Source organism: Chlamydotis macqueenii, chromosome 9, assembly GCF_036417535.1.
Source record: "Chlamydotis macqueenii isolate bChlMac1 chromosome 9, bChlMac1.mat, whole genome shotgun sequence".
Taxonomy (NCBI): domain Eukaryota; kingdom Metazoa; phylum Chordata; class Aves; order Otidiformes; family Otididae; genus Chlamydotis; species Chlamydotis macqueenii.
The window spans coordinates 2,710,668-2,853,284 of NC_141564.1; the positions used below are offsets into that span (position 1 = coordinate 2,710,668).

General features: G+C 46.1%; 2 protein-coding genes across 5 annotated transcripts; both read left to right on the forward strand.

Moving 5' to 3' along the window:
- The first annotated feature begins 9,740 nt into the window (after positions 1 to 9,740).
- RNF228 (ring finger protein 228) lies at positions 9,741 to 10,681 on the forward strand. Its single transcript, XM_086754985.1, has one exon. It carries the CDS (start codon positions 9,809 to 9,811, stop codon positions 10,679 to 10,681), a length of 873 nt encoding a protein of 290 aa, XP_086611111.1. The 5' UTR covers positions 9,741 to 9,808.
- A 10,932-nt stretch (positions 10,682 to 21,613) lies between these two features.
- Positions 21,614 to 94,544, forward strand: PAX3 (paired box 3). 4 transcript variants are annotated; one of them, XM_086754383.1, is made up of 9 exons: positions 21,614 to 21,834; positions 22,422 to 22,657; positions 23,922 to 24,051; positions 24,570 to 24,704; positions 69,751 to 69,956; positions 79,850 to 80,015; positions 80,810 to 81,024; positions 92,235 to 92,481; positions 92,919 to 94,544. In XM_086754383.1, the coding sequence occupies exons 1-9, from the start codon at positions 21,750 to 21,752 to the stop codon at positions 92,951 to 92,953; spliced, it is 1,455 nt and encodes a 484-aa protein (XP_086610509.1). In that variant the 5' UTR covers positions 21,614 to 21,749; the 3' UTR covers positions 92,954 to 94,544. The 4 variants fall into 4 exon arrangements, with proteins under 4 accessions (XP_086610509.1, XP_086610511.1, XP_086610510.1 ...); XM_086754385.1 differs by having other exon boundaries at positions 69,757 to 69,956; XM_086754384.1 differs by having other exon boundaries at positions 23,925 to 24,051.
- The last annotated feature ends 48,073 nt before the right edge of the window (positions 94,545 to 142,617 follow it).

Sequence of the window (142,617 nt, forward strand, 5' to 3'; positions counted from 1 at the left end):
TCAGACGTCATCTGAGAGGCAACCCAGCACGCCCAACAGGAGCTGCTGCACCCTCTGGCTGGGAGGGTGGACGTTACGGCAGCATTTACAGTGCCGCAGCCTGACCTGTGGCCCTTGCATGGACACTGGGCAAGTCAACAAGACTTGAGACATCCATGTCCACTCCGTTCTCTCTATTTATTTGAGGAATTCTTTGGAAGGGCAATGGCAGCACCTACAGAGCTTTTAACTAGGTTTGTTCACCGTCCACCATGGATCCTCCAGCTGGTTGGCAGCTTTCCTGGCAATGGCTGAAGATAAATTCATGTTTTAATGCCCCTCCTTAGCAGTTATGAGGTCTCTAACAACGCAAGAGTTGAGAAAAGATGCGTTCCTTGGGTGCTTTCTTGCATTAGCGTCTACAAATCCAAACCACAACTATAACTCCATGTCCATGCTTCTAGCAGAGTTAATACAGAAACTTCAGATGAGCTTCTGAAATCTTATTTGCAGCCTCAGACAGTCAAAGAGACAAGACTATCAAAATAAATTAAAAAAAAAAAATTGATCTGAATACCTTAGGTAAAAATATTTCTCTGAGGTCATGGGATGAGGTTTCTGAGGGCAGAAATGCTTCCAGAGACCCAAAGTAGCCCAAATAAATTTTCTCCCAAATACGGTATTTTTCTCCCTACGTGAAAAACAGTCAGTATAGATCACATCTCCCCAGATTTCTAGCACGAAGAATGAATTGCCTCTTCTGCTGTTGATAAAATCATCCAGAGGTCTCTTTTAAAGTAACTGCCAAACCAAGCTTGTTTTTCACTGATTTTATAATCTGCATATGAAAGACTTGATCTGGAATGGGACCACAGCCTGGCTCCCGATTACATTCCCCCAGGTCTAAAAGTGGAAAAATTATGCACGTGGGGCCTGATTCTGTACTGGCTAAGGGAGGTACAAGTAGGGCAACTGCAATTAATCCAGTGGAATTCTTCCAAGTTGGCAGTGGGAGTACAAATTTAGCCCACATTTTTCTGGGGAAAACAATTGTGAACAAAAAAAAAATTGAAATTTAATCCATTTTCAATTATTCTTACTCATAAAACTCAGGAACCATACACTCTTCAATTAAAGTAATTTAGATTTCAAATTAGGATGAAGGACTCTCTGTCTTGACTCAGTGAGAACCACATTTGTAGCTAATTGGAGAGTTTTCCCTCCAGATGTAACATCCTGAGCTCTCACCCCCATCAGAAAGATGTCCCAGCTGTGAGTTAGTTTTGTTCCAAAATATTTAATATCTAATCAACCCATTAGAAACGAGCTTCTCATCTTCCTTTCCAATGTTATGAAAACGAGCGGGCCAGCAGAACAGAGTATCCAGCAGGAGCATGCCAAGTAACAAATCAGATATCCCTTTCCTTCTAGAGTTCCCGTCACCCTTGGCGGGGTGAGTTTAGAAGCTGGCAGCATCCCTTTTGGCAGGCTCCGTCCCCTCGTAATGCTGGAGATCCGTTCGCCGTGTCAGAGTCGCTTGGCTTGGTTGGCAGAGTCAATTAAACCGCTATTGTATCCCCTCTAAGCCACCTCTTCCGGAGGTTGTGGAGCCCTGGTCCGTTGAGTTTCCTCCGTAAGGAAGCTCTTCCCAGTCCCTGATCCTTCTTGCTCTTCCCTGAACACCCTCCTTCCCAGTTTGCCGTCCTGGAGAAGAGGCACCAGAAGCACGCAGTGCTCAGTAGCTGACTGATAGAGTGGCCAAATGGTGTTTTCTGCTTTGTTTTATAGTTGTTCCTAATTCACCGCTAACGCTTGGTTTGCTTTTCCACTTGATACCTCCTTTAAAAGCAGAGGCTGGGCTCCTCCGTAGTTCCAGAGGCAGGGAACGCAGAGGCTTCCAAAAGGTGGGGAGAGCAGGGGGCAGCGAGCGTGGCTCAGGAGAACCTTCTGACGTTTCTTCTCCGCTATGCAGGCGCCTCTCAAGCACAAAGCTGAAATACATCTACAACAGAAAATGACACTATTTGAAATTGACGGAAACGGCCCCTTAGGTTTCAGCTAGCTATAGATCAGGTTTTAGGTTCATGTCAAGTGATTTTTAAACTTGTTATTTCTTGTGAGAAGATGTTAAAGTTTGTCTTAAAAAAAATAAAGAACTCCATGTGCTCACTGCAGCTCAAAACAAAAAAAAAATTACAATTTTAATATCTGAATATACGCAAGAGTATGAATGCAAAAATCCCCAAATCCTTCATCTGGTTCTCATTCTGAATAAAATCTATTTAAGCACATATACATAATGTTGTGGTCTGAGCAATAGGACTTGTTTCCAAGCTGTCTTTAAAAAATATGTTCCCATCATTATCAAGGATAAAATCTTGTCCCCTTTGAAGCTGATGAAAAAAATTCTCACCGGCTTCACTGAATCGGGATTTTACTTCAGAGAGAACCATCCCGATTTTAATTCAACGTTACCAACAATACGCTGTCGCAAAAGCTGAAATGGGTACTGTGTACTTCAAACAGAGCTCCCAGGGCGCTAAACCATCTTTTAAAGTGGTTTTATATAGGAACAGCTTTCCTGCAAGGATAATTTGGGCAGCAGAAAGCAACCACCCAAGAGAAAATAGCCATGCTGGCATTCACTAATTACACTAATCACCATTATTAGTAGTTATTAATTTTGGCTTTAATCCGGCCAGCACGGCGGTAACACTCGGCGTATTTCAAGCCCCAAGGTGCCACAGGAGGCACAGCGGTTCTGCACCCGAAACGCCCTGCTCCGCAGAGATCCGTCTCCTTGCCTAGGCGGCTGCGGCGACACACTGCACCGAGCAAGCCCAAACAGGCTCCACCAGCCCCGCACCGTCACCACAACCCATATCCAGCCTCCAGTTTCATTTTCACTATAACTGTGACGTGCAGAAAACACTGTGCTGGCCAAAGCAAACGACTTCTCTGAATTTTTTTTTCTTTTTAGCTTGGTTCTTTTTGAAAAAAAACCAACAAATCAGTGCAATTCCTGGATTCTTTTCTCAATTATATTTTCAACAAAGGGTTTGAAGAAGTTTCCTCAGTAGAAGGTAAATTTTATAAAAGTACATTTGTTGCTAAAGCTGCAGCCAACCTGGAAGTCTGCACCAATTTAAATATTGTTTTCTATCAGATTAATTAAATCCTTGCAAAGCCCCAGGGCAGATCAGCCCTAACACAGAAACACAGTTCTGGCTTCAGGGAGCGAGAACTCTCTTCAGCGAGAGAGCTGTGGGCTCCTTTGGCCGCGCATCGCCGTACCGCACAGCCCGAGGGACCCAAGGGGCACAGGGCTCGGGAGCCCGAGCTATTGATCTCGACGCTCTCGTTACCTAGAATAAATGTAAGTCTGCACAGGTGATACCGGACTCACTTCCGCCTGAACTGCAGCGTTAGCCTACATCTTCCATCGGCTTAAATAACATTTCTGAGATGGCTTTGCTTTGGATGGCAAGTGATGCTCCTTGATGCTGGTAAACCTTGGCTGTTTGAGAAGGATCTTGCACTCACGATTTTAAATGGTTCCTCATCTTTTCTTAACCAAAGCTCGTAACGCAGTTCCCTGTTTGGGACATGCTGAAAACACAGGATTATGGAAAATAAGTAGATGGGAATAATCAGAAATTATTCCCGTCAGAAATGATGTAGTCATCCCCACATGCCTCACCCTTTAATTGCCGATAAACTCCTGGCAAAATTTGGCATCAGACTGGTGCCAACGAGGGTGTGCCTGTGCTTGAGGCTTCAGGTCAGCCTAGGTGAGGAAGAGAAGCTTAAAGCTTAACCTAAAAGAAAAGAGAAAGCAGAGACCTCACCAGCAGAGGTACTCACCTCCAGTCAGTATTTAGAAGCTATGACACAAGAAAGTGTATTTTTGGGGGGCATCCCTTTCTGTACTAACACAATAGACTTTTACAGTAGTTCCAGGACAGAAAAGGTAAAAAATGCACTTTAAATTATTCAGAAATACATTCTATGAAATAAAATGTTAACATGAAGAAAGGAGAAGCTGACGCTGCAGCATCCTACAATGCAATGATAGGGCACAAAAATAATGCACGGCTTTTGCCACCCCTCAAAAATGACTGGAAATGGGGTCAGAGGAGGAAATTCGTGTAAATGAATTTGAGTGGAAGGATGAAAAGCAAGAGAGTTCTCTTTTTCTAAATATTTACCAAATGAGCACTAAGCTTAGTTACTTAATGCACTCTAGAAAGTCATGCAATGAGCAGACTTTCATAAAAGTAAAAAACTCCTGGTATTGAAATACAATTGAAAAGCTTCTGATATCAACCATAATAGCATATTAAATGACAAGGACCTATCCGAAGAGCTGTCTGACTTCATCAGTCCTAAACAAGCTACTCAATTGTTGAAATGTATAGAAAATGTAAGCATAAAAAAGATTTTTAACTTTTCTGCTGTGGATAGGCTGGCATCCGATCCATTCCCGTCCTGCGCATCCATCAGAGAGAACTTTCTTCCTACCTGTAAATAAAAAGCAAGCTGTCAAATTTCAATACAGATACCAACTGCAGAGCAACACAGAAATTCTGCAGAATTAAACCAGCTAAACAAGACATCATTGCTGCAGGGATGTATGCCAGCACGTCCCTTGTGAAAAACGGGAGGATTCTCCCCGAGGTTTTGGGCTTGGCTTGTAGGCGAGTTCGTCTTAACGCTGTTACAGCCCTTCTTAGATCAAGTCTTACACCAGCACTAAACCGGCATGCTGCGCCGGGTAAATCAGGCCCAATATTTAAAATGCTAAAAATCAATTCTTACCAGCCGCAGGATGATCATTTTAAGTGGAAAAATGTGTATTTCGTAAGGGTTGTTTGCCACTTTTGCTCAGAATTCAAAACACAACTTCTGAATTGCATCCAAAGTCTCCAATGGTGGTTCAGCCAAAAGTCAGCCCTCAGAATCGGCTTAGTTGCATTTCAGGCTTCTTTTTACAATAACTAATAACTCCCACTGCAAAACAGCCCCTACAAGCTGACAATCCAAAGAACAAATGCTCATTGTAATTAAAGTGAGTAAAGGGCAGAATATGTCTGCGTCTTCAGAAATACAGTACCTCTGCCAAAAATCTGAAGAAATTTCTCTTCTCTTCCCTCCCAGCCTAGGAAATCTTTAAATTCAACACAAAGATGTTTTCCAGTACTCACGGTCCCACTCCTCCGCTTGTGCGGAGTCATGGATTCAGGTACCAGAGAGATCGCAGACAAGCAGCCACTTTCCAAGCGACCGGTCCAAGCGACCGAGGAGCCAGGGCGGCACCTTGCCTGGTGACTGCGCACCCGTGGACAGCTACAGCCCAGCACTGTCCTGCACGGAGAAAGGTGTCAGGGGACACCAGAAGGCAGCTTCCTCTTCAGGTTGTCACCACGGGCTTTCAAGCCTTGCTCTGGACTGCAATATCGCCTTATATACAGGATGCGATGCTGGACTAAGACAAAAGGGCTAAAACCATTCATGGCTTTGCTCCGTAGTAGGGTAAGAGAACATAAATCACCCTCACTGTGGTCCCAGCCTCATTTCCTCTCCCGACCACAGCTACCGGTGTTTTTCCTCGCGGTGGCTGCAGAGCTCATGCACCCAGGCAGCAACCTGCTCCGCTGAGTTATTCCAGCAGAAAAAGGAATTTAAAAAAGCAAAGAGCGTTCAGCCGATTATCTCCACGAACTGACTCGCTGTGTTGTCACAGGAGTTCCCATGCTAGTGAAAGGGTGAGAGCCCGGAAGCAGGCTAGAGAAAGAGGGAAATAGGAGTTGCACCCTTTTACAGAAAAAAAAAATCAGCATCTCACCAGGCGTGGGGATGGGGGCATCCGCTGCTGCTGCAATTCTCCACGCGGCTTTCACGTTCTACCAAATCGCGTTCTCCAGGGACCTCACGGCGCAAGATAACCTCGCTTGTGCAGGATCCAGTTATACAGCGAAGACGTTTCAGTGACTACATGCTGCTTCTTTTTATTCCTAGTTTAAAAAACAAAACAAAACAAGGTTTTATCCCAATTTTGCATTTAGCATTCTTATTTTTTAATTTTTTTTCTAAGTTATGCTCAACTTTGCCATCTATTCTGTGTAGTTTTCACGCCAGAATTACAGGAAGCTTTCCGAGTGCTGACTTTCAAATCCTTATGTCGTAGTTCAGCCCCGATCGGGACCAGACTACGCAGTCTCTCTCTCACTCCCCCCACCCTCCGAGAGAATAGGGGGAGATGATATAAGAAAAACGGCTCAAGGTTTGAGATAAGGACAGGGAGAAATCCTTAAAGTTACCGTCACGGGCAAAACAGACTCGACTTGGGGAAAACTATTCATTTATTTCTAAAACTAGCAGGAGAATGAGACAGGGAACAAGATAACCTCCCCCCACCCCTCCCTCTTCCCAAGCTTAACATTATCTCTACTACCTTCCCCTCCCGAGCGGCACGGGGGGGGAAAAGGGAATGGGGGTCGCGGTCAGTTCATCACGCGTTGTTTTACGCCGCTGTATCATCGTCGGGGGAAGAACTCCTCGCATTCCTCCTCTGCTCCAGCATGGGGTCCCTCCCACGGGCCACAGTCCCTCGTGAAACTGCTCCGGCGTGGGTCATCTCTTCCACGGGGTGCAGTCCCTCTAGAACAGCTGCCCCAGCGGGCCCTCCACGGGCCACAGCCTCCTTCAGGCCTCCACCTGCTCCGGCGTGGGGTCCTCCACGGGCTGCAGGTGGATCTCTGCCCCTCCGTGGACCTCCATGGGCTGCAGGGGGACAACCCGCTCCATCATGGTCTTCACCACGAGTTGCAGAGGAATCTTGGCCAGAAGCCGTATTACTCCTCCCCCTCCTTCTTCACTGACCTTGGCGTCTGCAGCCGTTCCTCACAACAGGCTGGCAGACGCCTCTCAGGATCCTTTTTACATCTTATTCACTTCTCATCTCCTCTCCACTTCTTGCAGCCAGGCCGGGCCGAGTTGGGCCCAGTCGGCTGCCTGGTGGGAGGCCAGAGGGTGAGGCCTGCAAGGCCCATGAGGCTCGCGCCTCCCCCTCTCTGCCCCCCGCTCAGCTGCTTCACATCTTCTCCTCCTCTTTTTCCTGTTTTCCCCTTCTTAAATACGTTATCGCAGAGGCGTTATCACGGGACATTCTGCTACCAATTGGCTTGGCCTTGGCCAGCAGCGGGTCCGCCCTAGGCCCGGCCGAGTCCACTGAACAAAGGGGAGCGACTTCTAGCAGTTTCCTACAGAAGCTACCACCTTAGGCCCCCCCTCACTAACAAAACCAGAACACCTTATTAGGTGGAGTTTCAGTTGACCTCAAGGCAGATACGCATCCGATAAGAAAACTCAGAACACCAAAGACAGAGGCAAAGCGGTTTGAACCAGAAACACCACTGAGGTATCTGGACCTCATTAAAGCATTGGATACAGCGCCTCCAAAAATTGTACTTGAGAAATTAATTCAGATTGGCTTGGATCTAAGGGCTTTCACGTGTTTTGAAAACTAAAAGGAAGTCACAGGGTTATGAAAGTGGCAATAAGATTAAGTGGAAGGGCGATGCCTGGCATAATTTGACATACATCTTTTAACAATGAACTAATTAAACAGAAAGGTGACACTAAACAGCCAAAAAAAAAAAAAAAAAGAAAAAAAAAAAGGCAAACCAAACCACCAGAAACATACGTTTAAGAATACCTGAGTAGATGAGATTTAGTGCAAAAAAAATGGAAGTTACGAGAGTGAGATGAAAACAGTTCAAATTCATCAGGGATGACACACAGCACTGGGAAACCAGCAGCACTGAAAAAGTCCCCCAGGTGACAGGGGCAGATTAGCTCTGAGGTTACAAACCAGCGTGGGCTTTGAAAAAAAGGGCGATTTTTGACTCCGGATGCTGAAGTGGGTCTGCACTATGGACAACGACAGCAAAAAGTCATCTTCTTTCTTTAACAGATTTTTAACAGCCTTTAAATAATCTCCTAGGATAAATCACAAAAAGGATCTGGCTCCCTGCTCAGAGAATGTTCCTACTTTTCTCTGCTGGACTTTATCCCATTATTTCGGTTTATGCTAAGCTGAAAACCTTTAAGGAAGTTCCCTCTTTTCCTAGTTTTATTGTCCAAGGACTCATGGACAACCTTCAGACCTGCCACCACAATTTAGTAAGACGTGCTTTTTCATCATTCCGAAAAGCCATTCCTTCTAAACGATGAAGTTTCCCATTTTGTCTGGCTCTTCAGGAATGCTCAGGGCTGAAGGACAAGTTATGTCCTGGCACAGAGAGATAAAAGAAGGGCCCGTGAGCAAGGAAGAGAGGGAGCTTTGCAGTGAAGCACTGCCTTTCCCAAAATGCAGCTTTAGCGACGTGCCTGAAACACCGGCCCTGCCTAGAGCCAGCCCCATCCGTAAGCGCATTTCCAGAACTACAAAGAGAAATTGTGATTTTACAGCCTGTGCTAGACCTGAAGAATATGGAGTTACTCCAGGTCTCCCTAATGCGACAGCGCAGAATTTGAGGTAGTGAAACCTGTTGGATTGCTCAACATCAGAAGCTACAAATGCTTTATCGTTTAGATTGGTTTTAATTAAACTGCCCAAAAGCTCTCCATCTTATAAGGCAACATCAGGATGCAAATAAAAACATCTGTATCTCCTTTTGCGTCTGGTTTCCCGAATAAAGCAGCTTTTCTTTCCATTCTGCACAATGCAAGGAAATCACCATGCACAAGAGGTTCTTCCCAAAGGGCAGCAAAATGTATGGTGGTCTGCGAGCTGCGATGTGCTGAGCAGGTGTTTTAACCTGAGCAGATGTGTTAACCTGAGCAGATGTGTTAACCTGAGCAGATGTTAATTGGAGAAGATGTTTTAACCTGAGCAGATGTGTTAACCTGAGCAGATGTGTTAACCTGAGTAGATGTTTCGAGCAGATGTTAACCTGAGCAGATGTTAACCTGAGCAGGTGTTTTAATCTGAGGTGTTAACCTAGGCAGATGTTTTAAGCAGATGTGTTAACCTGAGCAGATGTGAACCTGGGCAGATGTTTCGAGCAGATGTTAACCTGAGCAGATGTTTTAACCTGAGATGTTAACCTGAGCAGATGTTTTAACCTGAAATGTTAATCGAGGCAGATGTTTTAACCTGACAGTTTAACCTGAGCACGTGGTAACATGAACAGATGTGAACCTGAGCAGATGTGTTAACCTGAGCAGGTGTTTTAACCTGAGATGTTAACCGAGGCAGATGTTTTGAGCAGATGTGTTAACCTGAGCAGATGTGTTAACCTGCCACCGTCCGGGCCCTGCCGCATTAACCCCTGACGAGCGCTGCTCACCGCCTGACGAAGGCTTTGTAACCGTCACGGCCGCTCCTGACGCACAGCCACGCCGGGGAACCCTCACCAGCTGTTAAAATCACTACAAAGCTTTACAAGACGCAAGCCGGGACTGAAAAAAAAAGCCGCCAGTATTTCCCACCTCGAGCGTTCCCCGGGGCTACCGGACAGGAGAACACCCGGCCACCACCCCAGCCCCGGGCGGCCGCGCCGGCCAGACACCGGGCCCTGTGGTGCCGCCCACCCCGCACCGCGCCACGCACCGATCCCGCCCCCCGCCCCCGGCAGCGCGGCGGGCGGGCGGCAGCCGCCGTCCCCTCCCCTCCCTCCCTGCGGGCCGGGCCGCGCCGCAGCCCGCGGGCGCGGTCAGGAGGCGGCGGGGCCGCGGTTCCCCGGCCGCCTCCCAGGCGCGGCGCGGCCCCGGGGTTTCTCCGCCATTCCGCGGCTTCTCCGTGGCCCCCCTCCGGCGAGATGTTATGGCCGAGCCGGCGCAGAAGGGCGGCGTAGGGCAGGGCGGGCGGCGGGAGGATGAGGATGAGGAGGCGGCGGCGGCGGCCGCCCCCCTCCCCAGCTACGAGGACTACGAGTGCAAGATCTGCTACAACTACTTCGACCTGGAGCGGCGGGCTCCCAAGCTGCTGGAGTGCCTGCACACCTTCTGCCAGGAGTGCCTGAGCCAGCTGCACCTGCGGGCCGCCCTGCAGCCCCCCCCCGCCGCCGCCGCCGCCGCCGCCGCCCAGCCCGCCCCGGCTCGCTCGGGCGGCGGCTCCTTGGCCTGCCCGCTCTGCCGCCACCGCACGGCGCTACCCGACCACCGCGTTCACGGCCTCCCCGTTAACACCAAGCTGGCCGCCGCCTGCCCGCCGCAGCTGCGGGCCCGCGATCCCTTTCCTCAGGACAGCCTGCCGCCGCTGCCCCCTCGCCGCCCGCCCCGCGCCCGGGAGGCGGCGGCCGCCCTCGCTCCGCCGCTTCCCGCCGCCGGTCGGACCGGGCCTCGCTCATCGGGCGGCGGCTACGAGAGCTGCCAGAGCTGCAAGCGGGCGGCGCTGAGCGCCGGCTGCGTGTGCGTCGTCGTCTCCTTCCTCTCCATGGTGGTGCTGCTCTTCACCGGGCTCATCTTCGTCAACCAGTACGGCGGCGACGCCGGGCCCGGCGCTTCGGCCGCCCCGTCGCCGGTGGGGCCCATCTGCCTGTCGGTAGCCAGCATCCTCGCCCTTTTCTCCGTCGTCGTTACATGGCTCATCTGCTGGCTCAAGTACCGGCCCGAAGCGGCGGCGGCCAGCGGCGGGGCCACAGCGAACGGCACCCCGCGGGGCCGGGGGGCGGCCGCCCGAAGGAGCGACACGTAGGGGCCGGGGCGGGGAGAAGGGCTGAGGGGAGCCGGGGGCCGCCCGCCGGCGGGTAACCCCCCTCGTTTGGGCGGTGTGAGCCCCGACCCAGCCGGGGGGAGGACGCGGAGCGTGGGGGGGCGGCCGGCTCTGGGCCCGGGGCCTAGGCGGAGGTGGGAGGGTGGCGGCAGGCCCCAAGCCCAGCCCCGCCGCGGTGACGGGCGGGGAGACCCCCGCAGCCCCGCCAGCCCCCGCAAGCCGGGCACAGGCCGAGGTGGCGGGGACGGGCGAGGGGTCGCGGGGGACCCGAAGGGTCTGGGGGGAGGGCAAAGGCCTCCCCACCCCGGGGGCGCGCCCTGGTTTTGGGCAGCCTGATGCAGAAGGAGAGAAGCTCGAAGGAAGGAAACTGGCTTACTGTTGCCCCCACCTGGAAGAGAAAATTTGGGGAGAGATGGCGGTGTTACAGGCGCTTTTGTGTTTCCCCTGTTACGAAGTTAACACGCAGAAGAAGCTGTAACGGAAATGTGTCACCTCAAAAGAGACTGAGCCAAAGTGTCCCTACACTGTATGGAGTTCGTTTGGTTATAATTTTATTAGAAGGCCCTCGGGCCCTCTGTTGGTTGCTTAAAATAAGCTTTATTATTTAATTCTTTGAAGTTCTCATTTAATGTGGGAGACTGAAACACTATGTTGCACACTTAAAACAATTTGTGGAAGCTGATTTAAGTAACGGCGCTCTGAAATAGAGCTAAGAGACTCCTGTGGGAGAGAGTAGTATTTCACTGGCCATCGATTTCAATTTTTACACAGTGAGAGAAGCCCGCCTTAAAATAGGGGCTTTCAGCAGCACCGTAAAAGTGGAACGCGGTAGCATAATTTGTGTGTTGAACACTTACCCTCGGTGGAGGTAGCTGTCACAGGACGGTGGTTTTTCCTCTTGGTAGGTTTCTCTTCTGTGTTTCTGTAAAGGCCAGCAGAAAAAGTTATTGTTCTGCACGGGTGGAACATCGAAATCGTATTTGAAACACAACAAGATGCTCGTAACGTGGAAGAACATTGCCATCCAGCTGGTTTTGTAGTATATTAAGGAGAGCGCTCTATATAGATGCTGTTCTGTGTTGCAGGATAATTCATTTGGTGCCTGGATTTTTTCAACTTAATTAGTTGTTACAATCTATCCTATTGGGAATAAGGTAATGCTGCTTATTCCGCGTTTCTACACAGTACTGTAACGGAATGAGGTAATTATTTTCGTGCTTAACAATTCAAGAATTTTAAAAGTGATCTTTCAGTATGTGTATTTTGCAAGCTGTCTGCATGATATTCTGACAAGTATTCTCTTGATAGACCTTTACTTGACCACTTCTATTTATCACAAGTGCAAAGGAATTCACTAAGTAGAAATGTTGTAAACTAAGACAGCAGGTGTGTGATGTGTTTTATGACTGCACAAGTGATGTGCGCTGCGCGTTGTCCTGATTATCACGAATCTGTGAAACACAACCCCCCTCCCTGATGCCCCCCCAAAAAAAAACCCCCACGAACCCAAGCGATATTTACACAGACTCTTGTTATGATGGGCACGGTTTGTGGAGAGGGTGTATGATTTTTGTGTCACTCGAGTCAATTTTCAAAGATCCGCACCAGCCTTTTAAAGTCGCATATCGTAATATAAAGGCCCTGAGGAGATAAATTACTGGGATCAGCCGTGGCTCTGCCCGTGGTTCCTGTATTTAGAGCAGTGTTTTCAAACTTGGAGTTGCTCCTCAGCCGTATAAACGGTGCGTGCCTCCTAAAGCCAGGCCTGGCCGTTAGCCCCTGTTGACTTCAGCAGTAGTTGTGGATGTTCTGCACCAAAGAAAATCGCGAGACTTGTATTTAAGCATCTAAATGAGAATTTAGATGGCTGACTTCAGGTACAAACATTTGAAAATTTTGGCCTTAACCTCTCTGTTCTTCAGTTAATGCATCTGTAAAGTTTGATAATAGCGTTGACCTACCTCACAGGCAAGATGTGAGGCTTTATTTATTGAAGTTTTTAAGCAATTGGAGATCCTTGAAGAGGAGGTGCTATAGAAGTGCAAGTATTATTATAAATGATACTGTAGTGAGAATAAATATATGTAAATTAATGGACATAAACAGCAGCAATGTTTTCTAAGAAAAATAAATCTATGAAATATGTACGTGTGTACATCATATGCACCGATATACGATTCACCTGTTTGTGTTTCTGCTGCAAATGCGGCGTTTTGGTTCAACCGGGCGAGCTGCGCTGCCTTGCCGCTCAGACGAGCCCGGCCAGCGGTCACTGCTGTAACTCCGTCTCCTGTAGCCGTGCTGAAGCCAGCGCCCAGTGCTTGCGAGGCGCGGCTGGAGCTCGCTGCCTGGCCCTTGCTGCGCTTTCCTCCCGCCGGCTGTCTGGCTGCGGGGAGCTGCTGGGAGGTCGCAGGTGCGCTGTGCAAGCTCGCAGCAGCTTGGGTGTGTTTATGGGGGCTGCAGTCGCAACAGAAGCCATTACGTAGCAAGGCCCTGAAATACTGATTACCGTAAGAAGTGTATACTCCCATCTTCTTTTCTTTCCGCGTCGTAGTTGTATTTTTGCCTTTTCTCCATAAACAGTATTTGCCATTTTGACTAAACCAATGGTTTCAACTGGGATCCATGGACTACGTCTAAAGGATCTGCGAAAGGTAAGTAAGAAGAGCAAATTGAACACCGGGAGCTTTAATTTGTTACATGAGGGTCAACTTTAAAATGTTTAGAGGTTGGCACATTACAAGAAGTCGGAGATCACGGGCCTAAACAGGATTTTCCAGGCTTATTCACGATTGAATGATCATATTGCGTATCAAGTTCCTACCCATATATTTGAAAATATTTCAGAGTCAAATTAAAGTGGACGGTCTGACCGTACGCCAAACCCTTCTCTCTGCTTATGCAAATTTTGGGAAACTCCACCGGTTTCAGGAGCGTTAGTCTGGATCCACGTCACAGTATCAGTCAGAAAAAATCATGCATTGTATACATCTCTGGCTACTGTAGAATCCCAGTGCTGTATTTGTATTTTGGGTTCCTTTGACTGTACAGATTGGTTGTCCAAAGCCAAGTTTCAGTAAAAAAAAAAAAGTTAAGTAAAAAAAAAAGAGAAAATCGGTGTGGCTGGTGGTCTTTTATTATTGTAACTATTTCGCTCAGAACACTTGTGTTTTCTAGTTGTTTAAAAACACACAGAGATACACAGCTGAAGGGGCATGCATCAGTTACGCTATCCTCACGTACTACAGAAAAAAAAACGGTGCTTTGGGGCACTCTGTGGGAAAGCAGAGAAGGCGGGGTATACCACAGCACCATGGGGAAAATCATGGGAAATACAAGCTGCTGGCTTTTTTTTCCTGCTTTTTTTTTTTTTTTTTTTTTGTGCAATGTTTCTCTGTGTTAACACAGTTTAGGGCGCAAGCAGCTACAACCGAGAAATGGAAGCACCAGGAAAGTAAACAAAGGCCTGACGCTTTCTCAGAAATGTTTTGACCTCTGGGAGATCACAAGCTGCATGAACTCTGAAAGATCTGTCGTTTCCAGTCGTGCCAAAAGATCTTCAGCGGTAATGCCCTGTTCCTCTACCTGAGTCGGAGCATACTGAACTCCAGACTGGAGTTAAGTTCCATTGAATGTTAAGTTCATGATTTGCAGCGGGCTCATAGATATCAGTGGGACATCGGTCCAAAAGAGGGAGAAAAAGGCAAATAAGAGAGCAAAACCCAGCTTACCAACACAGAACCGGGGGGGGCAGTCGCATACCGGGAACTCTTCTTTTCTGTCTCACCTGGGACAGGCGATGGCCGTCTCTGCTTGAGGCAGGTTCTGTCTGGAGCTAGCTGCAGCCGCAGGATAGAGCTCGGAGTCTGCTATTTTGCGGGGAGCTTCTGCCATTTGTGGTGTACAGAGGTGCGTTAGGACAGTCCCTATTGTGTTGCAGCTTTACTTCTTTCCTGTTGCCATTCTTAACAACTTGCCCTCAAGAATTCAAGTTTTTTTTTAAAGCACTGTTACATTTTTAACACACACCATGCACCTTCAGTGCCACAGCATAGGAATTTTTATTCCTGCTGTCGCCTTTAAAAGTTTCCCTGGTAAATATTGTGGCTGCAGGGAAGAAATTATGTTCCTTTCTGCATCGCTAGCCCACAAGTAGTAAATAGTCACGCAACGTTAACTTACCTAACGGCAGGTATGCATCTTTAGAAAGGCAGGGTTGACAGAAAAAGACTAGAATATTTCATAAACGCATGGAAGGAGTGAAAACCTTGATTATCTAGTTGGATTGGTTAAAAAGCCTGCAGACGGAGGTAATTTCATGTTCCTTTATCGTGCAAAAAGCCACATAGCAGTTCCTCTCGTATTTAGGATCATTACAAATGTACCGCAAAGCCAAATAATAAAAAAGTCGCTAACAGCAGGAGGTACGGGGTCTTACATCCCTGCAAGTTAGATTAAAGACCTAAATTTCCAGAAGTGACTGGTAGTTTGAGTCCGATCTATTTTTGTCTGGGTTGAGACGGCGTTTTGGAAGCACATTTTGAAAATGAAGCTCAGTAATAGCATCGTGGGCTGAGAACCCAAAAGACCATCTGACTCTGAGAAGCGAGTTTCTGCCTGCATTTGTTCTTTAGAGCCTGGAAGAGAATAAACTTCTGTTATTTTTTCCCTTGCACTGTAAAAATACATGATGAAAACAGGGTGGGCTACAGGTCCATCTGGAAATACCGTTGCTTCTTACCTTACCGCTCTTCTCTTGTAGCTCGAATTACCCTTCACGGGAATCCAGGATGGCTCTCAAGGCTTACGTCCCAAAGTAGCTTCTTGTGTGAAACACTTTGCTTGAAATGTCTTTTGCAAATGAGGGAGGAGTGGGTCGCCTTCACGCGGGGAGTTACACAGACTGAAGAATACAGGTGTAGTTCCAGGGTTAATGTGGATTTTCAGCTGAAACCCTACCTCAGCCAGCAATTTCACTGGCGTGGCCGAACTGTTTCAACTGTGCTGGTTGTCCAAACAGACAATTTTTTTTTCTTTTTTTAGCATATTATATTGCCAGAGAAACAGTCAATCTCTGTTTGCGTTGACCTCTGCTCATTTAAAGCCCATCAGAGGCGGCTCTGTGTTTCTGAGGGGTGTTTTAAATGTGGTGGCTGGCTTTTGTTGAAGCCCTGCGACTTCTCCTGCTTCTACATTTTTTATCGGGGTGCAGGCAGAGATGGCGATGTCGGGAAGAAACGCCCTCCGCTTGGCGTGTATCTCCTCTTGCTGAAACCACCGGCGTCTGGAACCGGCCTCACTGCTCTGGTCGTGAGCTGCTCTCAGGTGAATTTTTTCACGTCATGCAGCTGGGGAGATTTTGGATCGAGGTGATTGTTGTCTCTGGCAGATAGCTTCAGCTGAGAAATATCTCAGCTGTTTTAAGGAGATTTTTTCCCCATAAACAAATATCGTTGATTTGTCTCATTTGATTATGAAATTTGCAAGGAATAGCTTGAAAGATATTTTAAAAAAATTTTTTATCCCCCAAACATACTCCTGATTTCTCAAGGAAGCTAAACCTTCACACTTCAGCTCCAGATGTAAACAATGTTTCTCCATTGTAGGTTGTTTAACCATTTAGCAAAATCTAACAAATCCATTTTAGTTATTATTTTATAATCTTTTGATTAATAACAAATTGCAATAATCGCATTTGTTTTGGGGTGTTTTTCTAAATGACTCATATTTGAGAGAGGATTCAAAATTTGCTTTGCTTTAAAAATGGGAAGAATGAGACTTTTCATGACTTAGAACATGTGGTGATGTGCAATAATTCCGGTTTGACTTCCACACTGTAAATAAGGACTCATTAGTTGGACGGTTAACATTAGGGGACGGAAAAATACTCTTCTGTGAAAAAAAAAACCGAACCTGTAATGATTGCAAGATTTAAAGTAACGGAACAGTAAAAATAAAATAGAAACCACACTTCAGAGAGACAGCCAGCCGGTGGGTGCCCGGCACCGGCAGAAGAGACGGGTGGGGAGCAAGGGCACCCACTTTCGCCCCTGGTCTGGCCTTTGTCTCTACATTTTTGCACTTTCTTTCCCTCTGTTGCTTTCTTCGTTGGTTCCTTTCACTGTCTTGCTGTCCTTTCTCCCTTCCTTCTTGCTCTTTCATTCCTTCATCTCTCTTTCCTTATTACACTTTCTTTCTTCCTTCCTCTCTTTCTTTTTTCTTTCTTCCTCTTTATTTTTCTTTTTTCTTTCCTTCTTCCTTTCTTTTTCTTTCATTCTTTCTTCCTTTCTTTCTTGCTCTCTTTCTTCCTTCATCCCTTTTTTTCTTTTCTTTCCTCTTCTCTTTCTTTTGCTTGCTTTCTCTCTCTTGCTCTTTCTTTCTCTCTCTCATGATTTATTTCTTTCTTTTTCTGTCTTTCTTTTCTCTCATTCTTTCTCTCTTTTTCATTTTTTCTCTTCCCACATTTTAATCCAGTTCATCTTTAAAAGCAGAAGCGGAGATTGCAGTCCAGTTCATCTCTGAGAGAAGAAGTTGTAAAATCGTACAGCTGCGGGCGAAACGCCGCTTCATGAGTTCAGTGTCCGTGCTGGTCAGGCCGCTTTCCCCGGTACCGGTAACTCCTGGCCCTGTCCCGTGGAGGGGGGGATGTCCCGGGCGAAGCATGGGGACCGAGGGCCGGGTTTTGCCGTGCCCCGGCCCCTGTGGGCAGACCCAGCGTTGGTTAGGCAGGCCCACGCGCGTTCCTCGCCCCCCGGGCTGCTGTGACAACCCCTTGTTCCGTCCAGTCTGTCCTAGCGTGGGGTCTGTTGGCGGCAGTAAAACCCACGGCGGGCATCTACCGTGGGACTGCTGGGACTCACCGTCACTCGTGTTTTAATGGGGAATTAATGAGGATTAGGCGCTTCGGTTTGAAATGTGGCTGTGGACTACGGGGGCGGTCGAGGAGGGAGATGCGGATCCTCCCACCCCTGTGGGTGAGGGGTGCGGGTGGGCGCGGGGGAGCCCTGCCCTCCAAAATGCCACTTTGCCGTCGCAACCGAGTTACACGCGGGTTTTTGCTCCCGTCTCTTTGCGAGTCTGCACCCTGTCCCGTGGGGCGGCGGCTGCGGCATCCCTTACGGGGGGGGGGGGTCTGGCGGAAGACACCCCCCACCCACGAGGGGCAACGGCCGAGCCCCTTCCTTTCCCCTCCACCGGGCAGCGGGGCTCCGGCGTGGTCCTCGTCTCAGGGGTGCGTGGGGAGGGATCGGGGGTGTCCTGTCGCCTGTCCCTGTCCTTACACAGAGCGTGCTCCGCGGCTGCCCCGCCGGGTCCGCGCCCCGCACCGAGCCCTTCTCGGGCTGCCGACTCCGGCGGGACTGCGAATTCCTGAATACGCCTCAAACGGGAAAAAAAGGGAAGAAAAAGGGAAAAAAAAAAAAAAGAAAAAAGAAAAGAGGGAAAGAAAAGAAGAAAAAAGAAAAAGGGGAAGGGAAATAAAGGAAGAAAGGGAAATAAAGGAAAAAAGGAAAAGAAGGAAAAAAGAGAAAAGGAAAAGGAAAGAAGTAATAAGAAAAAAAAAGGAAAAATGTAAATTATAAAAGAAGAAAAAGAAAAAAAAGAAAAAGAAAAAAGGAAAAAGAATAGGAAAAACAAAGAAAAAGACAGTGCTGAGATGTGCGCACGGGACATAAAAGCGACGGCAAAAAGGTTCAAAGCTTTCGGTGATGACTTTTCAACCTTTATTTATGTGCCTATTAATGCAATATCCATCATGGAGATATGCATCTTTATCCTTTCAAGTGATATGCTGGGAATCAATTGGATATGCAGATTACATTTCGTAAGTTCCCAAATGTTAATCTCCCCGGCCCTTTGCTGGTAATTTCTTTTTTCGCCAAATAGTATTACGTTTCTGCCACCAAAAAAAAAACCCCAAAAACCAAAAAGCTGGAGCTGGAGGGGCAGGGGTGTCCCAGCGGGTGTTGCTCCCCACAAACACAGAGGTGGGGTGCGGCCCGACTTCTGGAGGGAGGGCGGTGGGCGAGCCCCGCGGGTCCCGCTGGGCAGGTGATGTCCCCTCTGGGACCCCCAGCGTAGGGGGGGGGGGGGGACACACGGGCAAACCCACGGCCGGGGGGCTGCCGCTATGACCGATAAACTACGCCTGCCCCCGCCCCGCACAGCCCCGCCCGCGCTGACGGACAGGGAGAAGGAGGGGGAGCGGGAGGAAGGGAACTGGCCAGCCCCGCGCCCGGACCCCACACCCAGCGCGGGGGCCAGGGGTGTTTGTGGCGAGGGCAGCGCGGAGCACGAACCAGAAACCACAGGCGCCCCTGCGCACTGCCTGTGCCGGCCGGCCTCCCGCCTTCCTCTTTCTCTCTTTCACTCTCTCTTTCTTTTGCCATTTCCCCCTTCCCCCCTTCCCTTTCCTTTCCTTCCTCTTTCTTTTTCTCTCTCTCTTTCTTTCTCCCTTTTCCCCATTTCTCCTGTCCTTGCCTTTCCTCTCCTTCTCCTTTTTGTCTTTCTCCCCTTTTCCCTTTCTTCCTTTCCTTTCTTTTCTTTTCCTTTCCTTCCTCTTTCCCTCTTCTTTCTTTCTCCCATTTCCCTTTCTTCCCTTCCTTTCCTTCTTTCCTCTTTCTCTCTCTTCTTCTTCCTCCCTTTCCCCTTTCCTTTCTTTTCTTCCTTCCTCTTTCTCTCTCTTCTTCTTCCTCCCTTTTCCCTTTCCTTTCTTTTCTTCCTTCCACTTTCTCTCTCTTTCTTTCTCCCTTTTCCCCTCTCCTCTCCTCCCTTTCCTTTTCTCTTTCCTTTTCCTTTCCCCTTCCCTTTTCCCAGCACACATTCCCATTTCCGAACCCGTGCTCCCCGCCCGTGGAAACAGGCGGGGGCTTCCCTCCGAGGTCCTGATGACAAATTAACGTACGCGGAGCCAGGGCAATCGATTCATCTCGAGCGGAGGCCAAACCGGTAACGTTACCGGTCAGAAACGATCGCCCCCGCCCTCAGCCGCCCCCATGTTCGCTGCCCGCCCGACGTGCGGGTCGGTGCGGGGTGCTCACTGATCCAATTAACCGTGCACCTGGCCTGGAAGCGCTCTGTAATTAGCGGGAGCGTTTTTAGCTGTTTCCACGGGAAAACCGTGAAATCGTCTCTGCTGCCCTAAAGGACGGCGATACGGGGGGCGGGGGGGGTCGTGCCTAATCTTTCTCCCGTGCATTCCCAGCAGTTCCCGTGCGGGAGGACGCGGCTCCCGCCCCCGGTCGCGCAGGACGAGCCCAGGTGGGTTTCACGCCGCTGTCCCCCCACTCTCCCACCCGCCCCGGGTGGGGGACACAGACCTGGGGCTTCGGTGTGGGCGCTGGGGCGGCGGGGTTCCGTGTCCCCCCCGTCCATGAATACCCCCGGGAGGAGCCGCGGCAGCGGAACCGCCGGCCCCGTCGGGACGGGCGGGGGGGGGCGCGAATACATCTGACAGCGCTTCGCCCTGTTAAAAAAAAAAAAGTTTTATTTTTATTTTAAATTTTAATTTTTTTTTGTTTCAAAATTTTATTTTATAATTTTATTTCTATTTTAAAAATTTTGATATTTTTATTTTTTAAATTGGTTTTTATTTTTTAATTTTTAATTGTAAAATTTATATTTTGTATTTTTTCAATTTTTATTTTTTAAATTGTTTGGGGTTTACTATTTAAATTTTAAAATTTTTCTTGTTGTTTGTTGTTGGTTTTTTTTTTTTTTTTTTTTGCCGTGGCCCTCCTGCCGCCTGCCTTCCCCGAGCAAAGCCGCCGCCGTCGGGGCGCGGGGGAGCTTTTGCAAAAACTCTTAAACCGCGGTGAGCAAAACCCTCCGCGTTCTCCCAGCCGCCGCCTTTATTATTGCAGATCTTTACCCAAATAACGCCAACCCGGGACCGGACGGGGAGCCCAGAAAACGCCGTTTCCCTCCTCCCAAAGGGGCGAACCCGAGCGATCGCCATCCCTCGGGCCGATGTGGGTCCCGGGCAGCCCCGCGCAGAGCAGGGCCGCTGAGGGGCTGCCACTGGCGCGTCCCGCGGAAAAGGCCGCGCACAATGGCACCTTTTCGGAGGACAGACAGCCTTTACAACACTCCTGGCGTCATACCCTGCTGCGGTCGCTTCAGCTCCCAGGCAGCCTTCACCTCTTTTCTTCTTTTTCTTCTTTTTTTTTTTTCCTTCCCCCGCAGTTCAGTTTGAATGCTACAATAAATTCCTGGGAACAAACGCCCGTCGGTGGAGCCTTTGGCCCGCACCCGCGGATACACGCGTGTCCCGCGGCGACACTCTCGTCCCGGGGGATTTTTTAAAGCTTTTTTTTTCATTTACTTTTTTTTCTTTTAGCACCGCTCGGTCCCGAGGTGTTGCTTCTGGACGGCGAGAGTCATTTCGGTGGAAAATGAACAGATAGGGAGGACGAAGGTTTTTTTTTTTTTTTTAAAAAAAAGGAAAGAAAGAGGGGTGTTCGGGGGAGACAAAGCACTTTTGGGCAGCGGGGCAGGGGAGGCCAGGGGCCGCGGAGCCCCACCGGGACCCCCACGCCGGGTCCGGCCGGTACTCCCCCCTCCGCGGTGCCGGGGCGGCCGTTGGGATGGCGGGAACTTTCCCGCCGAACCGAACCCAGCCGAACCGAGCCGATTTGAGCCGAACCCGGCCGAACCCAACCGAACCCAACCGAATCGAGCCGAGCCGATGCGGCGTTGCGCCCCCAGGCTCGCCCAATCAGCGGGGGCGGCGCTGCCGGGCCGGACGGCGGCGGCCAATCGCGGCGGCGCGGGCTCGGCTCGGCGCCGGGGAGGGAGCCGATAAATGCGGCCGGCCCAGGGGCTGCCGCTCCCCGCCGCACCGGGGACAGCGCCCCCCCCCCCCCTTCCCCCCCCTCCTTTCTCCTCCCTCACCCAACAGCGGGGCCCCGGCCCCTGCCCTCCCGGTGCGGGGCGGCCGCGGGTCACCCACAAAGTTGCCGCCTTCTCCCACCGTGACCGCTCCTCGTTCGGCGGCGCGGTTTCTCCTTCAGATCGGCCCGCATCCGGATATAAACCCCGCCGGGCCGCCGCGATGACAACTCTGGCCGGAGCTGTCCCCAGGATGATGCGACCCGGCGCCGGGCAGAACTACCCCCGCGGCGGGTTCCCGCTGGAAGGTGAGGCCGCTCCCGCAGCGGGACGAAGCGGCTGTCGGCACCCCGGGCTATCGTGAGCCGGGGGCAGGGTTTGGAAAGCGGGGGGGGGAACGGCGGCTGTGGCCCCGCACACCGGGAACGGGGGGAAAGGAGGCGGGGGTGGGGGGCGCGGGGTGAAGGGGGGAAAAAAAATAGAGGGAGGAAAAAAAAGAAAAATAGAGGGGGGGAAAAAAAGTTAAGAGGGGGAAAAAAGTGAGACTAAAATAAACGAAATGGAAAGGGACTTTAGAAAGGAGGGCTCGTCCCGGGCGGAGCGGTACCCAGGGCTCCGGGCCGCGGGGCTGCCCCGCACCGGTTTCCCCGGGGTGCGGTGCGGGTGGAACAGGTGGAGCCGCCTCGCCGAGGGTGGTGGTGGTGGTCGGGGTGGGGGGGGGCGCGTTGCGGGGCTTTGGGGGCAGTTGCCTTCCAGAAAAAGCAACAAGATGATTGATTAAAAAAAAAAAAACATAAAAACAAGCCCACTACCGCAAAAAAAAAAAAAAGAGAAAAAGACGCAGCGAGATCCGGAGGAGACGTTAACGCCGTTCCCCCCCCCCCCCCTTTTCTAGTCTCTACCCCTCTCGGCCAGGGCAGAGTCAATCAGCTCGGAGGAGTGTTTATCAATGGCAGGCCTTTACCCAACCATATCCGCCACAAGATAGTGGAGATGGCCCACCATGGCATAAGGCCCTGTGTCATCTCTCGCCAGCTGCGAGTGTCCCACGGCTGCGTCTCCAAAATTCTCTGCAGGTACCAGGAGACGGGCTCCATCCGGCCGGGGGCCATCGGCGGCAGCAAGCCCAAGGTGAGCCCCTGCGCGGGTTTTTGTTTTGTTTGTTTTTTTGTTTGTTTGGTTTTTTTTTGGCGGGGTGGGCGCAGACCCCTGCCTGCCGCTCCAAAAATTCCCCAAAGCGTTAAAAAAAAAAAAAATTGTTGGAGTTTTGCGCAGTTTGGTGTGGGTTTTTTTCCTTTTTTATTTTTTTTTCTTTTTCCATTTGAAAAACCGCTGTTTTTCAAAATAACGCCTCGAACGGAACCAAGGAGAAAGGGGCCGTTTTGTAAACGCGTGGCTGAGCCCCCCCACCCCGGACTTAGTCCCCCGCGAGTGGGCTCGGCGCGGCCGGGGCTTGCGCTGCCCGGCGGGATCGGGCCCTCGCCTCACCGAGGGCAAAAAAAAAAAACAACCAGAAAACCAAACTCCTGCCTGCGCTTCTGCCTGTCTGCAGCTCCTTCTCCTGCTCCCTTTTTATATTTTTTTTTTTCCACCCTCTCCAAAGCTGCCTGTATTTGCAGCTACACCACGAAAAAGTTTGTGCTCACAGCGACGCAGTTAAATCCAGATCCTTCTCCCAAGATGAGCTGCCGCATCCTGCTGTAGTGGTTTTTTTTTTTTTTTCCCCCCACAAAAACGAAGTAAAGGCTCGGGTTTCTGTTGGAAGTTGCCTGGTAGATTTTTTTAATTTATTTTTCTCCCTTTGTTGCTCCTAAAGTAGCAATGCCTGAACTTTCTCTTTCGCTGTTAGGACTAAAAATATTTTCTTTTTCACAAGGGTCTAACCTGAACGAAAGGCTGTTCCCAGCCGGGAGACCTTTGTTTCATTTGAGTTCAGCTTTATTTTAAAATCGCGGGGCAATCGAAGAGACTTCTTGGTGCTGGCACTTTTTCGGCGTTTTTATTACATGGGTTTTTAATTTTTTAAACTATTTTTTATTCGGCACTGTAAACTTTGTTCGTCTGAAACTTGGCGGACCATGAGCTCCGCTCACACAGACCTCCCCCCTCCAACTGCGACTCGAAATTTCTCCGGGATTTTTTTTCTAAGCCTTAGAGCAACCGGTGCCGCGTAATTCGGGGTTTCCTAACCGGGGGCTCGATCCCCGCCTCCTTCCCCTCTAATCTCGGAGGATTTCCCGAAAAATTTTGTTGAACTCTGGCGGGTGCTTGCCCTTGGTGGGCCCGTTGTTACCAGTTACATCCCCTCCGGTTTTAACCTCGGGTTTCGGGGTGGGGAGGGGGTCCCGGCCATGTCTCCCGCAGCCCCTGCCCGCTCGCCTTGTCTTTACTGAAGCAGGTGACGACGCCGGACGTCGAGAAGAAAATCGAGGAATACAAACGGGAAAATGCAGGGATGTTCAGCTGGGAGATCCGGGACAAGCTGCTGAAGGACGGGGTGTGCGACCGCAACACGGTGCCGTCAGGTACGGGCAGCGGGGGCCAGGGGGGTGTCGGGGGCCATCCCGCATCCTCGCTCTGTCCCGGGAAGGGTGGATGCCTGTGCTCAGCGGGGGTGTTTTTAATTAAATGGCAACTGCAGCCCCCTCCTCGCTGGGTTGCGGCAGCGGGAGGGCTGGGGGCTTGCTGGAGAGCCCGGAGGTGGGAGGGGGAGCGGCTCCCTGTGCTGGTGGGCTGTTTGGAGGGGCACGGGGAGAAGGCATGGTATTTGTGTGGGTGTGCGTGGCTTTTTCTCATTACCCGCTGCCTGGGCTCTAGGGAAAAAAAAGAAAAGAAAACAACCCAGCCAAAACTTGCGGGGCTGCTGTGCCGGCGCTGGAGCGCAGTGTGGGATGGTGTCTCGTGAATGTCCCAGACTGGTCGCAGCTGCATTGGCGCGGGGGGGACATGGGGCAATGGCACAGATGCGGGGCATGGCTCCACGGCCCGTGGGGGGCTGCTGGGGACAAGGCTGCTCACAGCTCTGCGCTTCCCCCCCGCAAAGTGAGCTCTATCAGCCGCATCCTGCGGAGCAAGTTTGGGAAAGGCGAGGAAGAGGAGGCTGAGCTGGAAAGGAAGGAGGTGGAGGAAGGTGACAAGAAGGCCAAGCACAGCATTGACGGCATCCTCAGCGAAAGAGGTAAAGTCCCTTTTTTTTTTTTTTTACATCTTTTTCTCCGTTCTCTCTGGAGCCCTGGGACTGGCCCGTGCCAGCTCGGGGTGCTGGTGGGTATCGCTGCCCTTTGTCATCCTGGGGCTGGTGCAATGGGAGGTGTAGGGCGAGGAGCCAGCCCCGATGGGGCAGCTGCCACATCCCATTCTGTCCCCACACCGGTGCGACCCTGCGGTGTGCGGGAACGGTGCGGAGATGGGGGCAAAGATGGGGTCGCTGCTCATTTGGCTTTTAGCAGCAGGGCCAGGGAGCAGGGAGGGCTGGAGCCGGACGCAAAGCCCTTGGCATGGCTGTGGCAGGGGCTTTTCTGCCAGCCCAAGCTGAGTGAAAGGCTGCAGCCACGGAGAAGGGGTGGTTGTAGCCAAAGGCTGTGGAGCCTCGTGGAATCGTAGAATCGTTGGGGTTGGAAAGGACCTTTAAAGGTCACCTAGTTCACCCCCACTGCAAGGAGCAGGGACCTCGAGTATCTGCAGCTGTGAGCAGGGAGCCGCACGTTTTGTTTCGTTCTCTGAAAACTGCTGAGAAAAGCTTGTGTTGGTGGTTTGGTCAGGGGCTGCGAGGAGGCTGCAGCGCGGAGGCGGCCGAGGGCTGCTGGGGGCCCAGCCGCCGCCCTGGGTGCCGCCGTGCCCAGCTCCCAGCTGGGCCGGGGCGAAGGGGCAGGCGAGGGCCCGGCTGGGCCGCTGTGCCTGGAAGTGGCTGCCCAGCGCAGGCACTGGAGAAGGCGAGACAAAAGTACCAAATGAGCTGGTCAAACATTTGTACAACTTTTCCAGCTTTTACAAAGAAGGCCTTCTATACACAAGCTACACTTGGAGATGAACTTGGAAAACAAAGAGGGGGGAGTCCATTGAAACTCACACTTTGGCTTTGCGCAGACAAAGCTTCAGCTAGCAGCAGCTTGATGTGAACAAAGGAAGGCAACCTTTTTATAATTCAAGGAGAAAAGAAGAGAAAACAGCCCCACAAAAGGCTGAGAAAAGACATTATGGGCTTGCAATGAGGGATGAATTATTCAATGAGCCCCTAATAGCTGATGCTCCACGCAGTTTTATGGACTCTCCACCCTGGAAAAAAGTAGCTGTTTTTTTACCTAGGAAATGTTTCTAGCATTTCTAGACGTCTAGCAGTGCGGAGTGCTGGCCAAGAAGGACAACTGAAACCCGTTCTTTAAAAGTAGGGTGTCTACTCGTGTAGGAACAAACTTTAAACCACTCCCAAAACTTAGTTTTCAGTTTGGTTTTTAAAGTTCTCAAGGAATCCTCATCTTCTGCATGCCTGTGTTTGTGTGGATGTGTGTAATAGAAACACGCAGAAGATGCTGACGAAGTAAGAGATTTGGAGTTGAGAAGGCACAGTTTGATGGCTCAGTCTAGCTGCCCCTGTACGATGGGTCCAGCGTTTCTCCGTGTGCCTCCTGCAACAGAGAATTGTTCTGAAAGGAGCGTGCACCAAGGGAAAACCGGCTGAACTCGGTGCCCTAGTTGGTAAAATATCTAGCTCTTCTGCCTTCCAGAATTTCTCAACAGAAATGAAAAACAGAAGATAGGGAAGCTTTGATAATATCCCTGCTTTACGGAACACGGAGTAATTCATAGAGACAGCAAGAGAAAAAATATTATCAATATAGCCCACCCCTCTGCTTCTCTTTGAAACAGTTTTCCTGTTCTTTGACTCTGCCCTTTCAAGCAGGGCTCCTGACCTGCTCTGAATCAGTGTCTGGGTCTGTGGCTGCCGCCCTCCATCCTGGGGGAGCCCTGCAGCTCTCTCAGGAAAAGCGCTGGGGTGGTGGGTGCCTCGCTGCGAGTGGGGATCACTCGTGCCCCCGCCTCAGCACGGTCGTACGAGGACGCTGCGTTCTGCCCTCCGACGCGCCCTCTCCTTTGCTGTCTGCAGGCGTGAGTGTGTTCTACTTTGCTTCTTCAGAGTTCAGTCTGCGGTAAAATTGAGGTGGCACAGCCCTATCCTGTCCTTGTGCACGCAGTTTTTTGTGTGGGTTTTTTTTTTCTGGATGAATCTGGCTGGGCTGTTCTGTGCTTGATAATCCCGTCGGTTGCGTGGCGGTGCCTGGGAAGGTTTGGCAGTTGGAGGGAGAGCGCGCTCTTCCCCGCAGCAACGCCTGCTCCCCTCCCTGACCAGCAAGCTGTTGCTTAATCTTATTACCGGAGTGGCCGGGATGCTGCGGCGCGGGAGAGCTGCTGCTCGAGAAAAGGCATGTGTACGGTAACAAACCCTACCTATGGTGGGATGCCGTAGGGACAGCACACTGGAGGGCTCGTTACAAGAGAAAAACAACCATAAAATAAGTCTGCCGCTACTTTCCGTGCCCAGCCAACACAAATGATTCTGCTTCAACTCCCAATGCCAGTGGAGGAGCTTTGATTTCACTCTGTCTATAAAAGTCACCAGGTCAGACCCTGCTCCCTCACTGAAATAACTGGCAGCGCTCCTGAGGATTTGGATGCTGTGGGATCGTGTTTGCCAGTGCCCACCAGTTTGGCTTACAGGGCTTGGCATGGCAGAGGGTGCCCTCTCCGACGCTTGGGTTGCTCGTGGTACGTCCAAGGGTTATTCCGGCGGCACGCAGCAAACCCTTGTGTGGTAGCAGGTGCTCTGTGTTAGAGTGAAAAAAGTGCGGTATTTTGGAAGGTTTTTTTAAAGTTTGAGTAAATTTTATAGCTCTGATCTCAGGGGAGGCTCGAGGTATCCCAGTAGCTGGAGCGTGGACGCAAAGGAAGGCTGTGGGATAGGTCAGAAAGCAAGTCCTGGGGCTGAGCATGGAGTGGGGAATTGCTCTCCTGCTCCGGAGTGCACATCTGCTGCTGGACATCTGCTGACGTTGCCTGAAATCCCCTCCTCACCCTGGGCTTTTGGGTGGCTCAGGGAGAGACATTTTTTTTTTTCCACAGGAAAGAATAACAATTGTTGTCATTTTAAGGGTAGCTTATTCAAAATTTGAGGAGCACTTACAGCAGAGGGGGATTAGGGAGAAGAGAAACATGGTATTTTTGAAGAAAGTGTGATAGAAATGGTAAATCCTGTGGCTTGGGATTTCTCCCATCACCTGTATAAGCACAAGTAAACTTTCCCGTGCCCTGCTGTTGTTCTGTTTCAGCCTCCGTTTGCGGACACTTAAAATCCTGTTCTCTCCCTGGCGTTTACAGATGCCTCACGTGCAGCCCGCTTTGCTGTATTTCGGCATTTCCATTTCCTCTACCTTGATTTTTGGATATGCATTTGAAGAAAATCCTCGTTGTCCCAGTGCGTATCGGGAAGCTTATAACTTTGAGAGCGTATCTGTATTTCTGCATGCGTGATATATTTTTCTTAAAGGCACAAGCCATAAATAAAGAGCGTGAAAGAGAAACTTTTGTGCCTTTAAGGGGCACATCAGGGCGTATTTTTAGCGTAACTGCTACTGAAGAGAGAGTCGCTTGTACCTTTCGTGGGCATGGTTTGCTGACTAACTGATAACTCCCCCGCTTCATAAGATAGCTGTTGTTTTCTGGCAGAAACCGGCGGCTTTCAGCGCTCCAAACACCGGGGCGTAGAGCTGGTCCTTGGGCTCGCTGGGGCTGGGGCTGGGACCCCCCGCCCGCTCTCAAAGGGGGCCTCTGTTCCCGGCCGGCGGAATTGGCCCCCGGGCCCTGTCCTGGCGGATCCTCCCCCAGTCATGCGCACCAGTCCAAAAAGAGCCCTACTCATCCCAAACCTCTACCCTTGGCTGTACTGAGAGCAATTCAGGCTACAGCAGACTAAATTGCCTCCTTTATTTCCTTCTTACTTTCATCTTGGACCAAACCCTTCCCCCCTCTCCCTCCCCTTCCTCTTTTCTTTTTTTTTTTTTCTATGTGCCTGAGGCTCACATTAATACAATTTCAGCACCACCCCTATTTTTGTGTGTGTATGTGGGGAGTTTGAAGAGGAGGGAGGGAAGAAAAAAAAAAAAAGACCTTGGCACAAAAGCCCTGCTGAGCAGCTAGAAAGTTCAAGCTGCTGTTGCTCCTCTAGCTCTGCGATGCTTTTCCTGTTTGCGTGTTTTTGGGAAACATTTTTGCTTTGTACTGTAATGGAATTAAGAGGACAGATGCTGACTGTAAATGGGACACGCGACTACCAGCCCCTAGCTTAAATATTTAGATGCAATGTTACAATTACTGACTTGATGCGCAGGCTTTGAAGTGGCGGCGCGGGATCTAAAGGGTAGCCCAGGCTAGATGGGCTTGCAGATGTTTTGATTAGGGTTGGTCAGTATCGTGCAGCCAGTTATTTTTAGGTCGTTGAACTAATAAAGGCAGTTTATTAAGGGATGGGATTAACATGCAGGCACCAGACAGGGGTTTGAGTCATCCCGTTGATTTCCGCTTTCGGTCAGTGGCCAGAGCATGGGGCAAGGTAGATTTTTGGTTGTGATTTTCTTCTGATGAAGGGCTTACCATGATTTTGCCCCAGTGTCCTGTCCTAGGACGTTGTTCCTCGCTGTGTGAAATACCGCCGTGTCTTACGGCTGAGCGGCACAGCGTGTTCCCTCCTCAGTGTTCCCTGGACAGATTCACTTATTGAATGAAATGTGATGGCTGTGGCTGCAGGCAATTATCTTGAGTCTGGAATTTCGTACAGTACTTCACGTATTTGGTCACTAGCAGGTCTTGAAAACTGTCCCGTGTAACTTGAACAGAATTTTGTTTTTGAGGGTCTCGGAGGTGAGAAGAAAATTGTGCTTAATTAAGAAAAACTCCAGTGACTCCAGGATTTGGCTGAAGGCAGTGCCGACAGTATTTTCTGCCTGTCTTTTTTTTTTTTTTTCCCCCTTTCTTTCCTCATAGTTCAGTAGTGTGTGAGTCCCATGTTGCGCAGAAAAGCCAGGTGCTGCACAAGTGCCAATCAATGTAGGTGATGCCACGCAGACCCACTGCAGCTTTATTTCCTCTGCCTGACCCACCGTCACCGTGGGGCTCTGGGTCAGGCTCCCGCTTCCAAATAATTATTCTGAGCTGCTAATAATAACTGATGACCTTAATGATGAGTAACGACCTCACCGTCAAGCGAGAGCGCAATGTCCCAGCACGCTGAGCGTTTTCAGAAAGGCGCAAAATGTTCGTGTTTTGAGTGACTTCGGAGTGGGGTTTGCTGCTCCAGAGATGCTGGGAGCAGCCCGTGTCCCCCCCAAGTCCTGAGGGCGAGCCGGGGGAATTTGAGGAGAGCGCTAACCGCACGCCGTTGCCTTACATCAGCACTGGTAACGCTTCCAGCTGTGGGAAGAAAGGGGTGTTAGTCTAGCAGCGGCTCTATAGCTATGTCATATCTCTTTCCTGAAATCGTGATTTCATTAGTAGGTTTGCATGTTTTTTGCTGTGTTGGAGGGACAGTTTAAGATAGAAAGAGTTGGTGCCACTCAAACAGAACTGCTGTGGGCATCCTTCCCAGTTTTTATGATTGCTTGTGTTTAGAACAAAGGCAAATTATTTTAGCAAATAGCAGGGTTGCTTCTCACAGAGCAGCTGATTTATTTGAATTTGTACCCAAAGTTGCACCTTATTTGATTGCTCTGAAAATCTTGATAATCTGTTAAACTCACACAGTGTTATTCTGGAAAGGCTGAGGCAAGAAACATGGTTGACTTTGGTGTGGGTAGGGCTTGCTCTGAAAACGTGATTTTATTTTATTTTTTTAAATCTTTGGCTTTCTGAATTCTCCTACAATTGCAAAATCCTTGACGTCAGTAGGAATTTACCATGGTAGAGATCAGGCTTTTCTTGAAACCAGCTCTGTAACGTGCTGAGCAACTGCGGCTCTGGGGGAAATCCTCAGGTTTAGGGTGCGGGATGGGTTTACTGGATCAGGTGCAAAGGCTATCGTATGCGAGGGGGTCCCGCTCAAAGGGGCTATTCATGTGTGTAAAGTTACTCACGTGGGTTGGGGCAGGCAGGAACGGGGCCCAAATTTGTTCTGTTCTGTTAATAGCAACTACCCGCTGAACAGGAGTGTGACTCTGATCCTGAGTGAAAGTCTCCGGCAGAACTCTCACCGAGGGCAAGGATCTCTCTATCTGTGTTTACACAGAAGTAGGGACGGTAGCAGCAGATGGAGATTGTAATTAGATTAAAAAATTAAAAATCAGAAATGAATGCTGAAAGTAAAAGTTGATGCTGATGAACTTCATAAACCAGATTATTTTCTGATCTGGTTTTGAATGGTAATTCTCTGTCTTATCAGTCAAAGACAAGGCTTTTGTCTAACACTCAGGGAAGGTTTAGTTTGGTGTTAGGTTTACTTATTGATAAGGGTTTAGAAGAGGGAAGCCAATAAAGTTGATAGTGATAAATTATCACGAGTCCCCAGGGCTGTGTCGTAAAACTGCAGTGGGAAATGGAGCAGAACTACAAAGTGCTCTCTGGTTAATTTAAGAAGAAATTGAGTGAAACGCAAAGCAATAAATCAGAGCAAGCCAGTCAGTGTGGATTTCTCCATGTAAATGTCACTTTAAATCCTACCTAACACACACATGTGGCTAGAGGAGGAATAAAATATATAAATAAAAATGCGGGATATCTCCAAGTGCTCCCCAAAGGCTGAGCTAATAAAAATGAGGCGTAGTCACGTAATTCACCGCAAGACCTCGTTTAAGTGTGGCGCGAGCGTGGCATTTTACTTCCCTTGCCCTGGAGTCCTCCTGCCCCATGCTGTTAAACTAATTCAGTTTAAATCGCTCTGCCTAGGAAAAAAAAAAGTGAAGCGTAATGAAATTAAAATTCACTGAGGACACATTAGAGTTAAAGTGTGTCATGTGCCCAGATTATTTAGCTTGATGTGATTGTCGACAGGTCATTTATTCATCCTAGTAAATAAAGATTCCCCGACTATTAAGAATGTGCATATATAACTAGTGAGACAGTAAAAGGCAATTAAGCAGTCAGTTTAATGTCTTATCTTGCTGGTTGCCCTGCAGTTGTTTTACAACTAGGAATTAAAATTTGAAAAGGAAGTTTTCAGTGTCCCTGGCCAAATATTGATTAAGTAGTTGTTTGCTGATGCCATTGTGGCACAGAAAAAGGCCAGTAGTTCTGCCCCTTGTTGTTCATCTTCCATTGTCGCCGCTTCTTAACCTCGGAGATCAAAGGAGGATCATTTCAGTTTATCTGTCTCGGAAAATCCTGCTTTGCTCCTAAACCCGTCTGGATTAATGGCCAAATTGTCTTTAATGAGATGTGAAATTTGAATGGAATCCTTATTTTGCATGGTCTGTTGGGTGTGCGCACTGTACGCTCTTACAGTTTGGGGGGGGAATTTTTGTTTAGCATTATTGCATTTGGTTTTGTTTCAGTTGTTTTGTTTTTCATATACAATGCACTGGAATCTTACTATTACAACAAGTAAAATACGTGGTATTTTGCTGAATTTTAATCAAACTAATTTTATGGCGTGTAATCTTTTTGAGCATAGCCTAAAGAAAAAAAAAAGTTGTTTTTTTAGTACAAAATCATATAGGAGATGAATGGTCCAGGGCTGCCTCTGAGAGAAAGGGAGTTTGCCAGCCATTTCTCCAAACTGGGCTCTCAGTGTAAAGGGGACACAAATGAGCTGGCAGCATTTCTTTGTGTATTTTCTTTGGTTTTGGTTTTATAGACCTCGCTCGCAGCAGTGAGGATAGTTGTACTCTCCCCCCCCCCTCACAAAAAGGGGGAAATCTGGATCAGCCAGGCGCTGCTGGAAAACAATCAAGAGTCCTTGAGAATAACTGGTTTCTTGTTGCGTTACAGAAAGCTGTATTTATTTCGGAGATCGTGGACTATTCCACCACATCCTCAGCAGAAGGGGCTGTGCAATCTGGATGCGTTATCTTGGCTTGTAATTATGAGATGCAGTTTCAGCTGAATTGTAGGGTGTGTGAGCGTTAGATCCAGGTCCTGCTGCTTCCACTGGCATATCTGGGCACAGGAATTCGGTTTCACAAACTGCAGTAAGAAGCCTGGTAAAGCCAGAGAGCCTCTCTGGGTGTCACATTGATTTTTATTTTTTTTATTTTTTTTTTCACATGGGTGAGCCTCCTCTGCTGTGGTAACAAACAGCAGAGTAAAGGGCTAAACCAGAATTTTTTACATCAGTGTTTTCTCATTCCCTTTCTTAAGTACATGCTATTTTCGTTTTGTCTGGCTATCTCGGAATAAAATATCAGTGTGTGCATACTTTACAAGTACTCAGCTACTTCAGGAGACGCTTTGCCCCAGAGTACCAGCTAAAATTCTTTGAAAGCATTCTAGGTACAAATTTCCTTTGAGTCCATGAACTCAGCCTGTTGGTTTCCATGGAGGGCTGTGATCAGGACAGCGATGTACGTTCTACCTTTAAATTTTTTTGTATGGATTGTTGCCTGGATGTGGACTTTCAGCCAAACATGACCCATGTTTGTATCACACACGAGTCCATATAAGGACCTGTCTTCAGCATTTTGGTATTTTTGATCTGCCTTATGTTGGATGTCTGATCCAAAAATGGCTGTGTAGTAATTTCTTTATCAGATCTAATGTCACATAGATCACTGGGGTGCAAATCATACTGAGGAATAAACTGTTCACAGCTGACATTTCTGCACGCGGACAGCTTATTCAGCCCCTGTCAAACCTTATTCACCTTATTTAAATGAGTGGGACTGTTCATGCCAATATAATTGGGATCTGCTCTGTATATCAGCCCAGAAAAGCAGTAACTAGAGTTCTTTTGGCTAAATTACCCTCCTTTTTGTTGTAAAAAATGTAACTGGTATGTAATCCACATACCCCCAGCGAAGCAGTAGCACCAATGTACTCAGGGTAACCAAACTGCACTTAAAACTGCTTTCCATCTCTCCCTCTCTAACTGGCTCTGGGGAAGGTGGAGAGGAATGGAGGCAGGTTTTACAGAAACCGGGATAATGGGGAATCCTTCCACAGAAAATCCCTTTTTTCCACAGTAGACGCTGCAGGACTTCCTTCTCGCTTTGAGCGAGGGCTGGTTGGTTGATCTGGTGTGAAGTGCTGAAGGGTTTGGTGCAGGAGCTGGGGAGGGGGGAACAGTGCCCGAATGAGGGCTCTGATGCCTGCCAGCCCCGGAGTGATGAGGAAAAAAAAAAACCTGCACAGAACCAGCTGGAAGTCAGGTTTGCACTGGTTTGTGAACACAAAAATAAATTCTTTTCAGAAAGGAGGTGTTTTAATGGAAAAAAATAAAAGGGAAGTGGCAAATGTTTAGCTAAAGAAATGTGAAATGAAAGGTGAAATACCCTATTTTCCTGTTTTCACAATGAAATCCTGCAAAGTATGGATTTTAAAAATAAAAAATCAAACAAAAAACAACCAAGCACAACTGGAGAATTCAGTTTACCAAGGTATAAATCAAGGTAACTCCACTGAGGCTGGTGTGTGAGCCAATGCTGAATTAGTCGTCAATATTCACATGCAAGAAGGGATGGTTTCAAATAATGACTTTGCAAATTGAACTCACTCCTAACAGTTTCACCAAAGCCAGAAAAGTTACCTGATTACAGACTCTTTGCACAAGGAGTGATGTTTCAAGTGTATAGTCATCACCTTTTTGGTGTGCGGTATCTTGGAGGGAAGCCTGCAAATTTTTCTGTATATTTTTCTTTACATTTGTAACACAGTGCGGAGAAAGGCGTCGTAAGCTCTAAGCTGTCTTTGCTGCCTGTGGTAGCTATAACGTGTGTGGGACGTAGCTTAACCACCTTCTTCGCTGCCGTCTGTGGAACTGGAAAATAATAGAGGAGAACATTTAGGAATCTGTTCAGAAGATCGCTCAATAGATGTTGCAGTTAGGAAAAAGCCCTCTGGGTTCATCCCTGGTTTAGCGGAGTTGGTTGGACCTGCTCCCTTTTAAATCGACAGGATCAAGCAAAAACACTCCCGGATTTGGCAGCTGTACAGAAAACCACAACACGCCTGTTGCTTTAGCGCCCACAATTTGTTTTCTGACAAATACGGTGTTACCTTTTGAAAAGCCTTTAAAACCGTGCGTCCAACCTTTTCTGGACAGGGGTGAGACTGGCGTAAACCGCGTGTGTTGCGGCCAGCCGGCGCTGAGCTGGCTTCTGGCGCTAGAAAAGTAGCACAGGCTCTGGGGATACTCGCTTCTCCCGGGGAAAATGCAAAATGGCTGCATAGAGCAGACATTTTGTTTATCTTTTTATTATTTCCTTCCTTCTCTATGGTTCTTGAGACCAAATTGTGCTGTCATTTATGTCTGAAGAGTCCCCTGCTCTCAGCAGGGCTGTGCAGGTTATTGGGGTTGAATTTGGCCCCGAGATGAAAGCTTGGTTACATTTCAGATTTGAGAGAACTCGTTCACTTTCTCAGACTTAGCAAGACTTCATAGCACTAAACATCTATTTCCATTGATAAATGAGAGATCTGACATGGCAAGCATGCGTAGTTACAGTAAAATGTTACAAGCAGAGCAAATTTAAAAGAGATGTTTTAGAGAGCTGTGCTTAAAAATTGTCTAACACGTGATTTCGCAAAAATAAAAAAGGCTTCTGCTGTGAGAAGCTCTGTAAATCTGCTCCATCGCTCCCTCCCGGCAGGACCGGAGGCAGAGGGCTGCTTGCTGCCTTTGATTTCTGGCTCCTCCCTGGTGAAGGGTATCACACGGGGAGGCACGCTCTGTCCTCCTGAACCGCGTTCCTCCCCTCCACCTTTCATCCCGATCAACGCGGCAAACGAAGTTTTGGGAGAGAAATCAGGAGCTCTGATTCAGATGGTTGTCAAACCCTACCCTGTGACAGGCATAAAGAGGATTTTTCTCCAAATTCAGGAGGATCCAAGCCAGGATTCAAAGTTACTGTACTTCTCTTGAGTTGGCAGCAGAAAAGATGGATTAATGATTGATGACATAAATATTTCTCTTAATCTGACATGGGGAACAGCCTTGTCAGCCCTGGAGGAGTAAATAAGAGACAAAAATGTAGAGTGGGTGTTAAAATAATCCTAAATATATCCAGTATCAGAATGCAGCCAATGGTAGTTGTAAGTAAAAAAGAAAACACCCCAGAAAAGATTTACAGAGCGGGAAAAAGATCCTCCAGGTGATGACAGAGAGGAGCAGGGACTCATCTGTTTCCAGTATTTGATGTTATCCCACAGAAAAGTAGCTCTGTTAAAGTGCCCCACTTTTGGGCAGCACTGGGAGGGCACGCGGGGTGACGGCTTTCCCAGGACACCGGGGGGAACTCCTGCGGATGCGCTTTGCTTCCTTGCTCTGTTTCTCTTCCCGTTTTAGCCACTGGGGTTTTGAGGAGCGGGGTGCCCTGGACCAGTTTTGCAGGGCCAGATCCCCTGGTTAAAAGCCCCGCTGTGCTTCTCCGAGCGAGTTCACCGCGGCAAGGAGAGCCCTGCGGAGACTGAGGGCTGGGTGCCGCACCTCTGGGTTCGGGTGGGAACTGGTGCTGCCCTGTTTCCATCGCGGAGAGCTCCTCGCTCTGCCCTTCTCTTCTAGGAGACTTGTAAGTGCTTTTCATTTTTTTTAACGTGAACGTCAAAGCTTCCACAGGACGGTTGTGCTCTCTAGGTGGAGACGTTGCGGTCGCAGCCGTTTTTGCACTTGGTGATGTTCTGCTCTTTGAGTAGATACTTTAGGTCCCAGTGATTTGGGCTCAGTGGCTTCTCCTGGCGCTGGTTTGCTGCTGAAGTTCCTGCCGCCGTGGGAGAGGGGTGGCCAAAAGCATCTTTCTGTAGGCTTTAAGTCTTCTCAGTGGGGTTCTGTGTCTTTGGGAGGGGATGAGGGAGCTCTCTAATGCCCTTTTTGAGTAGGAAAGAGTGATGTTAGTGACTAATGTGTTTATAAGTGAGTGATACCCTTAAATACACACAAGAAAAGGTCGTAGCAAAATCAGTGCTGGAAGAGTAGGGTTTGGCTTGGAATGGAACGGGTTTAAGTTGGTGTAACTTGGTTTTGTTTCTCAGAGTGACTCCTGGGTTGCCCGTGCCTGGAGCTGGCTGCGATGGGACTGTTCGCTCCTCCTCCCTGATTACTGGTTTCTGCTTGGTCATGATCCCCCCTGAGCAGGAAGAAGCTGTTGTTTTTTGCTTTCTACGCTCTCCTTAATTTTTTTTTTTTTTTCTTTCCTTGTGCTGCTGTGCATCCTGGCAGTGTGTGCAGTGGAGAAGGGGCTGGCTCTGCCCATGTCAGCTGCTGCTGTTTGGCTAAATTTTCTCTTTGTATCTTTGTGTGGAGTTGTTTTGGGGTTTTTTTTGGGTTAGAAATGGGACCGATGATATTTTCCTTCCTCAATGGTTCTTCTGAAGATGCAGAAATCAAGTGTTATCTAGGTTCACCTGCCGTAGCTTATCTGCTGAAACGGCAAATCCAGATGAAACGATGGTTTAGAACAAATGCTTTGTGGCTAGAAAGAACCATAACCTGTCTTCGGAAGAGCAGTTGGACTTCCCAGCCTTTGGGGTTGGCGGCCTGGGGCACGCTGGGTTGTCTGTAGAGGGGCCAGTGAGTGCCTTCAGGTCCAGTAGCCCACAGCGTGGAGCACTCCTTAACCAAACGGCGTAGAGCCGCAGCCCCTGGCTCCGGGCAGCAGGTGAGCGTGTTTTTATGAAGTATTTTTATTTCTAAAACTCTTATTACTGTTGTTTACAGCAAAAGGAGTTCAATAACCAGTATGGTCTGGGATTAAGTTCGTGAATTCAGAGATATTGCCTCAATTTATGTTGAGGCTCTGAGCCACAATGCATTTATTGGAGTACAACAATTAATTTTTTGCTGTTTTGCTGAGTTTCCCATGAATAGCCTGCCATTTTCTCAAAGATGTGGTGTGGAAAATCTATTCAGTAATATATGCAAATGATCTTTGGTTCTAAGCAAATATTTGATGCTTGAAATTTATGTGGTTGTGACTGCGCACGCAGGTCTGGCTGTTTTCTCTTCTGGAACTGGGCGTTGCTGTTGCATTCACTAGGAACGTATCCTAACTTCTGGATGGCTGTTTAAAACCTTTTCTTTCTTTTTACATTGGATTTTTTTTTTACTAACGTACTTATTAAAATAGAAATTTGAGCTGAGCAGAAAAAGGAGACAAAAATCATGCTATAAACATTATTTTGTTGTATATTGCTAGTATTTAGAGTTTAAAACCGTAGCTTTCAAAATCTTTATACGACAGAATGCATTTCTCAGTGGTGGGATTTTGTGTTACACAGACTGATTAGAGAGAAACGGTTTTGTTTTTTTTTTTTTAAAAAAAAAACTTTTTAAAAAAAATATTAAATCCGTACTTTCTTTTATAAACATTTTTCCTGACAGAGAGAAATAGTCTAGTGACTTGGACGTAAAGCTGCAAGCCAAAAAAATGAGGAGCCAGTTCCAGTTGATAGACTGGCTTAAACTTGTCAACAGGGCTTAAAAAAGGAAAAAAAAAAAAAATTTTTTTTAAATGTGGAAGTGCGGTACAACTTGCAGTAAGGCAAGGTTTGATTTCCAGAGTTGCTGATACAAATTTCTAGAGTTTGAAGGAAAATGGCACTGTTACAGTCAGTTTTCTAAATGGTAAAATTGTGGGGTTTGTTTTGTGTGTGGCTTTTTTTTTTTTTTTTTAACACCACTGATTCCTCTAATTAATAGTGTCAAGCATGTGAGATTTCTCATAAACCTCAAAAAAAGCCCCTTGAACGTAACGGCAAGGCTGGCATTGTCTATTGTGAAATTTGGTCGGTCCCTAAACTAAGAGGGGTTTTTTCTCTTTATCTCCTGCCCCCTCCCTTTTTTTCCTTGAGGGGGAAAAAGTTTGATTTTTTTTTTTTTTTTTTTTTTTGAGGAAACTGGGGAATTCTAGCATTCCTGGGCATGAGAGGAGAATACTGATGAGAATCAGGCGCAGAGCAAGCAGGTGCTGAGCATGTTCCTTGCTTAACCCCCTGCCCTGCTCCCGCATCCCCGCCCTGACCCAGCGCACAGACCCCGCGCGCAGAGCGCGTTGCCAGATGTTGGAGATGTTTTCAAGGCAGAGCGATTGTTTGGCGGGTCTGGTCTCAAACCGGGGAGCTGCTACAATGGGTGTATTTCATGTTTAAAGCTGGGCTGGATAAGCCTCGGGAGACTACGCTGGGGGAAAAATATTGTATTTCTGAGGGCTGTTCTGTGCTAACTGTGTGTGATATCTGTTTGCAAAAAGTAATACAAAAACCTAACAAGCACAGTAGATTGCCTGAGGGGGGAAAAGCTGTCTAATATATATTTTTTTTTTTAATGAACAAAAAAGATTTTATGGCTTAGAAACAGTACACCCTAAAGAGAGGTGTGTTTCAAAGTTAAACTCGAAAGCTTTTGTCTGGAGAATAAAACGCTTGGTGTGAAGAGCGGCACAATGGAAGTCTTTTCTTCTAGTTATGTATGGGCGAGCATCAGTCAGCCAAGGAAGAACTTCAAAGGCCAGAGTACAAACTTGCTGGGCTCTTTCTTTCCCGGCAGGTTTTTCTGGAGGTAAGACGGGGAAAGCCGTCAGTGCTGGGAACTGGCTCTCTCCTCCTGTAGCCGAGGAGGCACCAGATCCCGTGCAAACTGGGGTTGGTACTCCTGAACTACCTCTGTCTCCAGTTGTGTCTTTTTGGAAGCTGCTAAACTCTCCCATCTTACGAGTCTTTTATTGCTTATTCGTAAAGATGTGTCAGAAATTCCACTCCTGCCTTGCCGGGAAGGCACCATGCCAGATGGAAGGGGAAGCTGTTTCCTAAAAGTGTTCCTAGGGAAGATGATCTGTTTTTCTGCCTCCAGAAAATACTCATTATTCGTACACTTCAAATTACCTTTAAGGTGGGAAAATAGCCCCAATGTGTTTTAATATAACTACTCCAAGGGTATAACTGCTGTGCGTTAAATCAGCCACTGAACTTTGGGTCTGTCGTGTAAATAACATCCAGAAAAAGGTCTTCAACGTGACCTTACATCATCAGTTCGTTTTGTGCATTTTGAAAGCTTTTTTTAACCTGGGAGTTTGCTCACACGATGTTAAATGCAGCAGTTGTTTACCGAGGTTAAAAATGGATTGAAGCCGCAATTTAGCGTTACCTGCAAAGCTGTGTTCTGGAGGCATGCAAAAAAAAATGTACAGCTACTTTAGCAGGCTGTGCGTGTCACATCCATCTTTGTTAGAGGCACAACAGTGAAACCAGACGATGTCTAGCAGAGAAAGCAATTTCCTAAGACCGCAAAGCAGAGCGGTCCGTACCACAAGCCTAAAATAGAGTAGAAGTACGTTGACTCTCCTGCTGCCGCGTGCAAGGCTATTCACTTTATAAATACTGCGGCATCTCGGCTCTAACGCTTAAGAAATGCGTGCGTAGAGAAGAGAGCAACCCTCCTGCCAGCCCGCGTTCACGGGGTGGTTCGTGACATCAGTGAGTGTGGCGCGTGCCGCCACGGAGCCGGTCATCGAGGAGAGCGCTGGGCCACCCTTCTCTTGAAGCACGTAGCAATTTATCTGAGCATCAGAGAAGGCTCAGGTAGGCTGTTCTCAGAAAGCGTGCCTGGTGCTAGCCTGTATTCGGGCTTTAGCGCTGGAAGAGGAGACTGGGGTGGATTGGGTCTCCTCTCCGGGGAGGACTGGGTGTGCTTGCTCTGTGATCCCTGATCACCCGTCTGTGCCAGATCAGCAACCGGAGTCCCTTTCCATGGCAGCCATCCCTTGGTTGGCTGTGCCTTCAGTCGGGAAGAGGAACAAGGAATTAGGTTATTATGAACAGGCTGGCAATAACACGTTTCAATAACTCCATTTCGTGTTGTGTTTGAGTTGCTGGCTTCAAGAATGGCAAGCAGGACTTTGGGATGACGTGGAAGATCTCTGTTTGCGCGCTCTGGCTTTTGGCTTGAGCCCATCACAGGTTCCCAGGCATCCTTGGCTTCAGTCGGCCTGTTTGAAGGAAATGGAGTTGCTGTGAGGTTTAAGTTGAAAATAAATTATTTGCCCGCAACAGCAGCAGTTGTGGTGCTTTTGCAGTACCAACAACCTGTTCATGGGGTTTTTTTTGGCATAACGCAGTGCCATCTAACTTTCTGAAAATCAAGGGTGTGAGCAATCAGTTACGTTAAAATTACCTTCCACTTGGGGAAAAGGGTTAACGAATAAATAGGAATTGGAGATAAAAATGGGCCAGCAGGCTTGGATTTGGTAGAGCGTTGTCAGTGGGATTTTAGTTTTTCAAAAGTAAAGGGAAGGGGAGCATTTTGGATATTCTGGTTCTGTCGGGGGCTGACAGCCGTAGACTGTTAGTGGGAACTGGATAATGGTCCTTGTTTTGCTATTGCTGTGCAGAGCTTAAAACATATTTGGGAAATGAGAGAATTTGGTTCTCACTTTGCGTGGAACATTTTTACTCTTGCAGTTTGAATATAACATTTCTGACCATGACCATGCCTGTGTATTCTCATTTCCAAAGCACTTATTTATTTTTATAAAATAACAAATAAAATGTCCTTTGACTTCCCTAGTGGAAAAGCACTAGATAAACGCAGGGTATTATTCTTACCCTATTCCTTCTTCTAACTTAAAACCACTGTCAGTTTGCCGGAGGGTGAGACAGGGAAAGTTGAGGACCCGGAGGGATTCTTACTTTGCTGCCACTTTTCATCAGACGTTCATCGCTCGCGGGGTAAGAGCCACAGGCACTTGCAGAATGAGTCTTTACAGGTATCAGAATAGAATAAAAACCTGAAAAATTGACAAATTGGTTACACAAATATTCAGGATGTGTTTGGGCATTTAGCTGTCTCAGTTCATCAGGTGCAGTACGCTTCGATTCAGTCACCATCACCTCCTTTCTCCTGTTTGTTTCTGCAGTTACTGTGTATCACTGACTCAAATTTTAGTAAGAGAACAATTTGTAATCTCCTTTTAAATGTATTGATAGGTTTCTAAGAGGAAAACTGCATAATTTGAGATACTGACTTAATCTAATTACTCTTGTGAAACACAAAATAATGGAGCGAGGCATTGCAAATTCCTACTTCCGCGCAGAAATTCCGGCAGGAATTCCTGCCGTAATACAGAATATGTTTTAAGACCGGGTTCTGGTCCTGGCATCGAATCAGAGCGACTCCCTTTGATTTCCAGCAGTGTAACAGAGATCTGAACCTGGCTACCTGGCTTTCTGGATAGTTCTGTACAGTTTGAACAACCAAGGACTTTTTCCTGAGCAAGGGGTGTGTAGGATGTACTGCCAGGTCCGGGATTATTTGTGTTGTGAGGTGTAGTTATTTTTCTAATATATGTAAAGTGGTAACTCTGTGTGATGGATGATTTCATAAACTAGGCTATATCCTCCAACACACTTTTCTGGCACCAGTCCTTGCGAGCGCTTTTGCTGTCCCGTGGAAATACTTTGTGCTGTTGTCTCTCTAAATACGAGTTGCAGATTGTGCTGGTCGGGAGATCTCGGAACTGTTTTCTGCTGGGAACACACGAGTCTGTTGAGCATGAAACTCCATCAAATCATGGCAATTACGGCAACGTTTGGTTCTGAAGAAATCAAAAGGAAGGAAGAATTCTCACTGCATAAAATGACTCATTTCAACATTTACAGAACTAAATATTTTTATTTGTCAATTTTTAAATCTTGTTGCTAATTTTTAAACTCTTACCCTTAGAGAATGAAGATTAAAGGACTGATAATTTTTTTTCTTGTTGTTGCTTTTGAGACAAAGTATTAAAAAAGATTTTTCCCCCACGGTTTTCTGCTATTGAGGCATGTTCAGATTTCTGTTCTTACCCATAAAGGAAAACAAATGCTGAGATACCCAACTTCTCTAGGGACCAGAATTTCTCGCTCCAAAAAGTGTCCTTTAGAGGACTGGCTGCGAAGAGAATGTCAGAAGCAATATTTTCATTTTTTCTTTTTTTCAGATTTTGGTTTCCACAGACCAGTTAGCCCACGGGATGTGGAGAAGCTGGCACTCATTTGCGGGACGGAGTAAAGCAGCAATTTTTGCGGTGGTGGCTTCTGTGCGCGACAGCGTACGGCGGTAGGGAGGACTCGCAGTATCAGCTCTGACCTCACTGGCTGGGGCAGTCTGTAAAAGTAAAAAAGTTGCTACAGCAAACAGTAAAAATACTCATTTTTACTAGAGCAGCATATTTTCCCCGTTAATCTAAAATCATAGGAGCTGTTCAGGGAAACGGCAGACAGCGTAGCAGCAAAGCAGTTAATTACAACTGAGCAGTGCCTTGAAATAAAGACATGAATATTAATTCTTTTGGAGCTGCCTGACGTATAAGCTGAGTTTGATCAGGGGCTGCTGCTTTCTCTCTCTCCTTTTAGCATTCCTTCATTTTTTCATTCTTTTGTCCACTTGACACGCAGCTTCTCTGAAGTGGCTTTGCAGAAACCCTTGGCACAGTCCCTGCGCAGTCGTTCCGTGGACTAAACGGCTCCCCAATGTACAACTCGACTTTTATTTAAAAAAAATTTGTCTACGCTGTTTGAAATGATGAAGAAATGGCTGTTGACGTGAAGGTACGGGTGGAAAGCTGGTCTTTGGTGCTGACAGCGCTGAGCACCTCTCTTGCTTGCAGGGGATGGAGAGGTTTGTGGGAAGAATTTTTTGGGCATAGTTTTTGCTTTAGGAAGATTTCTGAGACTGCGAAAAAATTTCAGCGAGGTTATACTCCGTGTCATTGAAATTTAAATACGGGTGGAGAAAACGGGTTTGTTTATTAACTCAAGTTGTGGGTGCTGTCAGTCTTCTGCAAGGGTGGAAAAAAAAAAAAAGGAAAGAAAGGTGTAACTTTAAGCACACACTGATTTGTTCTTATTACATAACAAAAGTCTATTTCTTTATCATGTTATCATTCAGTTAATAAAAATTAGCTACAATAACAGCATCAACTTAGAAACCCCTCCAAGTCCAGGGGATTTTCTTTCACAATGAACATGAATACTGTTCAGAAATACAAACAGTCAAAGGATAACTTTAGGTCTGAAAGAGAAACCTGGCAAGGGTAATTGAATAAGCCTGGATCTCCTGAATATGTCATGGTGAGTGCAGTCAACATGTCATAATTAGGTTTATTGAGGGCCATTCCAACAATCTGCTTCTATTCTTCCTGCCTTATTGTCCACAGCTAGGCAAATAGCCAGGGGACAAAAGGAATCAAGTGCTGACAAAACATGAAAGAGGAAAAAGATTTAGCTGCTTTTATCAAAGAAACTGAGAAGGACTTTGTGTAAATAAAGTAAGTAACTGGCCATCCTGCATTTAGGCAATGCCGTTTTCATTAGAATTAATTCTTGACATATTGGAAGGGTTCCAAGGGAAGGATTTCTACTTCTGACAAGTTTAATTTGTAAATTAAAAACAGTTGGTTAAACATGAGCCGCCATCAACAAAACTTAACTAAAGCCATACATGGTCAAGTCCTAAGCAGGTGAAGAAGAGAATTACTTTGAAAACAAAGTATTCCCCAAAATTATGCAAATTCTTATTACTTCATAACAAATGTTTTCCATTGAGACCTTCATCGGGATAGCTGTTTGGAGATTTTCTTTGGATCCTGTTTGTTTTCCTCTCTAAATCCTGTTAGCTTGAACAGCAATCGCTGCGTGTTCTTTACGGTGGATCAGGAAAAGCAGCCTCAAGATTTTGGCATCTACTGGGGACGAAGACGAGGGGGAAGCGGGGCTCACGTAAAATGCCTGTGTTTTGGGGAGCTGTGCGCTAGTAAGTGCAGAACAGCAATTTGGGTGAGTCCCTCCTGCCTCTCCTCTAACTCTTGGAATGATGGTGATGTTCTGTTTGACGGTGACCAATGAAATATTTTCTGCCATTCAGAATGGGTGGTTTGATCAAAACCAAATAAACTCTTGCCGTCCTCAGCTCCTGATCCTGGAGCAGCCTGCTTCTATTGACGTCAACACCAGTTTCTTGCTGGCTTAATGGGAGTAGAATTGGGCCCTCTGGGCTCGGAGGGTAGGGTAGATTACATCATGGCATGTGCTTTGGGGTCGCAGCAATGGTCTTTTAAGATTAAAGAATTAACATATGGTCACATTTTCATTCTCTCCTATGGCTTCTAATTTTCCTTGAGGACGGTTGTATTGTATGTGTGAAAACTAGAAGCCCCTATTCTCTGAAGTGTTTGGTTTTTGATAAGTTTGTCACTGAACGTTTCCAGACCAAAAATCCTCAAACCCTTTTGTTAATTTGGGTTTAAGGTTAAGCAGATGTACCATGAAACTTGTAGGGAAAAAAAGAGGAAATTTTTTTTTTTCCCCACACACACAAATAAATCCTCTTCTTGACAACTGTGGAATGGCTGGAAATTAAATAGGAAGGCTGAAATTTATGAAATAAAATTCAATATGGGAGACTTTGGAAAATGTGTCTGAAGTCTTTTGGCATTTCAGGGACCCTGTTGTGTTAGAGCCAGAGGGTTGGGAGAGCGGCTCTCCTGCTGCAGAGGAGCTTCAGTGCTGACAGCATGGTTAAGTTGAGGTCTTTTCCCTTAGATTTCAGCTTTGTTAGAAGCTCAACCTTGACTTTGAGATTTTTTTTTTGTGTTTTCAAAGATCTGATTTGCTTTTCAGCTTCACTATTCTTTAAAAATTTTTTTTAGAAACTCAGATGCTGATTTGTCTGTTTAACTTAACTCCAGTTTCATTGAACTTCTGTCCCAGAAGCTTCCTAGGCGTGAAGACCTCAAGATTTTGATAAAATCTCCCAGCAGCAGGTAGAGGTTGGGTTGGAGATGAATGAGGACGTTCCCACCTGCATTAGGCTCTGCGTAAACCTCATGAACGGCGCTCTCGTGAATGTGATGTCCCTGCAAACTTTAAGGTGGTGACGAACGATACCGTTTGTATTGGGAACTCTTCGTTAAATCGAGCATGGTTCAGGGAATGTGTGATAGAGGTTTAACATCTAGGTTTCAATTAGTCATGGAAATGGCCAGGAGATCGCTCTCGGAAGCAGAGAGCAGGTTGTGTCGGGTTTGGGACTGTTCTTCCAAGTTTTAGTTGGGTGCTTTCACTCAGTTTCCAGAATATGAGATTAGATGGTGACTCTTACGGACTAAAGTATTTTGATACTTTTTTTTCATTATATGGATTCTATTTCTCCTTGTTTTGTTTAGTAACAACGACAATTACATAACCCCACTGTCAGCATTGACTGACTTTGTGTAATATTTACTACTGAAGTTGCAGATAAAAGAAAAAGCTGGATAATCAGAGCTTGAAGCCTGATGGTTAAGCTATTTAGGTGACAACCAAAACCAGAAATAACATTGAAAAGATGTCCAAAAGTAGAAAATAGTTGAATCCAGTTATCATGAAAGGGTCTTGTGTTATTTGTCTCAAAACTTCCAGGGAAATATTGTCCAGGAGCACACGTGCCCAGGCAGCGCTGGATGGACAGCTAACTAATTACAGGGGAGCAGCGATGGTTGTGTTCAGGTGTGAAGTGCTCGTATCTGAGAGTGGTGCTGGTTTGCTTGATATCAATAAATAATTCATGTAATATAAAACATTGAGACATCCATTTGCTTATGTTTTAAATGTTACGGTGGTTCTCGGTAATTCAGTAATGATAATCACAATAATAAAGAGATCCTATGGTTGGTAAAATACAGCCATTTCACCATTTTTATGGTAGGGAATGTGTAAGCTGGCTTGACTGGTATTTTTCTGGTTTGCCCATAGATTAGGCTAGTCTAGAGCAGTTATTCCTGTAACGTGAAATGTGTTTTATTTACTGAGAGGAGCTGGAGTGACAGATCAGACAAAATGAGGAGCCAATATAATAGGGAAATCCACTTTTTTCTGGTTTAGTGTTGTGGGGTTTTTTTAAATGTATAAGAGTAAAGCAATGTTACTTAAATAGAGAAGATGGAAAGCATCCAAGCTATTTGTTTTATTTATTAGGTTGATTCTTAGCACGTTCCAGATAGGAAGCCTAGCCATCCTTGTTGGGTCCCTGTGCTGTAACTCCAGATCGAGCTTTGCGCGTGCGATGTGTACGGTATAGTCAGGGATTATAATTGTGACACTTTGCTGTGTTTCTAGACTGTGCGCTAATGAGTAAGAGCGATTTGCGTCAAAGATGATCTGTACAAACCGTGAACGCCGTTGTGCTGCTAGTCAAGAGAGGATGGTCCACGCGTTGGGTGATTATTCAGTAATGTAATAACTCTGGCAATGAGCGTGTGGGTAGATGTGTTTGACTTGCGTTAGTTTTGATCTGACATGGGTCAAAACAAAGAGTCTTGGCTCTTGTAGTGGTGGTGTGGTGGCTGTGGATGGCCGTGAGAACCTTCGTGGTGGTGATGCTGGGGCTGCGCCAGCTTGGGGGCTCTGGTGTCTGTACCTGAGCCTCACCTCTTGCTTGTGAAGCTAACAAACCGAGCGGCTTGACCTGCCCCTCAATTTTTCCTTCATGCCCTGAGCTGTGGTTGGTTTCTGGAGGAATTCTACTGGGGCAGGATGTCTTTCATTACCAGTTAATAGTATCACCTAGCCTAATATACAGAACTGTCTGCAAATATTTGAAGGAGAGTGAAATTAATAATCTGAGACATGGAAAATATAAGGAAAATTAGCTAATATTTTGGAAAAATGTGTGAGAAAATGTAACGCTTGTGAAACAGAAGAGCACCAGGTGTTAGAAGAATGGTATAGCCTTGGTGGGGTTCGATGTTTCCCGAAATAAATCTCAGTGTTGATCCAGAGTTTCTAGGGTCTTGCCTAGCGTTAAAGGAGGTTCACAAATCAGGCTAGCTCAAAAAACCGCCAAGTTTCAGTAGTACCATTAACGTAAGGCAGTGTAATTGAGCAGTTTCCTAGCAAGCTGCTTGACATATGGCTTTATATTTTGAAAAAGATGCAATTTGGCTACGCTGGTGTTGGCACCGAAACTTCCAAGCCGCTTCTGTCTCTCCTCCCGCCTTTCGGTTCTTCTCTCGCACGATTTTCATTGCTGTGCTTCTTCCCTCCGCTTCACAAACGCGAGATGCTTTTCCAGTGTTTGTCAGGACCGCGTTTCCAGCTGGATGTTTAAGGTCAAAGTTCTTCACGTTCCGGTGAGTAATAACGATTCAGAGCCAGGGAAGGGGTGATGAGCGCTCTTGCTGAGCGGGGTAGCGGCAGAGGGGTTAAAAAAAAGGGGAAAAAAATCACAGGAAGCGTCAGGAAGGGAAAGTCTTTTGACAGGTTGCACACAGGGTTAGGTTTAAGTGTATGCAATATTAATGAGAAATTCTTTTGGAGGAAGCGGGGCTAAAAATGCGGTCTGGGTTTCTCCGGGCTGTTTGTACCCCTGCCACCTTCCCAGTTGTGCGAGATAGCGGCACAGTTCCTGATGGGAATGCACTCATAAGGCACTTCTACGCTGCTAGGAGTATAGCTAATCCTCTTTCACGGGGGGAGAACTCTACTGCAATAAACCAACCTCATATTTGTTAAGTAAGTTATTATTTCTGTGCAAAGAGAAGCCTGAGTCGATAAATAATAAGTCAGAATTTGTAAAGAGGACACCTGTGAACTTGTTTCTGTATATTTGCCTTGTGGCTGTAATTGCATTACAATATACATTAAAGCTCCTCGCTTTAATTTTTATATTCTTGGTATTTTAAAGAGAAGACAGAGGACTCCTCAGGTAGGATTAAGAAGCTGAGCAAGTTTTCTTAGTGCAGCTTCACAGGTTTCAAATAAGCAAAACCAGCCAGTCAACCAAACAAAATCCCCCGGTACTGAAATTGAAAATTTAAACCAAAATACCGGAGACCTGTAGGCAATTAAGAAAGCTGAACACTAGCACGTTTTTAACACTGTATGGAATGCATGAGCAAAATGTGAATCAAGGAATAATTGAAGCAGAGATGTTGTTATTCACAGACGTTAAAATGTGAAGCACTGAATGTGCTCTGTCTGTCTCGGGAAAAAAATAGGCAAAGTTAAGTGGCTGATTTCTTGATTTTTTTTTTTTTTTTTTTTTTTTTTTTCCTTTATTCCTTATTGCAAGGTCAGATAGGGCATGTGGTGTGGTGGGTTGTTTTTTTCTGGTTTTTTGGTTTGTTTTTGGGGGGGTTGTTTTTTTTTTATACTTCTGGAAACATTTTGCATCTTTGGTGCCAGACGAAGGGGGAAAAGCTCCCAAAAGGTTTTTTTTTTTGTGGAAGGTACGGGGGACAAGGGGCCTGAGGCAGAGCTGAACCCCAGCGCTTTGCGAAGGGTTAAGGGCCTTACTCACACAACGGGGTGTTGGTTGGTTTTGGACTCATGCAGCCATCTTAACTTAAATTTTCTGCTGCCGGGATGTTAGTGTTGTTTTTTATTTGTTTACTCTTGTTTGTTTGAACTCATCGGGGCTGAAGTAGAAGTCCCTTGGCCCACCCCCCCCTCCCTCCCCGCCTCCCCTCGGCGAAGCGTTTAAGCCAGGGTGCCCAGTCAGGCATAAAAACGCGCTTATCTGCAAATGAATGGCAGCTCTTTGCTTCATTAAAGCCTCTTTCTCTTTTGGCACTCGCATTGTGACCCTTTGATATTAATTCAAAGGGCAATTAAAGAATGCGGCCCATCTTTGAAGTAAAGCATTCAGGGCAAGGAATGGGATGAACCTGGGACTCTGATGGACTGCGCGCATTCAGCAGGCCTTTTCAAGGCAGTTTGAAGTGACTCAAAGAAAATGGGCAGGAGAAGGTCAAAGAGAAAAAAGGGGCTAAAGAAACAGTCTGTATTTGTTCGGAGTATTAGCCGAGCAAACTGCAAATAGCAACAAAATGAAACAGTTAATAGAGCAGCCAGACAGAGGCATGTCAATCACTTAACTTGGACAGCATTGGGCTAACCAAGGCTTCAGTCCACTGTGTTATCTAATTATCTTGGGAAAGCCAGTAGCTGGAAGTAATGGTATTGTATTTCTTTCTGCTTACTGCTCAGAAAAGGTGATAAATACTCGCAGCTTCATCGTTATTCAACGTGTATGCATAAAGAGTGGTGGGTCGGGGGATTGTAGGCAAGCTGCTAGTGGAAAACCAACACAAAAAAAAAAAAACAAAACCCTTGGCGATTAACCTGAGGTGGAGAATGTGAGCCTTGGCGTGTTGAGAAATCCCGTCCGGGTTTGCATACGGAGCGAGCGAAGGCACGCATGGTTTCCTCTGGAACAAACGCGTTTGCCGAGCTAGGAGAGTAGCTTTCGCTCTCTTGCCTCCAAATACAGTTTTAAACCACACATAATGTTAAGGGTCAGGCCTGAAACCACAATAAACAGTGAGATTAAGAGCTGAGGCTGCAACTCTCCTTGCTTTAACATGTGCTGTTGTATCTAAGAGTTGTAGCACACATGGGAGGAGATTCCTGCCTTATTTTGCCCTGACAGGGTAAATTAAGGACAAAATTTCAGATTTGCCTCGCCATTTTCTTTGTATTGTTGGCTAAATTACCCCCACGGGGCTTAATTTTCCACTGGCCTGAATTTACACATGCAAAATAAAGACACTATTTTATTTGCACAAATGGAGGCGCCCGTAAACAGACATATTTTAAGGTCCTGACATAAGAAAAGATTCCCGAATTTTTCTACGTAGTTGTGCTAAATTGTCTCCATTATTGGAACAAGGAGATAATAATGATAATAATGGATTTGCAGTCTTGATCAGTCGATGCCGAGAATTGTGTAATAACAGACACAGGGACGGAAGTTGTGGTGAGAACCATCTTGGAATAAACGCATTTTTACAACATTAATTAATTACTTATCTCTCTTTTTTTTTTTTTTAACACGTAATGGGTTTTAGATGGAAAGAGTGTCTTACTTTATATGGACAAAATGTACCGAAAGGCTTTGCGTTGGTGTTTGAGCACGACGCTGCGATCACCTTTGCGTAGAAGTAACTTTAGTCTCCAGTACGATGCTGTTCGCTGGATCCCGCTTGCGTTAATAAGCCCTAAGCTGTATTGCAAGATTTATTGGTATAAATATTGGTAAAGAATTTGGAGTAAAAGATGCTCTACACGTGAAATGGACAACATACAATGTGACTTAAGGCATGTTAAAAAAATACACCATCAACAGCTGGTAACGGTTTACTACTGGGGAGAAAGAAGAAATCATTTTTTCTTGCTGTTGTTGAGAAAACAAAAGCATTGGCACAGTCAAAAATCACTTTTGTTGAGATTTTGCATGCTAAATTTTAACCAGAGGGACTTTTTTTTTTTTTTTTTTTCCCTGGCTGCATTGCACCCTCTTTTGAACTTCAGTCTAACAAATAACCTAAAAGAGTATTCAGTGTGGTTGTGCTTGTAGGAAGGGTTCTGCCATCATACAAGAAGAAATACCAACTTTTCTTTCATAGTGGCCACTATTTTTTTTTTTTTTTTTTTAAAGGAGCAGAAGAAGAATTCCTGTGTATGTCAGGCATAGCATAGTTTCAAAGCTACATATTAATAGAAAAAACGGCACTATGTGAACACTTCACTGTCTAAGAATTCCAGCTGGAATAACTGTACAGAACCAATGGCCTCTTTCTTATTTGGTATGGATCCTTCCTGGTGTCCATAGGACTTTATCTATAGTCCCTTGGCGTTAAATCCATTACTTGGTTCATTTTCTTTGGTTTTAAGAGTTTGGACCAGACTTCTTACAGGAGAAACTTTATTAATATTAAAAATCGGTGAGGATAAGGCTTGCGAGCTGCCTTGCCCATGTGGCCAGCTGGACGTGGACCAGGATGCCTGGCAGTGGAAACCCTCTTTGGCGTAGTTCGCTAGCTGGTCTGGTTTCGTTGACTCTTCTCCTTTGATTTTCAGCTTTTTCTAAATGTGATTTAAACTTTTTTTTTTCTGCTGCAAGTGCAAAGTGCTCCGTTCTAACTGTCTAGGAGTGGCTGAATTTGCCAGAGTGAGGAAGGTTAGCGTGTTGTTCACCGTGGTGTGGGGTGGTGTACCAGTTCAATAGGCTCTGCTGATGTAAAATTTGGAGCGTAGGACTGAAAAAGGAAGCAATAATCTTCATGCTGTGCATGGAGCAAAGGAAGGATGGCTGGATGGATCAGCTGAGCCCGGAAAAGGTAACAGAAAACATTCCTGTAAAGTCCTGTTTTTATCTGTTATTTGAACATAGAAAAAGCAACTTGGTGTTGAACACCCTGTTCTGGGGAAACCTGGAGAGTTGAGGTACCTGCCACAGAATCCCAATCTCAGTCCCGTGAGCTTCAGGGAGCTTGGCTTCTTCCGTAAGCTTTGGTCCCGGGCAGAGCGAGCCCTGGCTGCAGCGCACGTCAGCGGGACGGGTGCAGCCCGCACGTGCCTTGCTCGGAGCGAGTCTGCTCTCTTTGCTGCAGTTGTGTCTACTCATGGTTTAGTCCTACAGAAATCTGTAGGGCAGCGGTGGGATGCTCGGGAACACAAAATTCTTCTCCTGGCTTTTTCCACTGCCTCGAATGGGAGTCGTGTTCCCATTTGTGTGGGAACATGGGTCATCTTCTGCGTTGTCTTCTCCTGGTTGGTGCAACTGCTGGATGTGTCTCTGCCCTTAGATTTCTTCAGTGAGTGTTGGTTGGTGGTGTGTGGATTTGACTTTTTTTTAAATGCAAAACTTAATTTTTAACTGCCTTTTCTCAGAGCTTTTGGGAGATATTTTTGCTTAGCCAGAAAACGGAGCAACTCTAAGAATATAACATCATAATTGCTGAGACGGTACGGCATTTTCTGAACAAAAATAAAGGCCAGTTGCTTCGTTTTGCTAAAACCCCTCATTTGCTGTGTCCCAGTACCCCTTCTTGAGACTGGAGGCCTTTTATTTGGTGGTGTTCCTTCCCAGACGCTGATTGCTGTAATGCTCTGTGTGCGACGTACACTTGATACATCATCTGAGCGCTGGAAAGCCTTCGTTCTCTCTGTGCGATCGCTCAGGCCTGATGTAAAACAGGCAGAAGTGCAGCGATTCCTGCCATAATGTAATTTGATTCTAGGAATTAGAAGTTTCCATCCCGGAATGTACCGGGAAGCTGCAGCGTGCCTTGGCCAGTGGGGATGGGCTGGCTGCAAGCTCCTCGCTCTCATGTGTGTCCGCTAAAACAGAGGGCGCAAACTCTAGGAATATATGTGTATATATATTTAAAATATAAATATATCTACTTTTTTTTTTTTTTACATAGACACAGCAATTTCTTCTTTGGAGAAGCCTAAAAATGTCAAGCGTTGGCTAGAAACTGGCGCCAAGGGGCCGGATCCTGCGGATGCAGGAATCGAGGGAAGTTTTGCCGTTGGCTTTTACAGCTGCGGGATCGCATCCGAAGCGTTGCTGTAAAGTTATCTAAAAAAAGCTGCAGAAATACACAGCTAGGGCTGGAAAGCAGTGGGCAAAAGGAGGCTTTTTAGAATATACTATCGTTAATAGGGTGCTTTTTTTTGAAATGTTGGGGCGCTTGAGTGTTACTGGGAGTTTTACAAAGCTTGAAAACAAAGGATTAAACTCTAAAGGAGCATTTTTAGGGGTTTTTTTTGTGTAATCTGGAAAACTGCTAAATGAGATAAGCATCCATTATATCCAAATTCAACCAAGAACAAGTTAGAAGAGGAGAATTGCTTAATAAAACATGACCAAAATTAATTATTGCTAGAAAATAAGGTTTTTCCACTTGCAAACAATTGACAGGGTTTAGGAATCAAGTCTGGGGTCAAAGGGTCTTGATGGCCAAGTCAAAGGGCACCCAGAGATGTATATTAATGCGTGTCAGCTTCTGGATCCTGGAGTCGGGCGGTAGTTCATAAAAGAAACAAGGCATCTTAAGAAGAAGTGTTATTAGCTGACGTCGGGTCAGAGTTTATCTTTGGGTCAGCGTGTACCGGAGGGTCACCCATTCACGCTCCTCTCGCAGGCGTTATCCTTCAGGCTGCCGCTGTGCAAGGTGTTAAGGGAAAATGGAAATAGGAAGATTTGGCTGGGGAAACTTGATAATTTATCAGAACACTTTGTAAGACTGAGACTTAAATTGAGGCATCCGTCCTTAATGGGGACAAGGAAAGTGAGGGACAAGAAAATTTAAATTATTTTATTTGGGTTTTTTCTTTCTTTCATTAAATCAAAAGCTAAACCAAACTTTTGTATGGACACACAGGATTCTCAGCAATGCCTTTGCGCTCTTCCCTGAGTCAGCGGAGCTGATGCTATAGGGGACAGACACGGCTTTCTTTTGAAAGAACCAGCATAGCCAATGTCAGAGCCTTTGATGTGGAGGTATTGTAAATCTTTCCACGTGATTCCTCCTGGAAGCCGCGCATTTCCTAAGAAGCGTGTTGACCAGTTCATCCCATTTACAACGCTACTTCTACAGCTCTGCTTTCTCCTCTTCCCACCGCCTTGGGTGTGGGAACCCCGGCGCCCAGGGCAGCCGCGGCTGGGGGCACTCCGTGGCTCGGACCTGGAGGAACTCTCCTGCTGTGCCGGAGCACACAAAGGCTGCTTGCGTGCTTTGACGAGTCCGTGCTGCAGCAAATCCTTGCGAGCTTTTGTGCTTCGCGGTGTTGACTTGTTTGAGTTCCACGCTAAGACGCTCCCCATTGAAACAAGGAAAAGAAAAAAAAAAGGGAATAGGGTTCTTTTAAATAATGTTATTCTGGTGCCTTTAGGAGGCACTTTGCCTGGTTTTTTAGAGAGATTGGTTTGAAGGGTGCAGCTTTTTGGGGGAAGAGAAGAGCATAGTTGTAGGAATAATAAATATTCACTAAAGCCGATTACGATTGCATTGAATGGCGATTAAAATATAATGTGCAATGATAATTGGGTATTTCTGAGAACCAATGTGACAAGAAGTGACAAAGATGATATGCTAGATTTTTTTTTACTTGTGTGATCTGAATATTGTAGCCCTGAATTGTGCATTTAATACATAACGTTGTGCTCTGGAAAGTCCTAAATTCCAGAGACGCCAGTTAGCGTAATGGAAAACCGTGGTGTGCTCATGAAACCAGTAGTGTGTTTGCTGCTCTTCAGTGCATTTATACCAGAATTGTTCCAACCTCTTAATTAAATCTTTTGGTAAATCTTTCTGAATTTAGTGTTAGTAAAGTATATGGGGAAAGTCATAAGAAGAAAAATCTTGAGCTGTAACAGGCAAGTTCCAATTTCTTTTTTTTAAACAAAACATACTTACTGACGGGTCCTGGCAGTTGGACGAAACAGACTTTTCTTGGGCCCACGTCACATTTGCTAGGAGAAATTTCCTGAGTCCAGCTGGAATTCCAGGTTGTAGGTAGGGGGAGAAGGTTCCTGTCCCCTCTGCTGTGAGCAGGGCAGCTTCCTGCCTGAAGGAGAGGACGTGAGGGGTCAGCTGTGACCGGGCATCTCTGGGTCCCCTCTGAGTTCCTCCGCGTCATGACCATCTGTTGGGCGTGAGGGCGCTTGCGTGGAGTGTGGGAGAGCCTCGTTCAGATGCTTGGGGCTTTCTTGGGGGGCGACAGTGGAGGACTGATGGGTTTTTGTTTGGTTGGTTTTTGATCTATTTATTTTCAAGCACTCATTGGACCTGTCGAAGAGTGGAAGTAGAGAAGGAGCTACTGGTCTCAGAGGCTGTCCAGTGCAGTCGGTCTCTCCTCCAAAGCATCCCGAATGAGTGCCTCGCCCTCTAGAGACAGACCATTGCCTCTCTCTTTCCATTTTTCCTTTTTTTCGTGAAAGACTTAAACAATATTTTGTTTTTCTGCTATGGTAGAATGGGGGGAGGTGGTTGGAGAAAGCTTGTAGGGAGAAACGTGAAACGAGGAGAAGGGCAAATATTCCCTTCCTCACCAAGCTGCAACCGTGGTCTGAAAGCATGAAATGACGTGAATTGGAAACATACCCAACCGACGGAGCGGCCCAGCCTTTGCCGGTATAATCTGTCATGGCCCCGCTGCAGCTAATTTGGAAGTCCGTCTGTGCCTAAATAGGTGCAAAGGCCTTCCCGTGAGTTGTGCGTTACCGTAGGAAATCACATTAAAGGGAACGGCGTTGCAGGAGTCTGTGAGCCATCACTTTAATGGCAGCTGCATTGAGTTTGATGTAAACACTCAAAAAAGCTTGCAAGATGGATTTTAACTTTGTTTGGGAGAATGTCTGTGCTGTAAAATACTTTGCACTAGAATCTGGTCCTGACGGAGCTCTGCTAATCAACGAGCCGAGTGCTCACCCCGTGTCATGGGAACAGACTCCCGAAGCCGTGCTGTGCACGAGGGTGCAAGATTCGGAAAGTCAGACGTGTGTTCAGTGTGGTGGTGGACTTGAAGGCTGAGGAAGAGGGTGGGAATCCTCATTCCTTCAGTGGCTCAGCAGGATCGAATTTACTTCTAATTCTTTCTCCCTAATTCTTGTTGGAAAAATGAACCAAGTAAGCCCTTGGATTTATCAGAACAGAACGAGGAGCTTATCTTGCTCCTAATGAAGCCAATGGCAACATGAGTTTACTGCAAGATGGTGCCCACTAAAATACTAAACAATTACTTTAAAAAAGGAAAAAAAAAAGAAGGAATGCCAATTAAGACAAGCATCAGAAGGACAGAGTTCCATTTTTCCACTGTGCAGAGAACGATTTATGGCCAAAGGATTACTTTGGAAATTGTTTTGAATTCTGCCCTTTAATTTATTAAATGAATCCTTCTTAGAAACTTGATTGCTAATTCGCTTTAATTTAAAAAAGCCCCACTGTCTTCTTTGCATGTAGGCAGAGCCCTCAGGGGTCTATAAAACTGTCAATATGACTGTTAATTTGGATTTGCTTTTCTCCTTATGGCTTAAAGCTTAATTGTGAGCGCTGGGAAGATGCCGTGGCTTTCGCTTGCTGCGACTCAGTGTCTTACGGGTTTCGGATCCCATCAGAAATCATAGGAATGCTCCTGCTTCCACTGCCTTGTCAAGCTGGAAAAGCTGCAAAAATCCAGGGAGTTTTGCTGGAAGTGAGTCCCACCTGGTTTTCGTGCTGGGATGGGAGATGGACAAGGACCAAGCGCCTCGGTCTAAACGTCCCTCAGCTTTGGGCGGGTCTAGATCCAGATCAGGATCTGAACTTTTTGTGCCTCGGGCTTGTCTCTAATTGAAGCCATGCAAAACCACACATTTCGCATGACTTTGATGCAAAACCATAAATAGGCCCATTTTTTATTTAAAACAAAGTCCAGGCTTGCTTAGAAAGATCACAAACCTTCTGCTGAACCTTGACGATCCCAGGTTGTAATGAGGATTTGAATCTCCGCTGCAATAATGTTCCTGGCGGGGAAGGGTGCTTGTTTTTGTCATTCTAGTTAAATGGGTGAGCGGTCTGAGGCGACAATGTCCCACTGGCTGTGAGCTGGGCAGAAGATGGTCTAGACTCTTCCTCACACAGATCTTACTTTTAATTTTTTTTCTTGGTTTAGATCCTGATCAAAAAATCTCAACGGTACTTGTACTGATTATTTGTTTTCTATAGAGCAATACAGGAAGGATTCAGAGTGATGCAGGATTGGGAAAGCAAGACAAAGGTGACCATGGAATCTTGAATGAGATTGTTTTGATTGAAACACTTTTGCAACCTTTTTTTTTCCCTGAGCAAATTGAAAAAAAAAAAAAAAAAAAGTTGGGATGTTTTGAATTTTACAAAACAATTCTGGTGTTTGAAGGAGACTTTCAAAACAGCGCGAGGATTTTTAGCAATACAAATTCTGCTACCTTAGCAGAACAGCCTGCCTGTTACAGATTTTAATGACAGATGAACGCTCTTCTTTGAAGATTGCAGGCTGAGCATTCACTGTGAAATTATCCACTGCAGTTATTGTTTAATCCTTTTATATATATATATATATATATGCTAGAATTAAGGGAATGTTGACCAGAGCACAGCCTGGGTCAAAGTTTGTTTGTGTGGTATTATTTGGTAACTGCCCTCAGAGCATGATCTGGAAAGTCTAGAGTGTCTGAATAAGGTGATTGTCACTGAAAGCATCGGAAACGTTTCCAGACCACGTGTTGCTCAGTCGCTTGTTATTTGCATGGCTGTGGTGAACAGGAGCCCTGCTCATGGACTGCCACTGTGCTGGGAGCCGTACCGGCACGGAGCTTGAGGTGTCCCTGTGAAAGGACCCAACGGTGTAAGCGTATGGCAGCGCACCGGACTCGTTTAGACTTTAAAGCGGAGTTTGAGACTCTTGAGCTGTACGATGAGCAGTGGTCTCAGCCCACCGACACCCGAACTGCAGCAGGAATGTTGGTAAGCTGTCGCAGCAGTGAAGCCTCTCTGTTTATTCCTTTTTAATTTGATGTCCATCATGACAACGAAGGTTCTAGGCTTCTGCTGTGAGCCCAAAGGCACAACATGACGTGCTACCAGGGAAACGCTGATTCCTTGGCCAACAGTAGATGAAGGTAAAAAGTCCACAAACATGATCCTCGCAGGGTGGCTCTCTTGCACTTGTTTCTGTGGTTTGCTGAGCCCTTGGGCAGCGTTAAACCTGGCACTCTGGATCTCCTTACCCTGCTTCTCTAACAATAAAAAGGAAGCCGCTTAGAAAAGCCGCAAAGAGCTCATTTCTCAGTTGATCTCTGTTTTCCTTTGCAGACACAGGAGGCTGGCTGGGAGCATGCAGCTTTTCTTCTTTTCTGTCTCCCTGCTATTGTGCAGAGTTCATTCTGGCAGCGTCCCCCGTACGCATCTGGGGCATCTGTCAGGCCCTATCGTCGGGATGGGCTCTGTCCGGCTGGGTTGCGGGCCACGTTTTGACTTCCTAATCTTTATTGAACACTTTGACGTGGCTCTCAGCAGGATTTGACCCAAAGCAGACAATCGCCTCTCACAATCCACAGGTTGTGAGTTGAGGCAAAAACTAACATTTTTAAAATTTGCTGTCAAATAAAAAATAAGTGGGTAATTTTTGCTGAAATGCAGTGGATGTTGAATACTTTTCTCAACTTCCTCGAAAAGCCCACCAAAATTCGTACTGCTTGCTTGCGCAGGGCTGTGTCTTAGCGGTCACACTTCTTCCAGTCCTCATCACAGGAGTATTTCTATTTCAGACTGGACTTCCGAGACGAGATAGGGCTCTCACGCAGCCAAACCCAAGCTCTTATTTTAGGATCTGTTACGGTTTCATACGGTGGTAGGCAAATGCTAAGAGCCCTGGAGCTGTGAAGAGTCTGCTTTCACGAAACCCTGTTGCTTCTGAATGTGGTGCAGTATTAGGAGGACTGCAGGAGAAATTAGAAACAAAACCTACTTTTATTTCCACTTATGGAACAGTTCCACCATGGAGCTGTTAGGACTCTTGCTTGCAGCATTCCTGGGCACCCAGCATCACACGTGCGAGCCCTCGCAGGCTGTGGTGCTGTCCGTCATGCACGTGTGGAACGAACAGGGACTCGGGTCAGTGGTGCCATAACGTGGGAAGGCAAGATGAAGCAGGACCCAGAATTCTTATAGCTGACATAAAGCTTTCCCCAGGATCCCCCCCATAATATTGAGGACAACAAAGAGACCCTTAAATAGACACTCTCAATTAACCCTACAACCTAACAATTTAAGATAGCTGGTTTATAGAGATCAAAGATTCGAGCTAAGAAAGTAGGCATTTTAACAGTTTTTCTTAATTCATATGTTTGCATTTTGGGTTGGTTTTGGTTTTTTTCCCCTAGTTTTAAACATTATGAATCTGTTTGGGACCACTTTGACTGTTATCTTAGAGAATTTGGGCTGTTTCTGGAGGGTAAAACCGTCAGCTTTAATGAAACCATTGATCTTAAGTCTGTGTGAGATCATCTAACGATGAACGCCTCTTCATGCTCCAAAAAATACTTTCATTGAGTTCCCATCTGGGAAAAAAGAATGAAATGAGAGGCTATCAACCTTGTGTCTTCTGTGTGTGGAAATTCCTGATAGCTGTGAGTGATTGAGGGCTACATCCTGGTCTAGAGGCTTGATCCAGAGAGCACTGGAATGATGAGATTTGCATTTAATATTTGGGGTGAAGAACTGGATTCTTCAGTGTCTCTTCCATTGGGAATGGCAAGGAATGAGTGATTGTGTGTGGTTTTGTACCTTCTATGTGACTTGGATATTCTCTTTAGATGATCATGTCATTTGCTTGACATGTAAGAGAGGTCAAGCAAGTGTTGGATTTGTTTTTTTTTTTAAAACAAAACCAATATTTTTGTTTATTTAAAGACTTACCTAAAAAATTAGCGGAAAATCTGTGGATGCCCCATCCCTGGAAACGTTCAAGGCCAGGCTGGATGAGGCTCTGAGCAACCTGATCTGGTTGGAGATGTCCCTGCTCCTGGCAGGGGGGTTGGACTGGATGGGCTTTGAAGGTCCCTTCCAACCCAAACCATTCTGTGGTTCTATGGTCTTACATTCCAGTACTTTGCACTGTGGCAGAGAAAGCTGGGAAATGGACAGCATACTTAGTAGCAAATAAAACTCTGTAGTTGTAATTACTGACAATTTAAAAAAAACCCAACTGCTGAACAACGCTGCCTGCCACATTCCCTCCTCACACGCACAAAAAAAGAAGGGAGAAACCCCCTCAAACTCTTGAAAACCCTCATTTCTCCTTGTTTTAAATCGAATATCAGAGTTATATAAAGTAGCTTGACATCAGACTTTATTTCGGTCTGGTTCCTGAGCAAATACTGTTTCAAAATAAATAATATTGTGGCAGGGGGAGAAAAATAAACCAGAATCTAAATACATTTTGTAATGTTCATGTCCAAGCAAAGCCTACAGGATATACCAGCAGGCATCCTGCGCTTCTGTCTACGTGTATGGAGGAGTAGTTAAGAAAAGCCAGTGTGTTTATCTCACAAAATTTGGCACAGAGTTACTTTTTCAGTTTTGGGGGCTGCTGATAACTCAGAGAGCAGTTATAAATTTATTGTTAATGTCTGTAGAGGTTTCAAAGCGGAAGACGTAAGCGTGTGTATGTTTAGTCAAATAATTTTGGATGCCTCGACCATTAAGCGTTCTACCGTGGTTCTGGTAGATTTTCAAGAGCATTTGTCAGCAATCTGTCGACAAGTAGTAACTGAGAGCAAACGTGTAGGAACTGCTTATGTCTGCGACGTAGAGAATGGATCGAGGGTGACTCCCAGCTGGACACCTTTTCCGTGCCGTAAAGGTGCTGCGGCGTGTCGGTCCCTTCTCTTGGCTGCTCTGAGGTCGGCTGATGTTGGGCTTTGTTCTGCTTTCCTTACTGGTCTGAAAAATGGTGGGTTTTCTTTGGAAATTAAGCTCCCCGTGTTTATTTTGAATAGAGGGCAAGCTGGATACCTTGCTGCATTATTGGCAAGTCACAGTGGGAATCTCTTTATAGCACTGTGTGTGTGTGGAGCTCCTTTTCTAATCGCCCAGATTTCAGTTGGTTTGATGTCTGCCTGAAAAAAATAGAAAATGCCTTGCAGGAGCTGGAAATGAAAAACCTGGGAAGTAACACGAAGAGGTGTGACTTCCCATCGTAACGGTGCAAAGGGTCCTTTCATCCCAAATACTGGAACAACCGTACGGGCAGAGGCTGTCTTTGGCCAGCGGGGCTGGAGGGCTCGGTACCCGGTATGACCAGGTCTCATGACAGATGATGATGGATTTTGAGGTCAGCACCCCAATTCTTCTGTATTTGTGATGGGAGTGACCTTGAGTTACTGACAGATTTGGCTGGAAAAGAGGCACTGGGCAGGAGTAGATAGTGCATTGGAAAAATCAATCACAAGAAAAATACCTAGTCAAGAATTTAACCATTTTCATTGACTAAAGTTGGGGGGGGGGGGGAAGTCAGTGCTTTTTGTTTTCTTTCACCCAGCAATCTTCTGTAAAGTAAAGTGATTTCTTGAGGGAACAGATTACTCTGTGACAAAATCCAATATTCTGTTAAAAAAAAACCCCTAAAAGTCTGGAAGTATTTTAGCAATCCCAAGTCCTGAGAGTGATAAAGAGAGATGATGATATAACTCGGTTCAGCTCTGCAGTGGGTAAAAGTGGCTTGAGGGGTGGTCCTGCAGCAGCTGTGGGTTTAAGGAGATGATAGCCTTGATTTCTCGTAGAGACTTTGGGGGCTGTAACTTTGACACGGAGATGAAACTTTCTCTTAACAGCTTGCTCTGTCGGTGTTTGTCTGTTTTGAATCAAGGATGTATTAATTCAGGTGCTAGAACTAGTTAAATGAGCTAGAAAATGTCTCAAAACTTTTTTACCTTAAGCATCTGTACTACAACTTTTTTTTTTTTTCCTTCTGCAATGTTTTAGCCATGCTACGAGTTGGTCAGAACACAGTGAAGCAATGCAGAGCTGTTTTAGAAAAATGCTTTAAGCTTTTTCCGTCGTAGCGTGCCCAGTAAGTTTGATCGGCTTAGAGATAACTTCAGGAGTTTGGTTTGCATGCTGTTGCAAAGGATTGAGCCAAATATAACTTATTTATATTTTTTTATTTCCTTCTGAGGAATCCACACTGCCTACACAGCGAGAGAATGCTGACAGCTCAATTATTTGTCGTTATTAACCCGCTAATACAGTTTCATTATTTACTCAGAGGCTCCTTCGTTTGCTTTATTTAATTTCTCAGCTGACAAATTCCGTCTCCCAGGATACTGAGTGTTTTCAGTCTTAATTGGTTACTGATCGGCCCTTCCGTCTGCTTGAAGACACGATGCCAGTCCTTTCCGAGTATGTTCTGGGGTTTGCGCAAGAGGGATTTTGCTTTCCTCTGAAGTCTCCCTGTCTTTTATATTAAAATCTATTTATTATTTTGTCTTAAAACACCAGCTTCCTAAGGGTTGTTGAGAGCAAACCTCATTGGGATTTGAGTATTTAGTTTTCTTCTAAATTTAGGAGACAAAGTTGTTAGCTTTTTGATTCCTCTGGAAGTTTTTCCGTGAATTTTCCTAGTGTTCTTTTAAGACAAGATGTTGCAAAGCTTAAATACAGCACTTGTGTTCGCAGCCTTACCCTTCTGTGGGCACCGGCCCCTGGAACCACAGAGAACGGTCCTGCAGGCTACACGAGCTTCACCAAATAGCATTTTTTGTTGTTGTTCTTGTTCCAGGCAGCGCAGTTACTCAGGTAAATCTGCCTTGCCCTGGTCTGCGTGACCGAGTCGGGAGGAGAGGGGTCTGTTTGCCTGCCCCAGTTTGGGCAGGTTTCCTGGGCTCTAACCCCCATGTGTACCTACCTGTGCAATAGGATCTGAGGGCTGACTGCAGTCCCTCTGTATTTACTTTACCACGTAAAATAATAACGATAATAATTCCCAGTGCAAAGTTACGGCAGTAACTGAGAGCAGGATCAGGCTGGCATGCAGAGCTGTTAAGTACTTCAACGTTACTTGTATCAACAAAACAAATCTCTTTTTGGAAGAGGAGGTGGGGGAATAAGAGATTTTTGTTGTCGTATTTGCAGTTTCCTCTTTCCTTCCTTTCACTCCAGAAATTCTTTATCCATTCACGCACAATTGAGAATTAGCCGTTGATTCTTGGTGCTGGCGATGCAGTCTTTGATATTTAAAATGGAATGTGTTCCTTTTTGATGCTCTGTGGTTTTGAATGAAGTACATGCTAGCAGATTAATGGTGCAGAACAGGCACTGGCCATTTTTTTTTTCCCCCCCTTTCCATATTATTTCATCATTCACAAAAAAAAATTAAACGTATTTTGAAAAAGAAGAGCCTGTGAATCGTCTATTGTTTGTGCGGTGAAATTGTTTTCACAGTGTTGTCATTCTCTCCTAAGCTGAAATCGTTGAATAGCTATGAGCTGTCACATTTTTTGTAAGTTATAACCGCGTCAAGCTGTGCTGACAAAACGTCCCCGCGTAACTGTTAATATGCATTGTCATTTTAAGCATGAAACAGTTTAGCTCATGATTTATCTCTCATAATGCAGCACTCGGGGCAGCTGTATGATTTGTCTCTTTAGCAAGTCAAGTCATTTCTTTAACAAAATGTTAAGCACAGATGGGCCGTGGGCTGTCAGTTAACCATTATTGTGCATGCATCTGCTTGCCTTCAATGCACTGGTTTATGTATTCAGCCACTTACTTAGGCACCGCTCCCTGAAAAGCGGAACCTACTCCGATTGGCAAATAAAATGTTCATTTGTCTCTTCTTCCTATTGTTTTGTTTTGGTAACACATGTCAGCAGCTCAATTACCCAGTTCATTAACAGCTCCCAATGGACGCGATGGCCAGCCCATGATAAGGAGGGCGATTGTGGCACATATGGTCAATAATAGCCTGTCTCTTGGTAATTGTAAATAAAAGTCGCTGTTGGCCGTTGTCTTTTACTGCAGCTACTGTTTTCCTTTGCACTTCGCTGTGCAAAGCGCATTTTTCTGTGTGAATCAGCCCAAACGTAATGAAAATACCATCCACTGCTCCCGAGAAGATCACTGTTGGGATGGTTGTTTCCTTTCTGCGCTGACTTTCCAGCCTAGAACTCACAGGAGATGGGGCTGCTCTTTTCCGCTTCCAGTAACCAATTAATTACTCTTATTAATCAATTTACTTAAACAGCACCAGATTTTCTTCCCGTTTCTCTCGCTTCAGACTTTTGTAAAGCGCCTGTGCAGTTTAAAAAAAAGCCATTTACGATATTTTTGTAAGTATGCCCTTTGCGAATAGCCGCGGTTTTCAGAGGAGTGATTGAAGTGTGACTTAATCCTCGCTAGATGAGCGATACTCGTGTCTGGAACAGAGGCTTTGCTTTTTGGTTTCATTTCTTGAGTTTTGATACATCATTGTCAAAAAGCCAGGAAAAAGGGTTAAAAGCGATTTTTACCACTTGTGAGTATTTAACATCGTACCCAGGTGTTCTGTTGCTTTCTGGCGAGACTGAGAATTTTCTTGTATATTTGCTGATCCTAAATTTTCACTTTTAGCAGGGAAATAGGAGCATGTAGCAGCATTAGTGTGTTTTATCTTAACCCCACTGAGAAATATTTCATAGCTGTTTTTGTTCTTTATGTTTCTAGAGATTTACTTTTCCTTTTTCTCTCAGAGGAGTCCAGCTGCTAACAAATTTTAGGCTATGACCTAACAATTGGATAAAATTACAGCTCTGACTCCTGATAAACTTGCCAAAAGTGCTTTGGAGGGAGCACCGCAACCCAAAATTTAGGGGTGTTCTTCTAGTCGTGGGAGCGTGCTTTATTGTAGATAAACATGACGTTCGGTCGTGGCATCTTAAAACAGCTCACAGGTGGCTGCGGGGTGACTCCAGGCCCCCCGAGCTCGACCCCGCTGCCTGCCATATTCATAACTAATCCGTCATTTCCACCCGGGGCTGCGGGCACTCGGGGAGTTGTTGAGTGTCAGAGTTTATTTGTCCTGTTTTGATTAGCGCAGACCTGGCAGGGCGTGTTTGCTTTTTAACAGCTCCGTGCTGTGACGGTGAGGTTTTCGGAGAGGGGGAGCCTGGCGTCACGTTTCCGCAGGCAAAGACAGCAAAATGAAGAGGCCAACGCGCTGCCAAGGAGGTAGTGGGATGGCTCCCGAGTCTTCGTTATATTTTACATGCAAATATGAGCCTGGCCCTAAACGGGGACCACTCAGAGGGGAGGAGAAAGGGGGGCTGTTAGTAGGAAATAAAGACGCCGGTTTATTTTCCTGCAGACTTTACTTTGAGGAAAGAAAAGGACGCCTGACGTGTTTTTAGTCCGTCGACTGTTGGAAACGCCAGCTGCTGAAAGCCTGCCCCAATGCAAACAGGGATCCGGGCGGGAACGCGCTGCCGGCCACCTCCCCTGCTCCCGGCCCTCGCAGTTTTCCCGTCTCTCTCTCCCTTTCCTCCTCATTTCATCCACAATTGGATGGCGGGATGGCGTTTGAGCCCCCTTACCTCTGGCAGTCATGGAGGGGACCCTCCAGGTGCTGGGGTTTGGGGAAGGGGGTACGGCCTGGATTAACCCCTGCCGTGCATCCCCTCGCCCTGACTGCCCTCCCCGGCCCCCGTCCCGGCCCACCGCCCCCCTTCGCCTCCTTTGTGCCTCCCACATCCTGCCAGGCAGGTGTCAGGGCCCTGAATGCGGGCTGAAGGCCCTGCTGATGGATACCACAGATGGAGCGTGGAAATCGGCCGAATGGGCCTCAGCCACAGGCCGTTTCTTAGGACCCAACAAAAGCCTCCCAAATAAGTCAACAAAAATCCCGAAGATCACAAAGAGGGTGTCATTTGTCATTTAGTGGGGGTTTGTGTGGGGGGAGCCGGCCCCGCTGCACGCCTCCTCGCCTGCACCCGAGCGAACACGAGGGAGGTCACTGCGTGCGCGAAGGCCTGCGGGTTTCGGGCAGCCATCAGCAGCCCCCGGTACCCACCGCCTCCCGGGGATGTCCTGTCTCAGCTTTAAAAAGTAGAGGTGGAGCAGGAAGGGGAGAACCTGTGAAATTAATCTCGTATAAATGAAGAAATGAGAAGATCCAGGGAGGGCGGCTCACAAATAAACCGCCACCAGAACCCTCCCTGGCCTTGGGTATATTGGGTTGGTTTTTTTGGTCTTAATTTAGCGAGATCCATGGCTAGACAGAATTTATCTAGGGAAGACCCCAGGCTGTTACGCCTAGAGGAAGATGCCGTGTAATATTTTATTTAAAATATTTTATTTAAAGATTGCCAGAGAAGTCATGCCTTCGCAGGTCGCAGAAAGATAACCTCACTGCCTGCCTGTCAGGTGTGCTCTGCTGCAGCTGGAATGTGTGGGTTTTACATGGTTGTCCCGGTTTTGTTATTTAATTATTCAAATGAACTTTCCTGCTGAGAGGAAGAACAGCCCATAGAATGACCTCTTGTGTGTGGTGGTGTTTGATTTTTAGCCTCACGTGTCTGTTTCTGGTTTGGAAAAGGGAGGGTTGCAGAGCTCCAGGTGACCGAATGCCTACGATGATGGGCGGGGATTTTTTGCGTGTTGTGGTGATAACTGGGGTTAAGTGACAAATAATTACTCTGTAATTCTTTCTGTAATTAAACCTCATGGCTCAGCTACTGGTAGTGCTTTTTGCCTGCCTCTCCCATTTTGAGCTCTGCAGTAACGGGGGGAAGCTGTGATGCCGGGGATCTCCCAGGACAGTGGTGAGTCGTCTCCTTTCTCCTAATTATAACTTGAGGAGTTGGAGTAATAAGATCATCAGGTTAACTTTAAGGTTAGCAATATGCATCTTGTGTGTCTGTAGACGTGATGGAGATAGAAATAACCCAGCAAAAATCTGACCACGTTTACCTGTGCTGGATAGAATCTTTTATGTCGTGGAAGCTGGTGGATCTGTTAGTGAGATACCGCTTGGCAAAAAGGGCAATACGCCATGGCTGTTGAGCATATATAAAATAAATGCAGCTTTTTTAAAGGCTGAGGTGTGCAATTTATGTGCTTAGCCAATACTCTCATTGGCTTCTCACCTGTATAAAAGTCTAATAATGGTATTTTAATGGGAAAAAATAAGAATAAAAACTTCCTTGAAGCTAATAATATTTAAGACTTTGTAAGAAATAAAAGTAGTACAGTCAGTTTGTAGTACAGACGCGTAGCTGTCGTTTGAGATTACATTTGTCCGATTTTAACATTGCAGATCAGACAAGACAAAGAAACTCGGTGTTTTTAATAAAGCTGCACATAGCAGCCAGGCCTGGTGAAGGGTGAGACCGATTAAATCAGTTATGAAAACCATTTCATTTGATGTACATTTTCTCCTTATTTTAATCTTATTGCTTTCTCTCTAAATGCTTACACTTGATTAGACATATTGTCCTGGACTCTTAGATACTTCATCTGTTTTTTCTGACTGGTTTACCTTTGTGCTTTCATGTACTGCTTAATGAATTGTAAAGCTAAAATGAAATTCAGTCAGCGTTTCAGTTCTGCGTTCTCATTGCTTCATGAATGCAAGGTGCGGGGAAAGCAGCTTTTGCTAAGTCTTTATAAAACATTTTTAGAAAGATCATTTTAGGTCTCCTGATGCTTCCCACCCAGTTGGTGAGGGAATTCACTTTGGAATGTCAGCATGGGCTGGTGTGCTCTCCTCCACCAGTCCAGCTTGTCAGCTATGTCTGTCTTCAGGTGGGTGATTTGTATGGAAGGCTAACATAGGAAAACTCTGTTTTAAACATCCCATGTTTCTTTTTATTCTTGAACAGCAGCATGGAGCCATCCTGGAGGGCAGTTGCTGAGGAACGCAGGTGTCGCTTAGGACCCCAACTGAGAAGATTTGGGATTTGTCACTAGTTCAGACAATGTGTTTTGCTCCTTTTGGGACACCCTGGATGCCTGTTTAATAAGGAAAGAACTTGAACTGTTTGGGATAGGATGTTTGTGCTGATTCCCCTTTGTTCTCGAGGAGAATATTCTCAGGAACCAGAACAGCGTAATCCAGTCTTACTTGGGGCAAAACTTCCATGCAAGTAAGAGACTCTGGGACTTGGATGTTTTCACAGCACATTGGTGCTGAGCTCTGTCAGGGAGTTTCTCCTGATGTCCTGTGTATGTTGGGTCCAAGATACTGATGGTGTCTGGACAATGAAGATAGCTTTCACGTAAGAGACTCTGGTCTAGCAGTAATTGTTCTTTTTGTTTTTGTATGCAGAAATTCATAAACTCTTCAGCTGAATTGTCTGAAGAGGCACTTTGTCTTTCTTATGCTGTAAGACTAAGTAGACAGATTAGGTGTATTTATTAGTTCAAACAGCTTGAGTGAAATTGGAAATGTAAGATAGCTAGACATGAACGTGGTGGGGGGGTTTAGCTTGAGCTTGAGAAACAGTGATTTCTTTTTGGCTTTGTGTTCTCCATTACTTCCAAATAAATCACGTTAAGAAGATTATTTTAAATCAATGTCTATGTAAAATATTTATTTGGCGTTATTGAAGTCATAGAAGCAACGCTTGTATTTCAAGGGAACACGCGCTTCCAGCATCGCTGGGGAGTGTCTGCCCTCTTTAGGTGGTTTCTCCTGAAGACTCAGGCAAGAGGGAATGCTGGTCGCCGGGACAGCAGCTGATGCAAGGGAATACTGGCTTTGGAAGTCTTCTCTCTGGGTTTATGACCGTTGGAGAAAGAGGATGTGGTCAGGTACTGGAAGAGGCCTTCACAGCTATAGCTGTGGGTTCAGCTGAGGCTGGAGCTCACTGCAACTCGCTTGCTAGGGAGCACGGGGGAAACAAGTAGCCGTGCCAGAAGCTGCCTGACCGTGAGCGTGTGATCTCACTCTCTCCATGTCCATGAAACCCAGTAAGAGTTTACAAGAGCTGGTAGCCCCTTCCTGGGTCACGGAGATGCTGTACATAGTCTGTTTCTTGGAGACTTTCCTTAAGCGCCGACTCGGGGCATGGTGAGAGGGATGTTTGGTCCTGGCTCTTTTGCGGTCACGTCCTGGACTGTTCCCTGAAGGCTGAGCACCAGCACGTCTGCGTGTAGCTGTGCTCCATGCTGGAAAAGCTCACAAGGTTAGGAGGAATAATGATGAAACTTGGGCAGAGGAAGCGTGCGGTCCCTGTATGGCAGCTCTGGTCATCATGTATGCTGGAACCTCCTTGCTTTAGCCGCTGGAAGAGTCAAGTCAAACTATTGCTCTGAGCTGTTCTTACAGGACTTCTGTGTGCAAGGTGCATCTCAGTTTTTTTTTTTTTCCTTTTAATATTAACCCTTGTCTGGCCTACCCCAAGGTTATGTTAGGTGATCCTAAGACAGGCAGGTAAGTTGCAGGTGAGCAGGATATTTAAGTGTGCTGAGATACCCTAACACAAATGTATAAAATTCTGTTCAGAGCCTAGGACAAATAATACACGTGGCATGAAGTAAAGATTTGATTGTGTATGAGAATTAATTTCTCCAGTAGCTCTCTCTCTTTGTAATCGCTTCCATAACCATTCCAGCAAAAAGGTTTTCATTATTTGTTTCTCACTTTTTTTGCTTTATTTGAGGTTTGCCAACTCAGTTCTGAGTCATGGGGAAAATGCAGCTTTTCCATATAAGAGGATATAATTGATTGATCCAATATTTTGCCTTTTTTTTCCTGAATTAAAGCTAATTTTTGTCTTTCATTTTTTTTTCTTTTTTGAGCATCAGCACCCCAGTCTGATGAAGGCTCCGACATTGATTCGGAACCAGATCTACCTTTAAAAAGAAAGCAGCGTCGCAGCAGGACAACCTTCACGGCAGAGCAACTGGAAGAGCTGGAAAGAGCTTTTGAGAGGACACATTACCCTGATATTTATACCCGGGAAGAACTTGCGCAAAGGGCCAAGCTCACGGAGGCTCGTGTCCAGGTATGTATTTAAAAGCTGCCTAAGAAAAGGAATTTCCTTTTCTGGTAGCAGATCGGGTCCTTTTACATTCTCATGTGATCCTACCCTGAGGTAGAAGGAAAATGTGAAGCTACATTGTTTAAAGCCCTAAGGGTTTTTGTGTCTGTGCATGGACGTTGGTTTTCCAGCTGTTTAAGGCAACAAGTGCTTTGAACAAAGTTTTGTGTTTTCCCCAGTCATTGTTCCATACCTACCATGAATTACAATACTGAGCCTCTGGAGAAGGTCTGTTATCCCAGTTTGTTTTACGCATTTGACAGCACTCTGCATATAATCAGGTCAGCTGCTGTGCCAGTTTATAGTTATTTAACTGATTTCATCTGGTGTTGTTTGGGTCTTTCAGGCATTAACAGAGGAGAGAAAAACATTTTAGAAAGGACAACGTGTCTATAGAGCCTTGCAAGTGAGCAGGGTAACTGGTGCAGTACCTACAGTTTACTTTTAGGTTAGCTTTTGCAGTTGACTTGATTTAAACCTTGTAATATCTCTCTTTTCCCCACTGTCAGTTTAACTCAAAAGAAAATAAACCCTTGAATAACTGTTAGATCTTCACAACTTCATGTAGATCTGGATTGTCTAAACGCAGCTAATGTGCTGGAGGAGTAAATCATGGAGTTGATTTAAATTAAACAAAAAAAAAACAACCAACAACCAAACCCAGAACATGAACTCGGATTTTCAGATGTCCAAAAATGGGCAAATAGCAGCCAAATAATTCTGGAGTAAACTGTACACCAGAGTTCAGGTTCAGACTAGGACTTACTCCGTTTCGCAGCATAGAAGCGAGTCCTGGGAAATGTTTAGTACCGCGGCAGAATCCTCTGCTGCTCTGTCGCTACGTGACATCTAAGAGTCACTGGGAAAAGCACGCTCGCTTTAAATCGGTCTGAGTTGCAAGTGTGGGTAAGCAGATGCGCAGTTGGGTGGCAAGCAGAATGTTGTATCTTGTGATCTTACCAAGGAAGATAAATGAGTAGTAACTTGTGATCTAAGCCAAAGGATACAGGTGGATTTGGTTGCTTTGGGGAAACTCTGTTTTTATTGGAAGCTCAGCCCCAGGCATTCAGACTCTGCAAACTGAAACAAGCAAGACAAAAGATCCCTCTGACTTTTTAAAGCAAGCATGCCTGTTGCAGCCTGGCTGTATTATTGAGTATCTGCCTTGAAAGGTCCAGACTTTTCCAGTTTTACCTGCTAAATGTTTTTTGCTGAAGACTTCACACCAGGTTTCTTGTGTTTGTTTGTTATGACTGTGAGAGAAAATCAGATGTATGGATGAATTTGTCTGGAAGGCAAACTCAGTGGTGCATGACTCTTTTCTTAACATGTTTAACGAGTTAAGTGCTTGCAGAACAGCTTCATCTACAGACTTGGGCCAGGTAAGAGCAGATCAAGCCCTGGGACTCATCCACACAGAAACATGACAAAGATAACTTCCTAACAAGTTCCGTTAGCAAGACGAATGAGATCTATGATATGACGTTTTGGGCTACGTTAGCTTCAGTGGAAAAATACGATAAAATGAAAAAGACGTTGTTCGTGTTTTTCTAAATCAATGACCCACAGCTAGAAGAAAAGCAGAACTCTCATTAACATAACAGCTGTCTTAATGTGGCTTTAACCCTGTGACTTTTTACATTCCTTATGGCTTCCTTGGTTCCCTTGAGACGCATCCTGTCTCACACCACTCACACCGCTCCGATGATCTACAGCCTCACGAATTCCCCAGTACCTCTGACATATTTTACCTAACCCAGCATGGAAGAAAGTTCCCAGTCAATCAATGATTAAAATACCAGAACAAAACCTTTCTGGATTAAAGATGAGCTGGGGTTGAAGTAGCCAGCCTGTGGGCAGTTTCCTAGTGCACTCCATCTGTCTGGTACCCTTGAAGCCTGGCAGAATGATTTAGCAGTGGATTAAGGGATGCAGGATTTGCCTTATCAGCATTCAGCACCTCTCTGTAGCCCCTTAAAATAGCCACCTATGATGGGCGTGAAATAAAAGACGACCTGTGAAAAGAAAATAACCCTGAGAGACTTGAGGCTGAGGGCTGGATAGCCATACTGATGTAGCATTCAAGCTTTCTTAGTCACACTTCTTTTTTGGTAACAGTATGACAGGGATCAGAGATACCAAATTTTATATGGGTAGATACACAAAGATCTCTTTGACTGCTTCCCCGATCAGACATCATCTAAAAGAGCTGGCTCTTTGCAGCTCGAGTCTGACTGAGCCCAGAAAGTTATATTTTTTTTTTTCTTCCTCTGGAGCTGTAAGGTCCAATTCCATAGAGTTGTTTTACGCTGTCTAGGAAGTTATTTAATTGATTACAACTGGACTAACTTTGCTATTCCCTCGGTCCCTCCGTGTAGCGCTTGCATCTCATGTTTTGTTTTTTCTACCCCGCTGCCCCCGTGCTTCCCCTTGCCTTCTATTCCCCAAGGCAGTCTCTGAACACCCGTGAAAGGAAGAGTCTTAAACCACCAAGCCATCTATTTTCTCACTTTCCCACTGTTGAAGGGTAACCAAATGCATGTTTCTAAGCTGGTTGGTTGGAAGGAGGGAAAAAAAAAAAGTTGCCTCTGGGCTGAGATCAAAATTAGAACACTTTAGCCCCTAAGGGGAATTTTTGAAAGCTACAAGCAACTAAAAACAGACTTTACACTGTGGATGTTATTTGTGTGCTTAATCGTGGGGACAGGAAAGGCTTTTGGGGAAAAAAGTGTTGCAACAAACTCCGTGTGGGAAGAGTCACGGGATGTGTCACTGGAATCTTTGCAACTGCTTCAGCACAGGGTGTAATAAGGAGTTAAAATGCTCCCTGGCATTCCTCCTGCAGTGCCTTTCCACTCAAGGACTGTCCAAGTCTTTCTGCCCCACATTTGAGCCTGGATGTCGTCTGGAGCCAGCACGGCCTCTTCTGCTGCCTCTTCCAAAGGCACCTGGCTCTGCTCTGCAGGTTGGATGCAGCAGGAAGGGGAAGGTTCTTTGGTCTCATGCGTTCATCAGATACCATTCGGAAACATAAGCAGAGTCCCAGAGGTCTAGGATGACCCTTTATTAAAGGAAAACGTTCCAGGCCAGGTTGGCCGGGGCTCTGAGCAACCTGATCTGGTTGGAGATGTCCCTGCTCCTTGCAGGGGGGTTGGACCCTTCCAACCCAAACCATTCTATGATTCTATGAAAAGAACCAAAAAGTAGTAATACCCTGGGAATGTGAAGTTAAACCTTCATGTATTGTGAGTAAAAATTGCAGACGCACAGTGCTTACTGGTCCAGTTTAAAAACCCCTTAAAAACGTCCTTGAGTTGTGGTGTAGGCCCCTAAGGTCTGTGGCCTATCAGACTGGATCTGAAGGCGAATTCTAAAAGTGACATTTTCCCCAGTGTAGATAAACATCAAAGGCTCTTTCTGAGCTCCAGACTCGTGCAGTTGTGGTTTCTGTAACAAAGAGCGCCCAAGGAATAAAGCAGGTAGCATCTTTTCTGGCCACCTTTTGATTCCCACGTCAGGCTTATTTTTAGACCAGGATGAACTAGGCAAACTCCGACGGCATCTTGGAGCCTGTTTCAGATCGAGGGTGAGAAGCAGCTGGCACATGGCCTTCCTACTTCACCCCAGAATTCAACGGGAGAAATTTGTTTGGACTCTTTAGTCCATGAATGGTCAAAAAGCAAAGGAAGTCAGGAAGAATTCTGAAACATGAGTACGTCCATCCTGAAAAGGCTCTTCTCGGCCAGATCCCAGGTTTAAAATGATTTTATTGAAAACTTCCCAAAAGAAAAATATTGTTTAACAAAAGAGCATGTCTGAAAATTCGGACAGATCTCTCCGTGCTGCTAGGATGGGCTTGAATGTTCCCATGGCAAACTCGTAATCAGCTTCTAAGCTTTTGTAAAAAACTTATTCCTGCCTCAGCAAATAGAAGTCCCAAGAGCTCAGAAGTCCTGAGTAGCCAGAAGAAAAATGATTTTAAAATACTTTTTTTTTTTTTTTGAAGTGCTGTACTTGCATATGATTTTCTTTGTTTCACTGTGGTACGGGGAGGGGAGAGGAGAAATGAGGACTGTTAAGCTAGTAGTAAGGTTTGAAAGCTCTAAAGTCAAATCTCTCAGCTTTAATCATCTCTTCCCAGTAGCAAACAGTGAAAAGCATTCACTGGGAAGTCATGGGGGAGGGAGGACCCATGCCAAAAAAAGTTTTTATTTGCCCTCAGCTCCTTGGAATGGTTGGAGCTTGTACGCTGAGCTGCTCAGTCCTGTGGGGAGTTGGGGTAGGGGAATGTGGGACAGAGTCAGGCACATTTCAGATCTTTCTGCACATCTTTACAGTTATTCCTGATGTGGCTTATTGAGGATTTCTAGTGCCCTTTCTTGAGAATGTCCCTCTTCCATCGTAGGTAGGATAAAGAAAGAAAATGTGTGCATTTGTGCATTGTTGTAGTAGATAACCCTGTAATTGCAGTTTTTTGGGTTTTGGGTTTTGTTGCCTTTTTTTTCCCTGGGGTACAGGAGAAATCCTTCTGGGTAAATGAGCCAACTACAAACATACGCAGGTCCAAGCAGACAATTTTAAATATAAAAGCAAAGGAGGGATGTTATTTTGATTCATTTTTTCCTGGTCCCGCTGCCTAAGGGCCCAAATTAGTGGCGCTTTAATTTACAAATACACTGTTCAATTTGCTTACTACTCAATATTTTGCTGAACTGTTCAGCTGCAGTGTTTCAGAAGTATTTGTGTAGGACTGAGTCGAAATCTTTTCAAAGAAACGGTTGAGAGTTGAGTATGATGAATCGCACGGGGAAGTGGTTGTAAGTCCTTGTTCCCTTTGGCATAGCCTAGTGGGTTTTTGGTCTCGTTTTTATATTTTTTTTTCTTTATTTTTTTTTTTTTTTTAATTTTGTGTGTGGTTTCTTGTTGGTTTGCTTTAAAAGAACTGTTTTCCATCATGCTGATGACTCCGGGTATCCCAACCAGCATGACTTCCCATCCCCATAACCAGCCGCTCCCGGCAGATCCCGGGCGGAGAACCTGCAGCCCCGCAGCTGCTGAAGTAAACGTAGGTCAGGCATCCCTAGGGACCGCTGGACTGGACACTGCGGGCATCTTTAGGAGTCACGCTCTTGTCTTTCGCAAAGGTAACAGAGTTGGCTCTGTCCGGGCTGGTGCAGCCCGGCTTCGTTAGCGAAGTTCCTCCCCTCTTCGCAGGGCAGCTTCTGGCACACCCCAAATCCATCCCCTGACGGTGCGCCCACTCAGGACTCCTGCTTCTTGGATGGTCAGATGTGAATTTTGGGGAAGGGAGGAGTGGGGAAGGCAGTTGCCATGAAAAAAAAAAACATAACGCAAAAGGGGGGAAAAAAAAAAAAACCACAAACCCAAAAAGCCCTCCATCTAAAATTAGAAGTGCCGTTAACAATACATCAGTCTTTTGACTCTGTGTGTTTTTGGCACTCGTGCTTGCAATGGTCAGGACTGCGTATAACAAAATATCCCCGGCTTTCCTGCAAAATTCACATCTCGAATGTTTTGCCCGGTTGGATCAGAGATCTTTTTGCCTTAAAAGCACATAGAGCACTCTGTGTTTGTGATCAGCCCCTTGAAATGTCAAGGCTAATTATGCTAGCGGGTTCCCAAGTGAATAAATGCATCTTGTAAAGAATATCCTGTTGAGATCAACGAAATGAGATGTTGGCATGATCACTTGCAAACTACTTAAAGGAAAAATGATAATAAAAAGCAGGATCTAAATATTAGAAAATAGAGATGGGGGAAACCTATTTAGTTCACCTCATCCATTCTACATCGGTGCAAATTTTTTTTTTTAATATTTTGTTGCAAAGTAGTTTCTTTTTTGGTATTCCAGTTCCAGATGCTTGAAAAACTGGAGTATACAATCCTTCCTTCCCTTAAAGTACTTGTTTTTTATTTTTCCTTTTGCTTTAAATCTCATCCTCCTCAGTTCTGTTTTTGAGAGGTAAATTCTGGCCAGATGCTGTGGTTCAATTTTTATTTTTTATTTTCCCAAATCATCTGGGTAATTTACATTCCGTCTTTGCAAATGACACAGAAACTGAGAAGCCAAAGCCTCACTGAACTGAATGTGACTTGGCTTCTGGTGCGGACGTCGCTTTAGGATGCTTCGGTCTCTCAGGCAAACCTTGGTTTTCCTCCGTCCACGCCTGCACATGCGCAGCACCGGGCATGATGCCGCTCCACCAAGACGAGGAGATCACATTCCTCCTTCTGGCAGAGCCCCACTTGAGTACGAATGCTCTGTTCTGAGTCTCTGAAGTGCAGGAGCTTGCTTCTCCCTTGCTTTTGCTTCCGTCGGGAATTTGGTGTGGTAGCGGCGATTTGAAGGACATCTAGGGTTGGTCTGCCTTCCACCGAGATCCGAGCTCTTTCTGGTGAAGGCAACACACGTTGTGTTTAAATCATGTACAGAGAAAAGAAAATATTGCCCCAGGTGCTCACAATATGTTTGTAAGCAGGCACATTGGCTTGTGGTGGTTAGATTTATTTTTAAGTCTTGGCAAAATTTTTCAAGATTTCTTTAATTAGTGGTAATACTGCTCAAGGATTCTTCATGTCATGTGCTGATTTAAAATTTAAAAAAATCCTGAACTCTTGAGAAAAAGTCAAGGCAGCTGAATGTAGTCTAGAAGAAATACTATGATTAAAAAATAATAATAAATAGTTTCAGTTAACATAGAAAGCATATAACTGTTACTGCATGAAGTTTGCGATTTGACTAATTGTAATAAACATTACATAAAATGTAAATGACATATTTAGATTTGAGCTACTTAGTTTTTAGTAATTTTTTCTTGACTTTCCAAAACTGATTTTCAACTTTTTAGCTCTCCCATTTAATTTTATTTGTATTTTCTTCTCCTGTCTTACTGTTACATTATTTCTTCTTTGTGTTCTGTCACACAAGACATCTGAAATCTGCAGTTACCGGGTCTGAAGTGGACATCAAACACAGTTGCAAACCCAGTCTCAAGCCATGTGAAGCTGTGGCAGTAAACAGTAACAGTAGTAAAAACAATGGTGTTAAAATTTCCAGAATTACAGATTCAGAGCTTCAGTGTGTCCATTTGTAAAAATGTGTGATGGCAGGTGTTGGGGCCGCAGTTTTAAAGATAAATTATTTTTGGTATTTTTACCAAGGCTGGCCCAAAGGCCAGCTTTGGTGAGTGAATTTTGGACTAACTCCACAGCTAGTGGGGTGCATCTGCCTTCCCGCGGCCCGGGAAGAGGAAGATGCCAGGGCAGAGGGTGGTGCGGGCTGCGGCCGATGGGGTGGCGGTGGCCGAGCCAACGAGCCTTCAGCTACAGCTGGACCAGCAGCGTGTGACGTGGGTGCCGGTCAAGGTAGCACCCACCTAGCGTGTCCCAGTGGAATGGGACTGGAATGGTAAAACACAGCCTTGCTCCTGCACCGTCCCAGTGAATTTAACGGGGCTCCGGGTGGCAACGGAGCACTGTGCAATTATGTTCATCGCCAGGCTGCTGCAGACTCTTTGATACCACTGAGTGTACCCCTTTCAGGGATGTTTCACACAGACCTGCACTTCTCAAAATGCTCATCTATAAAATGAGCCCAGGTCTATGTAAAACTTGGCATTAATGCAAATCGCTCGCTACTGAATTCAAGTTTGGGATCTGACCCATTTTAATAAAGATCTAGGGCTTGAAGGCAAGTGCTTATCTGTAGAGGAAACAATCACATACCTCATTTACCTCTCCCATGGAGCAGTTCTGTTAGTGTTCCCAAAGCATTTGAAGATCATCAGATAACCCTCTTGACCTGAAGAAGGGAGAGTGTCATGGAGAAAGCAGTGGTTAATGACCTGGGTAGGCTAATTACAACACATGTATCTGTTCTGTGCTCCCTCTCTGACCTCCGTTATCCTTCCTAAATGCTCTTTAGCAAAGCCTTTTCCTCCCTCTTCAGCGTGTCTTGCCCCTTTTTCCTTCTCTTTGGTCGTCTTCAGAAGATATGGCCACAGGAGTCTGAGGGCGGTGGGCTTTGGGGAGGCATAAGCAGGTAGAAGGAGCCTGGGAGGAGTAAATAAGAAATTTAGACTTAGTAAAGGAAGCAAAGGGTAAGGAGAGAGGTAAAAAAGGATATAGAAGTCTAGGAAGAGAAGGTAAAAAATATTGGTGAAGCTAGACCCATCCTCAACTATTGCCCATCGCAGGTCTCGCATCTCCACCCCGGAGCCTCGTCCCTGCCAGCTGCTTTCCGAAACGATTCGTGTGGAGGCAGAGGGCAGGTTAGCACGTACACTAAAAAGACACGAGGGGGATTCTGGGGGCAGGACAGAGGCTCCATCTGTACCTCAGTCCTAAGTCTCACACTGGAGTGGGAGTGTGTAATTGAGGAGTAGACGTTGTGGCCAAGGGAGGAGGCAGCTGTGTGAACCGAGCAGCTCATTCTGAAAAGAGGATGAAGCCAGATCAAACTACATGGTGACAGATGGGCTACGTCAGAAACCAGATGGCCCAGCGCGTCCCACCACCCCTGCTATGAAACAGGGAGCAGAGGAGAGCCCAGGGTGTAGCCCAAAACGTTACGCTCTTCCGTAAGGGCCACGTACGGTTTGTAAATGGTGGTACACCTAGAAACCCAGGCTGTCGTGGCTGATTCATAAGCCAGCGTGGGCTGCTTGCAAGGAAGGGTGACAGATCTGAGACCCAACTGATTTTTAGAAAAAGATCGACACAAGGCTTGTCAACTAGCGTGTCTCAGTCGCTTTCGGGCCAGGCTGGCTCACACGCTGTGCAGGCGTAAGATGCTAATGCTCAGTTAAGGTCTTACCTAATTTTTAGTATCCACAGATGATCACTGCAGCTGCTTCAGGGTGTACTACTGAGGAACTGTCCGCTTGTTTACTTGGCTTGTCTGTCTGTAGCCTCTCGTATCTCCAACAGCCTTTCTTTCCTGCAGTGGTCTACCTCCCAGATTGGCAGCGTGTGTAATCGCTGTAATATCAATATTCACCTCTGTGCTGTGCAACTTATGTCTGCATTTGTGAAGTCTTGCTTCTTCCTTTCTTGGAGGCAATAAGAGACATCCAAGACTTGGAAAACTTAAAACACGAGCTGAGAATGACGTGAAGGAAAGATGATTTGTGGCTAAAATGTCCCACGAATCCAAACCCCATCTGTTTGGTACCCTGGCCTGGAACAGATTTCAACGTGGTTCTGAAACGCTAACCTAGCACTGAAATTCTGACCTACTGTTAATGTCAAGTTATTAAGAGATGTTTTGTATGTATGTGATTACATGAAAACTTGCTGGGGGAGGGATTTGTTTTGTGTACGCCGGGCTTGCATTTTTCAAATTAAAAGCTTACCGTCCTGTTGATCGTTAGGGCAGTGTAGTATCCCAGTGTATAACTACAAGCATCTTCCAACAGCGCGTTAAGCGATGCCACTGACTGCTCAGCAAGTTGAATATAAAGACAGGACACTCCAGACCACGTAGCTTTGGCTGGCTCTTGGATCAAACAGAGTGATGTTTCCCCTTTCCCATTAAATCTGGCTCAATAAGGATAGCAATTGATGGCTATTGATCACCAAAGCTTGGAAGTGTTACTTAGCTTGTTTCTCAGGAGACACTATATTTGAGAGGGAACTAGGATTCAGGATCCTGTATTCTGTCCGTTGAACCATGGATGCGTGTGCCAAGGGCTCCTTTCTTCTCTAGGAGCTCTGAGCCCAGCGTGGATCTTCTGTATCTGTCTTCTCAGAACGTGTTTGAAATGCAGTGCCGTTCTTTCTGATGCACCCATGTTAAACATGCGCAAATCAAATGTCCCTCATTCAAACATTTGTAGGTCTGGTTTAGTAACCGGCGCGCTAGATGGAGGAAACAGGCAGGAGCCAACCAACTGATGGCTTTCAACCACCTGATCCCAGGAGGATTTCCACCCAGCGCCATGCCGACTTTGCCGACGTACCAGCTCTCTGAGCCCTCCTATCAACCCACCTCCATACCGCAAGGTACAGTAGCCAACAGGTACTTGGTGAAAATGGTGTTATTGGGGGGTTTTTGTGTTCATTGTAGAAATACTTTATTCTCCAAGGTAGAAGAAGAGATGTTGGCTGATTTAGGTCCTCACTGACTGAGACCCTTGCATGCCATCTCATAGTAGCAAGTCTCAGGACGGCAAAAATTTGTCTAAAATATTATCAGAAATTCTGTCAGCCTCGATGGATTTGGGAGGGAACACAGCCTCACATCTTGGCTACGCTAGACTTTACTGTCACAGAAAAACCTTACCGGTGAGATTTTGTACAACGAGTTACTGTACTCTTCTTGCTCCCTCCTTGGGATTTGGATCCTAACTGTTGGTGGATGTTCTAATTAAGGGAAGTTTTCAGAGCCCAGGGCTTCTCCTGTCTGTTGCTAGGTTCACTGCAAATCACGGCAGCATTTCTGTGCTGTGACCAGGAGGGCAAAGCCTGCTTACCAGTCTTCTGAGCAAATGGAGCTTGGCCTTTATTTTTTATATATCTGGGTGTGTACACATATCAATTCTGAACAATATGTGCCCACTAAGGATTGTCTGAAAACTGCCTGTGTTAGTTCTTATGATTTTTACAGTCTATTTAAGAATTTTGGTCTAATCTTGCTGGCCAGTTAAATTTCTAGCAATATTAAAGATTTGCCGTTCTATTAAGCAGTACTTATATGCAGGTCCTGATGCAATTCTATCAAGTTGAGCTTCGCATAATGAACTTATTGTGTGAGCAAAAAGGAGGAAAACATATCAACGTGTTTCTTTTGCTTCTAGCCGTGTCTGATCCGAGCAGTACCGTCCACAGACCTCAGCCTCTCCCTCCAAGCACTGTACACCAAAGCAGCCTCCCTTCCAACCCAGAGAGCAGCTCTGCCTACTGCCTACCCAGCACCAGGCATGGATTTTCCAGCTATACAGACAGCTTTGTGCCTCCGTCCGGGCCCTCGAATCCCATGAACCCTGCCATTGGCAATGGCCTTTCACCTCAGGTCAGTCCTGTGTTTTCAGACAGAGGATTTGCTGTGTACCAGAACCAAAGAGTCTATTCCCTCAGGCCACGCTATAATGAATTGCCAAATTTAAACCATAATGTATTCTTTATACAAGCCACATGATTTCAGTTTGCTGGTTTCCTTCTTTTTTTTTAATTTTTTTTCCTCCTACTAGCTGAATCTAGTCGTAGCTTATATTTAATTTCAAGTGATTTATAACGTAATCACGCAGGCTTCATGTTTACATTCAGTTGTCAAGCGTTTGTAACGTACTGCTGTTTTCCTGAAGATCCCTGGCGAGGTACTGAAAGCAGATCGTGTGGTTTTTCTATGAATAAAATATCTCTTTAAGATAACCTCGCCAAGGTTTTACCGAATGGTCCAGGAAAATTACCGGCAAGTTGCACGGTGAGATTCCAAGGACTGAGCAGTGCGCACTGAGATGAGCTATAATCGAGTTATAAATACATAAATTAGGAGCATTACCGCTCTTTGGCAATATATACATGCATGAATACCATAATTGTTTTTCTAATTTGCATGAGCTCTTTTTGGGAAATCATGTTAATAAATTGCCTTGATAATTGAGTGTCAAAAGGTTGGTTAAATTTTCCTACGCGCGGCATCTGTCTGAAGCTGACGTTATTAGTTAAAGCCTGAATAGATGGTAGTTTATTTTATTAGCAAGAGCTTTGCCCAGGTGCTTGGAAAGAGATGTCCACGAAATTCTGAGGAGTCACAAAGAGGATGCAATCTATAATTGCAATCAGGAATCTCTTCAGGGCTGAAAGTGAGAGTTTTAACAGCTTTATCGTCTTTCTACCCTTTTTTCCTCTCAGTGGTTAGAAAAACAGAGAGAAGCTCGGAATGACACAAATGAAAAGTGAAAAGACAATTATACTCAATTACACACTAATCAATGACTATCACCGCTGCCTAAGCAGGGAGAGGGCACTCTAATAGGCAGAAAATGAGATTTTAATGGCACAAAGGGTGGCCAAAATAACGACTCGTATATCTGTGCCTCCTTCGTTTTCTTCCACTTGTGGTTTGCATCTCGGGAGTACAGTTCCTGGATCCTGTGCAACGGTGATAACTCTGTGCAGCTGAAAAGTTCAAAGGCACTGGAGTTGAAAAGAATGAATAACAAAGGCAATGAAATAAACATTTTTGCCCAAAGGCACAAGTTCATAAACCCTTTTTTGTAACAGTAAATGTAATTAAGTTTCACAGATTCCTATAGCATAGAGTGGGGTACAAAACTTTATGGCTGGAAACCTCAGGAAAAAAATACCAACAGGAAAACAAACGGCTGTACTTCCAACAAGACTTGAATGGACTTTGTTCTAAAGGATTCTGATTTCTAAATGCAATCTCCAGCAGACGCCGTGCTATTATATTAGTTGCTTCACTTTTTTTTTTTTTTTTTTAATGGCCAGTTTTGTAGTGTGCAAGGCTTCCACAATTTTGACATCAATATCTCTGGGGTTCAGCGTTAATCCATCAAAAGTAGTTGTTCGTGTCAGTTTAAGTGTATGTTGGTTCTGGCTATGGTTCTGGCTTTCTTTCACAAAGCTTTTATTGTCTGTGACACAGAATGGGGAGCACAACAGTAAAGAAATCTTGTGATGTCTGGGCAAAGTGGGACAAAAACTGAGGCCAGGTTTCCTCCCCCCACAGTCTTGCTGATTTGAGGTTTGATATAATCAGAAGGAGATCCTGGAGCTGATTAGACAACTTTAATCAGTTACTGTGCATCTTTACACCCAGCCCTGTCTTTATTTTGTTGCTTTTCCTTACATTTGTGAAACCTTTTCCTGCCCCAGTACTTAGAACTCCTGGCCCTATCCTGCACCTCTACCAGCAGGTTTAGGAGAAGGCCGATCACGTGAAAGCTGACGTCGTGTTCATTGCTGAATGCAGGAGATTGCTTAGATCCATTTAGATTTTGAACTTGGCAACTGAATTATTACCTTCACTGGCTGAGAAAGATTTTCCCATTAAATAAAAAAAAAACAAATAAACAAACAAAAAACCCAGCCCTAAATTCAAGCCTTAGTCATGAGGCACGTCACCGTGCATCCCCTTGTCATGCTTCCTCACAGTTCTTCCCGCCCGGCCCGGGTGCTGGCCGTAGCGGCGGCCGGGAAGTCGAAAGCCAGTCCTGCGTTGGGGATTTTGTGAAGGAAGAGAAACAGTTGTTTTCCTGCTGAGTGGGCATGTTGCGGTGCCCTGCCTGTGTGCCTGGAATTTAGATGAGGAGGGAAGAGGATCTTTTTACCAGCCGGTGGATTTTGACCACAATGAATCTGAGCGTGGGAGCGATTACCATAATGTTTCCACCCATCGCTGTCTCTCTCCCGGGCGAGCACGCTGAACGTACTGCGAGTAAAGGTGAATTTACGGTGACTTTAGCAGGAGGGGGGGCTTTGTCTGAAGCCTGGATAATCTTTTGTGATTTAAAAAAAAAAAAAAAAACAAAAACCCACCTCAGAACATGCAGAACAAAATCTAATATTAAGATTCACGGTATCATATTCTTACCAGACTGAAACCTCCTTCTCCCCTTTGACTTCAATTTATTCCAAATGAGTGTCTGACATGCAGACCCCTGGGGAAGCTTTATTTTCCACACAGGATGTTTCCTTTCTAACTTTGTTCTTGAGTATGATGGACAAATATGTTGTTAGAGGTGAAGGCGGAGGGCAAGCGGAGGTGACTAGGGAGCTGTAATTTTCTTTTTATCATGTTAGCCGTGAACTTGGAAGTCAGAGAAGACTGTATGTTTTGGTGAGTTTTAGAAAGCAGAATACTTCGTGAGATGCCTGCCTTTCAGGCTGGGAAGTAAAATGTTGCTGCTCTTGTTTCAATGCATAAGAGAAGACAGAGTCCCACCTTGTTAACATGCAGCACGTTTTAACATCAAGACAAGATCTACATGGCTCATTATTCTCCTCATTCATCTGGTTTACTCGTCACTGCTTGGCCGTGGTGAGAGAACCTCTGTCTTGCAGACCTGCAAGGGTTGGCTTTTGCAGGAGTAAGACAGGGATTAATGTCTCGGGGAGCTGGCAGCCAGGAGTGTCCTTGTTCCTATTTCCTGAAAAAGCAGCCAAACTGCAAGCACGCTATCTCAGCCAGGGCTCTTTAAAAGTAATGTCAGAACGCCGATTATTAGTGTGTAATATATGTAAATTGCATATTTTTATGTTTTCTATGCCTATTATGCAGCTTCTTGGCTTTCACGCATACATTTATGGGAATATTGTATTTCCTTTTCAAATTAGGTTTCAGTTGCTCAGTGCCTTCTCTTGTAACAAACATTTAACTCAGATTTATTAGGGAGTAGCATATCTATGTGTGTAGGAGACCTGAGCATGCCTGTCAATTGACATCTCTTACAACTGCAGTAGAGAGCAGGTTGTTTTTAAGACAGAATATCAATATTTTGAACTGCTTCATTTAAGATAAGGGACAAGGCCTTTCCGGCGTACATGGGCATCCCCTGACCTCATCGTGTGCTTTTAATTAGTGTCAAAGCCGCAGAGCTTGCCCTACACCGGGTGGTTCGCTGGTTTTGAAGCGTGCCGTTTCAGACTGCTGGTGGATTCGGATGGAGCGGCAGTGCTCTGCTCGCGTTGCTACGACGAGGCCACTTGCTTCGTGTACTGAACCTGCAGGATGCCCAGACTTAAATAGTTCTGCAGTGTTAAGTTTTGTTGGAAAAAGAACAAATGTGTGTAACCTGTCTCCTGCTGGATGTAATCTTTTCCCCTCTCCTTGCCCTCTGGAAAATGTCTCAGGTGTTGTTTTTTCTCCTTCCTTGCCATCTTCCTCTATAATTGAGTCAAACCTGTAGCTTTAAAAGGAAGAATGGGAAGTGGGTTGCATGTTGAATGGTGGCGTAGAAGATCATAACAGTCTTTTACGAACTTAGCGGTTCTCAGGCCGTTACTTGGAGCTCAGGAATAATCTTGATAAGAAAATTCCAACATTTTCCATGAACAGTAGTAAAGATGCAAGCTGTTTCAAGGTTTCTTTCTTCTACTGTCAAAACATCTCACTGCCTGAGTTTGAGTTATCCCGGAACTCTTTTTGGTGAGATAGATCTTGGGCAACTGGCTTCTCTTAAGGCTTTGAGAGCGCTTGGTTTTCGTTACGCTGAAGCGTGGATGTGATGGCCGTTGTCGAATCGGTTAGATATGTTCATATTGTCCTCTTAACTCTGTCTGAAAGGGAAACACAGGAATCACTGGCTAAAAACTGGTATTCCCTCATTAAGGGGGGAGGAAAAACCCCAACTATTAATTTATTATGCTTTTTCCTATACCTTCTCTCAAATTGCTGTTCAGCTGGTTGCCCACAAAAACATTTTGTTTGGATCCAAGTCCACCAATGCCAAGCTCATGATCTTTGCCACAATGAACTTGGCTTTGAGAGCTCTTTGCTTAATGACTCAAGAACATGAGGACGAGGTCGGGGATTTCTCTGGGAGGAAGAAAGTTAATTCACATGATAGCATTTCCATAAACATGAGTTTTTGTTTGGGTTTTTTAATTACTTTTTTTTTTTTAAAGTTCAGCCAATGGGATTGATTATTTTTCTTTCTGGTGTGGGTACAAATAGATGAGACCAAATAGTTTTGAAATTGTGCAAGTATAACATTAATTGGCTTGTAAATATTGTAGTAGTTTAAACATAAATATACATTTATAGATAATATAACCTAATGAAATATATTAATGTAACAACAACAATAAACAAGTGACCTTACATTTTGAATGTCCACCTTAACTTCTCTCTCTGGACCTATTTCCACCTCCATCCCCACCATGCCAGGATGACTGGGGGCACTGGTGGGGGGTTTCAGCCTTCAAAAACCAGTTCTCCTCTTACAGCTCCGAAATCTTATGTGGAGATACAAAAAAAGCTCTGGACTTTTCTGGAAACTTAAGCCGATTATATTGTAACTTCATGAGAATAAGTGTTTAGAAATACAGTTCAATATACAGATTTCTTAAATACAGAAATGTAAGAGTAAAATGGCATAATATGTATAAAAAATATCAGTTTCTTCATTTTCTTAACCCTTTTAAAATGGTATTTCTCCCAAAACTGACCTATCTCCCTCCGTAATAATTTGTCCCATTTAGAATACATGCATATTCAGCATCACTGCAGCTCTTAAAATAAATTTTGCTTTTGCTACACGTAGAATTTCAGTTTAAACCACTTGATAAGTGAAAGTATGAGTCAGCCTTTTGCAGAGTATAAGTCTGGCATGCATTGGTGAACTTCTAATTCCTTAATGAATTTACAAAATAGAAATATCAACAGGAATCTGGATACTTGCATATTTATTCAATTAAGGACTGGTACATGAATGAGGGCTTTGTCATGAGTAATCACAGATGGCTCACTGGAGTCCTTAATTACACTCGATATTTTGGATTTCAAAAAGAAAAAAAAAAGGTACTAAAAATACCATGACATGATTCAGTGAAAAGCATGTATTGCAGTGGGATTAGAAAGAGCAGAATTTCATCCTTCGCAATCCTTAGAAAGCGATATATCCATCTTTAAACGAACCAGGCTCCATTTCCTTCAACATTTCCTACCTCTCTAGAGAGAACTGGTTTACTTTTACCGTCATTTTTGCCAGGATACTAGTAATAGTCATAGTTTTCTTAGGAAAGAAAAGCTTGAGTGCTGAGTCAGAATATGAAGAGGCTTCCCCCAGTCAAAACAGCAAAATACGCTTTTATTTGTCCCAGTGCCGATTAGCCTGACGTTCATGGTGGCCCTGGCGTATATATAAAGGGGGCCTCGTGAATAAACCCTTCCTTACTGGTTGGATTCCTCCAGTTATGCTTGTCCATCACCTTTTTTTTCCCACCACATTATGGATAACTTATTGCTTTTACCCAAATGGCCAGGATTTTGTAGCAGCTTACTGTTGGAAAATCCAACCACGTAGGTGTAGATTGTGCAAGAGCTGTTGTCGTAGAGCCAAACATTGAGTTGGGCAAGAGTCTTCCTGTGAAAGCTTTGCAGATCCCATCCCCTAGCCATCTGCCAGGGAAAAAAAAAAAAAAAAAAAAAAGCTAGTGTTTGAATTTAAAAAGAAAAAAAAGGTACTTTTTGTTTGTTTTGCTTTCGGAGAGGACAAATCCGTGTATCCCAGTTGTGGAGGGAAGGTGTGTGACATCTGGGCTGGTTTTCGTGATGGCCAGAACCCTTCATGTTTTGGGTTGAGTAGAAGGTGGGAGGAGGTCAGAGGCAGAGAGCAACCTCATCTCAAATTCAGGCTGGTTATGAACTGTTGTAAGTAATATTGCCATATTCAAGCATTTCAATTCATGGCCCTACCACCTCTGAGACTGCCTGAACACATTTTGAGATGTTTAAGTATATATATAAACCTATGTATTCACATATTTTCATATATATTATTAATATAAATTGTCAGTACATGTTCATCTTTGGGCTTTGTTTTACCTTTTCATTTGTCTTGACATTTTTGAAGCTTTTCCATCCAACCAGGAGCTAGAGAATTAGCTTCTCTTGGAATTACTTTGGTCACGTTACCTACTCCCGTGACTCCACGATCTAGCACCTGAAAAAGGACACGAGTTCCGTGACGGACTGTGATAATGTTGTGAACATCAGTGATCTCCTAGAGATAACAATGTCATTCATCAAGGATCAAGTTATCCCCTTAATTATCCTAAATGGACGCGGGTGCACCGTCTCTGATTTCAGTGGCCCATGCTCCCGGGGATGTCTAGTGGTGTGAAATCGGTACGAGGTCTCATCTGATTGGAGTATGCAGAAGGTCAGGCTGTCAGATGTTCAAAGTCAGTGTATTTGCTCCGATTTTCATTAACCAGGTTGATTAACCTGGCGCTTGCCATTTGGCACGAAAACGCTTTCTGTCGCGTTTCTTCGTGTATTCGCGTATATAAAATGAATTGGCAACATGGTTCTAGGATCCTGTAGGTATAGATCTAATTCATTTTAATTAATCTTCTAAAAATCTCTCATTCTAATGTGTTAGAACCATCTTTCCTGTGCAGCGTTTTGGTTTTGAGAGATTTTTCTCCAGCAAGAAGAGTTACCAGCAGGTAATGCCATTCTGCTGGGAAGGAGTTGGAGATTTTCGGCGTGAGTGATGAATGGGGGTATCTGACCCACATCTGTTTTACATTAGAATGGAACATTGCCCTGACATCGTTAGGAGCATTTGTCAAGATTCCCTGGACAGAGCTTCTGTAAATTACATGCTGCAAATGTGTCAGGGTCAGATAAGAGGATATCATTAACTCCTCTAAAGTTTACTCACGATTCTGCCCGTTCAACTTAATACGTTAACTGCCAACGATTTTCCTTGAGCTGTTTCATTAAATCTTGCATTCGCAGGAGTGGGGGGGGAATGTATCATTGTACCCCCAAAAAATATTGCACATGTTCTGTTCTCATCAATCATATTAATTGCAGACATGGTCACCAAGCATATTAAACGCAGGCATGCGTAAATGAATTAAAACATGTGAGAGTTTTATTGTGCCTATGGTAGGTCCTGCGTCCTAAAATACCAAGCGCATTAACCGGCATAACGTTGCATTTAACTGGAATAAGCTTTTTCTCAGTTTAATGCTTTTATTTTGCTGATAAGAGAAGTATTTTCTAATAGCTGATGTCGCGTACGTGGTCTTCAAGGCTTCCATCGTTGAATTTCTCCTCTTCTTTCTGGGTCGTATCCTCAGCTAGGGATGCCGTGCTGACCGCACCAGCAAGGGATTTGTCGTAAGGAATATTTTGGATTGCTTGGGATGTGCTCTCAGAAGACTTCTGCGTAGAATTTGGTTGTTGCAGTTCCCTGTGTTCTCTCTGCTTGTTCCTATCTGCACCTTTGTTTTCTAATAGAATAGAACTATTTTATGAGTTATATGTAATATCTTTTGTTAGATAAGCTCAAAGGCTATGCCTCAACATTTCTCTGTGTGCTTTTAAAAAATGACAACAAAATATATGTAGCCCAAAATCTTACAGCCTGATTCACAGGAGTGCCTTTCTAAATTAAATGGAATCGTTACAGCAGCGTTTGGTTCTAGGTGTTAGATCAGCCCTTGAGTTTTCTTTCACCTTCTTTGGAATCCAGACCAGTGAGGCTGACAATTACTGCTTTGGCTTTCCCAAAGGAATTCAGAGGGAAGTATGTATTTTCCAGTAATTTGGATGATATATGGATTGAATCAATCTGTTTTCTTCCTTAATTATTGTAAAACGATCAGATCTGTTTGCTTATTTAGAACTACACTGTTCCATACCAGCAGAAGATCTGAGTTGCAAAATCCAGGTCCTCGTGCGTCTCCTGCATGCCGCTAAGCCGAGGGTGCCGAGCGTCTTGCGGACGTGGCCTATTAACGGTTTTCTAATTGATTAGGTGAAAGCCAGCCGTGCCCTTCCTGTAACTCCACGTGTGGGTGAGAAGGTCACGGCACATACCCTATGAGAGACTTCCGCCCTCGGGCGACTTCCCTGAGAGCTTTCAAAACAGACACGACCAAAAATCTAATTATTGAGATACTAATCAACTGCAGGATGATTCGGAAGGCCTCTGAAGAAGACGTTTCTGAGGAGATGGTTACTGTTCAGAGCTTTCTCTGCCTCAGAGATAGAGAGCTGTGCCAATTCTGCTCCAAAGCGGCTGTTAGGTGCATATGTGCGTAATAAAAAGATGCCTAAAGACTTGCATTATCTGATTAATTTACAATTTTTAAAGTAAATCTCATCAAATGCTAATTTTAGTTTGTCAGAGAAGATCAATCTCTACCCAAATACAGATGCTACCAAAATTGGAGTGGCTTTTGCGATCATGTCTGGGTCCAGGTTTAAATTTTAAGGCTCATGTCTAATATAACTTCCAATCCCAAAGTTTTGGAGCAACGTAAATATTTTCCAAAGTAGTAATTTTCAATGTAAATGTTGAAGTTAGCTGTGTTTTTTGTGAATCTTTCTCTTCTTTTGACTCCATTAGTGTTAATTCTAAAGGACAAGGATTAATGTAATGAACACGGGTACCGATATTGTATCCTGCTGATGCAATGTCGGATCGTGAAGCGTGCTAGAGTTTCAGGACCGTATCATTTTCCAAAGGTACAAGAGAAATACTTGTAATTCCTAAAATAGAAAAACTTACTAAGGCAATCTTTAGAAATTTTAATAGTTTTCAGGAACTTATTTTTGGAAGAAAAAGTTGAGGGCCCAGTTATTTCAGCTCTTTGGAGGTTTGGGGACAAAACGCTGTGCAGGTGGCTGGGCAAATAACATGAGTTTTTAAATCTGTGGTGATTCCAGAGATTTTTAAAATTGTTTTTTTATTAAATTTGAATTCTTTTAATAGGTTGTGTGCATTGAAAAGATTATTTGTTATTAAATAGAAAATATCTTGTAGCCTCAATCCACATTCTTCTTTTGCGTTTTTTAACTTAAAAGTTCCAAGATTTCAGTATCTAACTGAAGTTTTCTGATATATTTTGAAACTTCTTTTTGCAGGAATACTTCAGTTTGTGAAACATTCAGAAAATACCGTCAGTCAAACTCATGGTTTTCTGCTTAGTGAAACAAGTGACCATTCCAGTGCTTTAAGTAGTAACTGAACTTCTTTCTCAGCATTTGTTTTTTCCCCATGAGATGTCCCGGGTGTTTTGTGTTCTTGATGCAGGTACCGGGGTGTCTCTTTTTTAACTGCTCTTGCTTTTTTCCTTATCAGCCATGTAAGACCTGGACAGGTCTCCCTTCCTCCTTAAATCATGATCCCTGGGACTTGTTTCTTTTATTTACTAAAAACCAAACAAAACCCAGAGCTGGCACCACGGGCTCCCTACAATAAAAATCCATTTTCATTTGTGATGGAAAAGAAATACAATTCAAGAAGGAGCATCAGAGCTTTAGGAACCAGACATGTTCATATGAGCATAGATCTATTCTTTACAAAACAGACTCCAATTTTAATACTTTCTTTTTAGTTTATGGTAAGAAGTGCAGTAAAGCAAAATGATTATCAAATAGCCTAAGTTGGGTATTTGTAATGCCTTTTTGGAGGAAGAACAACCTGTAAATTATCAGAATATGCGGCTTTGGCAAAAGCTGTACATCATCCATCCGTTAGAAGCTGCAGACTGTTCCTCAGGCTTTGAAGTGCAACTCATTCCAGCAGAAGTAAGCAGTTCTCTCAGTGGTACTTATTTTCAAACTGTGCTGTAGAGATGTGCCGGGAAAGGAAATCACACCAACCTATCGTGTCGGTTATTTTTGTGCAACAATAACTTATCGCTGTAGCGTCCTTCACTCCTGCTTGAAAGCACAGGTGGTTTTGAAATATTTTTTTTTGCTTTTCTACTGGAAATCATGGTCTAGAGGGCTGGGCTATTCTAGGGACGAGCGCATATTTTCCAGTAATCTCTTTTCAATTAATCTTGACTGCCAATTTCAAAACAGTTCATGTACAAGCAGCTTACTAAGGGAGTCACAGTCTACTTGAAGCCGGTCTGGAATGCCTGACCGTTTCTGTTGTGTGCTCAAAGTCAGTGGATGACGTTGAGAACTGACGTTATGAGCAGCACTTTACTTTTTCGTATCCATTTCTTCACACGCAGGATGTGCAGCAGCAGGAGTTACGGCTGCTCTGCCCCTTCCACGCGTACTCATGTTGTGCTGGGATTCTTTGTTACTGCCATCGGTAGTGCTGCTGCGATCCGCTCCAAATTAATTTCACTTTAATGACAGTTGATCTTGGGGAGAAAAACCTGTCTGAGCTTTTTCACAGCTTTTCTGTGTTTGTAGATCATGCAGGACAGCGTGGCTAAAGAGCCACTGCTTGCTTCTTACTCTCTTCTAACTGACTTCTCAAGGAATAGACATCTGCAGAGATCCCAGCTGGGGCACAGGGGGATCAGGCACTCTAAAATCATAATTATTTGCCCTTGGTATCACTTTTATTGGTTGTTAGCCATCAGTTTTGTATTTTGGTGGATGATGCAACCCAATTCTGTTTCCTCTTTGGATTGGATACTCAAAGCATAGTTTGAATAGCTATTTTAGGAAATCAGATGAGAGACTTGCGAAGTCCTGTGGCTCCGTAAGCAAGACAGTTGCTCTTTCCTCACAGTTAACTCTTTCTATTATTTGACCTTTTATTTTAGGTAATGGGACTCCTGACTAACCACGGCGGTGTGCCGCACCAGCCCCAAACCGATTACGCCCTGTCCCCTTTAACTGGGGGCCTGGAGCCCAGCACCGCCGTCTCGGCCAGCTGCAGCCAACGGTTAGATCACATGAAGAGCTTAGACAGCCTGCCGACGTCCCAGTCCTACTGCCCACCGACCTACAGCACCACGGGTTACAGCATGGACCCGGTCACGGGTTACCAGTACGGACAGTACGGACAAAGTGAGTACTGGCTGACTGCCGCTTCTCTCTGAAGCCGAGCGGAGCGTACCGGTGAGAGAGCCGATCGTTCGAGCGAGATTTCTGCTGCATAATTATTTTCTTAAGTGATGTCAACGACATCTTGATGTTATTAATTGTTGAGACATGAAACCTGATTGCCATTAGGTAAAACATAAGGGTTGTCCAAAATGAAATAACCACTGGCATTCCGCTATTAGAAACACATGTTCTTAATGAGGTCAGCTCAAGAATCATTACAGTATATAATCCCAGATACATAGAGTTTTGTCAAACTTGTCCTAGGAATAAAAATATTAGTCCCATTCCTTTGATATATCAGGATTAAATATGACAATGTCACCCTGTAGTTGGCATGGCCCCATGCTGTGAGGTTGTCACAGCATGACTTAAAAAGCTTCTTTTGCTTTTTTTTGCAGGTGCCTTTCATTATCTGAAGCCAGATATCGCATAAATGAACTGTCCACTTCAAGTTAAAGCTTGGTCTTGTTTTCCGTTCTCACTCCAAGGCTTGGATACAAGGGATCTTCTCAACACACCGCAGTCTAAACCGGGGCAGTCCCACCGAGAGAAGCAGGCTTGTTATGTCCTCTCCAGTCATAGCTTTTAGTAGACTTTGGAGGGCTGGTCAAAGCTCTACAGAAGACAAAGGCCAAAAGCAATAATTAATAAATAAATGCGCCATGGTTCATTACCAGTGGGTATAGCAAACAGAGCAGTGTTTAATACGCTGCCTGGCAAAACATTCCAGGTTTTGTTGTTGAAATTAATGTGCATTGATTGGGACAAATGGAACATTCTGAAACTTTGAGCGGTTGAGCTCTGCGTGCTCTGACTCATCTGACACCCAGTGCTGACTTCAGTCTAACTTGAAAACTGCTCAGTTTCTGGAGCAAGGGCGGGAGAACCTCTTTCATTTTACACACTGGAAATTGTCATCGAGAGGAAATGTCACAGTCCATGGGAAGCTAGGATAAGTGCAAGACTTCCCGAGCGACTTGTTGGTTACCTTGCCATGCTTTTGTCATCGTGTTGTCAATAAATGTCACTTACACGTTCTGCTTTACCAAGAGACGAGCTCTTGTGGAACAGGGAAAACAGATTTTACCTTTTTGTATGTGGAGTTTTCCTGCTCCGTTGTACCTTTTCGAACAAACATGGGAGAAAAAACAATCCACACCCCCACAACTGATTTTTCACAACTGCCTAGCAATGTGCAATACTGTGTACCTCACACAGACTTTGGGATCATCCAAAGTCCTATAGATAGAACCAGAACTATATTTTTGCAGGTACTTTTATTTTTGCAGTGCAGAATTGCTGACGATAAAAATACAGAAATGTCACAGCGTGCTGGACAACTACGATCCAGCTTGCTAATCATGTTTTAAAGGTGATTTTTCAGGAAACAGTAGGAAGAAATGATGACGTTTACATTTTTTTAGCGATGTACAGGACATGGACAGAGACAGACCTGTATTTGACACATCTGTTTAAATTATACAGCGATATCCAAGATAGAAATTATAATTATAGGAACCGAGGTTTACAAGAAGTTTGCGTTTGTGACATTTTAGAATGTCAATAAATTTGTGTTTTGTGATGTTGAGAGGAAGAGGAAGATGGAAGGCGGTGTTATTTATTTCTCTCTATTCTTGGAACAAAGGGGGAGGCAGAACACAAATACATTCCTTTTAGCGTTGAGGACGATAAAGTAGTGAGTTAGACTAGGTTCAGTACGGAGGTTAGGTCACACGTTGGTCTTAAGGGTGATGGAAAAATGAAATATTCTCTTGTGTTGCAGCCTCTACAACAACACACGTGTTGTAAAAAAAAAAAAAAACAAAAAAAAACCAAAATAAACCAACAAAAAAAAGAAAACAAACGTCTTTCATGTAAAAAGTTCAGTAAATATTTACTATTTATAATGAATAAACATTATGAAGACTTGTGAAGCACTGTTGATTTTGTCCTAAAATGTAGTATTGTGCTAAATCCATGGATACATTTTAATCTGAATATCCTGAAGAAATAAACCATGTTATCTTCAACGCAAACTGTATTCATTACGTAAGCGGATCCTGCACACGTTAGGGCTGCGGGACTCTCGGGCAGCATCTGTGCCCCGGTACTGCTGATGTGCCGCTCCCGGCTCTGCTTGTTAACAAACTATGCGTTTTTTCAGGTGCTGTTGGTACCAGTAGTGCCAACAAGAGAAAAGCATTGTGCCTTTGCTGTGCATTTAAAAGAAAATAAAATAGGCTTAAACCCAGCGCAGGTAGGGCACCAGGGTTCATGCAATCAGTTACAGGTGGTATCTGTCCTGATTTTTGCTTTTTCCCTCAGAAGCCTCAATAATTTTTAATAGGCTTACACACCAGCTGATTGAAACACGGGGAGGACCCTTCGAAGTGAATGGAGTGTGTTTCAGTAGCATATCAGTGTGTGAGGAAATCTTACTTCACACTGGACGTTTAATTTCCTCACCATCTCGTGGGGGATGTAACTTACCTTGAATTTCTTCCAGCTTCTACTTCTGTGTGCATTCAATCTTGTTTTATTTCTATTTTGTTCTTTTAACTCTAGCCCTCTTCTGTTGGAAAAGGAAGAAACCTACTGTTTGAAAAGAGGATGTTAAAAAATGCTGAAAAGTCAGGAAAGGGGATTTCTTTTTTCCCTTCCAGTTATATTTCTCTGATAGGCTTTTAATGTCTGTGACAATTAAAATTTAAGAGTCTATTATTAATACCTATTCCCTGCTCTAAGTGCTAATTTTTCTGATGTTTTTTTTCAATGTTCCTGTGAGGACTTGGCCCTTGGCATTTGTCTTGTGCCCTAGGCTTGCTGCAAAGGCCAGATCAGCCTCTTTTTCCCCGCTTGCAATCCCTTTGCTGTGAATAAAAGCAGGATAAAAGCCTGCTTGCTCCCAGCAGTGCTACTGATGAGCTCCTGACCTGCAGTTAGACAGCATCCATCCTCTTTCAAAGCGTCTCCCGAGCCCTCCTTGGGAGTGCTGCTGATCCCTTCTTGTCATCACCGGCAGAGCTGAAGAGGTTCTCGGGAGCCACGTGTGTTTCTGGAATACAAATCCTGAACGCGCAGAAAGTCCAAGAGGCGCAAGCCTGCCACGGATATTGCGTTTGACCGAAATGCCGTGGGATAGCTTGGAGGAATGTGCTCCTAGCAATGCAGTCCAAACCCTGCTCACTGAAAGGATGGATCTCAGGGTCCTTCCCTTTTTTTTTTTGGGTCGCATATTTTACAAGATGGAAATAAATAACAGCAGCTGCTTAACCAACTGTCATCTCATAGGATAGAAAAACTGGAAACTCTTGAGAGATAGGCTTTGATGACCAATTATTTATTCCTTACGGCACAACTGTGACTCTTAATTTAATCTTTGCTTTTAAATCTTCTTTTGTGTACAAATAGCCTCTATTCCCATCAAAATATCCAATATATGCATTTGGGCATATATTTACATGGGTATATGTTACTGTTCCTTTATCTGAGCATGCATAATATTCAATGAATGAGCTGGGAAAATGATTTTTCATGGCTCCTATTTTCCTTCTATTTCCCCTGGATAATTCCATATATCCCATTTAAAGAAAACCTATAAATAAACATTTTTTTCCATGTTCTGGTTTTGTTTAGTGAGGAGGGGCCTAAGGTGGCAGCTTCTGTAGGAAACTGCTAGAAGTCGCTCCCCTTTGTCCAGTGGACTCGGCCGGGCCTAGGGCGGACCCGCCCTGGCCAAGGCCGAGCCAATTGGTAGCAGAATGTCCCGTGATAACACCTTTGTGATAACGTATTTAAGAAGGGGAAAAACAGAAAAAAAAAAAAAAGGGAAGAGAAGATGTGAAGCAGCTGAGAGGGGGCAGAGAGGGGGAGGCGCAGGCCTCATGGGCCTTGCAGGCCTCACCCTCTGGCCTCTTGCCAGGCAGCCGACTGGGCCCAACTCGGCCCGGCCCGGCTGCAAGAAGTGGAGAGGAGATGAGAAGTGAATGAGATGTAAAAAGGATCCTGAGAGGCGTCTGCCAGCCTGTTGTGAGGAACGGCTGCAGACGCCAAGGTCAGTGAAGAAGGAGGGGGAGGAGTAATGCGGCTCCTGGCCAAGATTCCCCTGCAGCTCGTGGTGACGACCATGGTGGAGCAGGTTGTCCCCCTGCAGCCCATGGAGGCCCACGGAGGAGCAGAGATCCCCCTGCAGCCCGTGGAGGACCCCACACTGGGGGAGGTGGATGCCTGAAGGCGGCTGTGGCCCATGGAGGCCCTGCTGGGGCAGCCGTTCTGGAAGGACTGCACCCCGTGGAAGAGATGACCCACGCCGGAGCAGTTTCAGGAAGGACTGTGGCCCGTGGGAGGGACCCCACGCTGGAGCAGGAGGGGAATGTGAGGAGTTCTTCCCCCAACGATGACGCAGCGGCATGAAACAACGCGTGATGAACTGACCGCAACCCCCATTCCCTCTTCCCCCCTCGGGGCGGGTAAGGTAGTAGACATAACGTTAAGCCTGGGTAGAGGGAGGGGTGGGGGAAGGTTATCTCGTTCTCTGTCTCATTCTCCTGCTGTTTGTAGTAATAAATGAATAGTTTTCCCCAAATTGGGTCTGTTTTGCCCGTGATGGTAACTTTAAGGATTTCTCCCTGTCCTTATCTCAAACCTCGAGCTGTTTTTCCTATATCATCTCCCCTGTTCTCTCGGAAGGTGGGGGGAGTGAGAGAGAGACTGCGCAGTCTGGTCCCAATCGGGGCTGAACTACGACACTCCAGTAATCACAGCAGGTTTTCTGCTCCGTATTGCTGAAAAGTCTCACGTCTGTCCTTGGGACAAATGCCGTAGAACTGTATCTTTCTATGGATATTTTGAAAGGCCCTACAAATCTTCACTGAAAAATAGCTTGTTGTTAAACAGGATCTACGTCCTCAGAAACCTATTTCTGCACATACATTAGAGCTAGATTTTTAATCCCTAGGTTAAGGTGTGGGCAAACTCAAACTTAAAAAAATCTGGCTACAGGTCTGTAACCTAGATCTCCGCGCTTAATGAAAAAATACAAAGTTACTTGATTTTGGAAATCCAAAACCCACCCCAAATTATCAAAGGCTACTAATAATTTATGTAGCAAGGATGTATTTGCATTTTCGCAGCAGTACGACAGACTATAGCATGTAAATTGTTCTCTATGAAAGTTCTCCACGTTTACTATCCATAAAGTCTTCCAGCCTTAAAGTCTATAAAGTGGATTACTGAAAGGTATCTCTGTATAAAATAGCAATAAATTGATTTAAGGCAATATCAACGAGACCATCAGAAATCTGGAACAGCTTGAACTCATAAACCTCTTCGTATTGTTCACTTCGATGTTCTGTTGCTTAATAATTGCGAGAAAGCCTCCATCCTGATTAGAAGATCCCATTTTTAATTTCTTTTGGCTTTTCCAATGACGTCTAGGCATTGCCTAGAGCCAGACAAAAACAGTCTGGAACAATATGAACAACTACACGAAATTAAATTGCTAGTTAACATGAGATAGATATTTTGTTTAGATTATATATATGACATAGCAATGCTTATTCGCCGCTGCCTGCAAAAGTCTTGTGTGTCTTCTGCTTTAGCTCATGTTATCGTATTATTTATGCAGAGTTGCAGGGTTATCTTAAAGAATCACATGAGTTGCTCTGAATCTGTTCAAGGTATTTATCTATTGTAAAAGAAACAAAATTACAGCCTGCTGCTTTGGTCAGTGTAGGTAGTAGGCCCCATGTTCTGTCAGATTTTCGCTCCCTATTCTCTCGCAGCGCTTCCAGAGAGTTGATCACAGGCTGGGAAATTCTCCACAGTCACAGGGAGCTAAGTGCTTTAGCTAGATGATCGATCAGGTTGAAAACCAAATATTTATCATACAAGCAGGCTTCAAAATCAGTACGTATACATAGTGCTGGCACTCGGTTGTGTTTTGCTGTCGTGGTTCCACAAGCGACGCTTTGCAGTGCTCACATGTAGTTTAAATCTCTGCTTAGTGCATTTATATCACATCAGATGTGATGACTTCATGGGCTCATGACCCAGAGCGCCTGCGGATAGCTTGGGCGCTGCAGCGGTTTGCCATGCACTGTTTATTATTCAGCTACTCAGGCAATGTCATGAAAAATCATAATAAAACGAGGAAGACACATCACATTTGACCTTTGCTGAATAATTTAATAAAGCCAGCTCGATACACAAATATGAGAGAGCAGTTGCTGATAAGAGCAGAACTATTGCTTCCTTGTCTGAGAATTGGAAGCAGTTCAGAAGCTTTATTAACTATTCGGTGTCTTCATCTTCAGCAAAGTTTGTCCCTTAGGCCATAACGAAATGTTAAGCTACTTGTTTCTTCCTGCACTCTCCTCCTTTCGGTGCGCACACGGGTATCTTCGCTTGTGCTTTACGCGATTATGTTCTCAGTTTTTCTTAGGCCTCTGTGCAATTATCCACGTGTTTTTCCCACAGATTCGGTGTCATTTACACAGATATTTCCCCCCCTCTATATATGCATTTATTCATAATGATCTCAAGTGGGTATACTTTTAAGAGTTACGCTGTGACCACTGGGCCCCAAGGCTGTGGAAAGCAGGGCCAGGCCGCACTGCCATGGCTTCCCACTGCCAGGCCTCGGGGCACCTGTGCAAACTGCAGTGCTTCCAAAATGGCGCCTGGCCGCTTTGCCTGGCAGTGAAACCTCAGGGAAATTTTTAAACGGGGCTGCCTGGTTTGAAAAGGAGACAGTGAATGTGTGTTAAAAAGGAAGATGGAGTTCAGCTTTTCTTTTAGAGGTCAGAAGGATTTGTAAGCACGGTGGTGGGCCTGGGGCAGGGATGGCGGGGGAGCACTGGAGAACATGGAGCACCCATCCCATGGGGAGCAGCGGGGACGTGGCACCCACCAGCCGTGGAGGCAGGCAGCCCTGAGCAGAGCGAACAGCCGCTGCTGGGGCTAGAGAAGATCAGAGGTGTGAGTGGGGAGGGGGACAGTGCTCGGTGGTGGGACTGCGCCCTGCAGTGCGTGAGGGCCGAGGGGGCGGCCATCTTGTCTCTCCAGTGCCACACGGGATGGCGGCAGCACGGCTTTCACTGCCAGCGGGTGGGGGAGGCAGCAGGAATCCTCTGAGCAACCTGAGGGGTGGCTTCTCCTGAAGGTGAAGCCCAAATACAGTTTTCCACATGGGTGCTGGGGTCCCGGGGAAGGTGCAGGGTGGGTGGGGAGGGAAGATGATGCTGTGGCCCCTCGAGCGTGTGGGGTCAGAAAGGGGGAGTTGAGGGGAGCAGCCAGGGCAGAGCCGATCCCACCCAGGGCAGAGGTGGGTGCCTTTGGGCAGAGCTCGGCCTGTCCTTTGGGAACGGCTGGGAACAGCACGTGCCATTGCTGGACCGTGTAAAATTAAATCCCGCTCCCTTTGCAGGTGCTGCTGCGCGAGGTGGCAGAGCTGCGGCCATCCCGGGTGATCCATGTGTGAGCAGCAACATGGCGTGGATGGGATCGGCGTCGCTGATGAGTGGCTTCCAGGGATTTGCTCGATAACTGCACCTGGGATACAAACCAGGCCACTCCCGTCCGCCTTTGCTTTAGGCTGGCTTTAGTTTCAGAGCATTTTGTCAGATCTGGTCTCGATTCAGAAAAACTGCCTAAAATGAATACACGCATATGGAGCTCAATCTTATGTCCACCCAGGCACTTTCCTTTGATTTTTAGTGGAAATTTTAGGTGCAGGGGACCCGGAGATAGCAAAGATGAGTGAACAAGGCAATTTTGATCCGCGAAACTACAACTCTGTTGCTTCTATTCTGATTCTGCTCAAGTTCATCAGGAAAGATTAACTTTGGCAGCTTATTCAGTGACTAAATCTTGATATTTTTGTGGCTTAATTCATAACATAACTGTAAGCTATTGCCCTGTGTTTATATTTCCCATCCATTTCTCACATTTCCAAAGCATACTGATATGTGATCCTGGCAATTTAGCTACCATAATTGGCATTTTTCTAGGGCCAAAAGGAAACTAATTCCTTATCCTCCATACTTCTTTAATTTCTGAAAAACAACAAGTAACATGGTTAATCCTCTTTTTGATCTTTTTCCCTCCCTTTGAGTTTTTCTTATGGTCTTTTCCTTTTAATCTTTTACTTTCTTTTTAATCTTCATTCATTGTCCCCCTGCATTTGAAGAATTTCATGTACTTACATCTCTCAAAAGGACTGGACCACTTTATGGAAATAGCTCTTTAGGATCTTGTTCAAAGCACCATTATATACTTATAGCTGTTTGGGGGAGGGGGGGGGGGGGGGAAAGGAGGGTAAAAGCAACTTTAAAGCAGTGTTTGTTTGTGTAGCCTAACAGAACATTGATCTGTTCAACAAGATGCAGAAACAGCACACAGAAATACCATAAATTTTAATAAAACCAGGTTACATTAGAGGAGCAGAAGGGTGAAGGAACATCTCCCTTTAATTGGGTTATATCACCTAACTCCTGATGCAGGTGTGGTTAGCAAGAGTATTTCAGGAAGGGCAAAGCAGGCCAGGCGATCTCAATGGGCCATCAGTGAGCAGCTCCTTTTTCCCCAGCCCCGCTGAAGCAGGAGGGAGTAAGCTGGGTGGCTGGAGGATATGATGCTTCCCAAGGCTGATGTGAGTGTGGCTGAGGTCCCAGTACTGGATGCCAAGTTGAACTGTTTGATTTTGGAGGCAGAAGAGTTTGGTATGTGTGTTCCTTGGTTTGTGGTTTTCTTGTATGTGTGTATGCAAAGCCTCTAAATCTTTCCTGCAGTGTGAAGTCTTCCTCTGTGCACTGTCATTTCTTAGGTGGTGTGGAGATGATTCCATGAGTAGTGAAGATGAAAGCGGTGACATGTGATATCAACAATGTTGAGGGTTGTTTACTCTGGCATAGAGGAGCCCCTATTGTGGGGAGACTTGGATACCTTTTGGTGTGTCTGGAAAGGAAGGTGTAGAGCCCAGTTCATCATGCCTGGATGCTGAGTTTGCCAGCTACCTGTGGGATGAAGCCCAGGCATTGACAAGCGTAGCCCAGTATTAATACTGTAGTTTAGCTTCCAGGCTTAGGCTGATGTGGATCTGGCTGTCTGAAAGGTGAGGAAAGTACAAGTCTTTGTGTGCCCTTTCATTAAAAACTATATATTAAAAAAAAAAAAAGTGTAGACCGGTGAGGCTGTCAGCTCACTGCATGGCATAATGTGAGTTAAAACATTTCAAGAAATAATTCACTGGTGTGATTTTTGTCACTTGCGTCTCTACTCAGTTATGGTGTCCTAATCCGCCCCCTTCACCTCTCTTCAAAATTTGGTTTGCCAATACCAAGAAGCCCCAAAAACCTGGCCAATGGAGGTCATGTGTTTCTCAAGCAGGCAAGAAATTTTCAGAGATTAGCACGTGTCCAATTTAATTTATGCAGAATTGCATGCTCTTTTTACTCTAGCAAATTCTTTAAAAAACAAACAAATAGTAAGAGCTCACAGGGTTCTGGAGGAGTTGCAACGTCTCAGTGAAAATCCTTTTCCAGTTACACAAATATAAATTGGGCATAGTTTCCCTGAGGACTTTATACCGGTTTAATTATTTTATTTTACTTGTAGTTAGACTGATGGTAAAGCTTTTCTTCTCTCTCCTCAAAACAAGATTAGGTGCCCTGTTCCCCCCCTGTTCTTTACCCCCAAGAATAGGTAAGATCTCTCCCATAACTTGGCCCTAACCAAGAACAGGATTTGGCATTGCTCTTTATGGGAATTTTTCATCTTTTTTTTTTTTTTTTTAAAGCTAATTTAAAAACAAATAGTTAAAATGTGGAGCTGAACATTTCTTCTAGAAGCTGCGTGTTCTAAATGTACTTGTACCATAGTCTGCTCATATAAAATTACAGACTTCACTTTCATCTTTCTCTTTACAAGAACCCCTTAATGACAAAGGCAGGCTGTTTGGTGATACCGATATACTGCAATCTTAGCATGTGAATTAGTCATCGTACAATCAGTTCAGGGGGTCAGGCCTAAAGAAACAGCGCCGAGCTGGCAAACTGTGACTCCAGTGATGTGCTCTCCACTTCAAAGTCGTGGCGCGTACTCCTCCGAATTCAGATCACAGGAAGGAACAGCTGGCATTGTCGTTTGTGGCAATAAGGGCTTTTTTTTTTTGTGAGATAAGGTTTCACTGCTTCGTAAAACAACAATTTACTTTGGAGTGACCTGGCCTGTAAAGCGCAATAGGAAGCAGGGATCCAGGGAGCACTGCTCTGCTGTTATCACGTGAGCAGACGTGACCTGTGACAAACCACTCTGGAGAAGCCTTAACCCCCTTGCTCCTTGTCTGAAAATACTCAGTGTAGGCCACTTGTCAAGGGTTTCATTTTCCAGAACGGTGTTATAGGCGGATCTTTTCAGTTTGGATATTACTCTCGCATCTTTCCGGTGCGGTACGTATTCGTGGCAGCACACAGCTACAGACTGCCAGTCCTAATCCTTACACAGACAAGGTTGCATCATTCAGCTTCCCGCTTAAGCTCTGAGCCTGTCCGATCTGAGTCGAAACTGAAGTTTTCACGTTTAACTTGTAGGTGGCAACGGACTGAAATGCCGTATCGGTATTCAGCAAGCCTTTCTTACCCCCAGTGCTGGTCCCCACACATCTATCACATCCCACCAGTGCTTTTACGATCCTTTCACTAGTGCCCTGAGCGGATTTGCTCCCCAAATATAGAGGGGGAGAGAGGAGGGGAACCCACTCCCATTTCAAACTGCCTGGCAGATGTATGTCTTGGGATTTGTTAGTGTGCCGTTATTATTATTAATAGCCTTCAGTTCACTGGCAAGGCAGGCTTATCAGCCAAATGCCTCATTATCAAATCCCTGAGACCCAATAAGTGCTTAACAGCATTCCTTACCAAAAGAGGAAATAATCCAGGCCAGATCCAGCTCCCATTAAAGCCGGCAGATAGATTCCCAATTCAATGAAGCATCGCTTGGGGCCCCTGGTCGCTCGCTCCCCTCCGTGTTTTCTACCACGCTTTTTAATTGCCTGACATGAACCAAACAGCTTTAGCTTCCCTCATCTCGCAATGCGTTCTGCGACTTCTGGAGAGGAACCTGGACGCAAGGAAAAACGCTACGGAGCAGAAAGAGCCACAATACAAACCATATGACAACGCCTATTTCTTCATCCTCTTTGTCATGTTGTTTTACTCTTTCCTGGCACTAACTGTCTTTTTTGGTTATGTACGCTCCAAGAAAGCTATTTCAAAGAAAGATCCTTACGAGGAGTTCATCGAGGATAGGAACCGAAATAAGAAGTGGAACATGACCCGGCCGGTGGTGGTGAAATTTGACTTTGAAGAAGAAAGTATTCTTTGAACTCCTTAAACCAAAATACTCTGCAAAAATGCACCGGACTGTCTCTGCTGCCTACATCTGAAGGGAAGATCTACACGTTTATCTTGTTTGGCTGTGCCCCTCACAGTAAATCAAAGCATTGCTTAAAATAGGTAATGGAGAAGAAGTTTCGGTTTCTTTGGTTTAGTGGGGGTTTATTTTTGTTGGTTTTTTTTTTTTTTTTGGTTCTTTCTCTTGTAATCCATTTGTTGCTGGAATGTGGCTTTTCTAAATATTGGAGAAATCTTGTAAGCTCTAAAATGGCAGTGAAAAGTGGCCATTTTTAGCTTTTGCTTCCAGTTTGGTGGAACAAGAATGGGGATCTACGTCGAGACTCTGGATGCACACAAAGGGAAACGCTGTCGCTGCTACGTTCAAACCTGGAAACTGGTGTGTAGCGTCCCTGCAAAGTGCCTCCCTCCAACAGCAGAACGCGTTTCACCATGCCTAGAACAGCAAATGCTCTTTAACATGTAAATATAGACAAGTTCCTCTTGCATTCCCTCCCCTCAAAAATTAATTTCACATGCTATGGCGAAAGATTCAAAAAACCATCTGCAAAATGTAATTAAAATGCACCCAGTGGAAGACCAGGTTGAATATTCAGTGAATTAGAAAAGGAAAGGACGACAATCTCTTTTATATGTATTTATCTTTTCCAGTTTCTCGTGGAAATGTATGTTTTGGCCCTAATGAATGGGAACCACAGCTGATCACAAAACTAACAGAGGGGTGACTCCTCTCTACCTGCAATAAATATTTGCTGAAATGTTGTGCAAGCTTCATTGGGAGTTGTACTGAATATGTGAGGTTGCCATTCGATTTATTAAGCGGGAGAAAAATTAATAGAATAAGTATTGAGGAAAATAAGAGTTCTGACCCAGAACATGTTGCTGTGCTTAATGTAAAAGCACAGTGCTTATCGCTTTGTGCTATCATGTGTGTGGTATGACCCTGCTTTGTGCTAGCACATGTGTGTATTTTTCTGAGAATTTAATATTTTTGCTGCCTTATCCAGGGTCTTTGAGACTCATTTGAGAATCAATTGAGATTCGTGGTCTTTACAGTGTATAGGACTGCTCAGATACACTGCACGTTATGTGTTACAGATCCCGTGGCTGCGCGGAGGGCTCTCTGAGCACAGTAATTGTTTTCAGGTGGTAGGTAGGCTCTGATTTCCTCCTGAACAGGCATACAAAACCAAAATAGAGCAAATACATTTTCACAAATGTGCTAACTTTTTCAGCTGGTGAAAATATAAGGTGAATAATTTTTTTTTTTTCTTAAGTGTGTAGTGTTCAAAATTACATGTTGACTATTTTAGGGATGTTTAGTTTTTTAATTCTTTCAATATTTAGAAAAAGTCTTTATATGTGTTCAGCCCAAGCTGGGCCATCAGATGTTGTTGTTCCTGTCTCCTGATGGGATGTGTTAAGTGTCCGTGTGTGTGCAAGCCGGGAGGCTGATGGTATGCATAATCCTCTTCATAAAACTAAAATTTTCCTCCTGCTTACCAGCATAGATATTTGTAGAAATAGCCTTGCCGGCTCTGATTGTAGCACGCTCTCTCTGATAGCTGTGCTAAAGGAAGGTGGTAAGAACAAGGTGATACTTTTTTTGAGGTTCTTGCCCAGCCTCGAAGGATTTGTTGGTTGGGGACCATCTGAGCCGGAGGCCACTCCTTTTGTCTGAATGTGGGGGTGGGATGTGTGCAGAATGCTGATGGGGAAGTGTATGAACGTAAGCGTTGTGACAGGCCAGCAAATGCTCACAGATGTATTTTTGCTGGGTTCATCCAACTCCAATTTAAATGGTTTTGACTATAGAAACAAGACCGGAGTTGCAGTTCTTGCACAAATCAGTGTTTCGTCTATGTTATACGTGTCCTGGCTGCCTCATCTAGAAAGTCTGGGGTGGAAAAAGGAAAGTTCAGGTCATCGGTGTTCACATAATGCTCCTGCCTTCGGAGTGTATGAAATGAAAATTGCTCTCAGTTGGGTGTCTTGTAATGGCTCGGAGCAAGGGGGGAGGCTGACTTTTCTGAACGCGGAGTTGCGGATGTCTGTCCTCTGTCAGGGTCTGTAAATGTGCATTTACTCTCCTGACAGAGGACCCTTTCTGTTTTTATCTTGCAGTCAGTGTTTTTTTGATTCTTTGCAGTGTATGCTATGCCATCTTAAAAATTAAAGATTGATTTTTTTTTTTTTTTTTTTTTTTTTTGTGAACTTCACTGAAACTCATGTCCTTTCTTTCTGTAAGCTGTTTCTGCTTTTGTCTTACCAGGCAATTATCAGATCAGCATAAATCCCTTAAACATTCTTCAGCCATGTGCTGCCATTGTCTAGCGCTCAGGCTTTTTTGGAAACATTCACAACTCATTTAACAACAAGACCACAAGCTCTTCAAACAATTTTGCAGAGTGCGCGGCTGTGTGTGTGTGTGTGGGGGTGTATGCCAACAAGGAGAGACTTCTTTTTTTTTTTTTCCTCTCCTATCTCCATCCAGCAGTAAAAATGTCTCTTTGTCAACATTACCCACAGGGCATGCTGGTGACATTAGCTTTTCTTCTCCTGTGTGTCAAAGCCCGTATGTGCTTGCTGAGGAGATCGACCGAGAGGGGACGCGGGGATGCTGCAGCACTGTAGGCACATCCTCAGCTGTGACGGTGTTTCTGTAACTCCACGTTAGGTCCATCGGCTCCTCCATCGGTGAACCAGCTAGAGTTAGAAGTTGTAGGTTTGGAGGCGTGGTACGAGCCCGATGCGCAGCCTTGGGAGTTGAATGCCTACTCTGGGCAATGAGCAAGGCCTCTGACACATCAGTGTGGAGAGAGGGGCAAAAAAATGAACCTTTTTCTCTTGGCAAGAGGAGACATGAATTAATACTATTCATCTGGTGATCTTACTAAGAAGCTTCTTGTTTCTTCTTCCATGCTAAACCCAAGTAGATCGCAGCTCCTGCTTTAGTTCCCCTACCTTTTGCTATTTACTGTGGCCCTCCGTAATGCACTGCAGCTGATGTGTGAGGGTTGGTTTTTTTTTTTTTTGAGAATTTTGAGATACTCTACTAAAGGCTTCACTGAAATACAGGCATGCTGCGGTTTCCGCTTTGCGTTTGCAAACTCAGACTGTAGCTTTCTCGAACTGGTCTGTGAGAAGGTCTACTTCTGATTAACCCCCTGCTGATAAATATTAGGCTGTTCTCCGCTTTATACGCGTATGTGTATATATGCGTGTGTGTGTGTGTGTTTTAGCATATTAGGGTCTGTCGTTCCCTGGTATCTTGGGCTGCCCTCATCCTAGTGTAAATTTGCAGTAAGCTGATTTGGCTACGTTCTGATGTTGCTAACTTGAGTTACGTCTAGAACTGAATCTTATGTTATAGATCCATTTTGATTACTTAAAGCTCTGACCTCTACAAATTAAATGTTCTGCTTCCATGGAGAGTCTAAAATACATATTGTACATGACCAAGTTCTTCTGGAGCCTGTAGGCAGCTGTGGGCCTTAAGAGCACTATTCTGCTGTAGTTATTCATGCATGGCAAACGTCACGGCGGTGACCGCTGTTGCATTCCAGAAAAATGACTTGTGCTTGAATTAAAGCCGGCCTGGTGCTATACATGTCTCTACCTTCTTGGCTCTCTAATTTGTATGTCAAATGCTGCAAGCTTTCGTCACTTCATCTGTGGCAGACTTGCATGCGTAGGCAGATAGAGCCCGATATTTTGACAGAAAACCTTTTTCTCATCAGAGGAACGTCTAAAATGACTTTATTGAACCATTCAAGTGTCCTCTGGCCTGCATTCAGAGGAGCACACCAAGACCCAAGTCTTTTTGTTGGTCGTGTGTACGAGTGCAGGGGGACTTGGCAAGCACATGCTTGAAGTTAAACATATGCTGCCGTGTTTTCTTGAGCAGGCGTGCTTCCCGAACTTGGAACCTTGGTAAGTGCCCCAACATGTAGTACAAACTTAAGCAGCTGAAACGGGCTGACTTTTTATTTATTTTCTGTGTGGCATGTGTATTAACAAATCCTTTGCTGTGTACGTAAGCTTACTGAATTAGCGGAGCTCATACTACTGGGAATAAGTGAATCCTGTGGGCTTGTTTCATTTTCTAATGGAATTAACGTGAGGCCTCCAAAGCTAGTTCCCCCATAACAGAACGGCGCGCTTAGAGGAAACCTTCTAACTTTTCTAGTTATTCTGAAAAAATTAGAAGGCACAGTAAGGACTTGGTGACAACTGCTTGTAGTGTGACTGTACACTACCTTCAACATTTTTTTTTTTTTTTTTTTTTTTTTTTTTCTCTTAAGTCCCAGCAACAGAGCCTTCTTTTCAGCCTGGGAATGCTATGTGACCCAGCAAGTGAAAGTGCATTAAATATAGATGACCTTTGGCAGCGACCCCTCACTGCCATAGATTTGCTTTCATCCTGTGAGCAGAAAAAGAACCAAAGGGGTCATAAAATTAACACAAAGATAAAAGATTCTGACAACTGAGGTCACATAGCTAGGTATCCTCATGTATACAAGAAGATACTCAATGTACGTTCAGTAATCCAAAAGAAAATCGTAATTTTTCTGGCTCATTTAGAAGCCGATGGTCAGGCCCGATATGCTGTGCTGGGGTAGCTGTCCTTGTTTTCTGTCCTAGCAAAGCATTCCTTGGCTAGTAGGAGCAGCTGATGACACTATTGCTACCTCCTGTGTCCTGAAGAGGATGAATATTGGTGCATTTTTATTGGCACAGCCATCAAAAGCTTATCCTTTGCCTTGAGTCACTGAGGTGTCCCAATGTGGTAACACACTTAAATCTGTATTTAATACATGGTGTGACCACCCAGGGTTGTCATGAGAGGATCAGGTACAGAGGATCTGCAATTTGGAAAGGGCATGATGGTAGGGGTAACAGACTGCTGAAACAGAACCCAGGCTCCTAATGTGCTGAACGTGGTCCCCGCTTCAGCAAAACCTGTCAGTGTTGTGATCCACAGTCACCTTGGCAAACCAAGCAATTCCACACTGTCATTTTTTAGGGGGAAGGAAGGAAAAAAAAAAATCAGTTTGAAATAATGTGAAGACTCGAGAGTTTTTTTTCTCCTAATAAACTGTCTCTAGGTAAAGATGTATTAGTTTTATTTCCAGCGGAGCATTTTTATTAAAGAAGTCTATGAAACTTTTTGATGCACAGAATCACTGGATAATCACATAAACAACTCAGTCACGCAGCGTCATGTGGCTTTATTTAGAGCAGATAGTCAGAAGTTCTGGTGAAACACTGTCTCCTCTTTCCTCCATCTCCCTGGTATTTGCTGATTCACCCGCACCGCTGTGTTTTGAGGGAATGAGTTAATTGCGGTGGAGCGGCACTGTCAGACCCTCTCATGAGTTCTCTCATCTTTGCTTATCGGCGCTAATCCTGATGGGCCCGGGGGAGAGGAGCGTCATCTGCCCGCAGCGGTGAGCCCCATTAGCCTGGCAGGGTTCCGGCCTTTCACAGGAGCTCGCTAGAAAATGACAATTCTTTTTGTGGTCGTTTAGAGAAAACTGCCCTGCTGAATTGTGAAGCTTGATTCCAGTCTTGGAATTCTGAGCAAAATGGAATCTAACTGCTCTCTCAAGTCCCTTTAGTGTTTTTTTTTTTTTAAATATTTCTTTTTAAAAAAGAAAAAAGTGTTTTTTCTAAACAACAAAAAAATGTTTTTCTACCTTTCATCTGTATGCTTTGATCCTGCATCCTTGTGTGTACACAGGCCTTTGGTTTCATTGCTACAAGATCAGGATGCAGAGGACACAAGCCAACTTTTTTCTCTAGGTTTATATTAACATCAGCTTGGATGCGCAGCTCATTTGTGAGAATCCAAGTTTAAACTTGGCACAGGGAGGCTCCTCCTCATGGCAAGCAGCTTCGGGCACTGAGCAGAGTGGTTTGGTGAGAGGCAAGGCTTTCTGTATACAGAGAAAATATTTTTCATTAAACCTTTATATCAATGCTTTGAATGTTTTGGTGATATGCATTTAAAATGATGCTTTGAAAACGAGCTGTATCCTGCCTGATGTGACGTGCTTTCAGCTGCTTTGTTACACATAGGTATTCTATCGGTATAGAGAGAGATACTAATAAACGGGTTTAATAAAAAAGGCAAACAAGCAACTCTCCATCAGAAAAATCTCAGGGAATACAACTTCTCATTCTTGAAACTGTTTGACTGCAGTCAACTGCGCAAAACACAATGTTCCTCGTTTTGGAAGGCTGTACCTTGGAGTGTGTTCGGTGTTTTAAGCTTATGAGTGAAGATTATTGTGAGCCTGTTGTGCCAGCTCTGAATTACACCACTGTGTCACGTAGAAAACAGATTTCTTTTTGCTCAAGAGAATTAGGAGTAGGGTGAATGGCATTGGTATTAATCATGATTTGTGTCTGATGGCACAATCGTGCCGGGAGAAAGTGCAGGAATCCAACGCTTCTGATCATATTCCCAGCCACTTTTAAAAGCTGTTTAACCAATGGATTTTTCTTACACTTGTGTATGTTTGTCCTGGTATGACTTATGATTGAAATTGTGTAAATATACACACTGCAAGGAAGAGATGCTGTGACTGGATGGGACCTTTGCCTCTTTTGTGTGTGACAGACCATGGATTTCACAGCTCTCTGCGCCTGCAGTTCTGCTGTTACTGATCTCTTCTCACATTGGAGCTGCTTCAGGTTTTGTCCTGTGTTTGGAACATGGAGACCTCAGAAACCATCAGCTTTGTCAGAGCTGATTGCAGTGCTGGTATGGCTTCCCTGTGCACTTGTTGGGATTCTCTGCGAGTCCACAGTCAAGGTCTCATCCTGGCTTGGGCTTCCCCTACCTGCTTCTCCTCCATCAATAACGCACAAGCTAGAAGGAGGGCTTAATCCACAAATTGTGTCCCCGCTTTCTATTTCTTTTTTTCTTTTTTTTTTTTATCTTTATCCATTGGAGCTGGGCTGGCGATGGCGTGTCTCAGGAAGTGAAGCTTGTGAGACTGCTCTTACTGTGTGACTCACTCGGGAACCTAGCACTTTGCTTGGTGTATGAATGTCCTTTGTGTGCAATGGCAGCATCTATTTAAGCTGTACAGCATCCCATAAACGTGAACACCAAATACACATTTAAACATCTCCGTACTACTCTTGCCTTGAGCAGCTCACAGGCAGGAGAGCACTTCTGTAGCTGTACTACAGCAATCTTTACTCTCATTGCCACCTCTTCACCATTTTAAGTTTGGATCTTGGACTAGTTATCCTGATCAACCAGTTAACCAACTGGTCTTGGTTATCCTGATTTCTTAATATCACCTGATTACTTTCCAAACCTTGCTGCAGCCAATGGAGCCATGTGAGAATTGAGAGCTGACTGTGCCTGTAACATTTGTTTTGTTTTGTCTGATAAAGTCCTTTCAGTTTTCTAATTTTTTTCCCACTTTTTATTTAATTGTAATGGACAGTGTGACCTCAGGAGAGGTTATCTCTGCCTAATTCTCTTATGTTGCAATTAACAGAAATTTTGTGGGTTTTAACTTTTTTTTCTTTTTTTCCAAAATACTTGTTACTTTTCAGAGGGACGAGAGGTGGGGTTAAGTGTGCCAGACAGCACGAGGCTTTCAAATTCAGAACACTGGTCACTCCAGCTAATGGACTGACTGAGGGAGGAATTTGATCCATGAGGCTTGTGCCTACCAGTTCTGTTACTGATCATTAGATTTGCATCAGCATAGACCAAAAATGCCATCCTTCATAAATACTTACTATAGGAATTTAGTCTAAAATAAATTTCTTGGAGATATATGTCCGTTATTATTTTAGTTGGGATCTCTCTTACTCAGACCCACGTCTACTGCAAATCACTCTTCTTTCCCTGAAGCCCCCATTGCTTCACTGTTTTACACCAGCAAAGGATCTGTCCAGTGTCCCTTAGATGCACTTGTAAGAAATTTCCTTCACTTCCATTGAATTGAATTATTTTGTATGTGGCTGAGGACTTTGAGGAAAGAAAATGAAAACATGTTTTCGTGATTTACTTCTATTTTTCCACAAATTCCTGCAAAGGCAATTCTTTATTCTCAATCTGAATAATTTTTCACCATTGCTAGAAGATAATTGTTGCTGGTTTATATAAAAAAAAAAAAAAACAAAAAACAACCCAAAACCTCCATCCCTTACTTCCTTTTTTTTTTTTTTTTTTTTTTTAAACTTACATCTGTAAATCCTTTTTGAGTCAGCAAACAGGACACCTGTCAGCCAACTGTGAGCTGAATTTCTGTAATTTACAGAAAGACTGGTCATAAAGTGCTTAAAGCTCTGGGGACTTGGGTACCACCCAGTGCAGAACAGATTAATTTCACTGTGTTTTTCTGCATTTGCACAAATTAAAAATATGAAAGTCTGTGCTTTGTTTGTTTGAACTTCTTGAATTCCATTTCTTCAATTAGTTTTGTGCTCAGGTTTGGACACTCAGCATTTTCTGAAAGTTTCCAAATTCCTCTGAGTTTAATGCCATTCGGATACGCGGACCTCTTTCTCTGCCTGTATCACGTTAGTTTCTGATGCGGAAGGATTTGTTTCTGTAACCTCTGTTCATCATCAGTTTTCTCCACTTGGACATCACCCTTGTTTGCAGATTTGAGATCTACAGTTCTTACATTACACGTTATTTATTGCTGGATAAAATGCTCATCTTGAGGACTTGAAATCTGTGTTCACTCCTACTTCAAACAGTTCTGGTGCTTCAGGAATCTCTCATGGTTTAGGGGAAACTGTGCTTTGATTAACAATTCTCAGTGATTCATGTAATTCAACTGTGTTTACATTTAGCCAAACTTGTCCAGATCTTTTGGAAATTCTTCTGTCTTCTTTTTCCATCCTTCTAGTGAGAGCTGGTAAAAGTGTTCGCCCCTGACCCCTGCGGAAAGTTGCCATGAAAACAATACCTCTCAAACCTGCTGAAAAATGGAAAAGCCACAAGTGGAAAATTTTGGGCCAGAACGAATAGCTGTAACAATAGTTTGGTGACTCAGAACTTCTTGAATCACATCTCGCTCTAGGGTTTACATGTCCCTGGATGGGGTTAGGCTGCAAATTGGTGACTGTGCCTGTAGCAAGTTTTTTTGCCATTTATAAAATGTCTCCTTCCAGTTCCCATGATGACTTTCACATGTGATTGAGCAGAAACTCTTCCAAGTTAAAGCATCGCTGCATGGCTGGGACTACACAGGAAATAACCTGGTCATCTTGATGACTGAGCTGCAGCTTCTGGGCTTTCCAAGAAATTTTGCCACTAAGTCAGTGTGTGTTTTCTGTTTGTGTGGTTTTTTAAAAATTTATTTAAAAATTTGTTTTTCTCTGCAGTCAATTAGGATGCCGCTTCATCTGCTCTGCACCTAGCAGTCTAATCAAAACTACTCAGGTCAGGCACCCTCTGGGGTTAATGAAGTGAAATGGGAGTGTTCCTGGGAACATTTAAACTCACTTGGTTAAGCATTTATTTTAAGATTGGCATATCAGCTTCTGGGGTCTCTCTTTCCTCTAATTAGTTAAGTTAACATTTCTACTTGATTGTATCACCTTGATAAAAAGGAATTTGATACATGAAAAAGTAAACAGTACTATGTAACACTTAAAATAACAGATTATTTTTGTCTAAGATTGCTTCAGAGTCATAAACTATTCCTTTATATACTGAGCTGGATCAACAGCAATTATTTGCAGAATTAGTTTTCTAAGCATTTGCATGTGCTTAGTTCTTGAGGGCTGACAGTGCATCTTTAATACAGGAGGATAGTTTGCTAAATAACTCATAGCTGTTGCCTAGTTATACACATCTTCATTCCATAATTTGGCAGAGTATCTTGAACTTATTACTAGTTTTCTTCAAGTAAGACTCAGTCCATGGTATGATCAAGGCCAAAGCAGAAGACAGTCTGAAATGGCTGTTGTTACCTGCTGACATAACTCACTTTGAACACATCAGCCCTGTGGTGCTCAGGCCAAGTGAAGACAAGTTGGAATGACCTACATCTCATGAACATCACAAAGGCTGTTCCAAAATTGGGAAGTAATTCCTTAGTTCTTGCTGCCTGCCCTTTTAAAAATAATTGCCATTGCATTGCTTTCCTTCTATTAGAGTGCAACGGTAAAGGTGCAGTGGTACCTGGATGGATTTTGTAGACTCTAAAACCAGACTATCTGCCTTTCCTGCATTTATCCCATAAAAGAGGATTGACCTCCAGCAATGCTTTTTTCCAGAGACCGTGCCTAACTCACATATACAACTTTTCCATTCTAGAACTAATTAGTTTTGGTTGACTAGCTCATCAACATTAAGTAACAATAAGAATCATATTTCCAGGAACGCTTTCCTTGTTATAGAAAATTGGAATCAACTGTGGAAGTGTGGTTACTCAATCTAGTGACTTTTAACCAAGCAATTATTTTTAAGACTTAAAGAGCTTCCTGTTACCATGCAAAGTGTTTTAAATACAGCTGATTGGATGACTGGATTATAGTTGTAAAATTTTAGGCTGCTGTGAACGTAAAGTTTTATTGCACTTTGATTTTAATAGAAAGATTTGCATTTTCTGGAAAACCTGCCAATATGAGGGATAACTCAGCTAACAGAGGAAGGCTTAGAAAACCTTCTCCCTGGAGTCTCTGAAAAACAGGTTAGATATACACTGGCTCTGGGTAGACCAGCGTTGGGGACGGACCTCTGAAAATCCCTTCGGTTTCACACTTGCTGCGAGCCGTGTAATCTGTTTAGTTCATTTGTGTTACACGGGCGTGCAGTTGGCTTCGGTTACAAACGACTTGTTTACACTGACTGGCCTTCGATCTGCAATTTAGGGGCAAATTCTGCCACTGAACACCTATAGACAGTGCTTCTCTCCCTAAAAATCAGCCCGGAGTCTAGTTTTTCATCATCCGAGCATCTGGATACCTTCTACACTTGCTACTCCCCCTGTACAACGGAGAAATGTCTGCCCTTTTCCTTGCCTACTTATTTTCCTTTCCGTGCCAGAGGATGCGTACCTTCTGCTAGTTTTCACCGACCTAAAGGCTTCTTGCCTTAGTCTCCTCCTTTGCACAGTTATTGCTGAGCTGCTTCCCAGGAGGGTGCCAGGATCTACATCTTTCTCAAGGTCTGAATTTTGGGGTGTTTGTTCACTCTTGGACAAATGATTTCTGCATATTCTGCCTTTCTGCTCCCTCTTGAGAATCATCTGCTGCAGTTCTGCTTTGATTTCACACTCTGTCCGTTTACAGTCAGGCAAGACTGCAGTAAAATAAATTGATTCCCCTGATGCTCTGTGGGACATGTTTCCTTTGAACGGTGTCATGTTCTTTGTGACTTGTATTGCTCAGAAAAAGAAGGGAGAAAGGTGAAGACCGTAGGCTTTAACATTTCTCAGTTGTCTCCTTACTTTTCATTTTAACTTCTACTTGTCTTTCACCCTTATACCACCCAAATGTTCTTGGATCCAAATGAAAGGCTTTGGCCTTCAGTGTTCTACATCCAGGCTCTGCTGCAGAATCCACAGCTCATCACATCAACCTCATGGCAAGGGAAAGCAGCTACTGAGGAACCAGTGATCCTCATCACACCTCTTTGGGTTTTTTGCTTTGTTGTTTTGACTGTCTAATGCTTAGTTTACATCCTGGGAGAAGGCATAAAAGATGAGAAGGCTTATTGACCCATTGAGGCCTGCCCTTACTAACCCTGAAAAAAATCTAATCAACCAATCTGTCACCGCTGCGAACTAACAAGTTCAATTGGTGGCTGCGGCTTCTGTTTCTTCCACAAACATGGATCCAAGTCTCCTTTGAACTGACAGTCATTATTTACTTTCATTGCTGGCCGTGTTCATTTGCTGCTCGTATCAGCTACCTGATGGGTGGATAAATTTGTCTCATCTGTGCACAACAGCCTCATCTTTAAACTTTTCTTTGTGCCTTCTCCTTTATAGCACCATCTTAATTAAAAGAGTTTAGTGTCAGCTTCCTGTAGTGCATGTATGCCATGGTGTTCACACAGTCAGAGAAGCTGTGTTGGTTTCTTGAGATGGTTTTGGTATATGTGGATATAAATCTTCACTGCAGAGTTAACCCAGGCTGGCCACACTCATGTGAATCCCCTCTCAGCCCGGCAAATGAGAGCAGCTACAGTGATGGGCAGCATGCAAGCTGAACACAATGACTTTGTTAGCAGCTACTGTCTCGGGCTCTCGGTGCTGATCCAGTAAAATCAGGTTTGAACGTTCCCGTTTCTGGTAGAGGCTGTCATCTGTGGTGTGCTCAGCCCATCTCCATTGCTCCGGAGAAGCTGCAGTTGAAGAAAAACTAATAATTTCTCCCAGTTTCCTCCCATTCATTCCACAATGCCTGACACCCTCCTTACTGGGGGAGTTTTTCACTCGCACGATAAACTAGTGAGTGTCAAATCCTAATGAAAGGCAGAAAGAAGAGTTGCGTAGCCTTAACTTTCTTGCAACGCTGCAAGACTTTACTGCTCTCCTGAACAACTGTCTCAATGTCATTTGCCTGAAATCAGGGATAATTTGCTGGTGTACAGTAAGTCCTGTTGTTCTGACTGGCTGTATGGCTGCGCTGTGGATCACAGTCTGTGTTTCAGCTGGAGTTGAGGGAATTTTGTTGGGAAGAGAGAGAATAAAGCATAATTAAAGGAAAAAAAGGCAAGAAAGAAACTGCCGATGTAGACCAGCAGTTTTACTGGGCATTGCAGGTTTCCAGAACTGCCTAAGAATAGCCCCAGCTTATCTGTACTTGCATCTGGGCCAAACCTTTAGTTCACGTAAAAAGGACATCGCTGCATGATGCCAAAGTAGCTAGGCTGAGAAGATCCAAGTAAGGATGTGACCGCCCCGTTTTACTTTTGTTGGTTACTGTGCATTGCAGTTCATGTATTTCAGGCAATGTGTTTCCTATTTGCATAACTGTTTATATTTTAAACAATCCTATCTCAGCACAACAATGCGTACTTGCTTTTTAAAATATTTGTCTTGATATGTTTCCCAATTTCTGGTCCTGGCACATCAAACTCAATAGAAGATATTCTGGTTTTGGGAAGATGAAATCAGCTGGTGATGTAATCTGTGTAACTGGTGTCTCTCTTTCTTTTCTTTATGGCTCCACTGGACCTGCTGCCTTTTGTTTTATCTCTCATAAACACAACAATAAAGGACAGACAATAAAAGTAAGTTTGGGATTTTAGGCCCTCACTGTGTTTCACATTTCTGAGAAAATAATATAAGTGACTTAGCTAGGATAGAAGTCAAGAAGAAACAGAGATAAGGGGAGCAACCACTGGACTCAATGTCTGTCAGTCAGCAGAAATATCTTTAATGTGGAAAGGAATCATTACTTTATGGAGTTACTTTGAGAACATCCTATTTTAAATTCATTGCAAATATTAGCCACGCACCATTAGCAGGAATATAACTTATCCTGGCGTAGAAAATTGCCTGGTGTCAAACATATAAAATTCAGCAAGCTGTTCTCGCCATTGAATGACATTTTTTTGAATTTGATGTGTCACGCACACCTTACTGTACAGTGGCCCTTACGTTTCAGTGCTGGCAGGCCAAGTCCTGAGGGTGGATATTTGGTACCATTGCCATGGCCTCTACAGCCCATACTTGCAAACTCTTTGGCAAGCCCTGCCAGAAAAGCTAAGGGACTACAGAAAATCCTGTCCAAACCAATACCTTCAAGACACACCAAGCCTGTACCATTGTTGTTGGTGCTAAAACTCTCCTGAGTTTTGAACCTATCTCTTGGAGCACAAGAGCGAGAAGTTGGCAAATTTGGAATGACCAGCCCTCTTTGTGGTAAACACAGCAGATTTGGGAAATAGCAGATTGACAGTGATGAAAAAAATGTACCAATGCATCCATAAACCAATATATTTCTTTGTTGATGGAGCAAAAAAAAATTTGCAGATTTTGTAATGCTTTAAGTGGTATTTTAGCCTCAGATTTTATGGGAAATGATGGAAAATAGTTAAGAAAAACAACGGCAAACAAATAACACTCAATAATAGAGCTTTTCTAATTAGCTGGAAGTCAAAAGAACAGATGCCAAAGAGAATTACGTTCTTTGTCTTTGTTCTTTTCCTTAAAAAACCCCCAAATAATTCTGATGTAGTCTCTTCAAAAAACTAAAAGAAACAAAAGTAGTCAGGCGGACCTCTTTGTTTAAATGTTCTAAGTTGGTGGAAAATATAAGATGCTGTGAAAGGAAACCTGAATCATCAGAAGCTATATTAAGAATAGAAGAGCAGGAATTGAGCACCATGACAGTGGAGGGATGGGTTAGTGATGCCTGACCAGATGCTGCTCAAGTAGATGTAGTTGTTACACGCTTGCTTTATGCTATTTTGTTGTTAGAAGCTGATCTATGACAAACGCAAGCCGGTTATGGTGTTTTGACCCCCATAATGATGAAGACAAACACTTTCAGAGCCACAGGTGAATGGCCACATGTGGCTTCTCTTGACTTCAGTGGAACCTCTGCATGAGCTTCTGCATGCAGTATTTGGTTTCTCTTGTTCGTGGGAGTACGAGCCTTGCCTGTTCTGCCTCATATTGGTCTGCGGACCGCAAAAAAAATACACTGTCAAGTAGTGGCTTGAGAAAAAAACCCACAGAAATGTATTCCAAAGCTGCAACAATATTCAAGGTCAAGTACGGAGATGATATGACAGATGGAAATGAATGCAGGAAAAGGAATGTGGTCTAGAGACCAAATACACTGTATAAATTTAGCCCACAATGGAAATGTTAAGTTCAAACAATCACATCAATCCCATCATCTATAAAGCTCTGTTATAACTTTTGATATAATTCCAGTGGAATTCGTAACAAAAAGTTGAATTTAGTCCTAGTAGTGTTCTTCCATAATGCAACAGGAACGCTATATAGCAAATAGGAATCAGATTTAAAGGGATGTTTAGACATTGACAAAAAACCAAGGCAGATTCACTGATCCTTGCCATGGAAATCTGTAGAGTCTGTGCGTTCTTGTTAGATGGGACCTACACCGGCTCACGATCTCTGTCCCCCTTTTATTGTTGCCATTGTTGCAGGGTTTGAAAACAAATGACTGCTACAAGGTCAAAAATCTTTGGAGTAGACTGTATACCATAGGTGTAACTCAAGAATGACTTTCGTAGGCTTCCTAATGCCTCTCTATCTGCTCCTGGCACCTGACTTATTACGGCACACAGGAAAACTTGTCTCAGGTGCTTGACTGGTCATAAACTCCTTGTACAAGGAGGAGAGGAAAGTATTAGCACTCAATAAATTATAAAACAAAAGAACACTAAGAGTAGCAATATCACTGATTTGAGTCTGGCTTTGAAACTCCGTGTCAGGCAGAAGAATTGCAAGTGTTCTGGCTAGAGAAATCTGAGGTCACCTTGAATCCTGAGGTTTCCTGGACCTTGGTTAACCTCCTTTGAACATGGGATCCACGCTCCGCTGGCCGTTTTCAGAAAGGAGCAGAGGAAAGAGCGGAGTAACTGGGAATTACGTTTCCCCTTTTGACAAGACCAGCTGCTGTTGTGGTGTATTTAGATACTGAGGCTGGCTTTTTATTTTCACAAATGGCTTTCAGGCTCCTTGTGACCCAAGCTGTCAATGCTTCTTTTGGAGTTTAAGATGGGATTTACTACAGAACCCTACGTAGGCCCAGCTCTGAAGGTTGGTGATGATACTTTTACTGATTTTTATGGGAAGCACTTCTGCGGAGCTAGAAAAATCTTAGTGTCTCTGTGGTTTGAGAAAGACAAAACAGAGGTGTAAAGTGCTGGCACTGAATCTCATCTTTCCTTGTGCTCTGGTGAGCTGTTTGTTTTCAGCTTATTTCCTCACTGGAGGAGTGACTGGGGATTTTTTCTCAAGCTGTCATGACACAAGCTGAATAAATAGAGCTGCAGAGAGCTTTATCCCGAGCCTGTCTTTTCACAGCGCAGAAGAAAACTACAGACTCACGATCAGATCCAAAGCGAAGGGAAGTCAATGGGAGCGTTTGTTATTTTCACTAAAATTTGGGTTGCGATGGTTCTTGTAAAAAGCTTCCTGTACAAAAATTCCACCAAAATAATGTTTAGTTTTGCTTAGTATCACATTTTCCTGTAGCATGGTAAAACCAGAAAGTTATAGTGATTTTGAATGATAGAAGGGGGTCAAATCCAGCAGTTAATTAATTTTTTCACTGCGTCCTCATTCCTGATAAAATCTGGAAGACTTGCACTGCTCTTTAATGAGAAGTTTGAAGAGCAAAGGGTGGATAACGGAACAGAGATGGTGGTGTTTACCAATGCTCTGAGACGTGAGTGGATGCTGTTAATTCTGCTTGTTGGGCTGGGTGGCTGCATTGTGCTCAAAGAGCTGGCTGTACTCTTAAAAACAAACAAACAAAACCAACCCAAACCCCAGGTTCTAGTATATGACTGGATAAAGGATTTGATGCTGTTTTTATACTCTTTCCCCTAAAGACATTTAGTAGGATTTTCAGACAGGGGCTCTGTATGATGATAATTTCAGTTTACGGAGATGGGAAGCATTGCTCTTCAAGGCTGAAAAACGAGCTTGGAAATACCATACTGTGGTTCTGCGAGCACCGAGGCTCTGCCTTGGGAGGCGGAAGAGTAACTGCTCCTCCTGGCATCCCGTTGGCTTTACCACAGCTTGGAATCGCTGGTTCCAAACCCTGGCTATACTTGTGCAGCTCTGTTCAGCGATTTCTCTTGGGTCAATTTTGATGACGAAACAGGAAACAAAGTGGATTTTGTCTCATTGGCTCAGAGATGTGGTGGGTCTGAATTGTTAACAGCAGGGGGAAAAAAAAATCATAAACCTCAGTATTTTTAATAAGCAATTCAGAGCCTTCCTGCTTTTAGAGATTAAATCCTTTTCTAAACCAGCAGTAGGATTTTCTTACTTGTCTGTCACGGTCTATCAGTAGAGAATTGTCTTCTCCAAAGAAACTGTTTGTGCTGAGTGGTACAACTGTGTCTTCTGAAGAGGGGATCTCAAAGTCAGGAGCCCATCTGCACCAGGAGGTTGCAGTGGTGTAACACAGCACGTGGTTTTAACTGATGTGATGAAGTTGTGGTAAAGGCCATTTTGCTGGTAAGCCTGGGTGCTTTTGGTTTTTCTTGCTGTCTTAGACACGGAACCAAACCTGATGGAGTTGTAGTCAGTAAGCAAACTACCACCATCAAAAAACCCAACTCTTGTAACTGATATGTTCTCTGTTTCCTTAATTATAAGAAGAGACAGAAGAGGTTAATTTTGTTTTGTCACTGGAACTTAGGCATTGGCTTCACTGGCAAGAAACATCTTGCAGAGGCACCAGAATTGAGTGGCGTTTAGGTTAGAGTGGGTGCTCTCCTCTAACTGAGTTAAAACCCTCTTAAGCTGCTATGATACAGCTCCAAGTGCTTGTATAAGTTTAGGTAGGTTTAAACACAGATTTAATTTAAATCAATATACCAGATCCTGCTGGTAATGTGTTTTGGAATTCTGTTAAGATTTTCAAAGGGAGTGTCCCCATAGTCAGTTTGCTTCTTGCTGGTCTCAGTTGGACCTCAGAAAGGTGAGGTAGGTACTGCAAGATCACGGGGAAGGGCAGGCGAAACATATGAACCGATTGGGTTTTTCAGTTCAGATGACGGAAAAATATATTTAACGGAAAAATATCCACGTGGACGATGTGACTTAGTATTTGCTGAACCCAGATCTCTGGTAGATTTTTAAGTGTTCAAAAATATGTATCACATAAAAAAAAAAAAAAATCAGAATGTTTTGATTAGCTCTCTCTCCTGTGTCACGGACACTTACACAGAAAACTTCTGTGTGTATTTCCATGGCCCGTGGGGAGTTACCTCCACTGAGGATAGAGCAAAAAACTTTCAGGGGTGCGGAGAGCTGCTGAATGTTTTCTATTTGAGTAGCTCAGTAAAAACTATGCTAAGGCGTCTTAACTTTATTCGATGGGATTGCACCATATGATTATGAGCTTAGGTAAGCTGGTGTGGACATGGGTCTGGGAAAAGTGGAGAAAAGACTTAAGGGGAAAAGAAAAAAAGCTGTGTTCTGACTAATCGGTTCATCAGCGGTTCCACTTTTGTGGCACGCTATACAGCCATGTTCTTCCCAGGCATAGGGGTTCTCACATGACATGAGAAATGCCCAGGGTAATAAATCCTAGCAGTCACATTATACCAAAACGAGAGATAAATGGAGATTTTATGTATCTCGCTGTAGTTCATAGTTTATAATTGTTCTGTGTCTTCTACTGCAGAGCTTCTCGCTGCAACCAGCCTCAACTCTCGGTTGGCTGACTGGTACAGATTTAAAGTACTAATATGACTATTGTCTTAGATGATTGGTGGTACCTACTCAGGCTGCCAGAGAAACTGCACTTCTACACCCATGGAATAAGTGGAATAGCATATAGATTCCCTTGGCTAAAGAGAAATATTTGCTATCTCCTTGTCCCGTTCCCAATCATCTCATTTGAACGTGCAAGTTTGGTGATTTTCCCTTCTCTTAAGGAAAGCGGTAGAGCGGTCAGCGTCAGGCCATGAACAATATCTGTGGAAGCTGTAGCTCTTTGCTCACTCAGGGAGACTTGTTGGGTTTTGGGTGGAAGTCTGCAGATACTATGCAACTGTGTAATCACAAATGCTTCCCTGAAAAACTTGTGTGCAGCCTCCCAGTAAACCCTTGTTGGAGCTGACAAGGACATGAGGTCTCCGTTGTTTTGCCTGTTGGAGGAATTACAGGATGCGTTTAATCTCAGGCCGGGGTGCAGTAGGTAACTTTCCTTGGCTGTGAAGCAGTATCACACGAGGTGCTTTTTCTGCAACAGCCCTGAGGAGTCTCATTGGCTTTTTCAATGGCTGTCCTGACTCCTTGTGGCCACTCAAGACACTTGTACATCAACTCATTTTTCAGAGGACGCTGCTTTTTTTTCTATTCAGTGATGGTGTATGAGTCAATGCTTACCGTATTCAATGAAAATAAGTCATTGCTTATTCTTCAGTCTTGTAGAGGGCTCCATTTACCTAACGAGAGATCTCTGGGAGTTAGGAGATGACTCGTGGATCTTTATTAATGCTGAACTTCAGCTTGCCCTGAATGCTTTTATGTTCAGGTAACTCTCGGAGCACGTAACTCTACTACAAGAGTTCTTTGCTATTAGTCTTACCTGTCCTGCATGGTCTTTACACCTCACATAGCTACAGGGGTGCAGGTATGGCAGAACCAAGATGGTTCCAACAGTATATGGAAACTGTTAATGTAGCTATGGAGAAAGGATCTTCAAGTACTTCCCACATCTGAAAGTTGCCTGTACTTTGGACATGCTGGTGAGATCCTTTGGGAGGAGCTGGGAACAAAAGAAAGCAAAGGAGATCTTGGCCAGGTTCATTAAATTAAATCTCAGATTTATCAACGCAGGGAGGTCAGCCCAGTTTTGTTTCTGCAATAATGTGGGTGGTTTTTCCCTGTTGCTAAATAGTGTAACTAGTCCTGGATAAAAACTTAATGTTCAAAAGCTGCTGATGGTGGCAAGTGGCTTGCGTATACGTAACAGTATTTGCTGTTACCTTAACTTTCCCAGGTGTATTTACATAAAATGACAGTCTTTAAATACATATTCACATGTGACTTTCTCCTCCTTCCTCAGGGAGGCTGAATGTAGTAATTCATTAGAAGTCAGATTAAATGTGACATTCTCCACTTTCCCTGCTGTTTATGGGCAGGATTTGTAAACTCTGAGTCATTATTTTTTACATGCTTTCTGAATGTGTAACTTTAATTGCCACAGGTGAATACTTCCTAACCCATTTTGACTGGATTCTGATGTGGTCCCACTTCACAGGTATAAAAATGTGAACAATTAAAATGAACATGGTGCAGTAGAAAGTATCCCATTATCAATGAATACTTTAAAATTGCAGCTTAAAATTCAGCTGTCACTAGGATCAGATGAACGTCTCGTGATCCTCTCTGTAACAAGGTAAAAGAATTGCAGACTGCCCCTTCCACACAGATTTGTGATAGATTTTCTGTAACCTGTCCTGCAGAGAGGACAGAGCCAGTGGAGCATTAGATCTCCCCCCTCTGCACCCAGGGCTGCTCATGCTCTGCCCCAGGTTCTCAAGGAATAATGCACAAATGAGATGTGGCAAAAGAAAACCATGTGCAGCACTCCATACAAACACGCCAAAGTATATTCTGACTGAAGGGAAAGGAGCAAAGCTATTTTCTTGTACCACTAGCTGCTTGAGAGGAGCTTAATAAACCACCAATGCCTAAATGGGATTGCTGGGAATAATATAGTTAGGGGATCCATTAGAAATACTGGTGTACTCTATGGAAGCAGAAATTCTTTTTATTCTCTTCTCTGTAGTGCTCTGGTAGGAAAAGTTCTGGAAGTTACAAATTCCTTACTGACTACGCAGTTCACAGTTAACCCTGCTGAAGGACTCGGTTTGTAAAGAAAGTGTAGTGTAGAATTGCTTGATATCCTCAATGTGCCTTGGATACTTCAGATATCTTCCTAGGAGCAGATTAATCTTCAATCCTACGTGGCGGAGTTGCACATCCAGCTCTCAGAGTTTGTACTTCTCAGGAGATGCGGGAGTCGTGTTTGTGCCCGGTAGTGCGTAGGCAGAGTAGCGTGACGCGCTAAAACTTTTAAGAAATCTGCCTGGCTTATTAAAGGGTGTGTGAAGATGGCAAAGAACAAAGTAAATGTGTTAAAGCCTGCTCTGGAGAGTGGGCAGCGGAGTGGCAGATGGGATAAGCAACTGGCAGAGGTGTCTGAGAAAGGGTTTGTAAAACAAGGAAGTTTGGGAGAAGAAAAAGGAAGGGTGCATCCTTTGGGAAGGAGAAGGGGTTGATCCTGCTGGAGCAGGCTTTGATGAGAGGAGAGGATGCTGGCCTCTGTGTGGTATGCGAGGGGAACGTGTGTGCCAGGGAAGGGGGTCCTGAGTGCCGGCCAGGACTCCAACCGAATCCCAGTAAACGCTGTTGAGGCTGCCAGTGTAACACTGGATTTTCTTCTTAACAAAAACCTTTAAAAGCATTGTGCTTTCCTAACAGCTAGAAACTTTTGGTCAGAGTATGTGTCTGTCTGCTCCAGCTTTTTGTAGAAAGGGGGGGAAAAAAAAAAAGGCAGGCAAGGATGAAACCCTAGGAAATGATTGGCTTAATTGCTACTTTGTGTGAATAATTGTGGCTGTGGTGCTGGTTAACTGGTGTCCATGCGGTATGCTCGAGGGCTGGAATTTTGCACGGCAGTGGGTACACAAGGAATTTGCATGGACAGACAAGGAGAAGGATTGCAAAACATGAATATGCCCAGGCTGATGATGAGGACAGGATGCTTGTGCTGGAGAAGCAGCCAACATTTCTTCAGTTATCTGCATAGACGTTGGTTTGAAGTGGCTGCAGTCCAGGTAGCTGTAGAGAAAAAAAAAAAAAAAAAAGCCTTGATTTCAGCTGCCTGCAATGCTAAATCTCTTGGCTTGCTGAGGAGAGACTGGTACACACGGAGGTGGTGTCCATCCTTGCGGATTCTTCCCATTGGGAAGGAGAGCTGTTTCCCTACCCTTCTTCACAGCTGCTGCTGTGAGTTTGAAATATCCACTCTTATAAATAAGACATGAAATTTCCATTTCTAGTGGAAAAACATAGTTTTAAGAGAGCCTAGAGCTATGAAATACTCAAGAGCATGTGCGGTTTTCCGGCTGATGGTGCGGGAGGCTCAGGGCTCGTTCTGCTGAGATTCTGCGGGGCTGGCAGGGATGAGGCTGAGGGGTTAGAGCTGCGCCTAATGGGCAGCCACTCTGGTCCCTCAGGCATCAAGTCACAAGGATGCCCTTCTCCAGTTTTCTTCCAGCACTCCTCTCCTCACACTGCAGCTCCTCCTGACCTTCCTGCTGTTTCTGTTCATGGAATTAAATCTCTTCTAAGACTGCACTATAAAAAAAATTTCTCTGAAACCAGCCTAAGTTCTTATTATATGTTTCATGTGAATGCAGGATTTAAAATACCTTGATTCACATCACTTCTTTCCTTGGACTGACACTAATGCTACCAAATGCCTTCACTCCTGGAAAGTTCTGAATAGCGACAGAGAGAGGGAAAACAGTGGTGAGGAGGCTGACAAATGTCCATTTTCTTGGATAGGAAAATAAAACATGAAATGTTTGTTTGTGGAAAAAATACATATTTTGAAAACAAAACCTGGCTGCATTTTGGAACAAGTTGCACGCAAGACTTGATTCCTGTTTGCTTGTTGCCTTGTACAATATTGTTGATTTGTTTGTTTGACCGTCTCCATACAAACTTGCTGCTGGGGATATTTGCTTTCTGCGTTGACACGCAAAGAAATTTTGCATCTAAAACTTCAGCTGCTTTTGACAATTTGAGCTGCACAAGTAGCATGGGACATGAAGAGGATGTTCAAGCCATACCGTTGGGCCTGTAAACTTTTGTGTGTGGCTGCTTTCAAGCAAGTGGATAGTCCTATGGAAGTGCTGGAATGTCTTTGGATATAATAATGAGTATGTGGGTCTCAAACTCGTGGTATTTTAATGTACATTTTATAGAAATACAAGGGTTCTCAGTTTTAAAAGATATATTTCAGCTGTACCGTCTGTTTCTTTATTTGTTAGCTACGACTTACCCTTCAGGAAGAGAGAGTTTGAAGTGTTCAAGAGACTGAAGTGTTGCTTTAGTTGTGTCGGATGCTGTAGGCGGCCTGGAGGAAGGTGTAGAGTCGACGGGGGCATGAACACATCCATCACGCCAACATCACTGGTGAATCGTTGAGGGTCAGGAAAGCAGTTATAAATAGAAGTGGCAGGAGAAAATTATTTTAAATTATTTCTGTGAAGGACTTCCAAGTGAGGACAAGAAGTGTGAGTGTGCTGTTGAGCAAGGGAGAGTGACAGGAACAGAGGGCAGTGTCCAGCAGGTAGACATTGGAGCTGTGTTTGTAACAACAGGAAGGAAAAATGTGACACACAATCGGGGTAACAAAGTGTTAGCTTGTTGAAACCAACATCATTAAAATCTGGCATCTCTTACACAGTTAAGTCTGTTCTGTTTTTCTTGGTTGAACAAACAGTTCACTTGTCAGATTTAAATTTATAACTAATTTTATGTTCTGTAGGGCTCATGTACTAAGACTTCTGCAAATTGATATCAGTTTTCAAAATCTTGACATGTTAATTATTTGTACTGGGCTTTTCTATGACTCCCCCTCACCCCTCCTAAATTATTTTGGAGGGCGACTGCCTTCTGCGCGGCTGGTTCCAAGTTGACGGTAAGTGCCAGCGTGCTAGCTGTGTAGGACAGTGAAGAGGCTGACGTGTGTGTGTCCGTAGAGCTGCTAGAAAGCGTACGTGAAGAGCAGGAAGGGCTTTCAGAGCAGCCGGTTCTCGTCTTGCACAGTCGCCACACATCCGCACTTTTAGTGCCTCAGAACCCCGGACAGCTTGCAAAACACGGCTGTAACTGTCCCAGCGCAAACTGTTCAGGAAAGCACAGAAATGCGATGTTCGCGTGCTTTTAGCGCTGCTCGCAAGAAGCCTCCGGAGCAGGCACTTCTCGTGCGGCAACAACCGTGCCTTCTATGATCTTTCCTAGCCTCTTTTCCTCCGGGCAGCCGGCTTGAGCTGATGTGAAGTGTTGGTGGGCAAATCATCCAGAGAAGAGTCGCAATGCTTCTGGGCTGTTAGCAAGAGCGAGTGAAGAGCAGCAAGAGCTTTCCTTGCTGACCCTTTTCACGTGAGAGATTAGCTAGACATTTGCCGGTTTAGTGCCTTGTTTCTTCTGCGCAGCTTGCACAAAGCTCATTGCGGCTTTCGCGGTTCGAGTTGTGCATCGCCGGAGCTCTGCGCGAAAGAGCGAGAGAAGAGCCGCGAAAGCTCCGAGTGCGGCCAGCTCGCGTGTAGCCGCGATGATGCGCTGTTCGCCGGTTGGAGGGCGACTGCCTTCTGCGCGGCTGCTTCCAAGCTGACGGTAACTGCCAGCGTGCTAGCTGTGTAGGACAGTGAAGAGGCTGACACGTGTGTGTCCGTAGAGCTGCTAGAAAGCGTACGTGAAGAGCAATAAGGGCTTTCAGAGCAGCCGGTTCTCGTCTTGGACAGTCGCCACACATCCGCACTTTTAGTGCCTCAGAACCCCGGACAGCTTGCAAAACACGGCTGTAGCTGTCCCAGCGCAAGCTGTTCAGGAAAGCACAGAGACGCGATGTTCGTGTGCCTTTAGCGCTGCTCGCAAGAAGCCTCCGGAGCAGGCACTTCTCGTGCGGCAACAACCGTGCCTGCTCCGATCTTTCCTAGCCTCTTTTCCTCCGGGCAGCCGGCTTGAGCTGATGTGAAGTGTTGGTGGGCAAATCATCCAGAGAAGTGTCGCAATGCTTCTGGGCTTTTACCAAGAGCGAGTGAAGAGCAGCAAGAGCTTTCCTTGCTGAGCCTTTTCACGTGGGAGATTAGCTGGACATTTGCCGGTTTAGTGCCTTGTTTCTTCTGCGCAGCTTGCACAAAGCTCATTGCGGCTTTCGCGGTTCGAGTTGTGCATCGCCGGAGCTCTGCGGGAAAGAGCGAGAGAAGAGCCGCGAAAGCTCCGAGTGCGGCCAGCTCGCGTGTGGCCGCGTTGATCCGCTGTTCGCCGGTTGGAGGGCGACTGCCTTCTGCGCGGCTGCTTCCAAGCTGACGGTAACTGCCAGCGTGCTAGCTGTGTAGGACAGTGAAGAGGCTGACACGTGTGTGTCCGTAGAGCTGCTAGAAAGCGTACGTGAAGAGCAGGAAGGGCTTTCAGAGCAGCCGGTTCTCGTCTTGGACAGTCGCCACACATCCGCACTTTTAGTGCCTCAGCGCCCCGGACAGCTTGGAAAACACGGCTGTAGCTGTCCCAGCGCAAGCTGTTCAGGAAAGCACAGAGACGCGATGTTCGTGTGCCTTTAGCGCTGCTCGCAAGAAGCCTCCGGAGCAGGCACTTCTCGTGCTCCACAATTTTGCGGAATCAGCTAGCAAAGGACTTGGAATCATGGGAATCACCATCAGAAGAAGGGAAGGTGTTACAATATGGAGACGACCTTCTTATTGCAACCAGAACCAAAGAATCCTGTGTCATTTGGACCGTGAGTCTGTTAAATTTCCTGGGACTACAGGGATATCGGGTTTCTAAGAAAAAGTCACAGGTGTTGTTACAACCCCAGGTCACGTACCGGAGATCAGTGCCGGACAACGGATCCTAGGACAAGCCCGGAAAGAGGCCATATGCCAAAGCCCCCGACCACAAACTATAAAGGAACTACGGACATTCTTAGGAATGACAGGGTGGTGCCAACTTTGGATATGTGATTATGGTCTGCTTGTTAAGCCACTCTATTCCCTGATAGCAGCTAACCAAAAGTGTCTCCAGTGGGATGCTGAGTCAGATCGAGCCTTCCATCAGCTGAAGAAATCCCTGATGTCAGCATCAGCATTGGGACTTCCTGATGTGAGTAAGCCATTTTTTCTATTTTCCCACGAAAAACAAGGAATGGCACTAGGAATATTGGCACAAGATTTGGGACCATACAGACGGGCAGTAGCATACTTCTCCAAACAGCTGGATGCCGCTGCGAAAGGGTGGCTGTTCTGGTTTTGTTAGTGGGGGGGGGGCCTAAGGTGGTAGCTTCTGTAGGAAACTGCTAGAAGTTGCTCCCCTTCGTTCAGTGGACTTGGCCGGGCCTAGAGCGGACCCGCTGCTGGCCAAGGCCGAGCCAATTGGTAGCAGAATGTTCTGTGATAATGCCTCTGCGATAACATATTTAAGAAGGGGGAAACAGAAAAAAAAAGGGAGAGATGTGAAGCAGCTGAGCGGGGGGAAGCGTGAGCCTTGTGGGCCTTGCAGGCCTCACCCTCTGGCCTCCCGCCGGGCAGCCGACTGGGCCCAACTCGGCCCGGCCTGGCTGCAAGAAGTGGAGAGGAGTTGAGCAGTTGAAGTGAATAAGATGTAAAAAGGATCCTGAGAGGCGTCTGCCAGCCTGTTGCGAGGAACGGCTGCAGACGCCAAGGTCAGTGAAGGAGGAGGGGGAGGAGTAATGCGGCTCCTGGCCAAGATTCCTCTGCAACTCGTGGTGACGACCATGGTGGAGCAGGTTGTCCCCCTGCAGCCCATGGAGGTCCACGGAGGGGCAGAGATCCACCTGCAGCCTGTGGAGGACCCCACGCCGGAGCAGGTGGAGGCCTGAAGGAGGCTGTGGCCCATGGAGGGCCCGCTGGGACAGCTGTTCTAGAGGGACTGCACCCCGTGGAAGAGATGACCCACGCCGGAGCAGTTTCACGGAGGACTGTGGCCCGTGGGAGGGACCCCACGCTGGAGCAGAGGAGGAATGCAAGGAGTTCTTCCCCCGACGATGACACAGAGGCGTAAAACAACACGTGATGAACTGACTGCGACCCCCATTCCCCCCCCCCGGCCCCGACCCCCCCCTCCATGCCGCTCGGGAGGGGAAGGTAGTAGAGATAATGTTAAGCCCGGGAAGAGGGAGGGGTGGGAGGAGGTTATCTTGTTCCCTGTCTCATTCTCCTGCTAGTTTTAGAAATAAATGAGTGTTTTTCCCCAAGTCGAGTCTGTTTTGCCTGTAACGGTAACTTTAAAAATTTCTCCCCGTCCTTATCTCAAACCTCGAGCCGTTTTTCTTATATCATCTCCTCCTATTCTCTCGGAGGGTGGGGGGAGCGAGAGAGAGACTGTGTAGTCTGGTCCCGATCGGGGCTGAACTACGACAGTGGCCCAGCTGTCTGAGAGCAGTAGCAGCTGTCATTCTAAACATTCAAGAAGCCTGAAAGTTCACTCTAGGCCAGAAAATGACTGTCCTAGTTTCCCAGACTGTATCTGCGGTCCTTGAAGCAAAAGGAGGGCATTGGCTTTCCCCACAAAGGTTCCTGAAATATCAAGCTATAATGGTTGAACAGGATGATGTTGAAATCGTGACCACAAACATCATCAATCCGGCCTCATTCCTTGATGGGAACATCGGGGAGCCGGTGAGTCATGACTGCTTGGAAACAATTGAAACCATGTATTCTAGTCGAACGGATCTTAAAGATGTCCCTGTCGATGGAGCCGAACATTGGTTCACCGATGGAAGCAGCTATATGTTAAATGGAAGGCGACATTCCGGATATGCTGTTACCACTTTTGAAAAGGTGACAGAGTCCAGGCCACTATCAGCCGACGTCTCAGCCCAAAAGGCCGAGATCATAGCCCTTACCTGAGCCCTGGAGAGAGCCCAGGGAAGGACTGTAAACATTTGGACTGACCCTAAATATGCCTTTGGGGTGGTACATGCCCATGGAGCAATATGGAAGGAAAGAGGACTGTTAAATTCTCATGGAAAAACCATCAAACACGCAGAAGGGATTTTGAAAATCCTGAATGCAGTCCAACTTCCCAAAAAGGTGGCAATTATGCATATTAAAGCACACCAGAAAGTGAGCACAGAATTGGAAAGAGGAAATGAGCTGGCAGATAGGGAAGCAAAACAAGCAGCTAGAGAAACAATCAAGGTAGAGGGTGCGCTAATACCTGATGGACAGGTATTTCTAGAAGGTAAACCAGAATACACAAAGGAAGTCGGCAAACTTATTAATGATCTAAAGGGGTCATATAATGAGGAAGGGTGGGCCAATTACTACCCCTCACACGGGAGGGTAGTAATTCCCTCCTACATGATATGGTCAGTAGTCCGAGAAGAACATAGAAAAAGACACTGGGGGGAGGGGGGGGCAGAAGCCCTATATAAAGATCTCATCAGGAACATAATAGCGCGAAACTTAGACACTACCGCTAGACAAGTAACTCAACAATGTGATCTTTGTCTCCAGACTAATCCTAAAGTTGTAAAAGGGCCGAAACTTGAAAAAATCGGAAAGGGGAATGGTCCGGGACAACGTTGGCAGACTGATTTCTCAGAACTCCCTAGAAAAGGGGGGTATCAATACTTATTAGTACTTACGGATACCTTTTCAGGCTGGCCAGAAGCTTTCCCGTGCGTAACTGCTAAAGCCTGGGAAGTAACCAAAATACTGCTCCAGGAAATAGTACCTAGGTTTGGAGTCCCAGCAGTAATGTCCTCGGATAGAGGACCACATTTTGTGTCCAGAATAGTACAAGCAATTAGCCACCATCTAGGGATAGATTGGCAATTACATACCTCTTACCGACCACAATCAAGTGGCCAGGTGGAGAAAATGAATCACCTAATCAAACAACAGATTGTCAAGTTGGGTCAGGAAACTAATCTAACTTTACCATTAGCTCTTATACGAATACGAACCAGACCAAGAGCAAGAGAAGGGCTTAGTCCATTCGAAATTCTATATGGACGACCCTATGGGGTACAAAAGGGAACGTCTTCACAAATTGGTGAAGAAATAATGACCTCCTATATGGTGGCACTAAACAAACAATTAAAAAGAATTGAAAAACATGCAATGGGAACGCGTAGTAGGGGTCTGGATGGGCCTGTTCACGATATAGAATCATAGAATCATAGAATAGTTAGGGTTGGAAGGGACCTTCAACGGTCATCTAGTCCAACCCCCCTGCAAGAAGCAGGGACATCCCTGACTAGATCAGGTTGCTCAGAGCCTCATCCAGCCTGGCCTTGAACGATTCCAGGGATGGGGCATCCACCACCTCTCTGGGCAACCTGTTCCAGTGCTCTACAACTCTCATTGTAAAAACTTTTTTTCTCATATCTAATCTAAACCTACCTCCTTCTAATTTAAACCCATTACCCCTTGTTCTATCACAACAGGCCCTACTGAACAGCTTCTCCCCAACTTTCCTGTAGGCCCCCTTGAGGTATTGGAAGACCACTATCAGGTCTCCGCGGAGCCTCCTCTTCTCCAGGCTGAACAGCCCCAACTCTCTCAGCCTGTCCTCATAGGAGAGGTGCTCCAGCCCTCTGATCATCTTTGCGGCCCTCCTCTGGACCCTTTCCAACTGGTCCATGTCCTTCTTGTGCTGGGGACTCCAGGTGGGGTCTCACCAGGGCAGAGTAGAGGGGCAGAATCACCTCCCTCGACCTGCTGGCCACGCTCCTCTTGATGCAGCCCAGGATGCGGTTGGCCTTCTGGGCCGCAAGGGCGCATTGCCCACTCATGTTGAACCTCTCGTCTACCAACACTCCCAGGTCTTTCTCCTCAGGGCTGCTCTTGATCCAATCCCCGCCCAGCCTGTATTTGTGCTTGGGATTGCCACGACCCAGATGCAGGACCTTGCACTTGGCCTGGTTGAACTTCATGAGGTTGGCACGGGCCCACCTCTCCAGCCTGTCCAGGTCCCTCTGGATGGCATCCCTCCCTTCCAGTGAGTCAACGGCACCACACAGCTTGGTGTCATCGGCGAACTTGCTGAGGGTGCACTCTATCCCACTGTCCATGTCGCCGACAAAGATGTTGAACAGGGCTGGGCCCAACACGGACCCCTGAGGGACGCCACTGGTGACCAGTCTCCACTTGGACATTGAGCTGTTGACCACCACTCTCTGAGTGCGGCCATCCAGCCAACTCCTTATCCACCGAGTGGTCCATCCATCGAACCCATGCCTCTCTAGTTTAGAGAGAAGGATGTCGTGCGGGACAGTGTCAAATGCCTTGCACAAGTCCAGGTAGATGATATCCGTTGCCCTTCCCTTGTCCACCGATGCTGTTACCCCGTCATAAGAGGCCACCAAATTGGACAGGCACGATCTGCCCTTGGTGAAGCCATGTTGGCTGTCACCAACCACCTCCTTGCTCACCATGTGCCTTAGCATGGTTTCCAGGAGAATCTGCTCCATGACCTTGCCAGGCACGGAGGTGAGGCTGACCGGCCTGTAGTTGCCCGTGTCTTCCTTACTCCCCTTTTAAAAATGGGCGTTATGTTTCCTCTCTTCCAGTCATCGGGGACCTCACCAGACAGCCACGATTTCTCAGTATACAACCAGGGGACTATGTATATGTTAAGTCTTTTACAGAAAAAACTCTGGAACCACAGTGGGCCGGACCTTTTCAAGTCCTCCTCACCACCTACACGGCAATTAAGGTAAAGGGACAGAACTCCTGGATACACCATACTCGGATCAAGAGAGCCTCTGCAACCTTGTGGAAAGTAACTCCAGACAACAACGAAGACTTGAGACTTAAACTCGTTCGAACGGATAAGGGCAGGAACAATGTGGGTAACAAGTAAGTGAGCCAAAAGCAGTAGTGAACCGGAGGGACACCACAGCAAACGATACTGGTCAAAGAAACTGGGACCGGCCAGTAACTAATCTCGCCCAAATCTGTCATCGGTACAGTTTATATCTTATTTGTCATTTTATTATAGGAAATATAAAACCCATTTTAGCAGGTCACCAAAGGCAGTACATTATCTACAGAAGTAGCTGTACTAATCCACTAGACCAACTAAATCCTAAAATGACCAATTGTTTAATTGGAATTGTGATTGGGCTTACAATATTTTCCTGCATCTTACCACTAACTTGTAATCAAAAGGACACCAAATGGCCGTGGTCTCACGCCTCCCTTGGGTTTACAGGAAGCATGGGACCACCTTTTAAACGGTCGGGCTTAAACTTGGCCACTGTGGTTATGCACAAAATGGAAATGTACTCAGGGCATGAGTGGGGCTGGGACAGAGGCAACAGGGATCCTTAATACTATGGTGCACCCCGTTGTGATCTTATTGATTAGCTTAGGAATTTTAATAATATTAACTATTGTGCTGTACCTATGGGTTTGGAGAATGTTTAAGAAAGTAACACTGTCGTAGTTCAGCCCCGATCAGGACCAGACTACGCAGTCTCTCTCTCACTCCTCCCACCCTCCGAGAGAATAGGGGGAGATAATGTAAGGAAAAACGGCTCGAGGTTTGAGATAAGGACAGGGAGAAATCCTTAAAGTTACCATCACGGGCAAAACAGACTCCTCTTGGGGAAAACTATTCATTTATTACTACAAACAGCAAGATAATGAGACAGAGAACAAGATAACCTCCCTCCACCCCTCCCTCTTCCCAAGCTTAACATTATCTCTACTACCTTCCCCACCCCGAGTGGCACAGGAGGGGGAAGAGGGAATGGGGATTGCGGTCAGTTCAGCGTTGTTTTACGCTGCTGCTTCATGGTTGGGGGAAGAACTCCGCACATTCCTCCCCTGCTCTGTTGTGGGGTCCCACCCGTACGCCACAGTCCTTCCTGAAACTGCTCCGGCATGGGTCATCTCTTCCACGGGGTGCAGTCTCTCCAGAACAGCTGTCCCAGCTGGCCCTCCACGGGCCACAGCCTCCTTCAGGAATCCACCTCCCCCAGTACGGGATCCTTCATGGGCTCCAAGTGGATCTCTGCTCCTCCGTGGACCTCCATGGGCTGCAGGGGGACAACCTGCTCCACCATGGTCGTCACCACAGGCTGCAGGGGAATCTTGACCAGGAGCCGCATTAGCCAAAACCCTGGTCCGTAGCACTAACCCTGGCCCCTAGCCCTAAAACCTGGCCCCTAGCCCAACCCTGGCCCCTGGCGCAAAACCCTGGCCCCTAGCCCTAGGCCTGGCCCCTGGCCCAAAACCCTAGCCCTAACCCTGGCCCCTGGCCCAAAACCCTGGCCCCTAGCCCTAACCCTGGCCCCTAGCCCTAAGCCTGGCCCCTAGCCCAAAACCCTGGACCCTAGCCCTAACCCTGGCCCCTACTCCTAAACCTGGCCCCTAGCCCAAAAGCCTGGCCCCTAGCCCTAATCCTGGCCCCTAGTCCTAACCCTGGCCCAAAACCCTGGCCCCTAGCCCTAACCCTGGCCCCTAGCCCTAACCCTGGCCCCTGGCACAAAACCCTGGCCCCTAGCCCTAACCCTGGCCCAAAACCCTGGCCCAAAGCCCTAACCCTGGTCCCTAGCCCTAACCCTGGCCCAAAACCCTGGCACCTAGCCCTAACCCTGGCCCAAATCCCTGCCCCTAGACCTAAACCTGGCCCCTAGCCCTAACCCTGGCCTTTAGACCTAACCCTGGCCCCTAGCCCTAACCCTGGCCCCTAGCCCTAACCCTGGCCCAAAACCCTGGCCCCTAGCCATAACCCCGGCCCGAAACCCTGGCCCCTAGCCCTAACCCTAGCACCTAGCCCTAACCCTGGCCCAAAACCCTGGACACTAGCCCTAACCATGGCCCCTGGCCTTAACGCTGGCCCCTGTCCGAAAACCCTGGCCCCTAGCCCTAACCCTGGCCCAAAACCCTGGCCCCTAGCCCTAACCCTGGCCTCTAGCCCAACCCTGTCCCCTGGCCCAAAACCCTGGCCCCTAGCCCTAACCCTGGCCTAGAACCCTGGCCCCTAGCCCAAAACCCTGGCCCCTAGCCCTAACCCTGGCCCCTAGTCCTAAACCTGGCCCCTAGCCCAAAAGCCTGGCCCCTAGCCCTAACCCTGGCCCCTAGCCGTAACCCTGGCCCAAAACCCTGGCCCCTAGTCCTAACCCTGGCCCCTAGCCCTAACCCTAGCCCAAAACCCTGGCCCCTAGCCCTAACCCTGGCCCAAAACCCTGGCCCCTAGCACCAACCCTGACACCTAGCCCTAACCCTGGCCCCTAGCCCTAACCCTGGCCCAAAACCCTGGCCACTAGCCCTAACCCTGGCCCAAAACCCTGGCCCCTAGCCCTAACCCTGGCCCCTAGCCCTAACCCTGGCCCAAAACCCTGGCCCCTAGCCCTAACCCTGGCCCCTAGCCCTAACCCTGGCCCCCAGCCCTAACCCTGGCCCCTGGCCAAAAACCCTGGCCCCTAGCCCTAACCCTGACCCCTAGCCCTAACCCTAGCTTCTAGCCCTAACCCTGGCCCCTAGCCCAACACCCTGGCCCTAGGCCAAAAACCCCGGCCCCTAGCACTAACCCTGGCCCAAAACCCTGGCCCCTAGCCCTAACCCTGGCCCCCAGCCCTAACCCTAGCCCCTGGTACAAAACCCTGGCCCCTAGCCCTAAACCTGGCCCAAAACGCTGCCCCTAGCCCTAACCCTGGCACAAAACCCTGGCCCCTAGCCCTAACCCTGGCCCAAAACCCTGGACCCAAGCCCTAACCCTGGTCCCTAGCCCTAACCCTGGCCCAAAACCCTGGCCCCTAGCCCTAACCCTGGACCAAATCCCTACCCCTAGACCTAAACCTGGCCCCTAGCCCTAACCCTGGCCTTTAGACCTAACCCTGGCCCTCAACCCTGGCCCCTAGTCCTAACCCTGGCCCCTAGCCCTAACCCCGGCCCGAAACCCTGGCCCCTAGCCCTAACCCTAGCACCTAGCCCTAACCCTGGCCCAAAACCCTGGACACTAGCCCTAACCATGGCCCCTGGCCTTAACGCTGGCCCGTGTCCGAAAACCCTGACCCCTAGCCCTAACCCTGGCCCAAAACCCTGGCCCCTAGCCCTAACCCTGGCCTCTAGCCCAACCCTGTCCCCTGGCCCAAAACCCTGGCCCCTAGCCCTAACCATGGCCTAGAACCCTGGCCCCTAGCCCAAAACCCTGGCCCCTAGTCTTAAACCTGGCCCCTAGCCCAAAAGCCTGGCCCCTAGCCCTAACCCTGGCCCCTAGCCCTAACCCTGGCCCAAAACCCTGGCCCCTAGCCCTAATCCTGGCCCGTAGCCCTAACCCTGGCCCAAAACTCTGGCCCCTAGCCCTAACCCTGGCACAAATCCCTGCCCCTAGACCTAACCCTGGCACCTTGCCCTAACCCTGGCCTTTAGACCTAACCCTGGCCCTAAACCCTGGCCCCTAGTCCTAACCCTGGCCCCTAGCCCTAACCCTGGCCCAAAACCCTGGCCCCTAGCCCTAACCCTGGCCCAAAACCCTGGCCCCTAGCACCAACCCTGACACCTAGCCCTAACCCTGGCCCCTAGCCCTAACCCCGGCCCAAAACCCTGGCCCCTAGCCCTAACCCTGGCCCCGGGCCCGAAACGCTGGCCCCTAACCCTGGCCCCTGGGCCCACACCCTGGCCCCTAACCCTGGCCCCTAGCCCTAACCCTGGCCCAAAACCCTGGCCCCTAGCCCTAACCCTGGCCCAAAACACTGGCCCCTTGCCCTAACCATGGCCCCTAGCCCTAACCCTGGCCCCTGGCTCAAAACCCTGGCCCCTAACCCTGGCCCCTGGCCCAAAACCCTGGCCCCTAGCCCTAACCCTGGCCCTAGCCCTAACCCTAGCTTCTAGCCCTAATCCTGGCCCCTAGCCCTAACCCTGTCCCAAAATACTGACCCCTAGCCCTAACCCCGGCCCGAAACCCTGGCCTCTAGCCCTAACCCTAGCACCTAGCCCTAACCCTGGCCCAAAACCCTGGACCCTAGCCCTAACCATGGCCCCTGGCCTTAACGCTGGCCCCTGGCCCAAAACCCTGGCCCCTAGCCCTAACCCTGGCCTAGAACCCTGGCCCCTGGCCCAAAACCCTGGCCCGTGGCCCTAACCCTGGCCCCTAGCCCTAAGCCTGCCCCTAGCCCTAAGCCTGGCCCCTAGCCCAAAAGCCTGGCCCCTAGCCCTAACCCTGGCCCCTAGCCCTAACCCTGGCCCAAAACCCTGGCCCCTAGCCCTAATCCTGGCCCCTAGCCCTAACCCTGGCCCAAAACCCTGGCCCCTAGCCCTAACCCTGGTCCCTAGCCCTAACCCTGGCCTTTAGACCTAACCCTGGCCCTAAACCCTGGCCCCTAGTCCTAACCCTGGCCCCTAGCCGTAACCCTGGCCCAAAACCCTGGCCCCTAGCCCTAACCCTGGCCCAAAACCCTGGCCCCTAGCCCTAACCCTGGCCCAAAACCCTGGCCCCTAGCCCTAAACCTGGCCCCTAGCCCTAACCCTGGCCCAAAACCCTGGCCCCTAGCCCTAACCCTGGCCCCTAGCACTAACCCTGGCCCCCAGCCCTAACCCTGGCCCCTGGCCAAAAACCCTGGCCCCTAGCCCTTACCCTGACCCCTAGCCCTAACCCTAGCTTCTAGCCCTAACCCTGGACCCTAGCCCAACACCCTGGCCCTAGGCCAAAAACCCCGGCCCCTAGCACTAACCCTGGCCCAAAACCCTGGCCCCTAGCCCTAACCCTGGCCCCCAGCCCTAACCCTAGCCCCTGGTACAAAACCCTGGCCCCTAGCCCTAAACCTGGCCCACAACCCTGCCCCTAGCCCTAACCCTGGCCCAAAACCCTGGCCCCTAGCCCTAACCCTGGCCCAAAACCCTGGCCCCAAGCCCTAACGCTGGCCCAAATCCCTGCCCCTAGACCTAAACCTGGCCCCTAGCCCTAAGCCTGGCCTTTAGACCTAACCCTGGCCCTAAACCCTGGCCCCTAGCCCTAACCCTGGCCCCTAGCCCTAACCCTGGCCCAAAACCCTGGCCCCTAGCGCTAACCCTGGCCCCTAGCCCTAACCCCGGCCCGAAACCCTGGCCCCTAGCCCTAACCCTAGCACCTAGACCTAACCCTGGCCCAAAACCCTGGCCCCTAGCCCTAACCCTGGCCTGGAACCCTGGCCCCTGGCCCAAAACCCTGGCCCCTGGACCTAACCCTGGCCCCTAGCCCTAGGCCTGGCCCCTAGCCCTAAGCCTGGCCCCTACCCCAAAACCCTGGCCCCTAGCCCTAACCCTGGCCCCTAGTCCTAAACCTGGCCCCTAGCCCAAAAGCCTGGCCCCTAGCCCTAACCCTGGCCCCTAGCCCTAACCCTGGCCCAAAACCCTGGTCCCTCGCCCTAATCCTGGCCCCTAGCCCTAACCCTGGCCCAAAACCCTGGCCCCTAGCCCTAACCCTGGCCCAAATCCCTGCCCCTAGCCCTAACCCTGGCCCCTAGCCCTAACCCTGGCCTTTAGACCTAACCCTGGCCCTAAACCCTGGCCCTTAGTCCTAACCCTGGCCCCTAGCCCTAACCCTGGCCCAAAACCCTGGCCCCTAGCCCTAACCCTGGCCCAAAACCCTGGCCCCTAGCACCAACCCTGACACCTAGCCCTAACCCTGGCCCCTAGCCCTAACCCTGGCCCAGAACCCTGGCCCCTAGCCCTAACCCTAGCCCCGGGCCCAAAACGCTGGCCCCTAACCCTGGCCCCTGGCCCCACACCCTGGCCCCTAACCCTGGCCCCTAGCCCTAACCCTGGCCCAAAACCCTGGCCCCTAGCCCTAACCCTGGCCCAAAACACTGGCCCCTTGCCCTAACCCTGGCCCCTAGCCCTAACGCTGGCTTCTAGCTCAAAACCCTGGCCCCTAACCCTGGCCCCTGGCCCAAAACCCTGGCCCCTGGCCCAAAACCCTGGCCCCTAGCCCTAACCCTGGCCCCTAGCCCTAACCCTAGCTTCTAGCCCTAACCCTGGCCCCTAGCCCTAACCCTGGCCCAAAATACTGGCCCCTAGCCCTTACCCTGGCACAAAACCCTGGCCCCTAGCCCAAAACCCTAACCCCTAGCCCAACACCCTGGCCCTAGGCAAAAAACCCCGGCCCCTTGCCCTAAACCTGGCCCAAAACCCTGGCCCCTAGCCCTAACCCTGGCCACTAGCCCTAACCCTGGCCCCTGGCACAAAACCCTGGCCCCTAGCCCTAACCCTGGCCCAAAACCCTGGCCCCAAGCCCTAACCCTGGTCCCTAGCCCTAACCCTGGCCCAAAACCCTGGCCCCTAGCCCTAACCCTGGCACAAATCCCTGCCCCTAGACCTAACCCTGGCCCCTAGCCCTAACCCTGGCACCTAGCCCTAACCCTGGCCCAAAACCCTGTCCCCAAGCCCTAACCCTGGTCCCTAGCCCTAACCCTGGCCCAAAACCCTGGCCCCTAGCCCTAACCCTGGCACAAATCCCTACCTATAGACCTAACCCTGGCCCCTAGGCCTAACCCTGGCCCCTAGCCCTAACCCTGGCCCAAAACCCTGGCCCCTAGCCCTAACCCTGGCCCCTAGCCCTAACCCTGGCCCCCAGCCCTAACCCTGGCCCCTGGCCAAAAACCCTGGCCCCTAGCCCTAACCCTGACCCCTAGCCCTAACCCTAGCTTCTAGCCCTAACCCTGGCCCCTAGCCCAACACCCTGGCCCTAGGCCAAAAACCCCGGACCCTAGCACTAACCCTGGCCCAAAACACTGGCCCCTAGCCCTAACCCTGGCCCCCAGCCCTAACCCTGGCCCCTGTTACAAAACCCTGGCCCCTAGCCCTAACCCCTTGCCCCGGGCCCAAAACGCTGGCCCCTAACCCTGGCCCCTGGCCCCACACCCTGGCCCCTAACCCTGGTCCCTAGCCCTAACCCTGGCCCAAAACCCTGGCCCCTAGCCCTAACCCTGGCCCAAATCCCTGCCCCTAGACCTAAACCTGGCCCCTAGCCCTAACCCTGGCCTTTAGACGTAACCCTGGCCCTAAACCCTGGCCCCTAGCCCTAACCCTGACCCCTAGCCCTAACCCTGGCCCAAAACCCTGGCCCCTAGCACTAACCCTGGCCCCTAGCCCTAACCCCCGCCCGAAACCCTGGCCCCTAGCCCTAACCCTAGCACCTAGCCCTAACCCTGGCCCAAAACCCTGGAACCTAGCCCTAACCATGGCCACTGGCCTTAACACTGGCCCCTGTCCGAAAACCCTGGCCCCTAGCCCTAACCCTGGCCCAAAACCCTGGCCCCTAGCCCTAACCCTGGCCTCTAGCCCAACCCTGTCCCCTGGCCCAAAACCCTGCCCCCTAGCCCTAACCCTGGCCTAGAACCCTGGCCCCTGGCCCAAAACCCTGGCCCCTGGCCCTAACCCTGGCCCCTAGCCCTAAGCCTGGCCCCTAGCCCTAAGCCTGGCCCCTAGCCCAAAACCCTGGCCCCTAGCCCGAACCCTGGCCCCTAGTCCTAAACCTGGCCCCTAGCCAAAAGCCTGGCCCCTAGCCCTAACCCTGTACCAAAACCCTGGCCCCTAGCCCTAATCCTGGCCCCTAGCCCTAACCCTGGCCCAAAACCCTGGCCCCTAGCCCTAACCCTGGCCCAAATCCCTGCCCCTAGACCTAACCCTGGCCCCTGGCAAAAAAATCTGGCCCCTAGCCCTAACCCAACCTAAAACCCTGGCCCCTAGTCCTAACCCTGGCCCCTAGCCCTAACCCTAGCTTCTAGCCCTAACCCTGGCCCCTAGCCCTAACCCTGGCCCAAAATACTGGCCCCTAGCCCTAACCCTGGCACAAAACCCTGTCTCCTAGCCCAAAACCCTAACCCCTAGCCCAACACCCTGGCCCTAGGCCAAAAACCCCGGCCCCTTGCCCTAAACCTGGCCCAAAACCCTGGCCCCTAGCCCTAACCCTGGCCACTAGCCCTAACCCTGGCCCCTGGCACAAAACCCTGGCCCCTAGCCCTAACCCTGGCCCAAAACCCTGGCCCCAAGCCCTAACCCTGGTCCCTAGCCCTAACCCTGGCCCAAAACCCTGGCCCCTAGCCCTAACCCTGGCACAAATCCCTGCCCCTAGACCTAACCCTGGCCCCTAGCCCTAACCCTGGCACCTAGCCCTAACCCTGGCCCAAAACCCTGTCCCCAAGCCCTAACCCTGGTCCCTAGCCCTAACCCTGGCCCAAAACCCTGGCCCCTAGCCCTAACTCTGGCACAAATCCCTGCCCCTAGACCTAACCCTGGCCCCTAGCCCTAACCCTGGCCCCTAGCCCT

What these genes read in the sequence shown, in the direction of transcription:
- RNF228 (XM_086754985.1), top strand. Translation starts at nt 9,809, where the DNA reads ATGGCCGAGCCGGCGCAGAAGGGCGGCGTAGGGCAGGGCGGGCGGCGG.
- PAX3 (XM_086754383.1), top strand. Translation starts at nt 21,750, where the DNA reads ATGACAACTCTGGCCGGAGCTGTCCCCAGGATGATGCGACCCGGCGCC. An exon ending in CGGCGGGTTCCCGCTGGAAG is followed by an intron (nt 21,835 to 22,421) that starts GTGAGGCCGCTC and finishes CCCCTTTTCTAG; the next exon opens with TCTCTACCCCTCTCGGCCAG. An exon ending in CCGCAACACGGTGCCGTCAG is followed by an intron (nt 24,052 to 24,569) that starts GTACGGGCAGCG and finishes CCCCCCGCAAAG; the next exon opens with TGAGCTCTATCAGCCGCATC.